The 126,940-nt window shown below is 39.5% G+C and overlaps 3 protein-coding genes and 1 long non-coding RNA gene across 10 annotated transcripts; 2 read left to right on the top strand and 2 right to left on the bottom strand.

Annotated features, from left to right (window-relative positions):
* Positions 1-13,441: 13,441 nt before the first annotated feature.
* On the bottom strand, positions 13,442-59,215 carry BBS4 (Bardet-Biedl syndrome 4). Of its 2 annotated transcripts, none has more exons than XM_076212023.1 (12): positions 59,059-59,215; positions 36,040-36,166; positions 35,491-35,633; positions 35,028-35,140; positions 27,098-27,192; positions 26,521-26,683; positions 16,813-16,966; positions 15,591-15,713; positions 15,249-15,420; positions 14,337-14,548; positions 14,108-14,239; positions 13,442-13,731 (listed from the first exon to the last, which is right to left on the bottom strand). In XM_076212023.1, the coding sequence occupies exons 2-12, from the start codon at positions 36,140-36,142 to the stop codon at positions 13,567-13,569; spliced, it is 1,575 nt and encodes a 524-aa protein (XP_076068138.1). In that variant the 5' UTR covers positions 36,143-36,166; positions 59,059-59,215; the 3' UTR covers positions 13,442-13,566. The 2 variants fall into 2 exon arrangements, with proteins under 2 accessions (XP_076068138.1, XP_076068137.1); XM_076212022.1 differs by lacking the exon at positions 59,059-59,215 and adding an exon at positions 36,265-36,438 and having other exon boundaries at positions 36,040-36,181.
* A 321-nt stretch (positions 59,216-59,536) lies between these two features.
* On the top strand, positions 59,537-70,333 carry LOC143040700 (metaxin-1). Of its 4 annotated transcripts, none has more exons than XR_012967740.1 (10): positions 59,537-59,728; positions 63,453-63,599; positions 64,112-64,215; positions 64,378-64,543; positions 66,792-66,920; positions 67,087-67,183; positions 68,482-68,514; positions 69,151-69,293; positions 69,391-69,545; positions 70,131-70,333. XR_012967740.1 is itself a non-coding variant. In XM_076212025.1 (10 exons), the coding sequence occupies exons 1-10, from the start codon at positions 59,688-59,690 to the stop codon at positions 69,475-69,477; spliced, it is 978 nt and encodes a 325-aa protein (XP_076068140.1). In that variant the 5' UTR covers positions 59,556-59,687; the 3' UTR covers positions 69,478-69,847. The 4 variants fall into 4 exon arrangements, 3 of the variants coding, with proteins under 3 accessions (XP_076068139.1, XP_076068141.1, XP_076068140.1); XM_076212025.1 differs by lacking the exon at positions 70,131-70,333 and adding an exon at positions 60,227-60,257 and having other exon boundaries at positions 59,556-59,728; positions 69,391-69,847; XM_076212024.1 differs by lacking the exon at positions 70,131-70,333 and having other exon boundaries at positions 69,391-69,843.
* On the bottom strand, positions 69,657-75,163 carry LOC143040701 (uncharacterized). The gene is made up of 2 exons (XR_012967741.1): positions 75,095-75,163; positions 69,657-70,851 (listed from the first exon to the last, which is right to left on the bottom strand). It is a non-coding gene; the product is annotated as an uncharacterized LOC143040701 (long non-coding RNA).
* Positions 75,164-75,318: 155 nt separating this feature from the next.
* LOC143040702 (UDP-glucosyltransferase 2-like) lies at positions 75,319-121,172 on the top strand. Of its 3 annotated transcripts, none has more exons than XM_076212028.1 (12): positions 75,319-75,685; positions 86,843-87,029; positions 96,056-96,184; positions 96,286-96,336; positions 96,829-97,022; positions 100,877-100,972; positions 106,198-106,288; positions 108,817-108,908; positions 109,371-109,504; positions 113,800-114,019; positions 115,107-115,250; positions 115,452-121,172. In XM_076212028.1, the coding sequence occupies exons 2-12, from the start codon at positions 86,874-86,876 to the stop codon at positions 115,597-115,599; spliced, it is 1,455 nt and encodes a 484-aa protein (XP_076068143.1). In that variant the 5' UTR covers positions 75,319-75,685; positions 86,843-86,873; the 3' UTR covers positions 115,600-121,172. The 3 variants fall into 3 exon arrangements, with proteins under 3 accessions (XP_076068143.1, XP_076068145.1, XP_076068142.1); XM_076212027.1 differs by having other exon boundaries at positions 75,322-75,685; positions 96,286-96,426; XM_076212030.1 differs by lacking the exons at positions 96,056-96,184; positions 96,286-96,336.
* Positions 121,173-126,940: the final 5,768 nt, after the last annotated feature.

The following is a 126,940-nucleotide window of genomic DNA, read 5'->3' on the forward strand; positions in this document are numbered from 1 at the left end:
ACAAGGGGGAGTTGAATACACTGAGGAAATGGAAATGGCGGAAATTATGAACAAACATTTTAAATCAGTGTTTACAAGGGAGAACATACAACCTGAAGAGATTGAATGGAAAGAGAAAGTCCCCCCTATAGAAAAAATAGAAGTATCAAAGAATGAAATATTGATACACTTGAGTAATCTTGATGTCAGAAAATCACATGGACCAGATGAAATAGCAAACTGGATTCTGAAAGAATGCAGGAATGAACTGGCAGACAAAATACATAGCATAATAAGCAGTTCCTTAAAAGAAGGAAAAGTTCCAGAAGATTGGAAAAAAGCAAATATAGTACCTATATATAAAGGAGGAAATAAAGAAGAACCTACCAACTATAGACCAGTCTCTCTAACAAGTACAATAGCAAAAATTTGTGAAAGAATTATCAAAAATAAATGGGTAAAATACTTGGAAAAAAACAACGTACTAAATCCAAGGCAATTTGGATTCAGACAAGGACGATCATGCGTCACCAATTTAATATGTTTCTATTCAAGGCTAATAGATATAATACAAGAAAGAGATGGATGGGCTGATTGTGCATTTCTAGACCTAAAAAAAGCTTTTGACAAAGTACCACATAAGAAGTTGCTTAAGAAACTAGAATCTGAAGGAGGAATACAAGGTAAATTACTAAATTGGATGGAAGACTTTTTGCAAGAAAGAAAAATGAGAGTAGTGATAAGAAACCAGCACTCAAAATGGAATGAAGTAATAAGCGGTGTCCCGCAGGGAACAGTCCTGGCCCCAATAATGTTTGCTATATATATTAATGATATGGATGAAGGAATTGAAAGCTATATGAGCTTCTTTGCAGACGATGCAAAACTACTGAAAAGAGTGAAAACTGAAGAAGATTGTGAATCACTACAGAGAGATCTAAATAAAGTACAGGAATGGAGTAGGAAGTGGGAGATGGAGTTCAATACAAAAAAGTGTAGTATAATTGAATTTGGAAAAAAGCAAAAACAGAATAACAGGATCATATAATTTGGGAGAAGAAGGAATAAAAAAAGTAGAAAATGAGAAGGACCTGGGAGTCATTGTTATGAATAATATGTCACCTGAAAAACATATAAATAAGATTTTTGGAGAAACTTATAATTTAATAAGAACAATCAAAGTGGCATTTACATACCTGGATGAAGAAATGGTGAGGAAAATCCTAATCACCCTGATAAGACCAAGATTAGAATATGCAGCAACAATATGGTCACCAAGTACAAAAAAATGTATAAAAAAACTTGAAAGAATACAAAGAGCAATTACAAAACTGGCACCAACACTCTCAAAACTATCATATGAAGAGAGACTACAAAAACTTGAACTACAGACACTAGAGCAAAGAAGAGAGAGAGGAGATTTGATAGCTATTTACAGAATCATGAAAGGCATAGAAATTACTGATAGAGAGAATCTGATCAAATGGGATGACAGAAATACAAGAGGACACGGAAAGAAAATAAAAAAAGACAGCTATAGAAGAGATCTGAAAAAGAACAGCTTTCCACACAGAGTAATAGACAGTTGGAACAAGTTAGATGAGAAAGTGGTGTGTGCAAAAACAATACATGAATTTAAAAATTGTTTAGATAAAATGAGAAATGAAGACGGGACCCCACGAGCATAGCTCCCCTTCCCGTAAAATACAACTAGGTACAACTAGGTAAATACACACACAAAATTGGCACCAACACTCTCAGAACCATCATATGAAGAGAGACTAGCCAAACTTGAGCTACAGACATTAGAGCAAAGAAGAGAGAGAGGAGACTTGATAACTATCTATAGAATCATGAAAGGCATAGAAACTATTGATAGAGAGGATCTAATAAAATGGAACAGTAGAAATAGAAGAGGACACGGAAAGAAAATCAAGAAAGACAGTTATAGAAGAGACCTGAAAAAGAACAGCTTTCCCCACAGGGTGATAGATGTTTGGAACAAGTTAGATGAGAAAGTGGTGTGTGTAAAAACTATGCACGAATTTAAAAGCAGTCTAGACAAAAGGAGATATGAAGACGGGACACCACGAGCATTTGTATTATCTCTGATTCAACCTCACAGAGGAAATTATATAACGTTTTTGCCATTAAAGATGGGTAATGTGGTCTCATCCTTGATTACAATGATAGGATTTTGTGTTATGATGGTGTTTTAAGTAGCAGGTGAATTGTCCAGGAGGGGACATGTCTGGTATAATGGAAGTGAGCGTAGAGCAGCTCCATGCACAGGGTTGGTATGTTGAGTCAGATGTTTGGACATGTTCATGAACTAAACTGATAAAAAAAAAAAAAGGTAATGCCTCCTAGGTGATATCTGAAAACAGAAAAATATCTACTTACCCAGGATGATGTAAGAGTTTGGCTCTATGAATGATGCAGTGGGATGATGCACTGCTGTAAACAAGGGAAGGAGCTATAGAAATAATATATCCAAGAAAATATGGACATGCAAACACACAAAAATTATGTCAAAAAAGAAGAGAGAAAAAAAATATATGGGTGACTTTGGTGTTAAAGTGGATTTGAAGGTCACACTTGTATGAAGATATAAATGATGATGCATTGGTGGCAGTGCAAAGCTAGATGTGGGGTGAAGGTCGTCCAAAATAGCATTGGCATGGAGAAGGTGGAGGATGTCTGACGTGTGGGAGTAATGCTGGAGGTGGCAACAGGGGTTGTCTCATCATGGATGCTGGACAATGCCATAGAGGGGGATTATCTTATAGACCATCAGAATGTTGGTAGGAATAATGTAGGAATTTGATGCTTTGTATCCCTCAGAATGTTGGTGCTTTTAATGTCACTGCTTGCCACTAAAATGTAGACTTGTTTGTTGTCCACATTGGGTTTGGAGGCATTGAGACAAATGAAGTTATGGTTTGTTCTCTTTAATGCCCCCATAACTAGACTGATCTACATCTGAAATCAATACACAAGGAAAACGCTGGTGGTTGCCAATGGTACAATTTTATATACCACATTCAAATGGTGGCTGTTGCCAAATTATGCTATGTACAATTGATTCTCTACTATTTACTGCTTAATTTTGTAGGCTGTGGATTCATAGTTAGGTTAACCCTAACCTAATCTAACTCAACTTAATCTAGCCTAACCTAATCCATCCTAACTTAATCTAACCTAACCCAATCTATCCTAACTCAACCAAACCTAACAACCTAGCTTAACCGGTCCTGGAGCTGCAACGTCTACGTCGTGGGACCACCCCCCAACCCCAAGAGTTGGGGGCCAATCAGCAGCAACCACCCCTGGCCATCAGCTCTACGCAGATGGCACCGATCCCCAAGGAGGAGCTACGCCTACCTGGGGGAGTACCACAATCCTTTTTTCCAACACACAATGTTACGTTTTTTCTGCACTGAGGGGTCATTTTCCGGCGATCACCCCTCTTCTTCTACTTTTAGCCGGAGATGTAGAGAGCAATCCTGGGCCCACCACAAAATACACATGCCCAACATGCTCTAAACCCATTACTTCGAGCAGACAGACAAAGGGCTCAGTTCAGTGCAATATGTGCAAAAACTGGGCCCACCTCACTTGTACAACACTTGCTGACACAAACCAATACACAAACACTTGGACATGTTCTACCTGCCCTCCAGTAACCCCAATCCCACCTCCCCAACCACAGCCAACACCCTTACCCACTCCCAATTTCCCTTTGCCCATACCCCCGATTAGTACTCCCCTTCCTTTGTCCCCGATCTCTCCTTCCCCCCCTCTGACCCAGATCCTACACCTTCCCCACTACCACCCCAACCTCAACCCCTAACGGCAACATACAACACATACAAAACACACAACATCAACATATTACAACACAACATTGACGGTATTAACACTAAAAAAACATGAACTTGAACACTTTCTTAAACAACACAACATACACATTGCAATTTTACAAGAAACAAAATTAAGACACTCACACAAAACACCATCATTTCATAATTACACCACCATCAGACAAGACCGGACTGACGGCAATGGCGGTGGACTCATCACCCTGATCCACCATTCCATCTGTTTTGTGGACACAAGTGCCACAACCAAAATTCTCCTCCCTACCACAGATAACACAACAGAAACCCAATCCATTCGTATCCGCACAGGCAACAATTCAACACTAACAATAGTTAACATGTACATTCCCCCCCAATCATCCCCCACAGTTCCAAACACCTTCAGACCTCAACTCAGCCAACTAACCTCAATCCCCAACCTGATCATGGGTGGTGACTTCAACGCCAAGTCGTCTGCTTGGTATGTCGACAACCCTGACACAGACAGAGGGCTTGATATACAGACTCAATTCGACTCATTGACTATCATGAAATGAACAACACGCATAATCATACACATATCCCATACCAAGCCCTCTACACTCCCTCCTCTCCTGATATCACCTTTTGCTCCCCCTGCCTAACCCCAACAACATCATGGAGAGTGGTCGGAGCCCTTGGCTCTGACCACCTTCCAATCATCATCACCACCAAAACAAGATGCACCCCAGCTGGCCACAGACACACTTACACCAATTACAAGAGAGCTAACTGGGAAGCCTTTACTGAAGAGACAGAACAACATTTTGAAACACTTAACAGTACACCAATCACAAACATAAACAATGCTGTGCACGCTTTTAATACAATCATACAAAACGCAGACAAGAGATACATCCCTAGAGGCAACAGAAAATCACACAACCCCAACTTCACACCAGAAATCCAAGGCCTCATCAGACAACGTGACACACTTAAACACGATACCCCCACACCTATCCCTCAAAACATAGCAGACCAAATACAAACACTAAACACTGTGATTGCCAATAAAATACATGAACAAAAAACACAAAATTGGCAAAACTTTATCAATACACTTGATCACAAAACAAACACCAGCAAATTGTACAAAACACTCAACAGCATCACACTATCCAACACTAACACTACACGCTCTCACGCAGCAATAATCACAACAACAGATAATCTACCCTCAAACAGACAACAAGCAAACGCACTCATACGTCATTTTGCACAGACGAGCCATCTTACATCTCACCCTGACGACCGACGCACCATTCGACGTAAGAAAGACTTTCCCCCAGACTCAGACTATACACCCTTCATAGACAGTCAGACAAAACTCATAATGCATAGTCTCAAGCACTCATCTGCCTGTGGCCCTGATAACATAAGCAACATCCACCTAAAACACATTGGACCACAAGGTATACACGCACTCACAAACATTGCAAAACTACAGCTATTCACACAACACTATACCCGACATCTGGAAGCATGGCAAAATAATCACCATTCCAAAACTGAACAAAGACCCAACAATCCCAACATCGCACCGCCCAATCACACTTCTCTGCACCCCCTCTAAAGTCATTGAACGCCTAATACTTAAACTTGTCACACCATATATTCCCCTTGCTGACTCACAACACGGTTTTAGACCACTACACTCTGCAAACACTCTTATGAAAAAACTCGCACAAGGAGTTTTTATAGCATCAATTCAGATAAGACCCCCCACACAACACTTCTCATAACACTAGACATTAGTAAAGCTTTTGATGCTATCCCCCGCCACAACCTAACAAATAAAATATATAACACAGACATGCACAATAACACCAAAAGATGGCTGGCCAATTATCTGGCAGGCAGGAATGCTCATGTGTCATATAATGGCCAATCATCGCATATCAGAAACATTAAGAACGGAGTACCACAGGGCTCAGTTCTATCCCCCACATTATTTAATCTATACATGCATGACTTACCCACGCCAGACACCTCAGAAATACAAATCTCTTCCTACGCAGACGACATAACAATCACATGCACACATCGTAACACAGACAAAGCTGCAGAAATAATCCAGCCTTACCTTGACACACTCAACACATGGTTCATCACAAACAGACTCAAAATAGCTCCAACAAAATCTACAGCAACACTTCTCACCAACTGGACAAAAGAACACAAATACATACCTCATCTCTACATCAACAACACTAATACCACACACAAACACACCGAAAATTCTTGGTGTAACATACGATACATCCATGTCTTTCAAACAACACCTCACAAACATAAAAAACAAATGTACACCTAGACTTAACGCACTTAAGTCAATCACTGGAACAACATTTGGACAAAACAAAGAAACCAATATAACAATATACAAACAATGCATACGCTCAGTGATGAATTATGCGAGTCCTGCATGGGCTCCTAATCTCAGTGAGACACACCACAACACCCTTCAAATCATACAAAACAAAGCCCTAAAAACAATTACAGGCTGCACAAATACATCACCTACAGACCATTTACACCATGAAACAAAAGTCCTCAAAGTCAAGGACCACCTCGACATGAGAGGCACACAAACACTTGCTGCAGCCACCACAAACACATCACACCCGCTACACTACATAGCAGAACACCCACACACACCAAGAAACATTAAAACTACACCCAAAGACCTTTATTACGCACAGATACTCTCTTCTCTTCCTCCACAACCACCAAATACCAGCCTCCGGAAACATATTCATAATCATATCACTCACCGCTCCATTAACACACTGAAAGACAACACACTGCTGCATGCCAGACCCCCTGATATCCACCCTTCTGAATCCTCTCTCCCACGAAAGGACAGAGTCCACTTGGCCAGACTGCGATGCGGTCACCACCCAGCACTTCTAAGCTACCAGAAGAGGCTGGACGACCGTGTTGTGAACAGCTGCCCAGGATGTAACACTTCACCCCATACCATACAACACATAATGGAAGACTGCATTATACACAATCATGCACGCAAACAACATAACATACACTCTATAAAGGATTTGTGGGAAAACCCAGTTTCGGCTGTGGCCTTCCTTGGGGAGACGGGACTGCTCGGACAGACAGTCTAGGGAACGACAACAACAACCTAGCTTAACCTAATTTATTCTAACCAAACCTAATCTTAGTATAACCTAACCTAATCTTATCCAATCTAACCTAATCCATTTTAACTTTACCTACTTTAGTCTAACTTAATCCAACCAAACCTTGCCTAACCTAACTTCAACAAATCTTACCCTTTCCAATTTAACCTAACCTAATCCAAACCAACCTAAGTTAACATAACCTAGCCTTATCTAAAGCTAATTAAACATAACCTATCCCAACCTACCTAGCATAACCTGACTCAACCTATTTTAGCCTAACCTGTGAGGTACCTGGACCATTGTGGGCAGCCCAGGCAATTTTGAGGCTTGGGGTGGATTTTTGCCTCTGGCACCTGCACCTTTGGGCTGAGGGGTGTCTAAGTGAAATACACACAAGGTCTCATGGGTGAAATGGTGGCCAAGTTGTTGTTGTTGTTGTCGTTCCCTAGACTGTCTGTCCGAGCAGTCCCGTCTCCCCAAGGAATGCTACAGCCGAAACTGGGTTTTCCCACAAATCCTTTATAGAGTGTATGTTGTGTTGTTTGCGTGCATGATTGTGTATAATGCAGTCTTCCATTATGTGTTGTATGGTATGGGGTGAAGTGTTACATCCTGGGCAGCTGTTCACAATGCAGTCATCCAGCCTCTTCTGGTAGCTTAGAAGTGCTGGGTGGTGGCCGCACCGCAGTCTGGCCAAGTGGACTCTGTCCTTTCGTGGGAGAGAGGATTCAGAAGGGTGGATATCAGGGGGTCTGGCATGCAGCAGTGTGTTGTCTTTCAGTGTATTAATGGAGCGGTGAGTGATATGATTATGAATATGTTTCCGGAGGCTGGTATTTGGTGGTTGTGGAGGAAGAGAAGAGAGTATTTGTGCATAATAAAGGTCTTTGGGTGTTGTTTTAATGTTTCTTGGTGTGTGTGGGTGTTCTGCTATGTAGTGTAGCGGGTGTGATGTGTTTGTGGTGGCTGCGGCAAGTGTTTGTGTGCCTCTCATATCGAGGTGGTCCTTGACTTTGAGGACTTTTGTTTCATGGTGTAAATGGTCTGTTGGTGTTGTATTTGTGCAGCCTGTAATTGTTTTTAGGGCTTTGTTTTGTATGATTTGAAGGGTGTTGTGGTGTGTCTCACTGAGATTAGGAGCCCATGCAGGACTCGCATAATTCAACACTGAGCGTATGCATTGTTTGTATATTGTTATATTAGTTTCTTTGTTTTGTCCAAATGTCATTCCAGTGATTGACTTGAGTGCGTTAAGTCTAGGTGTGCATTTGTTTTTTATGTTTGTGATGTGTTGTTTGAAAGACATGGATGTATCGTATGTTACACCAAGAATTTTCGGTGTATTTGTGTGTGGTATTAGAGTGTTGTTGATGTAGAGATGAGGTATGTATTTGTGTTCTATTGTCCAGTTGGTGAGAAGTGTTGCTGTAGATTTTGTTGGAGCTATTTTGAGTCTGTTTGTGATGAACCATGTGTTGAGTGTATCAAGGTATGGCTGGATTATTTCTGCAGCTTTGTCTGTGTTACAATGTGTGCATGTGATTGTTATGTCGTCTGTGTAGGAAGAGATTTGTATTTCTGAGTTGTCTGGTGTGGGTAAGTCATGCATGTATAGATTAAATAGTGTGGGGGATAGAACTGAGCCCTGTGGTACTCCATTCTTAATGTTTCTGATATGCGATGATTGGCCATTATATGACATGTAAGCATTCCTACCTGCCAGATAATTGGCCAGCCATCTTTTGGTGTTATTGTGCATGTCTGTGTTATATATTTTATTTGTTAGGTTGTGGCGGGGGATAGCATCAAAAGCTTTACTAATGTCTAATGTTATGAGAAGTGTTCTGTGGTGGGGCCTATCTGAATTGATGTCATCTAAAATTCTTTGTGTGAGGTTTATCAGAAGAGTGTTTGTGGAGTGTAGTGGCCTAAAACCGTGTTGTGAGTCAGCAAGGGGAATATGTGGTGTGACAAGTTTAAGTATTAGGCGTTCAATGACTTTAGAGGGGGTGCAGAGAAGTGTGATTGGGCGGTGCGATGTTGGGATTGTTGGATCTTTGTTCGGTTTTGGAATGGTGATTAAGTTGGAGCAAGTGGCCAAAATGACCCAGAAATAACCTATGGATTTTGAGAGAGTTGTTCTCTCACTTCATCCCACCATCTCTCTCTTCCTTTGCTTGCCATCTCTCCTCTACCCACCATATCTCTCTCTTCCCCTGCCATATTTCTCTCCAATCTGCCATATATCTGTGTCTACCTCTCCCCTTTACCATATCTCTTTCTCCTTCTCCTATCTCCCACTTTCTCATTTACCTGTGTGGACATCTAGAAAGTGTCAAGTGCCTTTTGAAGTACTAAATATTAGGGTCAATAATAATTCCTTTAATGTCATCTTTACTTGTGCCCACCATGAAGCCCAACAGAAGAGGCTGGATGACCGCGTTGTGAACAGCTGCCCAGGATGTAACACTTCACCCCATACCATACAACACATAATGGAAGACTGCATTATACACAATCATGCACGCAAACAACACAACATACACTCTATAAAGGATTTGTGGGAAAACCCAGTTTCGGCTATGGCATTCCTTGGGGAGACGGGACTGCTCGGACAGACAGTCTAGGGAACGACAACAACAACAGGTTTATCCACTCTTGTCAAGATGTTACTTTAGGCTTGGTGAGGTTCCTTCTCAGAAACAAGGTCACTGCATCCATAGCATATAGATGTATTAGTTATCTGTATCAATAAAATTGGTTCTATTCATGTAGATGTTATACAATGTTTACTTTTCATATCCGCAATATTCATGAAATAAAACTTCAAACCTGCAAAGGTAATCTTTATTATGCTATGCTAAGACAAAATTTCTGAATATCACATAAGATTTGTATTTATTTCATCTCATAGTTCACTTACTCACCAATCTTTATCTTGAACATAGGGTTAATTGGCCCTGGACCTGTGGTTAAGATTGTGGCCAAATTGAAGCAAGTGGCCAAAATGACCCCAGAAAACCCTAAGGTCGGCCTGTGGTTCTATATTACAAATAAATGACCTTAATAGTGAGTCCAACCACTGCGGGCATCAATTACCTTGTTTAGGCCATATTTCAAGGTAAGAAAGACCTTATCTGTCTGTGCCCAGTCTGGCTAAGTGATACTACTTTTGTTGGTGGCTATACATGTATGTTATAGAAAAATAAATAAATAAATAAAAGGGGTGGGGGTAACCAATACCTACACTTCACAGGTTGTGTGCACAAGGACCAAAGCTCCTTTCCTGTACATTACAATTAGGTGAATACTTACTGAGAGGATAACAACATCCCACACATTGGGAAAGTTCAAAGCAATCAGTGGTTAGTTTTCAAACTAATTACAATAGATACAATTTAATACTCCTTGTAAGATTCTACCCTTTAGGGCTACAGAGAGCAGTATGCCTAGTCTCATCCCCCATCCTGTTTCAGTTGCCTTTTACAACCAAGTGGGAAAACTCAGTGGCAGTATTCTTTCCTCCCCTACCAAGGAGAATTTAAGAAAGGCAAAGGAAAAGTTTAAATATGTTTGATATGAAATGTCTGAGAAGTATGGTAGGGGTTACAAGGTTAGACTGAGTGAGAAACGAGGTGAAGTGGACAGCGGGAGTGGAAAAGGAGATGGGAGACAGGGTTGATGAAAGAGTATTGGGATGGTTTGGACATATGGAAAGAACAAGTGAAGAAAGATTAATAAAAGAGGTGTAGAAAGCAGAGGTGGATGGGGTGAACATGAGGGGGAGACCACAGATGAAATGGAAGGATGGGATGAAAGGAGCATTGAGCAGGGGAAGGGAGAAGGCAGGAGATAGGGGTGAGTGGAGAATGGCTGTGTATAGATGATACTGTGATGCAAGGGAGTGGGTGGGGGGATTAAGGAGTGGTTATGTGTGAATGATATTTTGATGCAGACCAAAGGGATTTCTTCCCATTTTCTATTCTTCTGCATGAGGGGACGGAGAGGAGGGTCACCAGTTAAGAGAAGTGGCCTTGCTGTAGATGTACTGTGTCTTGCTGCATTGCTTCTGACCCAGGGCAGTGAGCAGGATACTGGGATGACCCATCATCCATGAGGAGCTATGATGAGAGGGAGGAAAGGGTGGTGGATGGGAGTGGAATGGGTGAGGGTAGCCTTTTGACTTTGACTAACTCCCTGGTAAGAGGGAAAAAAAGCCCTTGGTATATAGACAATTCAATATGTTTGACTCATGTTAAACTCATCTAATTATAATACATACATACATACATATACCAAGGCTTTTTTCCCCTTCCAAGGGAGGTAGCCAAAAAGGGAAAGGCATAAAAACACTCCCACCCATTTCATCCCTAAATACACTCCACACCCCTCCCACCCTCCCTCTCATCTGAGCACCTCCTGGATGACGGGTCATCCCTGCACCCTGCCCACCGCCCTGGGTCAGAAGCAGTGTCGCAAGACACAGCACATCCACAGCAAGGCCGCTTCATTTAATCGGCGACCCCCCCTCTCCATCCCCCCTTGCATATAAGGAGAGGACGGGGAGAAATCCCTTTGGGCTGTGTCAAAAAATACTCACACATACTACCCCCCCCACCCCCCCGCCCATTCCTCCTCATGCAATCACAACATCATCCATATACAACCATTCTCCACTCACCTCTGTCTTCCGTCCTCTCCCTTCCTTCCTCAACAGACATTCCCCTCTTCCCCAAAGCCCCCTTCACCCCATCCATCCACCTCATCCTAGGACGTCCCCTCATGTTCACTCCCTCCACATCTGCCTTCCATACCTCTTTTACTAGTCTTTCTTCACTCATTCTTTCCATGTGTCCAAACCATCCTAATATTCTTTCATCAACCCTATCTCCCAGCACCTTTTTCACCCCTGTTCTCCTCCTCACCTCCTCATTTCTCACTCTATCCAGCCTAGTAACCCCCACCATACTTCTCAGACACCTCATCTCAAACACATTCAAACGCCTTCTCTCTTCTTCTCTTATGTTCCACGTTTCTGCCCCATACAGTGCTGTTGGCACAATCACTCCTTCATACAGTCTCCTCTTCGCATCCATTCCCAAATGTCTATTCCTCATTACACTCTTTAATCCACCAAGGCATTTACTCGCTTCTCTCAATCTACATTCTACCTCCACCTTCACTCCACCTTTTCCTGCTACACTTGCACCCAAGTATCTAAAACTATCCACTTCCTCCAGTCGCTCTCCCTTAATGTTCACTTCCAGTCTACTGCCACTTTCACCCCTTGTACATCTCATCACCTTACTTTTACCCACATTTATCTTTAGCTTTCTTCTATCACATACTCTCCCAAACTCTGCCACCAGCTTCCTCAATCCCTCCTCTGACCCTGCCACAAGCGCAGTGTCATCCGCAAACAACAGCAGGCTCACCTCCCACTTTTCTCCATTTTCTTTAACCATCTCCAATCCCTGACCCACTACCCTAGCATTCACCTCTCGCACCACCCCATCCATGTATAAGTTGAACAGCCAGGGCGACATAACGCATCCTTGACGAAGTCCCACCTTTACTTCAAACCACTCACTCTCTCCATTTCTAATCCTGACACAAGCTCTACTACTCTCATAAAAACTCTTGACAGCTCCCAAAAGCTTTCCTCCTATCCCATAAATCTGCACAACCTCCCACAGTGCCTTTCTGTCTACCCTATCATAAGCCTTTTCCAGATCCATAAAAGCCCAAAAAACATCCTTCCCCTTTCCTATAGCTTTCTCACATATCTGTCTTACCACAAAGATCTGATCTACACAACCTCTACCTGTCCTAAATCCACACTGTTCCTCACCAAGTAGGGAAGAAAAGGTAAAAGGTACAGATGGAGAGATGATAATGGAAGAGATGGCAGTAAGGGGAAGATGGGCAGAATATTTTAGGGAGTTGCTAAATGTGAAGGAGGATAGGGAAGGAAAGATAGCTGCAGTGGGAAATGCGAAGAAAATGAGAGTGATGAGTGAGGAGAATGGAGGAGAAATAAGGAAGGATGAGGTGAAGGCAGTTGTAAAGATGATGAAAGCAGGTAAGGCACCTGGTCTGGATGGATGCCATGCAGAATGTCTGAAAAAGGGAGGTTCAGTGATGGTGGACTGGTTGGTGAGGTTATTTAATGTTTGCTGGAGAGAGGGTAGAGTACCGGAGGACTGGAGAAGTGCCTGTATAGTTCCTCTTTACAAGGGAAAAGGGGACAAGTGTGAATGTAGTAGTTTCAGAGGGATTAGCCTGTTAAGTGTAGTAGGGAAGGCTTATGGGAGGATCTTAATTGAGAGGATTAGGAGAGGAACAGAAGGAGTAATTGATGAGGAACAGTGTGGATTTAGGACTAATTATAATATGAAAAAAAAAAAAAAAAAAAAAAAATCATTATCAGTATTCATGTCAGTACTGTATATTGACCAACCTGGCCAGTAGACATTTTATTTCCACCTGTGAAATATGTACGAAATATTGAAGGGAAAGGGGGGAATCATATGCATCCATTAAATCTAAACTAATTCCTCTCTCTCTTTCATTTGAGTCTCTTGACTTGAATCAGCTGGAGGCACTTCTTCCTGGACACTAGTCTGTTCTTCTGGAGAACTGTCAGGGGCATCCTTGCCTCCTCTGTCTTCACCTTCAGGTGTAGCAATTTTGTCACCTTCCTCTTCTTTCTATTAGGAATACATATGTACATGAGATAAAATGTGTATAGCAGTCTAAACTTATTTTACAAAATGTAACAACAGTCTTATGAACCTATACTAAACATAAATATAATGTCACAATTATTATACAAACACTTCTATAAAGGGTAAAGATGGTTTTGAGTTTTTATGGATTTAGAGAGGGCATGTGACTGTTAATAGGCACAATGGAATATGTCGCAGATGCATAGGATATGGGGAATGTCTGTTATGGGGGGTCAAGTATTTACTCAAGTAGTAGGACTCATATGAAGGTCAGGAATGGGGAGTGAGTGACTTAAGGGGAAGAAGACTGCAAAGTATCTAAGAACTTCTTTACCTAAATGTATTTCAAATCACAAACCTCTTTATTTGAGCTCTCCGTGACCAGGACTTCTGATGGTATACCATCTTGGTTTGTTCGATTAGAGCGCTTTGCAAATATAGAACTCTCAATGCCGAGTATTGTGGCCAGTTTGCTCCCTGCTTCCATAACCTGAAAAAAGTTAAGTGGATAACCATATACATATATATATGATATATGTATATATTATCAAAGTCAACTAAAATACATACATTTCAATCACACATACCTCTGTATCCACATCAGCCCCAGTTGACTGTCTGAAACGTACCACCCTCTCTTCAAATTCATTGATCATCCTGGTAGCCATGCTATCATCTTCATGATTGTGGCAAAAGATAGCATAATTAACACAGATGCTTGGGTCCCTTGTTTCCAATGAAACAGCTTGTTCATATGCTTGTCGGGCATTTTCTTCATCATCTAGGTAGGTCAGTGCAACTGGAATAAGATCATAAGAACATAAGAATGAGGGAGACTACAAGAGATTTCAAGGCCTACACTAGGCATTTCCATGTCCATTACCATCTATCATCCCCATCCATAAAATTATCTAACATCTTAAAACCTATAGTTTCAGTTTATTCTATTTGTTTACCACTCTATTGGTAAACCAGTTCTTGCCTATTTCCTCCTTAAATCTAAATTTGTCCAATTCAAATCCATTACTATGAGTCCTACCCTGTTGTCTTAATATGATGACCTTGTCTACATCACCTTTGTGATGCCCATTTGGATACCTCTACTAGATCCCCTGCACTCTACATCTTTCCAGAGAGTGCAAATTAAGGTGCCTAAGCCTGTCTTCCTATGGTAAATTTCTGAGCCCATGTATCATTTTGGTCATTCTCCTTTGTACTGATTCTAAAGTATTTATATCCATTCTATAAGATGAAGACCAAAATAGAAGAGAACAGCTCATAAAGACAGAACCACAATCAGTATTCATAACTTGCTTGCAAGGTAACTGCACAAACATGAAGAATATCCATAATCAAAATAAATAATTCCACATTTGAAATAAATATTTTGAAAAATCATATAAACCCCTTTATACTACCAGTAACATTGAAATGGCACATAGAACAATAATATTATGCTGTATCTTAATTAACTAACAACTCGTATTTCATATTCTCACTTGCTAGTAACATGAAAACATGACCACGTGTTGGGCGTAGATTCACGGCAGCAGACAGGAAGTGGAAGGCAGAGGTATACTGTTGCATGGTCAGGTGCACAAGGCCAAGGTTATACAAAATCTTCCAATCAAATGGAGCCAAGTAATTTGCTCTTTTCAGACAACTGATGGCCTTTGAAAGATTAACAGGAGAAAGAAATATTACTCAACTATAAAAATAATGGCAATCTTCTACAAGAAGTTCAATTTCTTTTTTCAGTTTGGAAATGTCATTCATTTTCTTAACTCAAATGAACAGTTATGTCTATCTGACTCAAGTACGTAAGTATCTGCAATACCTACAGCAACATATTTCTTTTTACCAAAGAAGCACATTGCAATATTATTCCATATAGGTGGTGACTCAGGAATTGAGTGGACTGCAATACGATACTTGGAGAGTGCAACATCATAGTCTTGGTGACTCTGTCATATTGAGAGAAAAAAAATTATATTGTGATTATTTGGATTCTTTAATAAATGTTATTTCATAAAACTTTTTCATTCAACCTTAGAAAACAAACAAAATGTGCTACTAACACTCACACAAACCAAAAAGTGAGAATCACCCAAAAACAGTGTGCAGCCCTTTGTTCAACAAACTGAAAAAAAAACTGCAAGCATAACATGCATTTCTCATGTAACAAACATGTTAGACAATTTTTCAAATGTGCTTATTACAGTATTAACAGAAAATAAGGCAAAAACAAACCTTAACAATATACAGTATAATATCAATCAATCAATCCATTGCCCCAGGTATTTGCAGGAGCCACATAAGTCACTCAAGAAATATTGTGTTGTTGTCTGGGTATGGCTAAGGTGAGGCAGGTATTCAATGTCTTCTGTGTAATGGTTTACCCTCACCACTTCACAGTACATCAACCCTCTCCTCATCCACTCAGAATGAATTATGAAGCAAATGAAATCCTTTAAGATGCATCATCCCTTTATCCATTTACAGCCTCCTTCCATTTACTCCTATCTTTTGCACATTAAGTGGCCTTGCTGTGGACATGCTCTGTCTTGCAGCATTGCTTCTGGACCATGGCAGTGGGTGGGATATAGGGATGACCCATCATCCATGAGGAGCTGAGAGGGAGGAAAGAGTGAGGATGAAATGGGTGAAAGTGGGTATATGCTTTTTGACTTTGGCTACCTCCCTGGTAAGAGGGGAAAAAACCTTTGCTATACAGATAGATGCCCTTACTTAAACTGGACAGTAGCAAGGTTCGACCTGCCCTCACAGTGACCTTCACTGTATAATAATAACGATGTTCTAACCCACTTGGCTTGCGAGCATTTTTTTTTTTTTTACATATATATCAAAGGACCATTCATCCCTTATACAAGGCTTGAACACTTATGTCAGTGTCATACATTCATTTTTTGCAAACAACAACACAAAATCTCTTAATTGAGTGTATTATAGTCTGCATCAGTGGCTGTAGTTGATTACTTGAGGAGGCTGTAGGTCTTCTGCAAGAAAGAACCTGAGTAATGGGTTGATTGACTGATGACATACCTGCATCATGGAACCTGCTGCAAGGATGGCACGGGTATTTTTGGCATCAAAAGTAAGTGCTGTTCCAAGATGCTCGAAAGCTTTCTGATGCTGTCCAATTTGCATGTATAGAAGTCCAAGTGTTGTATGGAGATCACTGTTTTCTGGGAAATATCTAAAATAGAGACAGAGCACCTAATAATAATGATAAAAATGTGAAGAAATATTGGTAAACAGGAATAAACGATTACTAAAGATGATTCGGTTTAATATCAGAAACTTCCCACTATCAGGAGGCTAGGACAATGCCCCTTGCAGAGGACTTTGTACATACATATACATACATATGACAACGGCTTTTTCTCCCTTACAAGAGAGGTAGCCAAAGTCAAAAGGTATAATTCCACTCCCACCCATTTCATCCCCACATACTCCACTCCCATTCACTACCCCTCCCTCTCTCTTTTCTTGGCTCCTCCTGGATGATGGGCCATCCCTGCATCTTGCCCATTGCCCTGGGTTAGAAGCAATGCAGAAAGACAGCACACCCAGAGCAAGGCCACTTCTTTAAATTGGCAACCCCCCTCTCCATCCCCTCTTTAACAGTTGCCTCCAGTTTCACTGACTGGAAATCCACAGCCCCACAAGACCCTCCCATACATCTATCTTGTATTTGAGCAAGACTGTTTCTATGTCACCAGTTGAAAGTAGTATAAGGAGAGGAGTAATCACTGGTTGTCAGCTCTCCATATATGAAAAAGTAGAAATAGTACAGTTGAAGTTGACAGAGAAAGATCTTGGGCCCAGCCTAGCCACCAAGTGCCAGCCCCTCAAATCTGCACCTACAGAAGGAGGTGAGGGGGTTGAGAGATTTTTGAAAACAGCAATGGAAACACAATTCTCTTTGCTGTGCATCTTGAAGGACCATGACTGGCAGGTACCCATCTTTGGTCTCTGTCAACTGGAAGTTCCTTAATTCTTCATGAAGTCTTACCCAGGGTGTCAAAGTTTGAAAGCATTTCTGGAATAAGTACATACATACATACATACATACATATACCAAGGCTTTTTCCCCCTTCCAAGGGAGGTAGCCAAAAAGGGAAAGGCATAAAAACACTCCCACCCATTTCATCCCTAAATACACTCCACACCCCTTCCACCCTCCCTCTCATCTAAGCACCTCCTGGATGACGGGTCATCTGGAATAAGTACAGTCTGAAATCGGGAGAGCGACTGGAGGAAGTGGATAGTTTTAGATACTTGGGTGCAAGTGTAGCAGGAAAAGGTGGAGTGAAGGTGGAGGTAGAATGTAGATTGAGAGAAGCGAGTAAATGCCTTGGTGGATTAAAGAGTGTAATGAGGAATAGACATTTGGGAATGGATGCTAAGAGGAGACTGTATGAAGGAGTGATTGTGCCAACAGCACTGTATGGGGCAGAAACGTGGAACATAAGAGAAGAAGAGAGAAGGAGTTTGAATGTGTTTGAGATGAGGTGTCTGAGAAGTATGGTGGGGGTTACTAGGCTGGATAGAGTGAGAAATGAGGAGGTGAGGAGGAGAACAGGGGTGAAAAAGGAGCTGGAAGATAGGGTTGATGAAAGAATATTAGGATGGTTTGGACACATGGAAAGAATGAGTGAAGAAAGACTAGTAAAAGAGGTATGGAAGGCAGATGTGGAGGGAGTGAACATGAGGGGACGTCCTAGGATGAGGTGGATGGATGGGGTGAAGGGGGCTTTGGGGAAGAGGGGAATGTCTGTTGAGGAAGGAAGGGAGAGGACGGAAGACAGAGGTGAGTGGAGAATGGTTGTATATGGATGATGTTGTGATTGCATGAGGAGGAATGGGCGGGGGTGGGGGGTGGGGGGGGGTAGTATGTGTGAGTAATTTTTGACGCAGCCCGAAGGGATTTCTCCCCGTCCTCTCCTTATATGCAAGGGGGGACGGAGAGGGGGGGTCGCCGATTAAATGAAGCGGCCTTGCTGTGGATGTGCTGTGTCTTGCGACACTGCTTCTGACCCAGGGCGGTGGGCAGGGTGCAGGGATGACCCGTCATCCAGGAGGTGCTCAGATGAGAGGGAGGGTGGGAGGGGTGTGGAGTGTATTTAGGGATGAAATGGGTGGGAGTGTTTTTGGTGCATTTCCCTTTTTGGCTACCTCCCTTGGAAGGGGGAAAAAGCCTTGGTATATGTATGTATGTATGCTGAAATCTGGGATGCAAAGAGGAGATTATAAGAAGAGGTGATTGTGCTGACAACACTGTATGGGGTAAAGACATGGAACTTAAGGGGGTACGCGACACCTGGGGGGGTGAATTTGGTCAAGATATGGCATTTTTCAAAACTGTGTTCAAAATGTTCGTATACCACTTAGAAACAAATCCCGACAAATAATTTTTCAGCCGCGCGCAATTTAAAGGTCCTGGGTGAGGATTAAAGGGACAGATTTAAAGGCGCAACCCACACTAGAAGGAGGCGTGCCACTTAGGACCTTCAGGCGCAGCGAATAACGTTGAAATTTGATTGAATTTACACTCGCCCAGTGTATCAACGGCCAATACGATTGTGGAGGGGAAGGGAGGAAGGTGGAGGGAGAATATTTCGCCAACTTTGTGCGAAACTAAGCGTTAGTTACCGGCTAGCTCTGAAAAGGGAACTACGCATGTCTCATGAGCTCTCGTTGCAATCTATTACTTTAGCTAGTACATATTACTCTTTAGTACAGTCATCATGGGTAGCAAAAAGAACAAAAGAACATCACAATGACAAAAAACAGCAGTTAAAGATGGCAAGCAGTCAAAGATGACTAAAGATCTCACCACCTCTCACTCCACCACCGCCCTCACCTGCACCTCTGTGACGGTGACAGAGGTAAAGGACAACATTAGACTAAACAATTCAAAGAGGAAGATTAAATCCAAAGAAGAAAGCAAGAGGAAAAAGATCAAGGCTATACAGGAAGAAGAAAGAAGAAGGGACATCATATGATGCTGGAAGGGGTGCCCTACCAACATAGATTGGCGAGGGGAATCTGATGAGGAAAGAGAAGGCGCCCACTACTGGAAAATAAACCTCTTTCCAATGATTTAGATACCCTGAAGACCCCCAGCAGAGAGGTTTCATATGAAGAAACTGCCAAAGGTGCAAAAAAGCAAATTATATGATGTTGTCGTCTGTGCGTCGTCACTACTGTGACATACTTATACTTTAGTTTTTCAGTATTTAAAGTACTTATAATTAAAATATGTTGATAATTTTTACTGTACTTACTTATTATATAATAAGAATTAAGCCATGAAAAAATCAGTCAAATTGGTGAAACTATAAGCAAGTTACAGATATATTCATATTTCAAGTTGCCATATCTCCGTTCGATATTTTTCTACTTTTTTTAATCATAAAAAATCTAATATACATTAGATTTAGATGAAACTTACAGGGAATATTACTTTTAGTAACTGCTAGGGCCGATCGTTCGAATATTTTGAATAGGATGAAAGAGTTCGGAGTAATAATGGAAACAAGAGCAAAAAAATTGTATTTTTCACGATTTTTGCCAGACATTAAAATTGAAATGCCTGTATACAAAAGTATAAAGGAAATTGTTCAATTACTCAATGACCGGCCCTAGGTGTGCCTACTGACTAATCATAGCCAAAATATAAAACAAATTGGTCCACGTATTATGGTGCTGTGCACTTTTAAATGTCGCTACTGGTATACGTACATGTGTACATGTGTACATGTGTACATACATCATTCTGCTTCACCTAAAATGTAGGCAATATGGATACCTATTTACCTGAGAAGTTTCAGCTCTTTACTCTAAATATTTTAGAAAATGACCTCCAGGTGTCGCGTACCCCCTTAAGGAAGCCAGAGAGGAAAAGTCTAAATGCATTTGAGATGAAATACCTGAGAAGTATGGTAGGGGTTACTAGCATGGATAGAGTGAGAAATGTGGAGGTGAGGAGGAGACCAGGGGTAGAAAAGGAGATGGCAGATAGGGTGGATGAAAGACTATTGGAATGGTTTAGACATATGGAAAGAATGAGTGAAGAAAAATTAGTAAAAGAGGTGTGGATGGAGTGAACTTGAAGGGATGACTGAGGATGAGATGGATGAATGGGGTGAAAGGGGTGTTCAGCAAGGAAGGGAGATAGCAGGGGATATGGGTGAGTGGAGAATGGCTGCATATAAACAATACTATGATGCAAGGAAGGAAGGGGACAGGGGATGGGGGGGGAGCAGGGAATGGTTATTTGTGAACAACATTTTAACACAGCCCGAAGAGATTTCTCCCCATCTTCTTCATTTTCTGCATGTGGGGACAGAGGGAGGGGGGTCACCAATTAAGTGAAGTGGCCTTCCCGTGGATGTACTGTGTCTTGTTGCATTGCTTCTGACCCAGGGCAGTGGGCAGGATACTGGGATGACCCTTTATCCATGAGGAGCTAAGATGAGATGGAGGAAAGGGTGGTGGATGAGACTGAAATAGGTGGGAGTGGTTACATGCCTTTTGACTTGGCTACCTCCCTTATAAGGAGGGAGAAACCCTTTGTATATAAATAGAAAGAGTCTGAAATGTGTGTCTACCACCAAACAATTTCTTAACGAGCACAGATCTTGATAGGCTGGTATGTCTGCAAACCCAACCTATCAATTTCCAAGTACATGCGAATGCATGGCACCCACAGTTTGGAAGCACTGTGAACAACTCACAAGATGACTAACTGAAACTGGTAGTGGAGGACTGGGTTCTCTGTGCACTCGTAGGCGAGTTCATGTACAAATCAGAAATCAGCCCATGACAGACCTTACTTTCATCTCACCTGACTGCCTTATTGATTTTATCTGGGATGCTTTTAATCATTCACACAGTAATCACAACCCAATTTCAACTCCCTCCACTGGAAATTCATCTGTACCTGATCCTGTTTTTAGCTCTAATGTTTTAATTTAATAAGTGCATAATTCTAATTCTACTGTAGAACATAGATGTTTTGTGTTATATAACGCAGGTATACAGATAATTCCCAGTATTATTGCCACCTTCACATGCACATCTGTATCATGAATGATTAAGCACTGTAAAAACAATGGTTTGTTTATCTAGGGACAATGGAAGAGGAAGATATAATGAAATTTATTGGTGTGGTACTCAGTCTCCACCCTGGCCCCAGGATATCCACCTGTACCTTTTACTGTGTAGTTTGTAATACAAAACAAATAATTTACTTTGCAATGTGACTTCACATTAGACCTATACACAACAGCATTGAATTCTAAAAACACCTACTTCATGCCTAACAAATTAAGCAAACTACATACATACATATACCAAAGGCTTTTCCCCCCTACACGGGGGGGTAGCCAAAAAGAAAAAACATAGAAACCACTCCCACCCATTCCATTTCCAATATATTCCACTCCCCTCCACCCTCCTCCCTCCCTCTTATCTTGGCACCTCCTCTTATCTTGGAACCTCCCTCTTATCTTGTAGTTTGCTTAAAAAAATTAAGCAAACTACAAGACAATTATTCCTTATACCCTATCTGGGGTATTGGCTGCATGTTATTGTGGGGTTAAAAACTGCTCAGTAGCATGCAGCTGATGCTTTAGGGTCTATATGGAGCACCCCTATGAACCAGAGTCACACATCATTTTGTCTGTGATAAAGGAAATCTCTTACTCATAGAGAAATTATGACACTTTACTATACTGAGACTGTCCCTCCATTATGCTGTCCCCCCCCACTCTTGATACTGTCCTGTACCACATCTCTGAACATTAATTTTCTTTTTTTAACCGAACCCTGTGGTGGGGGAAAAGAATACTGCCACCAAGTATTCCCACTTAAGTCGTAGAAGGTGACAAAAACAGGACGTGGACAAGTGTAAGCATCCTTCTCCCTGAAGACGAACATTTCTAAAGAAAGCAAAAGTATAAGAGGGTCTAGGAAGAGTTTTCCAACCAGAACCCTAAGGTCTGGGTCTTTTAATAAGCATGGATGTGGTACAGATGAGAGTGAATGGGAAGAGATAGGCAGTATTTTTGTGAGAAGAAAAATGGATGTATTGGCATTGAGTGAAATCAAGTTAAGAGGGAGGGGTGAGTTTGAGTTTGGGAGTGTAGTTGGGAGGGTGTTTGGAGTGAAGAGAGGATGAAGGAGAGAAGGGGTGGCTATACTAGTAAGTGAAGAGACAGGCAAACGTGTGGTGGAGACGAAGGAGGTTTCTTCAAGGTTAATGTGGATGAAGGTGAAACTGGGAAGGGAGATGTGGGTTTTTGTAAGTGCATATGAGCCTGGTAGTGAGAAGAGTGTAGAGGAAATGGAGGCTTTTTGGATAATTTAAATGAGTGCATACAGGGTTTTAGGAGAAATGTCAATGTAGAGGTATTGGTAGACTTTAATACTAGGATAGGAAATGAACCAATAGATGGAGTGATTGGGAAGTGTGGAGCTCCAGGGAAAAATCATAGTGTAGAATTGATGGTGGAGATATGTCTTGAAAGAGAACTGATGAAAGCAAATACAGTGTTTAGGCAGAATGTCAAACATAAGTACACATGGAAGAGGGTGGTGGATGGAAGGATGGTAGCTAGGGCATTAATGGACTACATATTCATAACCTGGAGAAGAGTAGGAAGAGTTTTGGATGTACATGTTCTAAGGGGAGAGAGTGGGGAAATATCAGATCATTTTTTGATGGAAGGTAAGTCGAGAGTGGAGGATAGATGGAGAAAGAGGAAAAGGACAGAAGGTAGGGAGGTGCTTAACCCCTTCCATACGGTGCCGCACACGTAGGCGTCATGGGGAGCGAGTGTATTCGCGAGGCTGCCATATCGGCGTCTTGATTATATTTATTGTAGTGTGTTTTTACATTCTCCCAAATGCGCCCTAAATCCCATTCTCTGTGGTTTTCAAAATTCGCGGGTGAAAGAGAGAACGATCGATATAAGCGGCGACTATATTTTATGACGCGAATATTATTTCGTTACGTCGTACGGCTGGCATTGGCTGCTGCCCGCGAGATTTAAGTCCCGTATTGAAGTGGTTAAAGTAAACTGCTTAAATGAGGAAGAAAAGGAGGAGTACAAGAAGAAACAGAGAGGAGTGGGAGGGAGTGAAGGAAGAATGGGGATGGTTCAAGGAGGGAGTCACATGGTGTGCAAAGATGGTGTGTAGAACAAGGACAGGAAGAAATAGAAGGAAGGATAGGGAGTGGTGGGATAAGGAAGCAAAGAAGGTTGTAGAAGACAAGCAAGCATTCACAGATTGGTTACAAAATAGGATGAGATATTCATATGAGAGATAAAAATAAAATAAAAGAGAAGTAAAGCATAAGATAAAGGAGGCAAAGAGGAGAGCATATGTGAAATGGGGTAAGATTATGACAGGAAATTTTGAAAGTAATAAAAAGATGTTTAGGAAAGAAATTAAGAGATGAAGATGAGGTGAAGCAAGTAGAAAAGAAAAGGTAAAAGGTGCGGATGAAGAGATAATAGAAGATATGGAAATATGAGAAAGATGGGCAGAGTATTTTAGGGAGTTGCTAAATGTGAAGGAGGATAGAGAGGGAAAGGTAGTTGTAGTGGGAAGCACTAAGAAAATGGAGGAAAAATAAGGAAAGATGAGATGAGAGCAGTTGATAAGATGATGAGAGCAGGTAAGGTACCTGGGTTGGATGGGTGTCATGTGGAATTCTAAAAAGGGAGGTACAGTGATGGTGGACTGGCTAGTGAGGTTATTTAATGTTTGTTTAAAAAAGGGTAGAGTGCCAGATGACCAGCGGAGTGCCTGTATAGTTCCACTTTACAAGAGAAAGGGGGACAAGTGTGACTGTAGTAGTTTCAGAGAGATCAGTTTCTTGAGTGTAGTTGGGAAGGCTTTTGGGAGGGTTTTGACAAAGAGGATTAGGATAAGAACTGAGGGAGTAATTGGTGAGGAACAGTGTGGGTTTAGGACAGGTAGGGGTTGTGTGGATCAGATTTTTGTGGTAAGGCAGATATATGAGAAAGCTTTAGGAAAAGGTAAGGATGTTTTTTGGGCCTTTATGGATTTGGAAAAGACTTATGACTGGGTAGACAGGAAGGCACTGTGGGAGGTATTGCAGATATATGGGATAGAAGGAAAGCTGTCAAGAACAGTCAAGAGTTTTTATGAAAGTAGTAGAGCCTGTGTTAGAATCTGAAATGGAGAGAAGTAAAGGTGGGACTTCGCCAGGAATTTGTTACGTCACCTTGGCTGTTCAATTTATACATGGATGGGGTGGTACAAGAGGTAAACACAAGGGTAATGGGTCAGGGACTGGAGATTGTTAAAGAAAATGGAGAAAAGCGGGAGATAAGCCAGTTGTTGTTTGCTGACAGCACTGCACTTGTGGCAGGATCAGAGGAATGATTAAGGAGGTTAGTGACAGATTTTGGGAGGGTGTGCAAAAGAAGGAATTTGAAGGTAAATGTGGGTAAAAGTAAGGTGGTGAGATGTACAAGAGAAGAATGAGGCAGCAAACTGGAAGTGAGTATTAAGGGAGAGAGATTGGAGGAAGTGGATAGTTTTAGATACTTGGGTGCGAATGTGGCAGGAAAGGGAGGAGTGGAGGTGGAGGTAGAATGTAGATTGAGAGAAGCAAGTAAATGCCTTGGGGAATTAAAAAGTGTAATTAGAAATAGACATTTGGGAATGGATGCTAAGAGGAGATTGTATAAAGAAGTGATTTTGCTGACAGCACTATATGGGGCAGAAACATGGAATATAAAGAGAGGAAGAGAGGGGCTTGAATGTGTTTGAGATGAAGTGCCTGAGTAGTATGATAGGGGTTACTAGGCTGGATAGAGTGAGAAACGAAGAGGTGAGGAGGAGAGCAGTGGTGGAAAGGGAGTTAGGAAATAGGGTTGATGAAAGAGTATTGGGATGGTTTGGACACATGGAAAGAATGAATGAAGAATGATTAATAAAAGAGCTGTGGAAGGCAGAAGTGGAAGGAATGAACATGAGGAGGCTACCAAGGATGAGATAGATGGATGGAGTAAAAGGGGCATTGAGAAAGAGGGGAATGTCTGTTGAGGAAGGACAGGAGAAGACAGAAGACAGGGGTGAATAGAGAATGGTTGCGTATGGATGATGCTGTGATGCATGAAAAGGATGGGGTGGTGGATGGAGGAAGAGGAAGTATGTGTGAATAATAAAATGATACAGCCCAAAGGGATTTCTCCCTGTCTTCTCTTTTTCTGCATGAGGGGTTGGAGGGGGGTTGTTGATTAAATGAAGTGGCCTTGCTGTGGATGTGCTGTGTCTTGCTGCACTGCTTCTGACCCAGGGCAGTGGGTGAGATGCAGGGATGACCCATCATTCAGGAAAAGCCAAGATATGAGAGCAGAAGGGGGTGAATGGGAGTGGAGTATTTGGGGATGGAATGGGTAGGAGGGGATTTTATGTCTTTGTTTTTAAGCTACCTCCCTTGTAAGGGGGAAAAAGCCTTTGGTATATGTATGTACAAGATAATTATTCCTTATAGGAAGCCATAAACTTTAAGGGTAAACATTAAGTACCATCTGTATTCTACATTTAACACTATGCATTTTTCATTCTAACAATAATTCCTAAATTGCCTCTGGATGTCCATTGGTCACAAGTGTATAAAATTCCTATTAAGTAACATTCCCCCTATATTCAAGTACATTATGATATCTTCATTTTGAAAAAAAAATTTGCTCCAATACTTACTCCACAGCTGCTTTGTAGGTTGCAATTGCTGACTGCACATCATTTTCCAAGAGATAGAGTTTCGCAAGCATGACAAAGGTCTGATGATGCTTGTTGTTCTCCAGTGCAATGCTCAGCTGATCCTGGGCCATCACATACTCTTTTAGATATATGTAGCATACACCTGAGCAAAGAAAAAACAATTAATCTAAATGGCAGCCTCTGTCAATCAAAGAAAACTAAGCATTACCCATATTGGGTAACCTTTCATCCCAGAGGTGTTGGGATGGGAGAGGTGGGATTAGAGAGCTATTCTGGTCTAAGTGTGTGCTTTGATTTTGTCACTTCCCTTAAATGGGGGAAGAAGGCCACTGGTACACCCACATTGCACTATTAAGTAAATGAAGATTCTTGCTGACTACAAATATCTACTATTCACTTCCCTTCCTTCTATTCAGTTAAACAAAGCTTTATCAAAGTTGCATTATACATTCAATATTCCTTATGCTGCTCATCTTGTAACTTATGTAAAATATTTTGTAACTTAAAGTTCTTACAGCATTAATGCAAAACATTCAATGATATCGTTCCAACATACCTAAATTATGATGTAGTTCCCAATCTGGCTTCTCAGTTTTGGTCTGGGCTTGTAGGTATGCCTCAACAGCTAATTTGTGTCGACCCAGTAGGAATCTGTAAACAAAAGTATAAAGTTATTTGATACTTGAGTGGGCGGTGGTGGTGTTGTGGGGGAGTGGGGGATTGACTCTTCACTTCACTTACAGGGAAGTATTTCAGGGTGGAGTGGAAGTGTAAAAGAGGGACACATATTTTGGGAGGACTGTTACTACCGCCTCATTGTTGTTGTTTGCTCATTATTATCATTAATATTATTCATGCCCTATTAAAAGTGACCCTGCTGGGGTGGCTCCTCAACCAGGTTAGGTTTAAGGAGGCTATGTTTAAGGCACCTTTTTTCATCCCTTCCACATGCAGAGTGACCAGAGTTGATCCTGAATAAGAATGCTACCGAACTGCTCTAATTTCAGGTCCTACTACAGGGTGACCACTGGGCCAACATTGTCTGCCTTGTAGGTTGTAACTAAGGGCTTCTAAAGATCACCATCCCTTGCTCCCATCATCACTAGGTGACTTATGATGGTTGGTTAAAAGAATGAAGTTATTATTAGTTAATGGGAGAGAAGATTGACAGTGACTAAATATACCATCAATCTCAGTCACTTCCTCACACTTGGCATCAACTCCTGGATGGGAGTCTAACTCAGGGGCGCCACCTGGAGCTGGCTTTCCTTCAACCTGTTTTTGCATCCTGCTTTGAGATTTTGCTTACCTCTTCTAAGGTACAGGCATGATAGTGGGTAACCAAAAAAAAAAAACCTACATTGGCCAGAGGTCCAGGGGCAGAGCCCCCAGTGGGGGTCAGGGGGCCACAGGCCTAGGCTGAGTCCCTGGGCTGAATTGCTAGTAAACAAATGCATGCAAGCTGTTCCGTTGATGTTGCTATCAATATAATTCGGCCAAAATAATATCTACCCCCGTCATCACCTTGCTATACGTACACGTGCGCACCACACCATGCAATGCTATACAAAACGAATCACTTGCGGGCCACCACAAAATAAACTGTTTACACACAGATACAGCTGACATATGAATTGCCCAAAACTTCACATCAACCAAAAATTATTCGACGACAACAAAATAGTTTTTCTTTTTAACAGGATCATTTATTACGATCAGGAATTAATGACAAAAAATTTAGATCATTGTCAGGAAAAGAAAAAAATCTGAATTCCGATTTAAATCAGAAGAATATCATGCCTGAAGGTAGGAGATGAGACAGAGAGGGCTGCAAGACCTCAAAACATGATTCACAGGGGGTAAAGAAAACTTAAGCCTCAAATGATAGAGTAGGAGATGAGCCTGTGGATGGAGTGATAGGGAAGTATGGTGTGGCTGAATGGAACAAAAGTGGAGACAATGTAGGAGATATGCACTAAAAGAAAACTAATGATAGCAAATACGATGAACATGAGTGCACAAGGGCAAGGCGGTTGATGGGAAGGTAGTCAAGAGAGCATTAATCGATTATATATTTCTGTCCAAGAGGACAACTGAAAGAGTTCTGAGTATGAATGTAGGGAAGAGAGGGGTGGAATATCTGATCACCATATGGTGGTCGGGAGAATGAGTGGATGCATATTGGAGAAATAAGAGAAAAGAGGTAGAGGTGCTGAAAGTGAATTGAGTAAAAAAAGGGAAAGAAAATGAATACCAGGCAAAACTGAGATATATGGAATGTAGAAATAAAGACATAGAAGAAGGAGTAGCACAAGAATCAACAAGTTTCAAGGAGAAAGTGTTAAAGTATGTAAAAAATAATGAGTGGGATGAGGAGAATAAGTTAGAACAGAAGGTAGAGTAGTGAATGGCGAGTGTATCTGTGTCAGAAATGAGGCATGCATTTGAAGACTAGTTACAAAAACAAAATGATGAAATATGAAAGATACAGAATAAAGAGGGTGATGAAAGCCAAGAGTGAATGTATCTATTTCATTGAAATATAGTGCATATGCACACACACACCAAACACTAATACATACACACATACATACATATACCAAAGGCTTTTTTCCCCTTATAAGGGAGATAGCCAAAAAACAAAGGCATAAAAACCACTCCCACCCATTCCATCCCGATCACATTCCATTCTCCTCCATCCTCTTGTCATGGCGAACCGCGACAAAAAAATAAATAAATAAATAAAATAAATAAAATTGTGTAATATATACAGTATAGATCAACAATTCAGATGCTACAGATTGCCACCCATCTTCTGGAGGAAGCGATCATTTTTCCGCTACTCCTTGACACCCAATGACACAAACCGAAGGATGAGGAGTTGGACTGGGCTGCAGGTTAGTCATATGGTAGGACCTGGGGCATTGGGTAGATGGGTCCTAGTCCACTTTCCGTTCTTGGTTGAAAGGAAACTCGACCATCATTGGTTCATTTATTCTTCTAACCTCATCCAAAAGCTTCCCAAACCGGGGAAGGGAGGGAATTGAGAACTTGCGTCCCATTCAGTCTCCTACTAGTTCCAAGACTAGTTTCTGAGACCAGACTCGTTCTGTTCTCCAATACTGGTTCCCTTTTAAAAGGGATAATTTGACAAAGATATTAATAGCCTGGGTTGGCTGTCTTGGCGTGCCTACGTGGCATTTTTCCCCTCTCTGAACATGTGGGTGCGAGGAAAACAAAACAAAACGTTTTTGATCCCTTCTTTCCGATAGCGAGTAAGAATATAAAATTTGGACATAGTAACATTTTTACATGTTTTTGTTGACGAATACAGTCCTTTTTATGGATTTCATCATACCTAATTAATTTTTTTTTACAATAGTAATTTAAAGATATTAGAGCTGGATGATGAATCAATTTCTGAGTACAGGGGTCCCTCAAATAATACGGATTCGAATAACACGGATTCAATCTTACACGGATTTTATTTCAAAACCATCTCAAATATAGAGAACCGTTTTAAAATTCGCGCCGAGTCGGGCACGCATACGCACACACGCGGCAACATCGCAAACAATTTTACCACCCTAACCTGTTGAAGTGTAATGTTTCTTTCGTTTGGAACACAACTAATAAGTCTGATAATGACTGTGCTTGTCGTGTCTTAATTTCTCTTATGAGGTTCTTGTTACTGGCGGTGGTGGTTTGGGAGATTAAAAACAGACATATACACGCTTACACACGTGTAGACACGCACACGTAGACACGTGTTAGACAACCAGTGTATGTTGTGAATGCGCGTGCGTGTACACACAAATACGAACACAGACACACGCACATACATGCTTGCTTGTACATGTTAACACAGATGCATACACGCACGCACACACGCCACACACACATACATACGCCACATACACACATATATACATACGCCACACACACACACAATGTGTATACGCCACATACACACACATGTATATATGCCACATACACATATGCATATACGCCACATACACATGTATATACGCACAAACACATACATACGCCACAAATGCCACATACATACACCACATACATGGGCGCGCACACACACACACACATGCACGCACACACCCTTTCATCGAATGGATGGCGAGAATTGGTGTTTCAAAGAAAAAGGAAAAACTACGTGGATCTCAACATCCAGGAAGTGCCTTTTTGTATTTATAGGGAAGGGGAGTGCTCGTGGAATAGTGGGGAAGTGATAGGGAAGGAGAAGGAAAGGGATATTGAGGGAAATGGAAGGAAATGAGGAAGAGAATGACATGGTCCAGGAAGCTAGGAGAAATGTAAACAAGAGACAAACTGAAGACGATGACTTTGGAGAGGACGGAATCAACAAAAATGTAAAGATTAGAAGTATAGATAAGAGCAATACAGTAGAAGATGATGAGAATATGTTCCAAGGATTTAAAGAGGGTGGGGGGGGACACAAATCCCCCCCGATTGACAAGACTAGAAGAGAAGCTCGATAAGATGATCGAGCACTGGGAGCTTAGGTTCGGTCACGTTAACAACATTGTGCAGAAGGTTGAAAAATTGGAAGAATTAGAGAAGGCGAACAAAAACTTAACTAAGGAAATTGAAGAATTAAAAAAACAGTTAAAGGAAGTAAAAAAGGAGAATAAAGACTTAAAGGAGAATAGTAAGGACAACAAAGAGGGTTGGAAAAAAAATCCAAGAAAACAGCAAAGTTGCATTTACTGACATAATCAAACAACAAATGAAAGAAACTGAAGACTCGGTTATTAAAGTGATGAGACAGAAGGAGAATATAGTAAGAGACTTAGCAGATAGAAAGAAATGTATAATTATATTAGGAATGGAAGAGAAATATAACCCAGATAGAACCACAAGAACCAAAGAGGAAAATGAAAAAGTAAGAAATTTACTAGAATTAGTTCAGGAAGATGATCCAGAAATAATGAAACAAATCAAAGAGAAATTCAGGTTCGGGAAATATAGTACAGACAAGACCAGACCAATTAAGATTAAATTCAGGTCACAAACGACGGCAGAGAATATCTTATCCAAAACAGGGAAACTAGCAACAAGTGAACAACATAAAAAGGTATGGATAAAAAGGGAAATGAATAAAGAGGAAAGAGAGGAGGAAATAGGGAAAAGACATAAAGCTAAGAAAAAAAAAGAGACCAGAATGGAGACAGAAAAACAAGAATTCTATTGGAGAGTAGTGAATATGAAATAGAAGAAATGGAAAATAACAGAGAGAAACACAAAAGAAACAGAGAATACAATGGAAATAACAGAAAGTTAAGAGTATCCTACACAAATATAGATGGATTAATAACAGGACTGAATGAACTGAACAAATATCTGAAAGAAAAAGATCCGGACATAATGGGAATTGTTGAGACAAAATTAAAAGGTCCACTACCACCCAACAGTATAGGACACAATGCATATAATTATTGGATTAGAAACAGAGATATAAAACAAGGGGGTGGAGTTATGTTCCTGACTAAGAAGGATATAAACGTGAAGAGTGTCACATATGGGAAGAATAGAGTAGAGATGATTATGATAGAAGTAGAAGATAGAGATAAGAAGAGCAGAAAGTTTGTAATAAACTACGTGACCCCAAAAACAGCCTCGTGGGAAGAGAATGAACATAAAAGCATGTTAGAAGACACAAGAATAACACTAAACGAGATAATGGAAGATGGAGGAAGAATAGTTATGATGGGCAACTATAATTGCAAAGAAATATGCTGGGAAGAGATGACCGTAAAGGGTGGAGAAGACTCATGGGGAAGTGTTCTACTTGAGATGATTATTGACCACACAATGACACAATGGATCCAAGAGAACACTAGGTATAGAAATGAAGAAGAACCATTGAGACTAGACCTAATAATCACATCAGAACCTAAAATAGTGGAAAAGATAGAATACCAGGCACCAATAAGCAAAAGTGACCACATATTGATAGAACTAGAACTAAATGAGAAAAAATACATGAAAAGAAATTAACAATATAGAAGAGGAAGATTGATGTACGAAAAAACAAATTTTGATAAAATAAGAGAATTCTTCCAAAATGAAAACTGGGAAAGAATACACAAAGAAAATACAACAGTAGAAGAGAAATGGAATATTTTGACAAAAATCTATAAAAAAGGAGTAGAAAAGTATGTCCCAAGACAAAAACAAGAAAAAGAATATGTAAAGTGCTGGTACAATAAAAGTTGTAGGGAGATAAAAGACAAAAGAGACAAAGCTTGGACCAAATGGAAGAAAAACAAAAGACCAGAAAAATGGAAAATATATACTTGTTATAGAAATGCATATGTACAAGCGTGCAGAGAGGAAAAGAAAAAATATGAAAAAGATGTCATAGAAAAATGTAAAGATCAACCAAAACTATTCTACAGATTTGTAAACAACAAACTGAAAAACAAACAAGATTTGGAGAAATTAAGACAAGGAGGAGTTGAATACACAGAGGAAATTGAAATGGCAGAAATTATGAACAAACATTTTAAATCAGTGTTTACAAGGGAGAACATACAACCTGAAGAGATCGAATGGAAAGAGAAAGTCCCCCCTATGAAAGAAATAGAAGTAACAAAGAATGAAATATTGAAACACTTGAGTAATCTTGAGGTCAGAAAATTGCATGGACCAGATAAAATAGCAAACTGGATTTTGAAAGAATGCAGGAATGAACTGGCAGACATAATACATAGCATAATAAACAGTTCCTTGAAAGAAGGTAAAGTTCCAGAAGATTGGAAAAAAGCAAATATAGTACCTACATATAAAGGGGGAAATAAAGAAGACCCTACCAACTATAGGCCAGTCTCTCTAACAAGTACAATAGCAAAAATTTGTGAAAGAATTGTCAAAAATAGATGGGTAAAATATTTAGAAAAAAACGTGCTAAATCCAAGGCAATTTGGATTCAGACAAGGACGATCATGCGTCACCAATTTAATATGTTTCTATTCAAGGCTAATACATATAATACAAGAAAGAGATGGATGGGCTGATTGTGCATTTCTAGACCTAAAAAAAGCTTTTGACAAAGTACCACATAAGAAGTTGCTTAAGAAATTAGAAACTGAAGGAGGAATACAGGGCAAACTGCTAAATTGGATGGAAGACTTTTTGCAAGAAAGAAAAATGAGAGTAGTGATAAGAGACCAACACTCAAAATGGGATGAAGTAATAAGTGGTGTTCCACAAGGAACAGTTCTGGCCCCAATAATGTTTGCTATATATATTAATGATATGGATGAAGGAATTGAAAGCTATATGAGCTTCTTTGCAGATGATGCAAAACTATTGAAAAAAGTGAACACGGAAGAAGATTGTGAATCGCTACAGAGAGATCTAAATAAAGTACAGGAATGGAGTAGGAAGTGGGAGATGGAGTTCAATACAAAGAAGTGTAGTATAATGGAATTTGGAAAAAGTAAAAACAGAATAACAGGATCATATAAATTGGGAGAAGAAGGAATAAAAAAAGTAGAAAATGAGAAGGACCTGGGAGTCATTGTTATGAATAATATGTCACCTGAGAAACATATAAATAAGATTTTTGGAGAAACCTATAATTTAATAAGAACAAAGTTGCATTTACATACCTGGATGAAGAAATGGTGAAGAAAATTCTAATCACCCTGATAATACCAAGATTGGAATATGCAGCAATGATATGGTCACCAAGTGCAAAAAATGTATAAAAAAAATTGAAAGAATACAAGGAGCAATTACAAAATTGGCACCAACACTCTCAAAACTATCATATGAAGAGAGACTAGCAAAACTTGAACTACAGACACTAGAGCAAAGAAGAGAGAGAGGAGATTTGATAGCTATTTACAGAATCATGAAAGGCATAGAAATTACTGATAGAGAAAATCTGATAAAATGGGATGACAGAAATACAAGAGGACATGGAAAGAAAATAAAAAAAGACAGCTATAGAAGAGACCTGAAAAGGAACAGCTTTCCTCACAGAGTAATTGACAGTTGGAACAAGTTAGATGAGAAAGTGGTGTGTGCAAAAACAATACATGAATTTAAAAATAGTTTAGATAAAATGAGATACGAAAACGGGACACCACGAGTATAGCTCCCCTTCCCGTAAAATACAACTAGGTAAATACATACATAAGGTTCTCGGTATTTAATATGGAAAGTCAGCATATGTGGATTTGGTCATACGCGGTAATTTCAGGAACCTAACCCCCGCGTCATTTGAGGGACTCCTGTACATCCAAAATTTTAGAGGGATAGCTTTTCTCTCTGACACTCTTCCCTCCCTCTTATCTTGGCACCTCCTGGATGATGGGTCATCCCTGCATCTTGTCCACTGCCCTGGGTCAGAAGCAGTGTCACAAGACACAGCACACACAAAACACTAATAACATGTAAATAAAAATAATTATATTTTCAAGACCACTAATTATACTTACAATGATCTTGCCATTTGCTTGATGTTTTCAGCACTGTTTGGATTAAGAATATTACACAGCTGAAATAACTCAAAAGATTCCTGAATTTTCCCTTCTTGTCTAAGAGTCAAACCCTGAAAACAAAATAGCACTGATTAGTGCAAACAAAATAAATGCCTAAAATTATCCATATCAATTTATTCATGTGCAATTATGACATCAAATTCTCACAATGTAAATGTATTTAGTAATTATGGTTTAATATAGTATGGCATAGCTATAGTGTAATGCAATGTTCTTGTGAAAAAAAAAATAATAATAATAATAAAAAATATATATATATATATAACACTTTTTATACATATATATATATATATATATATATATATATATATATATATATATATATATATATATATATATATATATATAATATATGTATAATCACTAAATACACCTTGATCAAATTAATTACAAAGCTTACTTGGACATAATTGGCATATTCACACATTCCCCGAGTTTCTTCAAGCTGCTCTTTGATAAGCTGCTTACAGGTGTCAAATTCTTTTCGTACATAATGTAAATGGATCAGCCAGTTTCGTCTCTCTATGGTTTGTAGTTCTGGAGCTGTACGATAATTCATTACTTTACAATATGATTCTTAACAAACATATTTATGGATTATCAATCTATACATATACCAAAGGCTTTTCCCCCTTACATGAGAGGTAGCCAAAAGACAAAGACATAGAAACCACTCCCACCCATTCCATCCCTATCACACTCCACTCCCCTCTACCCTCTTCTCTCCCTCTTATCTTGGCACCTACTGGATGACAGGTCATCCCTGCATCTTGTCCACTGCCCTGGGTCACAAGACACAGCACATCCATAGCAAGGCCTCTTCATTTATATCCAAACAAACTAGATTTAACAGATCACAAGGTTTGAAAGATTAAGGTATTCTGAAATCACAACCCATTTTCTAAAAAAAAATGCATTGAAATAAAAAAAGAATTAAGCTTTGACTTACCCTTTCTTGGTCGACTTTTTGATTTGATGGCAGACCCTGGTGGTGCCGTGGGTGTTGTCATTCCATTGACATGAGACTCCGGGGCTTCTGATGGAGGGTTCATTTGGGATGGAATTGGTGATTTAACCTGCAATTGAGACCTCTACATTGACCAATGCAAATCGTCATGAATGTTAAGATGAATAAAACATATGATATGTTAAGAATTATCATCAACAAACCTACCCTATGGTTGGGATCAAGCCTTTCAGGCAGAAGTATGACCATGGAACCACAAGGGTCCCCGGCCTGCATGCTTCAAACCTCACTTTCTATCATAATTCAAAGTAGCACCTTAGTAAACGAACAAGAAGGCCTCAAGATTCATCAACAAACAGATACCAGTGCAGCAGCAACTCACAAACTTAGTCTACTGAGGGTAGGAATTCTTTACTATTGTCAGCAAAATTGTTGCCAGGACCTGCCATATAAAAAGTACCAATAATATTCCCACACCAACAAACAATAATCCCTTTAATAATTTCAGCACCTGCAAATGCACATTCAAGACCAATGAATAAAAAAAAAGAAATATAATAAAAATATGAAAAATAATTAAATGGTGACATTTAACTCCACATTCCAGGAGTGGCAACAGATGTCAGAGTATTGACTACTGTGAGTGAGAGTTGGCAGGGAGGGTTGAGGTGCATATCCCACCTGAGCATTACATAAATAATGCTACTCCAACTAGCTCCAGATATGTGGTGGTTATTGATCAAGCCACAGCTGTTGTACTGGTCAGGGATTTTGCCAAACATGAACACTGAATACAACACCACAAATGATACAGAAAAGTATTGTAATACTGTACTGTGTTTGATCACTTACAAATGTTAATGTACTTAACTTCTACTAAACTATATTGCCATTATTTCTAAGAAAGATCAAGAATAATGTCTTTTTACTCCCTGCACATAACCAGCATACATGCAAAATATTGGCCTTCAAACTAAACAAGAAAACTAGCTTCTTTAATTGTAATAGCTGCTACATAACATATACTACTTTGATCACTAGTAATAAAATCATTACAAGTTTAGATATCAACATCAAACCCAAGTCTACATAAGTAAATAAAATATGCAAAGTTTTGAGCATGACAAATATGTGGTAAGAAATGAACTACATAAAAGTTAAGAACAACCGAGAAAACCCTCTATCATACAAAATATACAATGCATCAGTAAATACAAAGCATATATATGTTTAAAACCTGAACAATTATGGCCTGTTTATACAACAACAAATAAATATACAAGTAATGGTATGTATGTATATATACATATATATGTACATATATATATATATATATTATATATATTATATATATATATATATATATATATATATATATATATATATATATATATATATATATATATATACATACATATATATATATATACACACACAAGCACACTTTCAACATCAGCAAATATAACTATATTGTGAGAGGTCACCAACCTGTCCAGAGTATATGATTCACTTGTAGATAGAGAAGCAGGATAGTTTAGGGAAAAGATAACTAGATAAAAAAAGTGGAAAAGAAAGAATATGGGAACACTAATGATGAAAAAAAAGCGGCAAGATGATATGTCAAATAGTAGGGAGGTCTGGGTGGGCAGTGACATAGCAGTTGAGAAAAATTATGGATCTAACACAGATGAAGAAAAGAACTTTGAAAAGGGTGTAATTGACACCTGTAAAGATAAACCTAAGCTTTCTAGATTTGTAAATGGGAAGCTGAAACACAGAGAAGGAATATCCAACTGTCATATCCTAGGCTTTGTATTTGAGTTGATACATCAAATCATAACCCAGGATTCAAGTAGTTCCTTCTTATCCACGGCCATCTCTCGGACAATCTCCTCTGCTAGGACGTCTTCTCCCTGGCCTTCAGCTACTCTTCTATCCGCTACTAGTTTTTCTTCCTCCTCATCTTCGTTTTGTGATTTCTTCAGGGTAATGTTTTCAGAGTCTGTGCCGAACAGGGGGCCCAAGTTACTGTCGCTTCGTTCCTCTTCTTCTCGTGCTTTCTTGGCCTGGCTTCTAGTGACGAAGGCCACAGGGTCGGCCATGTCAGCTTCGTCTGTATGTGTATGCGTCTGTCTGGGTATAGGGTCATTTACTGTCTTGAGTCTGACCTGAACTATCTCACCTACATCATTTCCTAGGAGGACATCTATCCCTTTTATTGGGAGCTCTGCTAATCCTACTTCATCACTCGCTGTCTGACCATCTATCTCCAGTAACATTTTAACTATGGGTGCTGACTTTGTCACTCCTCCTGCTAATCCTATGGAGAACTGACCTATGCGTCTATTTTCTAGACCTGGTATCACGTCTGGCCTCACAATAGTGCGAGATGCCCCTGTGTCCCGCAGAGTTTTGACTGCATATTTTCTTTCACTCCCCTCTGCTCCTATTCTGGCATCCTTCACATATGGTAACCACTCTGGGCTGATCCCTATTTTGTTTGTCTCACCTGCCTTGCTTCTACCTAGGCAGCAATTTCTATCTTCCGTCTCGTACACTACCCCTTCTTTCTCTGCCTTGCCGCTATCCTGTCTTTGTCTCTAGTCTTGTGTGTCCCTTCTGTTTTCCTTTTTGGGGCAAGTTTCCATCCCATGACCGAAGGTTCCACAAGAATAGCACCTCCTAGCTTTGTCCGCATGCATTTCACTTTTCTCTACACACATTATTCCTTGCCTATTTCCCATGTCCTGCTTATACGCCTGTTCACTGAGCCTAGCATAGCAATCCTGAGATCTGTGCCCGTACCTCCCACATTTGAGACATTTGAGTGGTTTTCTCCAGCTATCTCCTACTTGTGGTCTTGTATATCTCTGATTCGGAATCATGAACGCGCCTCTGTTCTCACCTCTCTGAGTTTGAATTGTGCTTCTCTTGGTACTTTGATTTTCACTCATTCTTAGTGCAAAGTTTTCAGCAAGACTTGCTGCATCTACTAATGTCTCACATTTCTGCGTGGTCACATACAGCTTGGCTTCATTGCTTAGTAAGTTTAGAAACTGCTCCCTAGCTATCACTTCTAAGATCTCCTCAGCATTTACCGCTCGCATCCATTTCACTAGGTCACTCCTTAAATTCCTAGCCAGATCTATATATCCATGACTGATATCTTTCCTATCTTCCCTGAATTTCTTTCTGAAATACTCGGGGGTAACCTCATATATCTTTAGTATTTCATTCTTAATCTGATCATAATCGTAAATGCCATCTCTATCAAACATTGTGTACACCTTTAAGGCTTTTGGAGTTAGACTAGACCTTATCATCGCTGACCAGATATCTCTCCTCCATCCTAACTGTTTGGCAAGGCCCTCGAATGAGGAGAAGAACAGATCTGGATCCTCTTCAGTAAATTTGGGGATAAGATGATTTGCTTTTATGATGCTATCCATTATATTTCCCTCATTACCCGGTACTCGTCCTCGCTTGTCGGTGTGTAGGCTGTTCTGATCCACACCTAATTGTATCCCTTTTTGTCTGTATCCCCTTTCTACGGTAACACTCACTGCTTAACTCAACTCTAGGGTCCCTACCTATTCTAACTCTGCTCACATCGTCTACTATATCATAATATCTACCCCTTTCCTGCGGGAGTTTTTCATCTTCAATTCTACTTTGTTCCATGACATATCTTCTTCCTATCCTTGGCATCTCTCTATCTTCTTCCCTATAATAATGTCTGCCCCTTATCTGTGGAATTTCTGACCCCTGTCTGTGAGTAAATTCGTTGAGTCTCATCCTGCTTTTAAATGTGCTTTCCATGCCATGTCTATTATCTAGCCTAACTTTACTCTTGTTATCTTCCGCATCATAGTGCCTGAATTGTGGGACTTCCCCAAAATTGTGAACTTCTGTTTCCTGTCTTCCACGTACTTCATCATCTATTCAGCCTTCACTGATACTACTCCTTGCGTTATAATAATACCTGATGCTGGCACTTTCATCCTCCCCCGAATAAAAATATTTGTCTACGATAGAGGAAAACTCTTCATAGAGAAACGATGACCCTTTTATACTACGACTGTCCCTCCGTTATGCTGTCCCCCAACCCCTTGCTGCTGTCCTGTACCATTTCTCTGAGTATTCATTTTCTGCTGTGGGGGAATTCCCTGTGGTGGGGGAAAAGAATACTGCCACCAAGTATTTCCACTTGGATCGTAAGAGGCGAGAAGAAAGGGACGGGGAGTGGGACTAGGCATCCTTCTCCTTGTAGCCCCACAGGGGACATTCCTAAACGAAAAAGTAAAGGCATAAGAGGGTCTGGGAGTTTTCCAACCAGCACCCTAAGGTTTGGGTCTTTTAATGTGCGTGGATGTGGTACAGATGAGAGTAAAAGGGAAGAGATAGGTAGTATGTTTGTGAGAAGAAATATGGATGTGTTGGCTTTGAGTGAAACTAAGTTGAAAGGGAAGGGTGAGTGTAAGTTTGGGAGTGTAAGTGGGAGGTTATCAGGAGTGAAGAGAGGGCGAGGGAGGGAAGGGGTGGCTATTCTAGTAAGTGAAGAGATAGGTAAATGTGTAGTGGAGTGGAAGGAGGTTTCCTCAAGGATAATGTGGATGAAGGTGAAATTGGGAAAGGAGATGTGGGTCTTTGTAAGTGCATATGGGCCTGGCAGTGAGAAGAGTGTAGAAGAAAGGGAGGCCTTTTGGATAGATTTAAATGAGTGCATAGAGGATTTAGGGAGAAATGTCAATGTAATAGTACTGGGAGACCTTAATGCTAGGGTAGGAAATGGTCCAATTGATGGAGTGGTTGGGAAATGTGGAGTTTCAGGAAAGAATCGTAGTGGAGAGTTGATGGTGGAAATGTGTCTAGAAAGAGAGTTGATGATAGCAAATACAGTGTTTCGGAAGAAAGTCAAGCATAAGTACACATGGGAGAGGGTGGTGGATGGAAGGGTGGTAGATAGAGCATTGATGGATTATGTAGTGGTAAATAGTACTATAATAGGAAGAGTTAAGGATGTACATGTGTTAAGGGGAGAGGGTGGGGGAATATCAGATCATTTTTTGGTGGAAGGTAAGTTGAGAGTGGAGGATAGATGGAGAAAGACGAAAGGGACAAAAGGTAGGGACGTGCTTAGAGTGAACTCTAAATGAAAAGGAAAAGTAGAAGGAGTACAAGAAGAAGCTGAGGGAGGAGTGGGAGGGAGTGAAGGATAGAGTAGAGCTAGGTGTGGAGGAGGAATGGGGATGGTTCAAGGAGGGAGTCACAAAGTGTGCAAAGATGGTGTGTGGAACAAGAAGGACAGGAGGAAATAGAAGGGAGGGTAGTGAATGGTGGGATGAGGAAACAAATAAGGTTGTAGAAGAGAAGAAGCGAGCTTTCACAGATTGGTTACAAAATAGGACGAGGGAGTCATATGAGAGGTACAAAGAAAAGAAAAGAGAAGTAAAGCAAAAGGTAAAGGAGGCAAAGAGGAGAGCATATGTGAAGTGGGGTAAGAGTATGACAGAAAATTTTGAAAGTAATAAAAAAAATGTTTTGGAAAGAAATTAAGAGAGGAAAAGGAGGCGAATAAAGTAGAGAAGAAAAGGTAAAAGGTGCAGATGGAGAGATGATAATGGAAGAGAAGGCAGTAAGGGGAAGATGGGCAGAATATTTTAGGGAGTTGCTAAATGTGAAGGAGGATAGGGAGGGAAAGATAGCTGCAGTGGGAAATGCTAAGAAAATGACCGTGATGAGTGAGGAAAATGGAGGAGAAATAAGGAAGGATGAGGTGAAGGCAGTTGTTAAGATGATGAAAGCAGGTAAGGCACCTGGTCTGGATGGATGCCATGCAGAATGTCTAAAAAAAAAGGAGGTACAGTGATGGTGGACTGGCTGGTGAGGTTATTTAAATGTTTGCTGGAGAGAGGGTAGAGTGCCGGAGGACTGGAGCAGTGCCTGTATAGTTCCACTTTACAAGGGAAAAGGGGACAAGTGTGAATGTAGTAGTTTCAGAGGGATTAGCTTGTTAAGTGTAGTTGGGAAGGCTTATGGGAGGATCTTGACTGAGAGGATTAGGAGAGGAACAGAGGGAGTAATTGGTGAGGAACAGTGTTGATTTAGGACGGGTAGAGGTTGTGTAGATCAGATCTTTGTGGTAAGACAGATATGTGAGAAAGCTATAGGAAAGGGGAAGGATGTTTTTTGGGCTTTTATGGATCTGGAAAAGGCTTACGATAGGGTAGACAGAAAGGCACTGTGGGAGGTTATGCAGATATATGGGATAGGAGGAAAGCTTCTAGGAGCTGTCAAGAGTTTTTATGAGAGTATTAGAGCTTGTGTCAGGATTAGAAATGGAGAGAGTGAGTGGTTCGAGGTAAAGGTGGGACTTCGTCAAGGATGCGTTATGTTGCCCTGGCTGTTCAACTTATACATGGATGGGGTAGTGCGAAAGGTAAATGCAAGGGTAGTGGGTCAGGGATTGGAGATGGTTAAAGAAAATGGAGAAAAGTGGGAGGTGAGCCAGCTGTTGTTTGCTGACGACACTGCGCTTGTGGCAGGATCGGAGGAGGGACTGAGGAAGTTGGTGACAGAGTTTGGGAGAGTATGTGATAGAAGAAAGCTAAAGATAAATGTGGGTAAAAGTAAGGTGATGAGATGTACAAGGGGTGAAAGTGGCAGTAGACTGGAAGTGAGCATTAAGGGAGAGCGACTGGAGGAAGGGGATAGTTTTAGATACTTGGGTGCAAATGTGGCAGGAAAAGGTGGAGTGAAGGTGGAGGTAGAATGTAGATTGAGAGAAGCGAGTAAATGCCTTGGTGGATTGAAGAGTGTAATGAGGAATAGACATTTGGGAATGGATGCTAAGAGGAGACTGTATGAAGGAGTGATTGTGCCAACAGCACTATATGGGGCAGAAACATGGAACATAAGACAGGAAGAGAGGAGTTTGAATGTGTTTGAGATGAGGTGTCTGAGAAGTATGGTGGGGGTTACTAGGCTAGATAGAGTGAGAAATGAGGAGGTGAGGAGGAGAACAGGGGTGAAAAAGGAGCTGGGAGATAGGGTTGATGAAAGAATATTAGGATGGTTTGGACACATGGAAAGAATGAGTGAAGAAAGACTAGTAAAAGAGGTATGGAAGGCAGATGTGGAGGGAGTGAACATCCTAGGATGAGGTGGATGGATGGGGTGAAGGGGGCTTTGGGGAAGAGGGGAATGTCTGTTGAGGAAGGACAGGAGAGGACAGAAGACAGGGGTGAATGGAGAATGGTTGTATATGGATGATGTTGTGATGCATGAGGTGGAATGGGCAGGGGGATGGGGGGTGAGGTAGTATGAGCAAAATTTGATGCAGCCCGAAGGGATTTCTCCCTGTCTTCTCCTTTTATGCATGAGGGGACGGAGAGGGGGAGTCGCCGATTTAATGAAGCGGCCTTGCTGTGTCTTGCGACACTGCTTCTGACCCAGGGCAGTGGACAAGGTGCAGGGATGACCCGTCATCCAGGAGGTGCTAAGATAGGAGGGAGGGTGGAGGGGTGTGGAGTGTATTCAGGGATGGAATGGGTGGGAATGATTTTATGCCTTTTCGTTTTTGGCTACCCCCCTTGTAAGGGGGAAAAAGCCTTGGTATATGTATGCTATCTCGTCCAAATTCCGCGTCGTAGGCATAAAGTCTCTCTCTCTCCTGTCGTCCATATTATAATCTCTCTTATCTGTGGGAATCCCTCGAAACTATAGCTACTTTTAGAGCTGCTTGGCTATGCGGGGTCTCACTAAACGCCGACCAAATCAACACAATGATGGTTTTTTATCAAATGCATAATCTATATATATAAAATAGCATATGGTTGCATTATTTGACCTATTTTCTTTAAATTGTGTGATTTCCATGTAAAATCATCAGAGAAAAGTTGTTTTTATCCTCTGCAAAATTACCAACCGGCAACCAACGCCGACCAAACCCAAACAATGACGGCTTTTGCTCAAATGACAAAAACGTATCCTCTTTGATGATTTTACATGGAATTCACACATTTCAAAGAAAATAGGTCAAATAATGCAACCATATGCTATTTTTTATATACAAATTATGCATTTGGGCAAAAACCGTCATTGTGTGGTTTTGGTCGGCTTTGGTCGACTGTTGGTAATTTTGCAGAGGATAAAAACGTAACTTCTCTTTGATCATTTTACATGGAAACCACACATTTTAAAGAAAATAGGTCAAATAATGCAACCATATGCTACTTTTTATCTAAAATTATACATTTGAGCAAAAGCCGTCATTGTTTGGATTTGGTCGGCGTTGGTAATTTTGCAGAGGATAAAAACGTAACTTCTCTTTGATCATTTTACATGGAAATCACACATTTTAAAGAAAATATGTCAAATAATGCAACCATATGCTATTTTATATATATATATTATGCATTTGAGCAAAAACCGTTATTGTGTGGTTTTGGTCGGCGTTTAGTGAGACAGTGGCTATGCGACTCATACGACACAACAAATATCGCGCCACTGGTATGTAAACAATGAAGCCAGACTATTTGTTCCTACGATCGATCACGAGTTTTATTCGCTCGGCAGCCTACATTTCTGCTTTATCTTCCAATTTCCTACTAAGTGCTTTGCACACACCAATCTCTCTATCCAGTGAAGCAAAAAATATCCTGGATAGGAGGGCCCCATTTATATGTCACATCCTAGGCTCTCAATTTGAGTTGATACATCGAATCATATTTCAGGATTGGAGTAGTTCCTGTAATCCAGATTTCTAGGTCAGCAATTAGCCTCCTAAGGATATTTTAACTCCTCTGGGATAAAGAAAGAAGGTGGGGTGCAACCACTAAATTTACTATCTACAATTATATGAGTTAATCTGACTAATTAATCGGTGAGAATAGAGTGCGGGCGCGGTAATAAAGTATAAATGCTCGCCCTTCTTTTTATATTACACCCGTACAACACCGGTGCCACAACACAGGTGCCAACATACATCTAATTAAATTTTTCTATTTACCCAATTCCACACATTTCACTATCATCTTTATTCTTGTGTGAAGAGGGCTTACAATATAGTCACTATTTTATACCTTATCTTAAAAGATAGTATGGAAAGGAAAAGGGGGATTTCTACTTCCTTGCCTGGTTTGATTTACGTGCCCTTTAACCTCTGCTGGCAAAAGGCCCTGATTTCGTACTCCTCCGCGGCCGGCCCATGAGTACCTTCGTGCGTATTACTCATACTCATATGGTCGCCGCGAATAAAGAGTTCATTGTTTCTCCGTACTCCTCCGCTGCCGACTCACGTGTAACTTCATGCGTATTACGCATCCCATAGGATCGCCGCGAATAATGGTTCATTGTTCCTCCGCTGCCAGACCTACATCACCTTATGCTTAGGCCCGCGTCTATGTAGGTCACGGTGAAAGAGATGCGTAGCACGATACCATCATGATCACGGTGTGAACATGACATGGACTTTGAAAATGGTTAAGACAGGGTAGATAGAAAGGCACTGTGGGAGGTTTTACAGATCTGTGGGATTGGAGAAAAGCTGTTAAGGACAGTCAAACATTTTTACAAGAGTAGTAGAGCCTGTGTTAGAATTGGAAATGGAGAGAGTGAGTGGTTAGAGGTAAAGGTGGAACTACAACAGGGATGTGTCATGTTACCATGGCTGTTCAATGTGTACATGGATGGGGTGGTGTGGGAAGTAAATGCAAGGGTAATAGGGGGACTGGCACTGGTTAAAGAAAATGAAGTAAAGTTGGAGGTAAGCCAGTTGTTTGCTGATGACACTGTACTTGTGGGAGGGTCAGAAGAGGGATTAATTAAGGGAGTTAGTGACAGAGTTTGAGAAGGTTTGCAATAGGAGAAGATTGAAGGTAAATGTGGATAAAAGTAAAGTGATGAGATGTACAAGTAGACAGGATGGTAGCAAGTTGGAAATAAGTCTTAAAGGAGAAAGGCTGGAGGAAGTGGATAGCTTTAGGTATTTGGGGTCACATGTGGCAGTGAAGGGAGAAGTGGCTGTGGAAGTAAATAATAAAATGAGAGAAGCAAGTAAATGGCTTGGGGGGGGGATTAAAAGGTGTCATGAGAAATAGGTCTCTGCCTCATACAGTGCAGAGACTTGGAATTTAAGAGAAGCAGAAAGGAAAAGTTTCAATGTGTTTGAGTTGAAATGTCTGAGAAGTATGGTGGGGGTTACAAGGTTAGATAGAGTGAGAAATGAGGAGGAGGGTGGGGTGGAAAAAGAGATGGCAGATAGGGCTGATGAAAGAGTATTGGGATGGTTTGGACATATGGAAAGAATGAATGAAGAAAGATTAGTAAAAGAGGTGTGGATGGCAGAGGTGGAGGAAGTGAACTTGAGGGGATGACCAAGGATGAGATAGATGGATGGGGTGAAAGGGACATTGAGCAAAAGAGTAATGTCTACTGAGCAGGGAAGGGAGAAGGCAGGAGATAGGGATGAATGGAGAATGGCTATCTATGGATGACACCATAATGCAGGGAAAGGGGTGGGGGTTAAGAAGTGGTTGTGTGAATGATATTTTGGTGCAGCATGAAGGGATTTCTCCTAATCTCTTTTTCTGCAGGAGGGGATGGAGACAGGAGGTCACTGGTCACTGATTAAGTGAAGTGGCCTTGCTATGGTTGTGCTGTGTCTTTCTGCATTGCTTCTGATCCAGGGCAGTGGGTGGGATACAGGGATGACCCATCATCCATGAGGAGCTAAGAAAAGAGAGCGGGAGGGAGGTGAATGGGAGTGGTGTGGGTGAGAGTGAAATGGGCGAGAGTGGCTATTGGCCTTTTGACTTGGCTACCTCCCATGTATGGGGGAAAAAGCCTTTGGTATATAGACTTATTGAGTGACATAATTGGATGGTAAAAGTATAAACATAGGAAGTTTAGAAGACCCCCAACTAATAAAAGGTTAAGTTGAATAACTGACAAACCTCATCAAACTTTCTTAGCAAACCAAGATTAATTAGGTTATTTAGGTTTATCTTGTTAGGTACTATTTATTTGCTTAAATTTCTTAGTCTTGGTTGATTTGGTAAGGTCAGATCAGTTAGGTTGGCTAATTTAGGTGGTTTGGTTTTGGTTAGATTGGCTCATTGGTTTGATAAGCTTGTTTGTTAATTAGCTACAATATCTTTAATTATCCTTCTCTACACTTTCACAGTCCAATCATTTACTGCCTTTTCTTTTATTTATGTTTTAACACTTACACAATTTAATAATTTGATAGGTTCTTCTGAATTTTACATTTCTATACTTGATAAGAGTGAATGGAGAATGGTTGTGTATGGATGATGCTGTGATGCACGAGAGGGAGTGGGTGGAGGATGGGGGGTGCAAGAGTACATGTGAAAAAAATAATTTGATGCAGTCCGTAGGGATTTCTCCCTGTTTTCTCTTTTTCTGTACCATGCTTCCACCTAGACATGTTAGACAACGGACTCATGTCTTCACCGTGACATGTCGGCAGCGGAGGAATACGAAATCGGGGCCTCCTGCCAGCAGATGTCAGAGGGCACATAATTCAAATGAAGAATAGAAGTAGGACCCCGACTTCCATGCCCCCATCATTTATATATAGAATAGTAGATAGCTATTAGTGACTATATTGTGAGTCCTCTTCACACAAAAATAAAGATATTGGTAAATTGTGTGGAGCTGGGTAAATAGAAATAGGATAGGTTATATAGACATACATTGGCACCTGTACCATGGCACTGGTGTTGTACGGCTGTAGCATACAAAAGATGCGCGGGCACTTTTGAGCATTCCTGATTACCGCGCTCGCACTCTGTTCACACCGACTAACTAGTACGATTTAGTTGTGATGTAGTTGAAGTGTTAAATTAAGTGATTGCACTCCACCATTTTCCCTTGATCCCAGTGAAGTTAAATTGATCGTAAGAGGCTAAATATCGTTCTAGGATTCTGGACTGCAGGAACTACTCGAGTCACGGTTTATGATTCGATGCATCAACGCAAATACAGGGCCTAGCACGTGACATATAAATGAGGGCCTCTTGTCCTGGATTAATTTTCTTCTTCACTGGATATAGAAATTGGTGTGTGCAAAATACTTGATAGGAAATTAGAAGAAAAAGTAGAAAAGTTAGGTGCGCCGAGCGACTCAAATCGTGATCGATCTTAGAAACAGAGGCGCTTTCGTTACCTTTATTTACATACTTGACGCGCCTTTATTTTTTTAATTCAAAAGTAATTATCCCTCTAATAGAAAGATGTCACGTTCAAACACTTCAAACATCTCTGAAATTAGTCATGACTTCAAGGGATCCTCACAGGTAGGAGAGAGATATTGTAATACAAAAGATGATAGGAGAGAGAGATACTATGACGCGGAATCAGAACGAAATAGGATCGGCAGATATAATGTGGTAAGGGATGACAGAAGTGATAGGTATTATAATGCGAGAAGTAGTATCAGTGAAAGCAGAATAGACGATGAAATCAATCGAAGACAAAGTGCAAAATTTCATAGTCTAGAGGAATTCCCACAGGTAAGGAACAGGCACTATGACACCGAGGATAACAGGAGTGAAGTTAGGTTAGGTGATAGATATTACATGGAGGAGACTCAGAATAGATTCGAAAGTGGGATGAAACAAAACGAAATTACCCGCAGACAGGGGTCAGAATTGCACTACTATGAGAAATTCCCACAGGTAAGGGACAGATGTTACAGTGGGAAGGATGACGGGAAAGAAAACTGGATAGATGAAGGATTGCCAAGGATAAGAGGGAGATGTTTCATGGAGGGTGTTAGAGTTGAAGATGAAAGACTTCCACAGGAAAGAGGTAGATATTATGACATAGTAGATGGTATGAGCAGAGTTAGAATAAATAGGGACCCTAGAGCTGAATCATGCAGTGAGCTTTATCCTAGAAGAGGGACAAAGACCAAAAGGGAAGCGAGTACAGTTGGAGCAGGGCAATCAACAGAGATGAGTAATGAAGGAAGTGTATTAGACATTATCATAAAAGCGAGTCATCTTATTCCCAAATTTACCGAAAACAGTCCAGAATTATTCTTTTCTTCATTTGAGGGCTTCGCCAAACAATTAGGATGGAAAAGAGAGCTCTGGTCAGTGATGATAAGACCTAGCTTAACTCCAAAAGCCTTAGGTGTGTACGCAGCATTTGAAATAGATGGCACGTATGACTATGATGAGATTAAGAGTGAAATACTTAAGGTATATGGTATTACCCCAGAGTATTTTAGAAAGAAATTCAGGGAAGATAGGAGGGATATTGGTCATGGATATGTGGATCTAGCCAGGAATTTAAGGAGTGACCTAGAAAAATGGATGTGGATGGAAGATGCGGTAAATAGCGAGAAAGTCCTGGAGGTGATAGCAATTGAGCAATTTCTCAACTTACTGAGCAGTGAAGCTAGGCTGTATGTAACCATGCAGAACTGTGAGACATTGGTACAAGCAGCGAGTTTTGCCGAAAACTTTGCACTGAGAACAAGCGAAAATAAGAACGGCATGACACAAACTCAGAGGGGCAAGAACAGAAGAACTCAGAGGGGCAAGAACAGAAGAACAGAGGTGCGTTTGTGATTCCGAGTCAGAGATATGTAAGACCACAAGTAGGGGATAGCTGGAGACAACCAATCAAATGTTTCAGATGTAAGAGATTTGGGCATAGAACTCAGGATTGCTACGCTAGGCCTGGTATGGAAACTTGGCCCAAGGGAAAGGGAAACAAAGGAGACATGCAAGGCCGGAAACAAAAAGAGAATAGCAGCAAGGCATAGGAGAAGGGAGTAGTGGACAAGATGGAAGATAGCAACTTCTGTGTAAGTGGAGTTAGGTTAGGCAAGAAGGACAAAACAGGGATCAGCCAAGAGTGGTTACCTTATATAAAAGATGCCAAGATAGGAACAGAGGGGAGTGAAGGGAGATATGCAGTCAAGGCTCTGCGAGGCACAGCGGCACCTCGCACCATTGTGAGGCCAAATGTGATACCAGGTCTAGAAAATAGGCACATAGGTCAGTTTATCATGGGATTAGCCGGAGGAGTGACAATATTAGCACCCATAGTTAAAGTGTTACTTGAGATAGATGATCAGACAACGAGTGTTGAGGTAGGAGTAGCGGAGCTTCCAATAAAAGGGATAGATGTCCTCCTTGGGAATGATGTTTGTGAGATAGTCCAGGTCAGACTCAAGACGGTAGATGACCCCATACCCAGACTGACACATACACACACAGATGAAGCTGTCATGGCCAACTCTGTGGCCGTCATCACCAGATACCAGGCCAAGAAGGCACAAGAAGAGGAATAATGAGTCGATGACAACCTGGACCCCCTGTTCAGCGCAGACACTGAAAACGTGGTCCTGAAGGAGTCACAGCACAAGAGTGGCGAGGATGGAAAGCAGGTAGCAGCTGGAGACAAGGGAGATGACATCCTAGCAGATGAGATGGTCCATGAGATGGCCATAGATAGGAAGGAACTCATCCGACTACAGCAGGAGGATCCAGAGCTGGAGGCGGTACGCCAAGCAGTTGAGGAGGAGCAGGAGGAAGGGAAGTACAGTGAGAGTGAGTTTGTCATGGAGGATGGTGTATTCCTGAGAAAATACAAGGCACCAGAAAATGGTAGATACTGTTACTCAGATAATAGTGCCTCAAGTGATAAGAGTGAAGATTGTGAGGCTAGCTCATGAGACTTTGTGTGCCCACCTTGTGATCACCAAAACAAAGCATACAATATCGGTGCTCTTTTTCTCGCCTCGGTTGTCAGGAAACGTCAGAAGAGTGGTTAGGCAATGTGTTGTGTGTCAGTTGACTGGGAAGCCCAACGACACACCTAAGAAAGTACCCATGTGCCAAGTTCCTGTCATTGAGGAGCCCTTTTCCAAGGTTGTTGTTGATTGTGTGGGCCCTCTCCCAAAGACAAAATTCAGGAAATCATTTCTCCTCACCATAATGTGTCAGGCTACTCAGTATGCTGAAGCGATACCTCTCTCAGACATTAAGGCCATGACAGTCACCAAGGCCCTAATGTCTTATTTTAGTAAGATAGGTATGCCTTGGGAGGTATAAAGTGACAGAGGCACCATCTTTTTAAGTGGGATGTTCAAAGGAGCCCTAGAAGGCTTCAACATAAAACACATGATCGCATCAGCATATCACCCCAAAGTCAGGGAAGTCTCGAGAGGTTCCACGGCACCTTAAAACGCATGATTCGAGCCTTTGTATTAGAATTCGAGAAGGACTGGGATGAAGGCATAGACTTGTTACTATATGCCTCTACAATAACTGTACATGAAGGTCTAGGTTTTTCTCCCTTTTACTTGATGTTTGGTAGAACCCCAAGGGAGACCCTTGCCTCCCTGTACAACCAACTACTGTCAAAAACCCTAGAGAAAAATACCATGTATACCAAGTTAGTGGGTACCAATTTCAAGAAGTTGAGGAAGATCAGACAAAAAGCAAAAAGAAACCTCGAAATAGTGCAGGGTAACTATAAGGATTATTATAATAGAAAATCAGTTAAGAGGGAACTAAAAGTTGGAGAATATGTGCTTGTGCTGTCCCCTCTGAAAACATCATTGCATCCAAAATATGAGGGACCATTCAAAGTGCTTGAGAGAAAAGGGGGTCATAATTATGTTTTGAGAAACCTGATGAGGAGGTCTGGGGTGCAACAAGCACATATTAACCTTCTGAAAGAATTTAAGGGAACAGTAGAGGAAGAAGAGATTGCCATGGTTGAGACAGAGCGAACTGACAGGAGCCTTGATTCAGATATCGGGGATCTAACCTTCTTTTATGATTTAGGCAGATCAGACACCAGTGAGGCATTGGAGGAATCTTTGTCATCACTGGAAGGAGAGATGTGGGAAGAAGTTAGAGCACTTCTCTGCAAGAATGCCCAGATATTTTCCTCATGCCCCACCGTTACTCGAGCAATATATCATGATGTCCTAGAAGAAGGAGCCAAGCCAGTGAAGCAGACACCATACAGATTGTCGCCCCAGAAGAAGTGAATCATGGAGGAGGAAGTAAGGCAACTCATGGACCAAGGGTTAGTGGAACCTAGCACTAGTCCCTGGGCCTTGCCGGCTGTGCTGGTAACAAAACCTGGAGGTGAGTGGAGATTATGTGTTGATTATAGGAAGATCAACGCAGTCACTAAAGCAGGTCCTTACCCTCTCCCCAGAATTGATGACCTCATTGAGGAGGTTGCTGCTGCAAAGTACCTGTCAAAATTGGATTTGATGAAGGGATATCATCAGATCCCCCTTACAAATAGGGCCACTGAAGTATCTGCTTTTGTTACCCCATATGGGCACTTTCAACATAAAGTGACCTCATTTGGGATGAAAAATAGTGGAGCATCCTTCCAGCGCCTCATCAACTGGCTAGTTGAGGGGTTGCCGGGTGTCAGGGTATACTCAGACAATACTGTAGTGTTCTCTGACACATGGAGTGATCACCTACACAGGTTGAGGAATTTATTTGACAGACTGGCACAAGCCTATCTCACCGTGAACCTGAAGAAAAGCGCCTTTGGGAGGAGTACCATTGACTACCTGGGACACTAAGTTGGCCAAAATTGCATCATGCCATTAGAGGCCGGAGTGAAAGACATCATGGACTTCCAGGTCCTGAAGACGAAGAGAGGCATCAGAAGATTCATGGGCATGCTTGGATTCTATCGGAGGTATTGTCCAAACCTTGCAGAGGTAGCTGCTCCTTTAACCCACATGCTCTCCTATAATCATTTCAGGTGGGATGAGGGTGCTGATGCAGCCATTGAAGAGTGCAAGAAGCTTCTATCAGATCGTCCTGTCTTGATAACCCCAGATTATAGTAAGACCTTTTATTTTTTTCGTGATGCCAGCCATGTAGCTGTAGGTGCCATGCTTGCTCAGGAAAAGGATGGTGTCATGAGACCCATCTCCTTTATGTCTCAGCCTTGTATTAGCCTTAAGGAAATTCCATGTATTCCTAGATAAGAAAGTAGTTATCCTAAGCGACCATAACCCATTGAAGTATATCATAGATGGTAAGACAAAAATTGGGAGATTAGCTAGATGGGCATTAGCACTCAAGGGGTATGATCTAAGTATTCAATATATTCCAGGAATATCAAATGTGGTAGCTGACGCCCTGTCGCGTCCTGACACAAAATGTGCAGGCCTTGTTTCACAGGTCTGAACATTTTTCTCCGGTGAAGGGGGATATATGTCACGTTTCCACCATGACATATTACACAACGGATGCGGGCATCGCACACACAGATGACGTGGAAGAGTTGGAAGCCGGCAGCAGAGGAATACGAAATCGGGGCCTCCTGCCAGCAGAGGTCAGAGGGCATATAAATTAAATGAAGAAAAGAAGTAGGACTCCCACTTTCATGCCCCTTCATTTACATATAGTAGATAGCTATTAGTGACTATATTGTGAGCCCTCTTCACACAAAAATAAAGATACTGGTAAATTGTGCGGAGCTGGGTAAATAGAAATAGGATAGGTTACATAGGCATACATTGGCACCTGTGCCATTGCACTGGTGTTGTACGGCTGTAACATGAAAAAGATGCGTGGGCACTTTTGAGCTCTCCTAATTACTGTGCCCATACTCTGTTCACACCGATTAACTAGTAAGATTTAGTTGTAATATAATTCAAGTATTAAATTAAGTAATTGCACTCCACCATTTTTCTTGATCCCAGTGAAGTTAAATTGATTGTAAGAGGCTAAATGTCGTTCTAGGATTCTGGATTGCAGGAATTACTCGAGCCACGGTTTATGATTTGATGTATCAACGCAAATACGGGGCCTAGCATGTGACATCTGCATGTGGGGACAGAGAGGGGGGTCACTGACTTAATGAAGCGGCCTTGCTATGGATGTACTGTGTCTTGCGACACTGCTTCTGACCCCAGCCAATGGGCGAGATGCAGGGATGAGCCATCATCCAGGAGGAGCCAAGATAAGAGGGAGGGAGGAGGGTGAATGGGAGTGGAGTATATAGAGATGGAATGGGTGGGAGTGGATTTTATGCCTTAGTTTTTTGGCTACCTCCCTTGTAAGGGGCCTTTGGTATATGTATGTATACTTGACCCAATTTTTTTCTTCTTCCAAATTTCACGTTTCTTGTATTTTCACAAATGTAGATCTAGAGCTATTTAACATTTAGTATTCTTATACAATGTTCCTTAAACAAAATAGACTAATTCTCTCAATGCCCCCCAAGACTGTAGTAATGAAAGAAGTCTTGTAACTCAAATGGGTCACTTGTGACAGAAAATATTATTACAAATTAATAGAATCAAATAGAACTAAACCATTAAAAAGTAATTGGTATCACCACAAACTTTGGAGAAATGCCAAAAAATTATGTGTCATTTCCCCCCCCTTGAAACCAACATATATAGATGAGCTAAAGAGGAGGTGCAGTAATACAGCAAGCTACACCCATATGCAACTAATTCTCAAGCTACACGAGTACCAAGAACTTAGGGTATGTATCCAGATGGATTGCAAGGGGGATAGACTGTGCACAGATACAGCCTGATCTTAGACCCTTAGTCCAATGATAGTAATCAGAATGATACTCATTTGCTTGTTTACATTTATAAGTGTTGCTTCAAAGCCACAGTGGTCCACCACTGCTGTCCAACCTGGTTTCTCTCTTGTAGAGCCATTTGGTCTGGTATTGTGCTGGAGGTTCTACATTGGACTGTATACCCTAGCACAGGGGGTTCATATGGTACTGTTCTCAGGAACCTGTCTAGTGCAGCTTTGAACATATCTACTGTGCATCCAGACATATCTCTAAATCTCTTTTAAGAGTGAACTGAAGATTTTTGGACCTTCATAATGGAGGCTGGCTATCAGGATGGTTCTGATCTTCTCTCGGGCTGTAGATGCCAACATGCGTCTCTTGCATTGGCCTTTCTCCCTGTCAAACAAGGCTGTAGCTATGTTTTGGACTGCTGGGTCAGGTACCTGTCTCTCTATGGACTTTCCAGATGTAGACAGCTCAATACCTGTCTCTCCTGCGCTGTTGGAAGCATGGGCCCTGTTTTTGCAGTCTGTCCTAGTAACTGTGGTACTTCATGCCCTGAATTTTCTTGGTGAAAGACTTATGTACTGCCTCTAGCAGATGTATGCCTCCTTTCCTGTGGGGTGACATTAACTGGCTGCAATAATCTAGCAGCAGCTGTACCAGGGCCTTCCACAGAGTCAGCAGTGTCTCTGGGTCCCTCCTGGTGAAGGTTCCCAGCACACAGCTAGCCATCATTCTGGCTTTCTTGACTGTCTCTCCTATGTGGTGCTGGAATGAGTAGACCTTGCTGAGGTACACTCCCAGGCATTTGATGTGGGTTGTGGCTGCTATTTCTTGACCCTCCTGCATACAGCACTGTCGTCTCTTTTATTTCATGATTGTGTCCATGTCTCAACATTTCAAAATTTTCTTCATTGAAGTGCATATTGCTCATAGCTGCCCAAGCATACATCAAATCCAGGTATTGTTGGAGGCAGGACACTTCTGTGCTAGTGGTGTAGCAACTCATGTTAATGTCATTGCTGAATGTTGTGAGGAAGGAGTCACCTACTCCTTCATTGATGTCTGTCATGTGCAACAGGCTCAGCAGTGGGCCAAGAACAGATCCCTACAGGACTCGGCTAACCACCTCTGCCTTTTGTGACTTGCATCCATCCACCCCTACTGTTTGGTGTCAATCCGTAAGAAAGTCTTGGATCCAGGTGCCCAGTTTTCCTGATATACCAAGGGCTTTTATCTTATGTAGTAGTATGCCATGATCAACCTTGTCAAAGTCTGGGAACACAACATCAATATTCTTGCCCTCCATCAGGCTATGCAAGACCCAGTCCTGGTGTGTTAAGAGTTTGGACAGACAGGATTTTCCCTTCCTGAAGCCATGTTCATTGTTGCTGTGAAGGAAATGATCTTCCATGTACTTGGTGATCTTGTCTTTAATACATTTTTCATTTTGATTAAATGGGAGGTGAGGGCTACAGGCCTACAATTTTTCAGTAAGCTCCTGTCTCCACCTCTGTTGATGAAGCACACTGTTACTTTCTTAAGTTTCTCCAGAATCATACCCTTATCCACTGAGCATCTCCATCATAAGCAGAGTGGGCATGTCAAGGCCTTGCTGGACTTTTTGAAAAGAATCACTGGCACTCCATCTGGTCCCACTGCAGCATTGGGTTTGATCTCCCTAATGGCTCTTTCCATGTCCTCCTCTGAGATGGTGAGGTCTGTTAGCTGTGGGTGTCTCTGCAGTCTAGACTCAGTGAAGAAGTCTCTGGACTTCTTCACAATTTTTTTTTTACACAGCTCACTAAACACTTGATTTGATTGGTGCATTAGTAGTTGGCACATTGTCTTGGGGTCTTTTGCCAGGGTGCCATCCATGTTTTACAGTGGCCCAATCTGAGACTTAGTTTTTGAAAATCTTGCAGTACCTGAACAAGTAGTTGGGGTTCTTTCTTATGGTTCCTACTCCCCTTGCTTCTTCCCTTATCCATTGCACTATGTGGGACTACTTTACTTTCTCTTCTATTCCTACTACCTTGGCACTCAATGTCATCTTCCTTTCCTTCGTACATGTCCTCCTCATTTTCTTAATTAACAGAATTCTCTTTCTCATCAGTATCTTTCTATCTCTGGTTATATTGGAGTGCCTCTCTGGGATATGGGCCCTACATACATCTATTGATTTGGTAACTAGGGCTTTCAACATATTATTTGGGTTGTCCCCAGTCCTCTTCACTGATACTGTTTTGTACCTCTTCCCATTTTATGCTCACACTTTAAAAATTGTAGGCTGCGAAGGGGGAAACCCCTGGAAGACTTTTTTCTTCTCTCTTTGTTTTGGCCTTCTTCCTATAGGTTGTGTTGATGGTGATAAGGTTGTGGTCAGAGAATACTGTTTTCAGTTCAGTGGGTGCTAAATGCCTTTGGGTTGTTAATAAAGAGGAGGTCAAGGATATTGTTGTGCCTAGTAGGTTGTGTTATCTGTTGGGTTAGGGATATCCTGTCTCCTAATTCTAGTAGTACCCTGGCCTGGACCTTTTCCCCTATTGCCCCCACATAACGTGTGGGAAGTTGAAGTCTCTGTACATGACTATGTCTGGCATAGGCACTAGTAAGTCCTCTAATACCTCCTTTACCCTGTTCATGGCATCTATGAAATTCTCTGTACCATATTGGAGTGGCCAATAGCAATTAATTACTATCATGCCCATGAGATGAGTTTTGAATCATTATTAATTCCACTTGTCCATTTGAAATGGACAGCGTTTCTCTAGTAGCTATTGTGAGGTCATTTCTAACATATCTAATGACACCTCTATGACTTCTTGTTTCTCTGTCCACTCTGAATGGTATGTAGTCATCTAATTGTATTTCTGCTTCTTTTACTTCTCAGGGTGTCTTTGTAAGGGCAATGAACATGGGGTCCTCTCCCTCTACTAGTTCTTTCAGGAAAGGAACTTTATTCTGGTTTGTCTTTGGACAGAGGCCCTGAATGTTACCCATCATGACAGTTTCAAGTGTTGGTTAGGCAAGCCTGGCCAAGGGATGGTCTGATTGGTTGTTGTGGGGTAACCTGCCATCCCATTTTGCTGCTGCCACTGTTGCCCCTCATGAAATTGGTCAGGAGCATTGTTTGTACCTCAATGGCTCTGACAAGGTTCCCCATGTCTGCTCATAACCCTGTCACTTCCCCTTAAAAAAATTTGCCCCCTCCCAAGTAACCCCCAGGAGTAGGTCTTGGCTCTGTGCAGTATTTTGTCTGGTGTCTGGTGAGGAGGTGACTTGGGCATTTTTCAGTTTTCCTGGGGTTGATTTGTTCTCCTGGTTCCCTTACTATACAGGAATTTATAGGGCAACTCTGGTCACCACACAAACGCGGAGACATCCAGATGCTTGAAGCTGTCCAACGGAACTACACCAGGCGCATCAAAGGGATGCAAGATCTCAACTATTGGGATCGCCTGGGAGCACTAGGCCTATACTCTCAACAGAGGAGGAGAGAAAGATACAGGGCCATTTACACATGGAAAATCCTTGAGGGACTTGTTCCGGACCCCACGCCCTCTACAATCAAGCCATACCACAGTATAAGGCATGGGCGCAAATGTGAGAGACAAACTCTCCCATCAAGAGCCCCGGAAAGGATTAAGACCCTACTGGCAACCAGCCTAGGCCATGAGGGTCCAAAAATCTTCAACGCCCTCCCAAAGGAGGTGAGAGAGAAAACTAAATGCTCGGTGGACAGCTTCAAACATGCACTGGACAGGTTCCTGCGGAAGGTGCCAGACGAGCCTCCAGTGCCAGGCTACACTGCCATCAGTAGGTTCTCTCTAAACACACTACCAGACCAACTGACCCTCGCAAGGAAGGACAACAGGACTGGCAGCAGCGGTAGTCCACTACGGCTGTGAGGATCGACCTCAGAACTTCACTAAGTAAAGTAAGTAAGGGCTGCTCTAGACATTCTTCCTTCCTGATAGAATTCCAACACATTCTATGATTCTTGGGTGAAACATGGTGCACTTATCCCCATGTTTGCAACCGCTCTCTCCTTTAACTCCATGGTTCAGGAGCTTACGTCATGGTTTTGTGCACTTATACCTACTCCCTTTTCCGATGGGGCCATGCTTGGAGTAGCCCCTGCAGTAGTGGTGGCTGATAAGCATCTCTACTTGGTTCTTGGTAGTAATGGTGAGCTTGCTGGTCTTTTGTGGGTTGGGTCTTTGCAGGTGTTTCTGATCCTTCCCCGTTCTTATGATCATTTTCCATAGGTAAGGGGCTGGGATCTAGGTTTACTGGACTTGACTTATGTTATGGGTGAGAGGCTGATGCAGTATTTTTACTAGTGAAGCTGTCGTTTTTTTACATTTCAATTTTGATTCATCTCATTACATGGAATCATGATATATTTACGAAAACATACACTCTTACCTTAAAGTTCAAAGATGAAGTATGATATGGTGAGCTACACAATCACACTCCTTTCCCTTGACATGTTTGAATTGTTTACTTCTATCGGAATGTCATTATTGTGAAAATGAGCCTACTTCAGCCTGTAAGCACATCTAGTCTTATAGGACAAATCTATCAAGCTCTAGTGGCCTGCAAATATTAAAATATGGACCACTTGTAAAATTACAACTCATTCTAATTCACAATGTTTATTCTGATATATTTTCATCGTATATTTTATTTGTTTATTTGGAATAAGGCTTATTATATGACATAATATTAAAGGGAGGCCTGAAGAAGCAAAATTAATGACACAAGCTTATATTGCATTTCGAAAGTTTTTCTGAAAAAATATAATGTTCCTCAGATTGTGTTTTAATAATATTAGAATAATTAATTCTAAATAACATATATGATATTAAACTTTGAAATCACCATCCGAACATATTATATATTGTTATGATTCTCTTGGTATAGAATCGTCTGCTTGTCAGCTGAGTTAACTTGCATCGTTCGAATGCGATATATGGAATAAGGGTGGAATTAAAAGACTAAAACCACGGAAAGTGGCACCATGGAGTTGCAAGTGTGGGAAGGTGATACAAAATATGGTGTACCATCCATGGATTTATCCAGCCTTCAAATGTTGGTAAGTATGTCAGTTTATGTGCCATGCGACAAGGGTGCCGGGCGAAGGTAAAACATTTTATTCAGACATACGGTTTATGCCCAGTCCTACATTTACATGTTAGCAACATTCTGTATGAGAATCCATGCATATCAACAGTCTATAGAATGTTGGCTATGAAATGTATCAAGTAATTTATCATTCATTATTCATTTACATTTATAAATCGCCAATTAGGGGGCGCAGCAACTGTTTTCTAGACTAAATTTAATCAACAAAATAACCTATCTCATCTGTCTGTTGGACATTACCTGAGGATATTCAGCTTTAGATCAAGTCATTTCACAATAATCTTAGTCCTTACTTTAGGTTGCAATTCTTGCTTGTTGGATCAAAATAATGGTAGGTACGCTTTGAAGTATAGGCTACTGGTCATATCAAATAATCAAGTAACACGGTTTGCTCCCCCACCGATCTTTTGCTAAACATGGCAGATTAGCACTCAATCTGTTGCCCCAGGTCTCTCATGGAGGAAATCCACGGCTCCCAGGTAATTATCAGTGGCAGAATATTTGATTTGAATTGATTTATTTCAGTATAAAATAAGTTGGTATTATTTGAGTTGTGCACACCTATACAATATAGCATTAGAAAAGTAAATATTAATTCTGTAAATTATAATACTTGAACATAATGTGATTTTCTTGATAGAAATAAAAAAAAAAAAAAATTGCTACATGCAAACTTACTAACGAATGAAGCCATTAGGATACAGTCCAGATGCCATGTTATCGTCTGTCCAGTCCAGTCACTGTCAATTAGATGATGGCTTTCACATTATGGACCGGGTGTTCTCCAACTCCAGGTGACGTTAATAAGTGCTGTTACAAAGATAATAAGGTTTCCTTGGACTTTTTGAGAGAACACGCGGTTCTGCCGTCGTCTGTTAATTGCCCAAGGTACAATGATAATCAGGTTGTCAGCATCGATGACAATGACCCAGATAAATTTTAGAATTTGAGGTACCGAATTACTAAATATAGGTTAGGTTAAAATAGACGAATTTATCATCCTTTCATTTCTTCGACCTCAGCATCTATAAAAACAAACATGGCGTATCATTCAGCCACTGTGACTTTGTTTGTTAAGAAATCCGTTTTAGGAACTTTTTTGTTATTGATTTCCAACATGAAAATCACTTATTACATTGATGTATTATAATTTACAAAATAATAAATTTCCTATTGCTATATCACATAGGTGTGCACTTCTAAATATTTATCAATAAGTTTACAAGCAATTTAAGCCATTACCAATACAAATGTAAAGAATATAGACTGAGTCACAGTTAAGATTATAATAATATACTAAGGATAGCTCAAAAGAGAAAAACAAAACAATAAAGGGCTTATTGCTATTGAGGTAACAAAAGTATACAAAAATGCAAATAAGAAATAAGACTGTGATACATGTAGTAGTTTGACACAAATATAGACTAAATTGCAAGACAACAAAAGTTGCCTAGAGAATAATATTATGTATAAATATAATTGCTATGACTGCTAGACAAGCATCTAAATAGATTACCAGAAACCTGTTTTATTGGCTGTAAAAGTATGTGTTGGTAATTTAATTAGTTATAGTTAGAATGGGAGAGGTGGAGAAGCAGGCAATCCTGGAGTAAAGGCCATTGGCATCATTTAGCAACACATACTATAAGCCAAATTGCTTTCAACTGTCCTCTTTTTTTGTTCCATAACACTTATGTTTTATTGGTATTTTCTTTATTTAGAAGTGCACACCCACATGATATAGCATTAGAAAATTAAGAAAATTGTAAATAATACATGAATGTAATATACTTTTTTCCTGGCAGAAATCAGTAACAGAAAACATTGCTAAAAGTTATACATGAATGAATGAAGTCGCGTCAACTCCTTTAGACATCTTTGTTTTGATAGATTCGGAGGTTGAAGACGACAACAACCCTGATTACCACTAGAATTACAGATACCACATTACTAAATACAGGTTAGGTTAGGTTAGAATAGATGACTTTATCATACTTTAATTTCTTTGACCTTCACATCTACCAAAACAAAGCTGGCATCTCAAGTAGCCAAGGCAGCTATGTTAGTGTATGTATCGCTTTTAGCACATTTTTCTATTTTCTATTGCTATATAACAAAGGTGTGCATTTCTAAAAAATTACCATTTTATTTATTAGAAATTCACCCAGGAACATGGTAGAAATTCTTTATAGTGTAATTCACATTGGATTTGATATTAATTTCTACTGCAAATCACTCTCTTTCAATTTTTCCATGGGGGACACCCCTACCTTGACAGAGTTGGTAGGAAAAGGAGTGAATTTTGGTAGAAATAACACCAGAATTGCATGAATAAATATATATAAAAACTCAACCCAAACTAACATAATCTAACCAAATTTAGTCCAGCCTAGGTAAATATTGAAAATATTGTAGAAAGTATCCCTACAATTTCTTCAAGAGTATATGACAGTCATCTTTCTTGTCTTTCTGCCATCATTGTTTATGTGTAAGGTGACAGAAGGAGTAAAATTTCAGAATCATACAAACAGGTATTAAATATGAAATTGTCCAGTAGCTTCTAACCTAATCAAAGCTAACTTAACCTCTTTAATATGACTCAAATCCTTGTGTGCTTATTAGGTTGCCTGATGTACAATTAGGAATCACAATACACGAATTATAAGATATAAAGTTACCAATTTTATTCTCATTCTCTTTCACCTTGAGTAAATATAACCACAGAAAATGCGATCAAGCCTGTTCCTAGAAGCCAGGGGTCAGTCAGCTATAACTACAAAATAGATATAATCAGGAGGCCAATGCCGACATCCTTGTTTACCCAATTGTGGTTCATGATGCTTATGTAGGCGTCGTCATATTCTAGATCTTTCAAATGTAAAATAGAAAGAGAGTAAAAAATGTGTTTGTGTGATACTGGAATAGAACCCAAAGGGGAATGCGCATGCCTTATGTGGCCAAAGAAAATTTATATCTCAAAAACTATACATTTGTGGAAAATCTTCATTGAGGAAAAGTTGGTATAATTGATGAGGCAAATTGATCTAAAATAGAAAAAATACAACTTGTTGGACCCCTGGAAAAGATAATACTGTACCAAGAATGTCAGTAATACGATGTAATAGTATGATTTTATTAATGTTGTACTCACTGCCTAAGTCAGCACTAGGACTGAGTTTGATGCAATGTAATACAAATGAATTGATATTAGAAATATATCCTATAGTTAGACTAAGAACAGCCACACATATACTAAAAGTTTTTTTTCCCCATTATAGATAGGTTGACCTAGGCAAAGCATATTCTCATCTTTCATCCATCTTTGTTAAATTCCTAGTTAAGAACACAATTGAAATAGTATGATTTTATTCCTATTGTAATAAATATATATTAGAAATGTACCCAGGCAGTGTGGGTGGTGGGGTTGGGGTCAGGAAATGTCCTTCATCAACAAGGAGCTAAGTTAGAAGGGAAAGTTCTTAGGTACAGTAAGTGGTTAAGTTGTAACCTAACATTAAATTAGTCAGACCTAATAAAGGTGTTAGGTTACTCATTATGGTTACATACTGCAAGGGCACATAGGTTAAGTTTATATAGATTTGATGATGTAGTGGTTTGACTGTAAACCAAAGTAATAATTTCTTATATATTTTCATTTCCTTTTGTTCTTATAGGCATATGTGAAGTTTGCTGGAGCACCTGTGTCTGTGGTGAAAAAGACAAATCCATTTCGAACACCAAAAGGGCAGTTGCCTGTATTTTGTTGTACTGATGGCCCTTTGACAAACTTCAGTGAGGTAACATCATTCCTTAGGAAACAGGTAAGTAGGGCTAAGCTTGGAAAGTAGAAATATGTTTTTTTGATCAAATATGTATTTACTTTGTCAGTATAGTGAAAGACACCCACCCTCCACAGTCTCTTTATATAACTGATAATTACTGATAAGAAGTTACATGATATACATAGATATGAGCTGAATTGATTGTTAAAAACATTTTGTGTGTGAGTATGTGCACTGTTGTTATTTTACCATAATTTGCTGTACAGCTTCATATTATATATGCATTTTAACCCCATTGCCTTAATATTTTCACAGATTTTGTTATGTGTAACACCAGATAATTTATTTAGTTCAGAGCAGAGCCCCCATGATATAAGGGTTATTTTTTAAAGAATTTGACTCATTTTTAGTTGAGCTAGTCATGATATACTTATCATTCTGTCATCATGTGCATTTTTAAGAATTTGCCTGATTTTTAGTTGAGCTAGTCATTATATACTTACCATTCTATCATCATGTGTACTTTTAATATGTCTTTTTTGCTTTTGCAGAACTATAGCTGTGACTATGAATTATCTCCTAAGCAATGCTCTGAGGTTGTTGCATATGAACACCTCCTTAAAGAAAAGCTTTACCCTGCAATTATGTATTTGTGGTAAGAGTATGTTTTGAGTTTGGCAATATAAACCCAAATCATATCACAATCTTTATATTTACATATACACACACACTTACACTCATACCTATACATATTTATAAAATACATATAACAGTTTGTATAAAATTATCAGTAATGCAAAGGTTAATTATTTTTCAGGTGGGTAGAACCAAAAAGTTACTATGATGTTATCCATGGCTGGTTCTTCCAAAATATTCCATTCCCATTCAAACTCTGGTACCCAGGATCATTCCATAAGAAAAATGTAGATCTCATCAACAGCTTGTTTGATGAATCAGATAACATGGAACTTGTTGAGACTGAGGTGAGTGTGATTTAGTTTTGTTGCACAGGGCCAGAACAAAAAAGTACTTATTGTTTGGGAATATAGAAAGAAATTAAAGTGAGCAACTTCTGGGCTGAACTGGAGACCATGGTTGGTTCCTTAGGGGCTGTGGGTCTCCTGCAAGAAAGTACTGAGGCAATGGATTGACTGACTGAATATGAAAGTGAAAAATCAGTGTATAAATGTAGATTACAAATTGGTTGAAATGTATATGAAGATAGTGTGCCACCTCCCATGTAAGGGGAAAAGGGCCTCTACATGTATGTGTGTTTGTGTGCATGATTCCAACTTTCTCTGTCTTCCATGTACAATTTTCTCTTGGTAGCTATGGCCAGATTCTTCAGGGTTGTAGATCACCACCACTTTGTTGATCCCGCTAGGTTCAACCATTTCCAAGGAAGTTGATGATGTGTGTGAGGCAAAAGCTGAGACTGGTGGTATACTTAGTCACTGCCAAAACTTTCCTCCAACTATTTAACAATGACACTATGGTTCTCATTAACAACCCAGGGGAACTAGGACTTCCTCAAAAGAAAGGACCAACTGCTGCCTCACTACCACCTTTTGGTGTCCTATGGGCTGAGAAGTTGATGCCAAGTTTGAGGCTGTAACTGAGAATGACTGTATGCTTAGTCACTTTGAAAGCTTTCCTCCAACTACCACTCAGTCCTGTCTGGGCAATGTCCTCTTAAGTTGTGGTACTCCTGGGCATTGTACTGTGGTTGCAAAAGAGGGCAGGGTGCCTTAGGGGGAAAAATTGGTGGCAGTCACACTAACATTGCAATGTGTATTTCACTTATCATGGCTGACAGTGAGTCTCTACAGCATGATAGAGGCGATATTATTTCAGTAAATTGACTACAAGTATGCATAATGTGTGCCTTAACTTCAAACACTACTCAGGACCTTCAAAAATAGTGATATAATTTGTACATAATCTTAAGGTACATACCATCTTGTGCCTTGAATGTATGGGCAGACTTTAGGTTAGATAACAGCAGTACCCCTATCATCCCTCTACACTTTTCTACAGGGGACAGGGCTCCTTTCATTACCCCACAGTGTATAAACCTCTTAATTTGACTCACTAGTACTCCCATAGTTTAAGAATATACATTCATATATACCCACCTACAAACAAAACTAATACCATAAACCTAAAACATCTATTGGTGATGGTGCAACATTGTACATAAAGATTAAAGCACTGATGAAGTCTCTTTTACCATCTCTATAACAAGTGTTGTCCCCAAGGAGAAAAACACTGGTTATTGCCAACAAAATACTAAAGACATGTTGTACCTATTTCTGAAATAGCAAAGCAACTCCTTTTGTATTAAGATATGATTTTTTTGTAGTTTTATTCTGAAACTTGAATATATTTTGCATGTGTGATTAATATTTTACTTATATTTGGATATTATGAGTATAACTTATATGACCATATAATTCAGGTAGTTAGATATTTAAGGCCCTCTTAAATCTATGTGTCTTTTTCTCCTTCACAGGCAGTATGAAAAAAATAGATAAGATAAAAATTGGCAAGGAAAAAAATTGAGACTACTAATTCCAAAATTGGAAGGAAGTATATAGAGATGGTAGTAAAAGTTTAGATTTCTTTAAAGATACATTAAAAGAGAGGCTATGAAGTAGATTTAGAATATCATTAAAGAAAATTGTATATGATTCAGTTTAATGTCACAAACTTCCTTCTCAGAGAGGGCTGTTTGGTGCATCCTTGCAGAGGATATTTGCTCAATGAATTTAATGTAGTATGCCCTTGTTGCAAACTTGCTTGCTGCTAGGCAGGACTTAAACTGCCTCTACTTCTGACTTCCAACCAAAGTAGCTCCACTCTAACCCACTCGGCCAACGAGCATCCCAAAATTATATATAATAGATGACACTAGGTTTGATAGAAAAGGGTATTTATAAATTCAAGGCATATGTTGACGGGAATTGTAGCTCACCACACTAGGCATTTTGGGCCGAGTTTACTGTGTAAGTACTCTATTGACTAGGCAACCATTTGCACTTATGCATGTTTGTATTACTGTAGTTTTAGCTCAGGTTATTGTGATCCTTTCCTTTTGTCATAATTTCTTGCTGTGTCTGGCTAGGAAACAAATTGGTGCCATAGCTACTGATGCTCTCTTGTTCTACCATTTTATTCATTATCCAAATAGTGGTCAGGATGTTTATAAGGGTTGTTTTTGTATAATTACAGTTGCACAAGCAGGCCCAGGAATGTTTGACAGCTTTGTCAAACAGACTTGGTGACAAGGAATACTTTTTTGGGAAGACACCATCTACTTTGGATGCCTTGGTTTTTTCTTATCTTATTCTCTTGTTGAAGGTAATAATTGTTCTAATTTCAAGTTTTGTTGTTGTTTTTTGTCAAAACTAATTTTTTTTTTTTTTTTTTTTTTTAATAATGTTAAGTAACAAAAATTAGTGCATTTTATTTATTTATTATTATCATTATTGATTGATTTATTTATTGTTATCATTATTTTTTCCAGGTTGATGTTAAAGTTCCAGTTCTGCAGAACCACATTAAAGCTTGTCCCAACTTATCACGATATGTGTCAAAAATTTTACAAAGATATTTCCCTGGAGGTAGGTTACGATTAAAACCATATTGAAACTAAAAGATCCATATGTATTAACTTAGGAGTAAGGGAGATCAAGAGTAATTTTATGAACTCTGATAAAAGTGTTTCCACATGAGGAGACAAAGAGGGATGGTTGCTGTGTAAGTGAAGTAGCCTTGCTGTGGATGTGCTGTGTCTTTCTGCATTGCTTCAGACCCAGGCAGTGGGCAGGAGATAGGGATGACCCTTCATCCATGAGAAGCTAAGATGAGAGGGAAACGAGGGTGGTGGATGAGAGTGGAGCGGGTGAGTGCCTCTGATTTGATTACCGACGGCTTTTTCCCCCTTACATGGGGAGGTAGCCAAAAAGAAAAAGGCATAGACACCATTCCCACCCATTCCATTCCCTACATATTCCATTCCCCTCCACCCTCCTCCCTCCCTCTTATCTTGGCACCTCCTGGATGATGGGTCATCCCTGCATCCTGTCCACTGCCCTGGGTCAGAAGTAGTGTCGCAAGACACAGCACATCCACAGCAAGTAAATAATCTGATTTACTTATTAATTACATTATGTGTAACAAAAATCTCTCCCCCTTATAATAAAGGGAGAGTGGCCAAGTCATAGCATATGTACAACCTATGCCCATTCAAAAATCATTCATTGCTCATCCACTCTTAGCTTCTTGTGAATGAAAGGTTATCCCTGTCTCCCACCGCACTTTGGGTCTGAGGCAATGTAGCAAGCAAGAGTACCACCCCATTACTTCATTACATGGTGACCTCCCTTTCCCCCTTCATCCACTCTTGAATAATATAGAGTAAAAAAGAAGAAATCTCTTTGAGCCATGGCAATTTTTCATCCATCTATAACCACTCTCCAGACACCAGTCTTTTCCCTTTGTTGCTCAACAAACATACCTCATGCATCTGGTGCTCTCTCTCTCTCTCTCTCTCTCTCTCTCTCTCTCTCTCTCTCTCTCTCTCTCTCTCTCTCTCTCTCTCTCTCTCTCTCTCTCTCTCTCTCTCTCTCTCTCTCTCTCTCTCTCTCTCTCTCTCTCTCTCTCTCTCTCTCTCTCTCTCTCTCTCTCTCTCGAAGTTAGCTGGGAGACCTATCCACTCCCCAGTTCACTACTTTCTGGATGGATATGTTACAAGGTTATTACATTTTACGTCAGCCACAGCTTCCTTATTTAGCACTCATGCACTAAACATGTTGTAATGAATAAAAATGTCATAGGTACTGTAATTGAACAGTAAAACTTTTATTAAGAATTTTTGCTCACATGATGTCATGGTAATTAATTTTCTTCTTATAACAAGACTTACATGCAGCACAGAAGAGAAAGTTAAAGTGTGAGTTCTTTTCTTTGTTCACAGTAAAAATGAATAGTATTATTAGCAAAAAGTTCAGCTCTAACACTACCACATACACCATTAGAATGTGTAATTTACATAACACTCAGGAATAAATATGTACCATGACACTATTCCAAATCTTGGGTGGTAAAACCTCTATCATCCCTTCACAACTTCCCACAAAATATAAGACTCCTAACCAAAAAACTATAAACATATTTACATATACCAAAGGCTTTTTCCCCCTTATAAGGGAGATAGCCAAAAAACTATAAACACCCTTGACTAAATAGACCAATACATGAAGGATAAGATAACATACAAAGATGGCACAAGATTGTCCACAAAGATAGAAATGCTAGTAAATGACAGACCATAACAACCAACCAGACTGCAGTAAAGAGTATGCATAAATGTTAGATAGAATTAGTTTGTATGATGTACATTCAAGGTGTTGGATAGCCAGAAAACAATATATGACTAAAATGTTTAGTTTATATACAATCTTCATTGGCATTATGCTTTGGCAGATGAAAATTTTCATTTGACAACTGGGAAAACTCAAGTATGAAGACTAGGAGAATGAATGTAAATGTACATTAACCCCAAATGAGTAAGAATATAATTTTCCAGCTAATCTAGGAGCAAGCAAAGAAGGAGTTGTTGCTCAAACAAAAGATGGTGAATTTGCTAATAAAGGGAGGAACTTTCTGCTCTCGGGTCTGGTTGCAATGACTGCAATGTTTGGATATGCGTTGGCAGCAGGTTTAGTGCAGGTAGAGTTCTTGTCTTTTCTTGAAATTGCACAACAGTGAAAAAAATTCTCTTTTTCTTTCTCAGATATCTTAAAAATAAATATGGTTTATTTTCTAGGTTGACTTAGGTGAGAACCAACCCTTAGAAGAAGATTATGATTACGACTATGATGATTATGGTGACGCCGGACCATCAGGAGAATAATAGTATCATTCTTTTAGTTGCACAAACACTAAAGGTTCACTTTGTCAACATTGGGGTGACAGCAGTAGGTAAAATACATTTGTAATCAATGTAAATATTGCTCTTGGGCCTTATAGTGTGTAAGGCCCTTGTAAGTTGATGGCAGGAAACCAATGTAAGTTAGTTTGACAATCCTTCATTTGGCGGTGAAGGGTTGTGACAAGATTTTTTTTTTTTTTTGTATTCAAGCAGCCATGTTCTTGAATGCAGTCCTTTTTTATCATTATTTTTATACAAATAAATGAAAAATGCTTTTTATTGTATATAACTTCTCCAATGGCAGCTTTGAGACCTAAAATGATTGATTCAGTAGTTAATACCAAATTATTTTTTCACCCTTATAAGGGGCTGATATATGTATGTATATATATATATATATTTTATATATATATATATTTTATATATATATATATATTATATATATATATATATTTTATATATATATATATATTATATATATATATATAAACATAATTTTTTTTTTTTTAAGTGAAGGAAAGTAAGTTTTATGTAGTTAGGGTGTGAAGTATGCCCATGGAAATGATTTAATCCTTTATAATTTTAAAGAAAGTAAACAAAGGTCATAGCATTGATGTATTCTTATACTTTTCAAGGTTAAGGAAGAGGCAAGTTACTTACCCAGGTTGACAGGTAGAGCCTTCATGTCTTCCTGTAACTTCACCAGATACCAGACACTATACATTAGATGTGATCTCTACTTGCTGGTTTCAGAGGAAACCTGCATCCTACTCATCATCTTGTCATATATTTGCTCAGTTATTTATGCCTAAAGCCTGTGATGGGTCACTGTAGCATTCCATAATATATGCACACTGCCCATAAGCTTTCATTTTCCTGTGTCTCTTAAAATGGATCTACAACATTCTATTGTATGTGCATGTTGGGGAGTCAGGCTGCCCTTAGAGGATGGTTAACAACTACCTCACCACCTCATGGTGCCCCTGGGATCAACTCCCATCAGGAAGGTGATACTAAATGCAAGGTAGCGGCTGAATGAGTAACAGAATATTCAGTCACATTATTTCTTTATTCTGTCTAACAATTACATAATTTTTCCTTTTACTAAGAAAAGTCCACTAGCAATAGTGTGTAATGGTGGAAGAAAGAAACAGTGATCATTGGAGGCCTCTAGTCAGAAGTGGTGGAAACCCAGTGGTTGCTTGGTTCTGGGGTTTGGGCTGCAGCACAACCAGCAGCCCTTTTCAGGATCCATGTTACTCATCCCATATTGGAAGAGGATAGAAAGGGTGCCCCAAGCATAGCCTGCCTTTCCTTCATCTTGCTGGGGAGGCACCCCCACCAAGATTATCCAATCTGTGACCATAACACAAAAACAACGGAAGATGAGAGGGGGCAGAACTCCTCCTAGACCCAATAACCCCCTGCTATCAACAAGGAAACAAGCCCCCCCCCACACACACACACATCACTCAAAACCAGTTTGACCTAATACCACAATAACGGTTAATTGCACCCCCCCCTTCCAACAATTGGAACAATCACTGCCACTGTTGCAACAGAAGTCACTGAACCATGTGTGCATGGCAACTTCAGAAGGATTAGTCATTCCTAATGAGTCTTTATCCTCATTTATCAACTGCATGACTGGTTTCTTTTTGCCCTGGAAATCCAAGCACATAGGGCAAAGGTCATAGTTAAGCTACTCTGGTATGACCTTCTACTACTACACTGGATGCCTGAAAGTCCATGTCACTTAGGCTTTATTTTTGTGGTAAACAAACAAATGCACAGCTGTGAAGCAGAACTTCACTTTCATTGATTACCATTGAAATCAGTTATTATTTTGTTACCTATCTACCTATGTCTCAGCAGACTTCTCACCTTCTACAGCCTGCCTTCCTGAAGCATGGTTCAAACAAGCAATGTTTCATCACCAAGTTCCCGCTCTGCTCATGTGAATCACGGTTCACACAGGCAAAGTGGAAAAAAATGCTGAAAAAAGGGAGAACTTGGTGCTGAAACATTGCTTGTATGAACCACGCTTAACTGTGCATATTCAATCAAGTTATGAAAGTTTGCATACACTGTAGGATTGACGGCTTATCCCTAAGAAGAAAATATCTGAATCTCATAATAATGACTAAATATGTTTGGTAAACAGGTGTATGAGTTAATTTCATTGAACTACTGTAAACTTTTAATTATGTGTTGACTCAGAACACAGTGAGATTATTTCTGTAAACAAAACCCAGGAAATACAATTTTCATGCCCTTGAAAGCTTTCAAGACACCTTGTGATAGGTCACTGTAGAAGTCGGAAAATATAACTCAAATGTAATGTGTTGAAATAGGCATGTGTCTGTAGAGGAGATTTTTTTTTTTTTTTCCCATTAAAGATTTTGCCGTAATTCATGAAATAACACTTTACCCGTCTTTTCTGTTACACATAAAATACCTATTGTGGTGTCCAACACAGAATGGAGAATGAAATTAAATATATTAAAAAAAAAAAAAAAACTCGATTCAAACAATACTGGAGAACCACAAACCAACTGATAAGCAAGAGGGGCGAACAAGATTTTGGCCAAGTTCAACTAATTGACAATAGCAGAGAAAGAATGAAAGAGGAAGGGGAAGGAGCGGGAAATACAAGAGATGAGAGATTTGTATTTCATTAATGATAAGCAACACTTGTAACCTTTAGGGCAATATCGTGTCGAAGAGGTGTAATCGGAATCGGTGGGATGGGGTTAATGGGAGATTAAAAAGGGCAGCAGTAAGGAAGGACAGAAGTTAAAAGTGACCAGTATTCTTGAGGGGAGAGTTACCAGTCATCTGTCCTGTAGGAGTGCTGCTAATGTCCCTAACATGTTAGGGAAAGGAAGTGAGGAAGACAAGAGAGAGGGCCCACCATGGGTCGCATGTAGTTTGTGTGTCTGGTAACCGCATGATGGGCAGGTGTTCAAATCCTGGCCATAGCGCAGAGGTTAAGAAGGGCAACTACTGTGTGCCATGCCCTGCAACCACCACTCAACTCTGACCCTTCTGAGGTGACCTCACCTTCCTCCAGGGTATTGCCAGTACTGTGGCATACTGTAGACATCTGTGTTCAGGTATGAACTGTTTCGGATGTACCTGCAAGGTTGAGTTCTGGGCTGGTGCCAACCCCTCAAACCACAACAAAAAAAGACAGGAAAAATGAGATAAAGGTAGAGAGGGGGAGATATGAAGGAGTGTGAGTCAGAGGAAGAGTGAGATGGAGTGATAGAGTAAGAGAGGGACAGAGAAAGTGAGAGAGTGAGACAGGAAGAGAAAGCGAGAGAGAGTGAAACCATGAGCACGAGATATTGTGTGAGATCAAGAGACAGTGTAGCGTCATTCATACAAATCAACAGAACTGATGTACGGTATATGAAATTATATTAAGACGAGACATGGCAACTGCGTAGGGGGGAGGGGGCAGCAGCATTCACTGCAGTTGGACTTCTCACCCAGTCCCAGTTTGTGGCGTAATCACGCGCTGACTTCGCTAACAGAATGTGTATACTGTGCCTCTAGACAACCTCATGGTGCAGTGCCTCGCCTGCTACTATGGTGGTCCAGGTTTGAATCCCACCTAGGGCTGAAATAATTTCAGTATCACTGCACTGCAGGTTGTTACTCCAACTCTTGTGGGTAGGGAGTTTGGGATGTGTGTACATGTAAGGTCACAGTATTACCCACAGATTGGTCATATGAGCTCTGAGCTCTTATCCGGGAGGTTAGTAACTGTCAATCATGATCCAAGACAATGGTGAATCACACACACGCAGTAAGGACAGCCTCATATAAACTGCATATTGCATATGCTCAGGTCACTAGGGACGCCAGTGGAAGAGCTATGTGGAGTCTACACCCATGCTCATCTACATTTACCCATTGTGATCCTTCTCGCTCACTCTAACACAAAAACAACAACCGGAGAGAATACAGATGAGGACATACAAAATTATCCTGGCCCTACATGAGAAGGCTGTGCCCATTTTCATATGAAGTATATCATGCAGCCTGGTGGTTCTCACATTGATACATGCACCCCCCAGGGAGGCATATGAATGCAACTTTTAGATAGGGGGTGGGTTATGTCGGCTGAAAGACTTCTTGCTCACAAGGTATATACTTGAAATATTAAAACCTGTCATTTGAGTAATTCATATTGCACAAGTCATGACCAGGTGGCACAATCTTAAATATACATACATTTACCAAAGGCTTTTTTCCCCCTTACAAGGAGGGTTGTCAAAAAACAAGGCATTCCCACCCATTCCATCACTAATACACTCCACTCCCCTCTACCCTCCCTCCTATCTTGGCACCAGGATGACGGGTCATCCCTGCATCCTGTCCACTGCCCTGGGTCAGAAGCAGTGTCGTAAAACACAGCACATCCACAGCAAGGCTGTTTCATAAAATCGGCAACCCCCTCTCTCCGTCCCCCCATGCAGAAAAAGAGAAGACGGGGAGAAATCCCTTCGGGCTGCTCTCCCCATCTTTTCTGCATGGGGGGGTCGCCGATTTAGCTTAAATATAGTCAACTTTTACATGTGTGCAACAGGAGGTCAGGCTATGATGATGTATTAGTTTCTTGTTTCAAGAATGAAGTGACTGAATATCATTGTTTTGGATATCACAATCATTCATCTGTTACTGTTCCAATTCTTCTTCCAACAAATTGGCATGAATAGGATACATAAAACTAAAAGTAAACAAATTGTGAAATACAGTCTTAGGACCTGAGTCACCTCAACTTTTCTTCATGTTGTGTTATATAATTCTATGGCAATTGCCAGATTTCAGTCATTTTTAATCAAAATTCAAAGGAACAGCTTTAAAAGTTCAAATGACGCAGGAGTAAACCAGCATAGGCTGTCAGGCGCTGCTGTGGAGGTTGTGTTTCTTGATGCATTACTTCTGACCCAAGCAGAGGGTGGTAGACAGGGGTGACACATCATCCAAAAGGAAATAGATTTAATTTGAAAGTGGCTAGGAGCAACTTCGCCAACCGTGTAATTAATGAATGGAATAAACTTCCTGTAAAGGCAGTGGAATGTAATTCAGTTCGAAGCTTTAAAGATTCGTTTAAACACCTAAGCAAGATGTAATGCCTACCATTTGTTTTATATATATATACATATTTATTTTTATTTGACTTTGTTTACTATTTGATTGATTATTATATGTCAAATTATATTTATTTACTATTTACCTGTTTGTTTATTAATTTTACCTATTTATTCTATTTATTATTATTTATAATGTTATAATCTTTATTTATTGATTATTATAATTTTTTCGCATCCGACCTAGTTATGGACCAAAAGGTCTTTGTCGGCATGCTCCTTTGTAATCCTTTGTAAGGGACAACAACCGGGCGTTGGGTGGATGATGAAGGTATATAGAATGAGTCAGGGATAGGTGTATACCCCTGAATAAATTTACTCATTCGGTGAAAACTTCATACAAGCCGACACAGAATAGAGAATTTAATGAAATGTATTAACAAGAAAAAAATTAAATCGTGAAAAACGTAATTCAACAATACTGGAGAACTACAAACCAAGGGAAAGCAGCATGGGTGAACATGATTTCGGCCAAGTTTAGATGAAATGACTAGCAGAGAGAGAGAAGGTGGTGGGAGAGGAGGAGGGAGATATAGGAAATGAAAGGTTCGTATTTCGTCACCGATAAGCAGTACTTTTATCTTTGGGGGACAATGTCGCCCCGAAGAGGTGGAATCAGAGGGAGATCAAGGAGAGATTGAAGAGGGCAGCGGCAAGGAAGGACAGAAGTCAAAAGCGATCAGTATTCTTGAGGGGGGAGTTTCCAAAGTGATATATACATCTGGTCCGTTTGGGTGCTGCTAAAGTCCCTTATGTTTTTGGAGAAGGAAGTGAGGGAGACAGAGGAAATGAGAAAGAGAATGAGCGAGTGTTACTTCACTCATACAAATCTGAACCGACCAGCAGAAATCGAAATATCTGGATAAATGTAAAAATGACGAGATATGGCAACTGCGTGGTGAAGGCACACCAGCTCTCGTTGGAGCTGGACACATACCCAGTTCGAAGCCGCAGTCGTGCACCGACTTCGCCCACAAAACGACAAAACATCGCCCAGGAAGGTTCTCCAAGGTTCATACGCAGCACTAGTAAGCCCAGAGATGTGTTATATGTTATAGATATTACTTTATCCCTCCTCCCATCTCTACACCTTTACTGTGATGAAACACTTCTAAAATATTACAAAGATATATGGAAAAAAAAAGAGAGACAAATGGAACCTTTCGGTCAAAAATGAATTCGAATGATGCGATTAAAAAAAAAATCAAATGAACGAATAAAGTGTGAATACATATTATATATATATATAATCATGCGAATGTATAAATAAAAAAGTTTGGCGCGACAAGACATGGATGTCAATAATGTTGACCCTAACTACAACTTACCAGACACGCTCTGCCACATGCATAATACCACTCAAATAATCGTTTTTCATGGAACTTCCATGGGCGACTCGGTTAATATACACACACACACTACCGAAATGATTTTAGCATCACTGCGGTACCCCAACTCTCGTGTGTGTGTGTGCGTGTAAGGTCACAACATTAACCTTAGAACGGTCATATATGAGTTCTGAACTCTCTTCCGGTAGGGTAATAGCTGTTGATCACGAGTCCAACACGTAATCCAAGACCATGGTGAATCACAGACACACGCGCATCGACACATACACACTGACCACTAGCAAAACTTGAGCTACAGACATTAGAGCAAAGGAGAGAGAGGAGACTTGATAACTATTTTTAGAATCATGAAAGGCATAGAAACTATTGATAGAAAGGATCTAATAAAATGGAATAGTAGAGATACAAGAGGACACGGAAAGAAAATCAAGAAAAAAAGTTATGGAAGAGACCTGAAAAAGAACAGCTTTCCCCACAGGGTAATAGACGTTTGGAACAAGTTAGATGAAAACGTGGTGTGTGCAAAAACGATACGCGAATTTAAAAGCAGTCTGGATAAAAAGAGACATGAAGACGGGACACCACGAGCATAGCTCCCCTTCCCGTAAAATACAACTAGGTAAATACACACAAACATAAACACACATATGCGCACGCACACCCACAGATATGAGCTCAGCTCTCTTGTGGAAGTGTGGTACCTGTCCATCACGAGTCCAACACGTGATCCAAGACCATGGTGAATCTCACAGAAAATACAGAGACGTAGCATTCTTCGGAGCATTATCCATAGATCGGGCCATTGACTGTTGTGAATCACAGACACAATACATGAATTTAAAAATAGTTTAGATAAAATGAGATACGAAAACGGGACACTACGAGCATAGTTCCCCTTCCCGTAAAATACAACTAGGTAAATACACACACGCGACAATCGAAGTGACAGCGAAGACTGGACTCCAGAAAAAAAAATACAGTTTTCGTGGATCTCAATGACGAGGGGGTACCTGTGTTGTATTAGTAGGGAAGGGGAAAGCTCGTGGTGCAGTGGGAAGGTGAAGAAAAAGGAGAAGGGGAGGGATTACTGAGGAAGATGGAAGGAAATGAGGAAGGGGATGAACGGGCCCCGGAAGTCAGAAGGAATGTCAACAAGAGATGCACAGACGACAGAGGTGGTCGAAGTGATTTGTAAAAATTTGAAAATTAGAAATACAGATAAGAACAACACAATGGAAGGTGGAGATGATTATTTCCATGGGTTTAATGAGGGAGGAGATGACAACCTCCCCCGATTAGCAAGTCTAGAGGAAAAACTAGCAAAAATGAACGAACAGTGGGAGGTTAGGTTCAGTCAACTTACACAGATTATACAAAGAGTTGATAAATTGGAAGAACTAAAGAAGGAGAACCAAAACCTAACTAAAGAAATAGAAGAATTATAAAGACAGTTAAAAGAACTAAAGGATGAGAATGAGGAATTAGAGAATAATGAAAAATCCATAGCAAAAGAGGTACAGGGTTGGAGAAAAGTCCAAGAGAACAACAACATTGAATTTAGAGATATAATAAAACAACAGATGAGAGAAAAAACTAAACACACAGTAAAGTGATGAGGGAGAAGGAACATATATTAAGAGACTTAGCGGATAAAAATAAATATATAATTAAATTAGGGATGGAAGAGAAGCATAATTCAAATAGGACTACAAGAGTAAAGGAGAAGGAAAAGTAAACAAGGTATTAGAAGTAGTTCAAGAAGATGAACATGAAACAGGGAAAGAAATTGAAGAAATATATAAACTAGTGAAATACAATACAGATAAGACCAGACCAATTAAGGTTAAATTCAGGTCACAAACGACAGCAGATAATATCTTAGCAAAAACAGGGAAACTAGCAAAAAGTGATCTATACAAACAGGTATGGATAAAAAGAGAGATGAATAAAGAGGTAAGAGAGGATGAGAAAACAAAAATACTAGAAGCTAAGGGGAAAACGAGAACAGAACAGAGTCAGACAAAGAGAAATTCTATTAGAGAGTAGTGGATATGAAAGTGAGGAAATGGTTCATATTAGAGAAAAACGGAAGGGAAGCAGAAAACAGGATGGAAGTAGCAGAAAATTAAAAGTGTCTTATACAAATATAGATGGTCTAATAACAGACTTGAATAAACTGAATGATTACCTGGAGGAAAAAGAACCGGACATAATGGAAATTGTAGAGACAAAATTGAAAGGTTTACTACCACCCAACAGTGTAGGACATGGTGCACATAATTATTGGATTAGAAACAGAGAGAAAACAAGGGGGTGGAGATATGTTCCTGAATAAGAGGGATATAAATGTGAGGAATGTCACATATGGAAAGAATAGAGTAGAGATGATTATGATGGAAATGGAGGACAGGGATGGGAAGACCAGGAAGTTTGTGGTAAATTATGTGCCTCCTAAAACAGCTTCATGGGAAGAAAGAGAAGAGAAAAATATGTTAGAAGATACAAGGATAACACTAAATAAGATAACGGAAGATGGAGGGAGAATAGTTATAATGGGTAACTTTAATTGTAAAGAAATCTGCTAGGAAGAGATGACAGTGAAGGGTGGAGACGACCTATGGGGAAATGTACTACTTGATATAATCATAGAACATACAATGATGCAATGGATACAAGAAAATACTAGGTATGGAAATAAGGAAGAACCATTGAGACTAGACCTAATAATCACACCAGGACCTGAAATAGTGGACAAGATTGAATATAAGACACTAGTAAGTAAAAGTGACCACATATTGGTTGAACTGGAACTGAATGAGGAAGAATACATGAAAAAAAACGAGCAATATAGAAAGGGAAGATTGATGTATGGAAAAAAAGATAAATTAAGAGAATTCTTTCAAAAAGCAAATTGGGAAGGGATACACAAGGAGGAAACAACAGTAGAAGAGAAATGGAATATTTTGACAAAAATTATAAAGGAGTGGATAAGTGTGTTCCAAGACAAAAACAAGAAAAAGATTATGTAAACTGCTGGTACAACAAAAGATGTAGGGAGTTAAAAGACAAACGGGATAAAGCTTGGATAAAATGGAAGACAAAATATATGAAAAATGGAAAATATATACTAGTTATAGAAAGCAATATGTACAAGTGTGCAGAGAAGAAAAGAGAAATCACGAAAAAGATGTCATAGAAAAATGTAAAGATCAACCAAAACTATTTTACAGATTTGTAAACAACAAACTGAAAAACAAAGAAAAATTAGTGAAACTTCAAGGAGTTGAATACACAGAGGAAATAGAAATGGCAGAAATTATGAACAAGTATTTCAAATCGGTGTTTACGAGGGAGAACATACAACTTAGAGATGTCAAGTGGGAGGAGAAAGTCCCCCCTATGGAAGAGATAGAAGTAACAAAGAAAAAAAAAATGAATCACTTGAGTAATCTCGATGTCAGAAAATCGCATGGACCAGATGAAATGGCAAACTGGATTTTGAGAGAATGTATAGTCTAATAAACAGTTCATTGAAAGAAGGAAAAGTTCCAGAAGATTGGAATAGAGAAAATATAGTACCAATATATAAAGGGGGAAACAAGGAAGACCCTACTAACTATAGACCGGTCTCTCTTACAATTACGATAGCTAAAATTTGTGAAAGAATGATCAAAATTAGATGGGTAGGCATTTGAAAAAAAAAAAACCGTACTAATTCCAAGGCAGTTTGGATTGAGACAAGGACGATCATGCGTCACAAACTTAATGCGTTTCTATTCAAGGCTAATAAATGTAATACAAGAAGGAGATGGATGGGCTGATTGTGCTTATCTAGACCTGAAAAAAAACTTTTTATAAGGTGCCACACAAGAAATTCAGACGAAATTAGAAACTGCAGGAGGAATACAGGGCAAATTGCTGAAGTGGATGGAGGACTTTTTGCATGAAAGAAAAATTGAGAGTGGTGATAAGAGACAAACATTCTAATTGGGATGAAGTGATTAGTGGAATTCCACAAGGAACAGTACAGGCCCCAATAATGTTTGCTATATATATTAATGATATGGATAAATGGATTGAAAGTTATATGAACTTCTTTGCGGACGATGCAAAATTGTTGAAAAAAGTTAACACTGTAGAAGATTGTGAGTCGCTGCAGAGTGACCTCAATAAAGTATGGGAATGGATTAGAAACTGGGAGATGGAATTCAATATTAAGAAGTGTAGTATAATGGAATTTGGAAGCAGCAAAAAAAAAAAAAAAAAAAAAAAATAGTGGGATCATATACATTGGGAGAGGAAGAAATTGAAAAATAGAAAATGAGAAGGACCTCGGAGTCATTACTATGAATAATATGTCCCCTCAGAAACATATAAAAAAAAATTCTTGGAGAAACTTATAATTTAATAAGAACAATCAAAGTGGCATTTACATACCAGGACGAAGAAATGGTTAAGAAAATACTAATCACTTTGATAGGACCAAGATTGGAGTATGCAGTGACGACGTGGTCATTAAGTACAAAAAATATATGACAAAACTTGAAAGAATACAAAGAACAATTACGAAATTGGCACCAACACACTCAGAACTATCATATGAAGAGAGACTAGCAAAACTTGAGCTACAGACAGCAAAGAAGAGAGAGAGGAGACTTGATAACTATTTATCGAATCATGAAAGGCATAGAAACTACTGATAGAAAGGATCTAATAAAATGGAGCAGTAGAGATACAAGAAGACACGGAAAGAAAATCAAGAAAGCTATAGAAGAGACTTGAAAAAGAACAGCTTTCCCCACAGGGTAATAGACGTTTGGAACAAGTAAGATGTAAATGTGGTGTGTGCAAAAACGATACACGAATTTAAAAACAGTCTAGATAAAACGAGATATGAGGACGGGACACCACGAGCATAGCTCCCCTTCCCGTAAAATACAACTAGGTAAACACACACACACAATTATATATATATATATATATATATATATATATATATATATATATATATACATATATATATATATACTTATATATATATATATATATATATATATATATATATACTCTTGCATACATACAATCACACACACATACACACGCGCGCACACATACATATACAGACGCACAAATACATAAACATGTTCAGACACGCACAGCACACACACATGCATTTGTACACATACATATATATGCTCGACAGAGGAGTTGTGCCGTTCATAACAACTATCCCAGCGGTCCGAGTTCGATTCCCGCCCAGGGCTGAAACGATTTCGGCAATGCTACAATGCGAGCCGGCACTCAACTCTCGTGGGCAAGGAGATGTATGTGTGTATTTACCTAGTTGTATTTACCTAGTTGCATTTTACGGGAAGGGGAGCTATGCTCGTGGTGTCCCGTCTTCATATCTCATTTTATCTAAACTATTTTTAAATTCATGTATTGTTTTTGCACACATTACTTTCTCATCTAACTTTTTCCAAATGTCTATTACTCTGTGAGGAAAGCTGTTCTTTTTCGGATCTCTTCTATAGTTGTCTTTCTTGATTTTCTTTCCGTGTCCTCTTGTATTTCTATCATCCCATTTTATTAGATCCTCTCTATCAATAATTTCTATGCCTTTCATGATTCTGTAAATAGCTATCAAATCTCCTCTCTCTCTTCTTTGCTCTAGTGTCTGTAGCTCAAGTTTTGCTAGTCTTTCTTCATATGACAGTTTTGAGAGTGTTGGTGCCAGTTTTGTAATTGCTCTTTGTATTCTTTCAAGTTTTTTTATACATTTTTTTTTTTTTTTTGGTACTTGGTGACCACATCGTTGCTGCATATTCCAATCTTGGTCTTATCAGAGTGATTAGTATTTTTTTCACCATTTCTTCATCCAGGTATGTAAATGCCACTTTGATTGTTCTTATTGAATTATAAGTTTCACCAAAAATCTTATTTATTTGTTTCTCAGATAACATACTATTCATAACAATGACTCCCAGGTCCTTCTCATTTTTAACTTTTTTATATTCTTTCTTCTCCCAATTTATATGATCCTGTTATTCTGTTTTTGCTTTTTCCAAATTCCATTATACTACACTTTTTAGTATTGAACTCCATCTCCCACTTCCTACTCCATTCCCAGACTTTATTTAGATCACTCTGTAGTAGTGATTCACAATCTTCTTCCGTGTTCACTCTTTTTAATAGTTTTGGATCATCTGCAAAGAAGCTCATATAACTTTCAATTTCTTCATCCATATCATTAATATATATATAGCAAACATTATTGGGGCCAGAACTGTTCCTTGTGGAACACCACTTATTACTTCATCCCAATTTGAGTGTTTGTCTCTTATCACTACTCTCATTTTTCTTTGTTGTAAAAAGTCTTCCATCCATTTAAGCAGTTTGCCCTGTATTCCTCCTTCGGTTTCTAATTTCTTAAGCAACTTCTTATGTGGTACTTTGTCAAAAGCTTTTTTTAGATCTAGAAATGCACAATCAGCCCATCCATCTCTTTCTTGTATTATATCTATTAGCCTTGAATAGAAACATATTAAATTGGTGACGCATGATCGTCCTTGTCTGAATCCAAATTGCCTTGGATTTAGTACGTTTTTTTCCTAAATATTTTACCCATCTACTTTTGACAATTCTTTCACTAATTTTTGCTATTGTACTTGTTAGAGAGACTGGTCTATAGTTGGTAGGGTCTTCTTTATTTCCCCCTTTATATATGATAATATATTTGCTTTTTTCAATCTTCTGGAACTTTTCCTTCTTTCAAGGAACTGTTTATTATGCTATGTATTTTGTCTGCCAGTTCATTCCGGCATTCTTTCAGAATCCAGTTTGCTATTTCATCTGGTCCTTGCGATTTTCTGACATCAAGATTACTTAAGTGTTTCATTGTTTCATTCTTTGTTACCTCTATTTCTTTCATAGAGGGGACTTTCTCTTTCCATTCGATCTCTTCAGGTTGTATGTTCTCCCTTGTAAACACTAATTTAAAATGCTTGTTCATAATTTCCGCCATTTTTACTTCCTCTGTGTATTCAACTTCTCCTTGTCTTAATTTCTCCAAATCTTGTTTGTTTTTCAGTTTGTTGTTTACAAATCTGTAAAATAGTTTTGGTTGATCTTTACATTTTTCTATGACATCTTTTTCATATTTTCTCTTTTCCTCTCTGCACACTTGTACATATTCATTTCTATAACAAGTATATATTTTCCATTTTTCTGGTCTTTTGTTTTTCTTCAATTTTGGTCCAAGCTTTATCTCTTTTGTCTTTTAACTCCCTACAACTTTTGTTGTACCAGCACTTTACATATTCTTTTTCTTGTTTTTGTCTTGGGACATACTTTTCCATTCCTTTTTTTTTTTTTTTTTTTATAAAATTTAGTCAAAATATTCCATTTCTCTTCCACTGTTGTTTCTTCTTTGTATATTCCTTCCCAATTTTCTTTTTGAAAGAATTCTCTTATTTTATCAAAGTTTGTTTTTTCATACATCATTCTTCCTTTTCTGTATTAATTTCTTTTCATGCATTTTTCCTCATTTAGTTCCAGTTCAATCAATATGTGGTCACTTTTACTTATTGGTGTTTTATATTCAATCTTGTCCACTATTCTAGGTTCAGATGTGATTATTAGGTCTAGTCTCGATGGTTCTTCTTCATTTTTATACCTAGTGTTCTTCTGTATCCACTGTGTCATTGTATGGTCAATAATCATCTCGAGTAGAACATTTGCCCATGAACCGTCTCCACCCTTTACTGTCATCTCTTCCCATCAGACTTCTTTGCAATTAAAGTCGCCCATCATAACTACTCTTCCTCCATCTTCCATTATCTTATTTAATGTTATCCTTGTGTCTTCTAACATACTTTTATGTTCACTTTCTTCCCACGAGGCTGTTTTTTGAGGCACATAATTTATCACAAACTTTCTGCTTTTCTTATCTCTGTCTTCCACTTCGATCATAATCATCTCTACTGTATTCTTTCCATATGTGACACACCTCACGTTTATATCCTTCTTAGTCAGGAACATAACTCCACCCCCTTGTTTTGTCTCTGTTTCTAATCCAATAATTATATGCATCATGTCCTACACTGTTGGGTGGTAGTGGACCTTTTAATTTCGTTTCTACAATTCCCATTATGCCCGGTTCTTTTTCCTTCAGATAATCATTCAGCTCATTCAATCCTGTTATTAATCCATCTATATTTGTGTAAGACATTCTTAGTTTTCTGCCACTTCCATTGTATTCTGTTTCACTTTTGTTTTTCTTTCGTATGTCGTATTTCCTTACTTTCATATTCACTACTCTCCAATAGAATTTATCTTTTTCTGACTCTCTTCTCTTCTCGTTTTTTTCCTTAGCTTCATGTCTTTTCATTTTTTCCTCCTCTCTTTCTTTATTCATTTCTCTTTTTATCCATACCTTTTTATATTGTTCACTTGCTGCTTGTTTCCCTGTTTTTGCTAAGATATTCTCTGCCGTCGTTTGTGACCTGAATTTAATCTTAATTGGTCTGGTCTTTTCTGTACTATACTTTCCGAGCCTAAACTTCTCTTCAATTTGTTTAATTATTTCAGGTTCATCTTCCTGAACTAATTCTAGTAAACTGCTAACTTTTTCTTTTTCCTCATTGATTCTTGTGGTTCTATTTAGGTTATGCTTCTCTTCCATTCCTAATATAATTATACATTTCTTTTTGTCTGCTAAGTCTCTTACTATATTCTCCTTCTGTCTCGTCACTTTAATAACTGAGTCTTCAGTTTGTTCTTTCATTTGCTGTTTAATTATGTCAGTAAAAGCAACTATACTGTTTTCTTCGATTTTTTTCTAACCCTGTGCTTCTTTTGCTATGGACTCTATATTGTCTTTATTATTCCTCTTTAATTCTTCATTCTCCTCTTTAACTTCTTTTAACTGTCTTTTTAATTCTTCTATTTCTTTAGTTAAGTTTTTGTCCACCTTCTCTAGTTCTTCCAATTTTTCAACTCTCTGCGCAATATTTGCTATGTTACCAAACCTATTCTCCCAATGTTCGGTCATTTGTTCAAGTTTTTCCTCTAGTCTTGCTAATCGGGGGAGGTTGGTATCCGCCCCCTCCCCCTCATTAAATCCCTGGAAATTATTATTCTCACCTTCCATTGTGCTGCTCTTACCTATATTTCTAATCTTTACATTTTTGTTAATCTCTTCACTAAAATCATCGGTCCTTCTCTTGTTTACAAGACGTCTGGCCTCCTGGACCAAGTCCTCCTCTTCCTCATTTCCTTCCATTTCCCTCAGTAATCCCTCCCCTTCTCCTTTTCCCTCACTTCCCACTACACCACGAGCTTTCCCCTTCCCTGTAAATACAATAAGGTACTTCCTTTGCGTTGAGATCCACGAAAATTTCACTTTTTCTTCAGAACTCCAATCTTCGCCGTCCATCCGACGAAAGTGTGTGTGTGTGTGTGTGTAAGGTCACAGTATTGTCCATAGATCGGGCACATATGAGTTCTGAGGTCTCATACGGGAGGGCAATAGTTGTCGATCACAAGTACAACACGTGATCCAAGACCTTGTTGAATCTCCCTCTCTTCCTTTCTCTCTACGATCTTGAAAGCCTTAAAACACTGCAATGACGGTTTAATGCCATACATGGAGAAATTAATTCGAGACAGAGCCTAGCCATGCTAAAGGGCCATTTACACGGTCTAACAGTTTGACAAACTCAGTTTGTCAAACAAGTGCTTGAAGTGATGTTTGACCGTGTGAATAGGGTATTTGGTTGTAAAACACGTTCGACAAACATGTTTGACGACCAAATACCCCATCCACACGGTCAAACATCACTTCAAACACTTGTCTGACAAACCGGGTTTGTCAAACTGTTAGACCGTGTAAATGGCCCTTAAGAAAAGACCAGACCGGCCATATGATACTGTGGAAAATAGACTTGCCTTCCCACAACTTCGGCTTTGTTTCCCCTCTATTTTAGTCCTCGACACTCCAACTAACGCTTCAGTTGAAAGTTGAAATAACAGTCAATACGTTGAATGTCAATCTTGGCCCCAGAGACATCGTCTTCTAACAATTAAACCTTTGGAAATGAGCCGCTTGTCGTCATCGTTACTCTTTTCGTATAAACATTTCACTGCGTTTGTCCGCAACTTGGTAGTTTGCTCAACTGCATACGGAGAGCGTGGTAACTGTGACGTCAACATTTCGGTTTGCTATCCCAAGAATAGGAGACAATGGTGTTAAGGTGAGTGAAATCGTCTGGCGTCAAAAATAAACATTTTGAAAAGTTAAACAAGTCTATTCTGGCTGACGTCAGACGATTTTATTCAATTGAAAAGATGGGGAACCCTGTATGACGTCAAAGGTTTAATTTTTTTTTTTTTTCGTATTACGCCTAGTGATCTTATTCAGTTGAGATTCCTCATGATGTGAAAGGATTGTGTCTGTTAAGAGGTCGTTGATGTTTACATATTCTGGTCTAGACACTATCGTAATGATGATCAGTCAAATCTAATCAGAAAAGACTTGTAGATAAGATTGTATTCCTTCTACTTCATGTTTTACAAGCCATTATCCAATTTAGTGGTGTATATCTGGTAAAAAAAAATACACATATATATATATATATTATATATATATATATATATATATGAATATATATATATATATATATCTGTATATATATATATATATATATATATATTATATATACATACATACATACATAGTTATATATGTGTGTGTATATATATATATATATATATATATATATATATATATATGTATGTATATATATATATACTTGAGGATTTTTTCCCCCCACCCAGAGATTGACCTAGCTGATCTGCAGAGGACGCAATGCACGTCGCCCCTCTCCTGCTGGGGGCAACACTGGCACTCCTGACGGGGGGTACGGTCGCTTCCAAGATCCTCTTCCTGGCTCCCATCGCTGGCAAGAGCCACGCAGGCTACTATTCCTCCGTCGTTACGACGCTGGCCAGACATGGTCACGAGGTAGGCGTCTCAAAAGCTGTCGAAGTGCAAGAGTGAAGGAGAGTAAGAGAGAGAGTGAGAGTGAATGAATGCGAGAGAGAGAGAAAGTATGTGCGTGTGTATGATTCACCATGGGTTTGAATCACGTGTTGGACTCGTGATTGACAGCCATTTCCCTCCCGGGAGAGTGGGATGTGTCTGTGTGTATTTACTTAGTTGTATTTACCTAGTTGTATTATATGGGAAAGGAGCTATGCTCGTAGTGACCCGTCTTTGTATCTTTCAGCACTCTGTGTCGGAAGTTATTCTTTTTCAGATCTCTTCTATAATCATCCTTTTTAGTTTCTTTTCATGTCCTCTTGTTTTTCTATTGTCCCATTTTAATATATAATCTCTATCTAGGATTTCAATTCCTTTCATGATTATATAAATAGTCAGTAGATCTCCTCTTTCTCTTCTTTGTTTTAGAGTTGGTAGTTCCAATTTGGACAATCTTTGTTCGTATGCCAATTATGAGTGTTGGTGCCAACTTAGTCGTTGCTCTTTGTATTCTAATCTATTTATATTCTTTTTAGTACTGGGTGCCCATAGTGTTGCAGCATACTCCAAATTTGGTCTTATCAGTGTAACTAATATTTTCTTGACCATTTCCTCATCCAAATAGTCAAATACTACTTTCATCGACCTTAGTAGGTTGAAGATTTCTCCAACTATTTTATTAATATGTTTGTCCGATGACATGTCTTTGCTAATTATTACTCCTAGGTCACTTTCTTTACTTCACCAATTTTATAATTTTTACTTTTTCCAAACTCTATCATACTACACTTCATGATGTTAAAGTTCACTTCTCACTTTTGACTCCATTTCCAGATTTTATCTAGGTCTATCTATAGTGATTCACAATCTTCCTCTTTACTTACCTTCTTTAGTATTTTTGCGTCATCTGCGAAGAAGTTCATATAACATTTCATACCTTCATCCATGTCATTTATATATATGGCAAACATGATTGGAGCCAATACCGAACCTTGCGGGGCACCATTTATAATTTCTTCCCAGTTCGAGTATTTGTCTCGGATTACTACCCTCATTTTCCTCCCAGTCAATAAGTCTTCCATCCATTCCAATAGTTCTCCTTTAATGACACCTATTGATTGCATTTTTCTTATTTAGTTTTTATGTGATACTCTATCAAATGCTTTTTGTAGATCTAGAAAAGCACAGTCCGCCCACCCATCCCTTTTTTTGTATCATTTCTATTAGTCTCGAGTAGAAGCAGATCAAGTTTGTTGTACATGATCTTCCTTGTCTAAATCCAAATTGTTTTGGATTCAGTATATTTTTTCTTCCAGATGTTACATATACTTTTGATAACCTTTTCACATATTTTTGCTATTGTGCTTGTAAGGGAGACCGGTCTGTAGTTAGTTGGATTTTCCTTGTTCCCTCCTTTATATATTAGTAAAATATTTGCATTTTTCCAGTCCTGTGGTACCTTTCTTTGAGTGAGTATTCATTTATCTTGTATATTTTGTCCGTCAACTCATATATGCATTCTTTTAATATCCAATTTGCAATTCCATCCGGACCGTGCGATTTTATGACAATTTTTTTTTATTTGGTCTCTGACTTCCCTCTGTCACATTTATTTCCTTCACTTGGAGACATCTCTCTCTATTTCCTCACATTTTTGTGAACTTTCAATTGTGAATACCGATTTGAAATATTTGTTCATAGTTTCAGCCATTTCTAATTCTTTATATTCGTAATTCCCTTGGCGCAGTCTTACTATTTTTTTTTCTTTTATTTAGTTTACCATTTACAGACCTTTAAAATAGCTTAGGTTGTTCCTTGCATTTTTCTATTATGTCTCTTTCATAGTTTCTCTTTTCATCTCTGCGTATTTTTACATAATCATATCTTAGTTTGATATATGTTTGCCACTTACTCGTTTTTTTTTTTTCCCTCCAAGATTTGTCTCTTTTATCCTTAGCCTCACTACATTTTTTGTTGTACCAGCTTTTTATGTATACTCTTTCTTGTTTCTGTTGTGGTACATATTTGTTCACTCCCTCATTGTAAATTTCTTTTAGTATACTCCATTTCTCTTCCATTTTTGTTTCTTCATATAAGAAGTTTTCCAAATTTGCGTTTTGAAAGAATTTTCTGAGTTTCTCAAAATCCGTTTTGTTGTACATTAGTCTTCTTTTTCTATGTTTCTCATTTCTTCTCAAATCCATTTGTTCTTTTATTTCGAATTCTATTAGTACGTGGTCACTCTTCCCAACTGGGGTTTTGTAATCAATTCTGTCCACAATTTCAAGCTCTGACGTAAGTGTTAAATCTAGTCTCGATGGTTCCTCATTGTTTCTGTATCTGGTAATTTCCTTTACCCATTGAGTCATTGTGTATTCAATGGTCATATCCAGTAGTATGTTTCCCCAGAGGTCTTCACCCTTCACTGTCATTTCTTCACAACATATTTCTTTTGAGTTCAAATCACCCATGATTACCGTATTTTCCGGCGTATAGTGCGCGACTTTTTTCCTTTGGAAGGGCCTAAAAATAGGGGGTGCGCGTTATCCAGTGGTGCGCATTATCTACGGCCTACGATAAAAATTCTGCGGCTGTGTAATTTTTTTTCACAACAACGTGACGATGTTGGCCGTCACAAAGTCGGGATGGCACACTTCTCCGTGACGTTCCGTGAGAACAAGAAGAACAGCCATGGTGACATGAAAGAATACGCCAGCATGGGCTATATAGATATTTGGTATAGGTAGGTATCTATCGAATCTTATTTTTCATGTTTAAATAGGCCTAAACACCATGAAACATGATCAATATTCATGATATTTGCCCATGTTCACAGCATCCTAGTTTGAATTTTTATGTTGGCTTTGTTGCTTCACTTTAGGTATGGTACAAATTCCGTTGCGGCCGTTCATAAACTTGTGTCAAACACCTGACTACAACACCCTCTTTCGGGAGTTATATTAACTAAACGTCACCTCGATGAGAGACTGTCCTACTTCACCACTGTCATTGCAGGTTCAAAGCTAAAACGAAACAGTCTGTAGTTTGTTTCAGTATTAAATAAAAAAAAATGGTAAAGACGAATTATTTCCTCGAGATATAAAATGAACATTTTCTGTAAAAATCCCGAAATTTTTCTGTATATTTTACTTTCAATCAACTTTTTTTAGATCATATTTCCTACAAACTATTTAAGCTACAAAGTAATAATGGACCAACGCACAACATGAGTCGTATACCGGTACATGTAGTTCCGACTTTTTCTTAGCTGTGTCCTGATTGATGCCTAAACTGACACTTAATTTAGTGACAAATCAACAGATTTCCCAGCGGTGGCTCTAGCCAATGAAAAATACTTCTCCATGTAACCTCGTTCACATGATACAAAGTAATTAATCGCCGTTATTTCATTGGTTTATTTTTTACTAATATTAATTATCGTAGTCTATGCAAATATTTGGGATCCGTAAAACAGTACTGGTACCAACATCATGAACGTTGGCCGTTTTAGCTCACCCGGAATATGCTAGATCAGGGCCAAGATTGACAGTTCTATTGCCAATATAGCCTACACTAAACACCCTCTTGCAAGAGTTTGTTAAACTAAACGTCGCTTCAGTAAAGAGACTTATGAACCGAAACATAGTTTGTTGCTGCATGGCGATAAAAACTTGTACACGGTGATAAAAACTTGTAAGATGAATTATTCCCTCAGGATAGTAAGTTACAAATTTTCTGTAAAAATTCGAATTTTTTCATGTACATTTTGTATCCAATAAACTTTTCATGGCTCAAATTTCCCACAAAACAATGGACCAACGCAAGCAGGAGTCGCATACATGCAGTTCACGAGCTTTAGCCACCAGTGACTTTTCCTGGCATGCGCGTTATACGTCGGTGCGCGCTATCTGTGTACTGAGATAACGAAGTGCATGGGTGCGCATTATAACCCGATGCGCATTTTAAGCCGAAAAATACGGTACTATATTTCCTCCTTCTTTCAGTAAATCAGTTACTTCATTCTTTGTGTCTTTCAACAGTTTGGAATCGATCAATCTCTGTCCAAGACTTTTTTTTTTTTTTTTTTTGGGGGGGGGGGGCATAGAATACTAAAAAAATTCTACTTTTCATGTCACTGTTTTCAACTTTTATCATAATCAATTCCACATTGGTTTTTCTTTCTGTTATCTTGGTCATATGCCTTTCTTAGTAAAAATTTTTACTCCGCCCTGTTTTTCTTTTCTATTTTTCATCCAATGATTATATAGACCTTGTCCCACAGTGTTTGGTGGTAGAGGACTTTTTAATTTCGTTTCTACAACTCCCATTACGTCTGGTTTTTCTAATATCAGATAGTCATTTAATTCGTTCAGTCCTGAAATCATGCCGTCTATGTCGATATAAGCTATTTTCATTTTTTTCCCTTTCTCATCCCTTTCTGTCTATTTCGTTTCCTTTCTGTATGTGTATTTACCTAGTTGTATTTTACGGGAAGGGGAGCTATGCTCGTCGTGTCCCATCTTCATATATCTTTTTATCTAGACGGTTTTTAAATTCGTGTATCATTTTTGCACACACCACATTTCCATCTAACTTGTTCCAAACGTCTATTACCCTGTGGGGAAAGCTGTTCTTTTTCAGGTCTCCTCTATAATTGTCTTTTTTTTTTTTTTTCTTTCCGTGTCCTCTTGTATCTCTACTATCCCATTTTATTAGATCCTCTCTATCAATAATTTCTATGCCTTTCATGATTTTATAAATAGTTATCAAGCCTCCTCTCTCTCTTCTTTGCTCTAATGTTTGCAGCTCAACTTTTGCCAATCTCTCCTCATATGGTAGGTCTGAGAGTGTTGGTGCCAATTTTGTAATTGCTCTTTGTATTCTTTCAAGTTTTGTTATACATTTTTTTTGTACTTGGTGACCACGTCGTCGCTGCATACTCCAGTTTTGGTCTTATCAAAGTGACTAGTATTTTCTTCACCATTTCTTCGTCCAGGTATATAAATGCCACTTTGATTGTTCTTATTAAATTATAAGTTTCTCCAAAAATTTTGTTTATATGTTTCTCAGGGAACACATTATTCTTAATAATGACTCCCAGGTCCTTCTCATCTTCCACTGTTTTAACTTTCTTCTTCCAAATTCCATTGTACTACACTTCTTAATATTGAATTCCATCTCTCACTTCCTACTCTATTCTCATACTTTATTGAGACCACTCTGCAGAGACTCACAATCTTCTACAGTTTTCATTTTTTCAGCAGTTTTGCATCGTCCGCAAAGAAGCTCATATAACTTTCAATTCCTTCATCCATATAATTAATATATGTATATAGCAACAATATTGTGGCCAGAACTGTTCCTTGTGGAACTCCACTAATCACTTCATCCCAATTAGAATGTTTGTCTCCTATCACCACTTTTATTTTCTTTCATGCAAGAAGTCTTCCATTCACTTCAGTAGTTTACGCTGTATTCCTCCTGCAGTTTCTAATTTCTTTAGCAATTTCTTATGTGGCACCTTATCAAAAGCTTTTTTCAGGTCTAGAAATGCACAATCAGCCCATCCATTTCTTTCTCGTATCATATCTATTAGTCTTGAATAGAAACACATAAAGTTTGTGACACATAATCTTCCTTGTCTAAACCCAAATTGCCTTAGATTTTTTTTTTTCAAATGCCTTACCCATCTAATTTTTATCATTTTTCACAAATTTTAGCTACCGTACTTGTAAGAGAGACCGGTCTATAGTTAGTAGGGTCTTCCTTGTTTCCCCCTTTATATATTGGTATTATATTTGCTCTTTTCCAATTTTCTGGAACTTTTCCTTATTTCAGTGAACTGCTCATTAGACTATGTATTGTGTCTGTTAGTTCGTTCCTGCATTCTCTTAAAATCCAGTTTCCCTTTTCATCTGGACAATGCGATGTTCTGACATCGAGATTACTCAAGTTATTCATTATTATTATTATTTTTTTTTTTACTTCTATCTCTTTCATAGGGGGGACTTTCTCCTCCCACTCGACATCTCTAAGTTGTATGTTCTCCCTCGTAAACACTGATTTAAAATGCTTGTTCATAATTTCTGCCATTTCTATTTTCTCTGTGTATTCAACTCCTCCTTGTCCTAGTTTCAATAGTTCTTGTTTGTTTTTCGGTTTGGTATTTACAAATCTATAAAATAGTTTTGGTTGGTCTTTACATTTTTCTATGACATCCTTTTCGTATTTTCTCTTTTCTTCTCTGCGCACTTGTACATATTGCTTTCTATAACTAGTATATATTTTTCATTTTTCATATATTTTGCCTTTCTTCCATTTTATCCAAGCTTTATCCCTTTTGCCTTTTTATTCGCTACATCTTTTGTTGTACGAACACTTTACATATACTTTTTCTTGTTTTTGTCTTGGAACATACTTTTCCACTCCTTTATAAATTTTTGTCAAAATATTCCATTTTTCTTCTACTGTTGTTTCCTCCTTGCATATCCTTTCTTAGTCTGTTTTTTTTTTTTTTAAGTTCTCTTATTTTATATATACTTTTTTCCATACATCAATCTTCCCTTTCTATATTGTTTATTTTTTCCATGTACTTTCCTCATTTAGTTCCAGTTCAACTAATATGTGGTCATTCTTACTTATTAGTGTCTTATATTCCATCTTGTCCACTATTTCAGGTTCTGGTGTGATTATTAGGTCCAGTCTAGATGGTTCTTCCTCATTTCTATACCTAGTATTGTCTTGTATCCATTGCGTCATTGTATGTTCTATAATCATATCAGGTAGTACAATTCTCCATAGGTCGTCTCCCCCTTTTGCTACCATCTCTTCCCAGCAGATTTCTTTGCAATGAAAGTCACCTATCATAACTTTTTTTCCTCCATCTTCCCTTATCTTTAGTGTTATCCTTGTGTCTTGTAAAATATTTTTGTGTTCTCTCTCTTCCCACGAGGCCGTTTTAGCAGGCACATAATTTACCACAAACTTCCTGCTCTTCTTGTCCCTATCCTCTATTTCCATCATAATCATCTCTACTCTATTCTTTCCGTATGCAACAATCCTCACATCTATACCCTTCTTAGTCAGGAACATAACTCCACCCCCTTGTTTTACCTCTCTGTTTCTAATCCAATAATTATATGCACCATGTCCTACACTGCTGGGTGGTAGTGGACCTTTCAATTTTGTCTCTACAATTCCCATTATGTCCGGTTCTTTTTCCTTCAGGTAATCATTCGTTTCATTCAGTCCTACTATTAAGCCATCTATATTTGTGTAAGACACTTTTATTTTCCTGTTACCTCCATCCTGTTTTCTGTTTCCCTTCCGTTTTCTCTGCTATGAACCATTTCCTCACTTTCATATCCACTACTCTCCAATAGAATTTCTCTTTGAGTCTGCTCTGTTCTTGTTTTTTTCCTTAGCTTCTATTATTTTTTTCTCTTTATTCATTTCTTTTATCCATGCCTGTTTATACTGATATTTTGTAGCTAGTTTCCCTGTTTTTGCTAAGATATTCTCTGCTGTTGTTTGTGACCTGAATTTAACCTTAATTGGTCTGGTCTTGTCTATATTGTATTTCTTCAATATATATATTTCTTTAATATCTTTCTCTATTTCTTGTTCATCTTCTTGAACTACTTCTAATACCTTGTTTACTTTTTCTTTCTCCTCTTTTACTCCTATGGTCCTATTTGTATTATGCTTCTCTTCCATTCCTAATATAATTATACATTTCTTTTTATCTGCTAAGTCTCCTACTATATCTTCCTTCTCTCTCGTCACTTAAATAACTGTGTTCTTAGTTTGTTCTTTCGTCTGTTTTACTATATCTCTAAATTCTATTTTGTTGTTCTCTTGGACTTTTCTCCACCCACTTACCTCTTTTGCTATGGACTCTTTATTCTCTTTGTTATTTTTCTTTAATTCCTCATTCTCATCCTTTACTTCTTTTAACTGTTTTTAATTCTTCTATTTCTTGATCTAGGTTTTCATTCTTCTTCTTTAGTTCTTCCAGTTTATCAACTCTTTGAGTAACTAGTGCTAATTGGGAGGTTATCATCTCCTCCCTCATTAAATCCATAGAAGTAATTATCTCCTTTTTCCATTAAGCTGCTATTATCTATATTTTTACTTTCAATACTTCTGCTTACCTGTTCGACCTCGTCTGTGAGATCTGCGCACCTTTTGTTTACACCCCTTCTGACGTCCGGGGCCTGTTCTTCCCCTTTCTCATTTTCTTCCATTTAACTTAATAACCCCTCCCCTTCTCCTTTTTCTTCACTTTCCTACTACACCACGAGCTTTCCCCTTCCCTACTAATACAACACAGGTACTCCCTCGTCATTGAAATCCACAAAAATTGCGTTTCTTTTTTTTCGGAGTTCTAATCTTCGCCGTGAATCCGACGATTGTGTGTGCGTGCGTGTATGTAGTTATGTGCGTGTGTTTATGTATGTGTGTGTGTTTACCTAACTGCAATATACTAGAAGGGGTCCTGCCTTTCTCTTTCTCTAACCGCCACAACTTATTTTCAAATTCACGTATGGTTTGAGCTTGTGCTATTCCAGGTATGGTCAATTAATATTTCTCACATCCTTCAGGTACTTACTCAACATATATTATTACTTGTTTTGAACTCAAGTGTGGTTCTAGCAAGTGCTATATTAGCTCCTGGGCTATTTCAGGAGTCTACACATTTGTGTGGAAAACTGAAATTGTTCATATCTTCCAAACATGTTTCTTTTTTCTAACTTGTGTCCATGACCTCACAAAGTCCTCATTTCCCAAACAACGAGATCTTCAGTCAAATTTGGGCACTTCCTTTGAGGATATGAACACCACAATAGTGTACCTTCCCTCCATCCCTCTCTCTTCAATATTTCAACAAGGACAGAGCCAGTGGTTCCATTCTGTCCTCATACAACTTATCTAATCAAGCATGAAACTACAAGTCAAAGTGATGTTACAGTGAGTCAACAAATGTCACTAGCTAATGATCTTTTCAGATTACCTATGTCACGCCTTTTCCTTCGAAAAAGGAAACTGCTAACATCCGAATGATTGTCTTACCAGACCTGGACTTTTCCCCGTACATACCCAACATGTTCAAGGGTACAGTTGTACCATTGTTAAAGGTACTGACCTCCTCTTTTGTGCTTTTATATAATCATGAACTTGATTCACACTATGCCTCAAGTGACAGTTGAAGCTACACCTGCTTTCTTCCCTTCTACAGCTACTACCCCTAGCTGCAACCCTTTGTGCTGATGGTCTTGAAGATCCTAAGGTAACACAGCTATTGAATGAGACCTTTGATTTGATCATAATGCCATCCGGAGGAACAGAATGTTTCCTCTCATTTGTACATCATTTCAAGGTAGAGTTGATATTTTTTTCCTCAAGTATCATGTCTTTATGGAAGAAGTATCCCATCATCTCTTTCAGTACTACAGGTATCTTAGTAGTGTTCAGTAATTGAATGCCAGCAACTTTTGTATGACAACCATTTTTGTTTATATTTCTTCTGTCTTGTCCTATAACTATTAATTTGAAAACAAGTGTTTTGCTTATGATTGTTTATATTTAAGATAATTCTACACAATGTATACTTGTATTTTTGTTGAATATGAATTGATAAAATCTACTAAATGTGAGTTTTGATGAAGAAAGAAAGAGAAAGAATGTAATAAACCATAGTTATTAACAAGTGATTATAGCAGTATAGTTGTTAGAAACTATATCTCTTTGTAGGAATAATACAACTCCAGCTCTCTTACAGGTTCCTTTTGTGATGGTGATCCCTGTTGGCCTGGCATCCTCAGTTGATGGTCTTGTTGGTAATCCCAGCTTTCCATCCTATGAAGTCAACCTTCTCCATGATGCTCAGCCTCCACTGCCTTTCATGAAGCGTGCAATCAACCTTGGCCTGGATTTCTTCATGCGCATATTGACTTATTTCTTCACTGTACCTTTGTATGGGCAAATGCACAAATAAGATGATTAATACATATATGTCAATGAAATATAGGTTATATATACATATACACATACACTAAACTCCCTCTGTACCCTCATAAGGGTGTGGCTGAATCAAAGCACACTCATACATAATGCACAACCAAATTATACACGATCACCACTCCCAACTTAGCACTCTGGGGAGTAAGGGTCAGCTTGTCCTCTCACACTGTTTGGATCAAAGACAGTGCAGCAAAGCACACCTCATCCAAAGCAAGGCCCAGCAACTAGACTTTGTTTACTTGAACTGCTTCATTATATGACAACATAAGAACATAAGAATGAAGGAGACTGCAAGAGACCATAAGGCCTACACTAGGCAGCTCCATATCCATCACCACCTGTCATCCCCATCTATAAAGTTGTCTAATTGTTTCATAAAACAACTGATAATTTCAGCGCTTACTACATGGTTACTAAGTTTATTCCATTTGTCGACCATCCCATTAGTAAACCAATTCTTGCCTATTTCCTTTTTAAATCTAAATTTGTCCAGTTTATAACCATTACTGTGAATCCTGACCTGTTGTTTTAATATGATGACCTTGTTTGCATCATCCTTGTTAAAGCCTTTGATCCACTTGAACACCTCTATTAGATCACCACACACTCTGTGTCTTTCCAGAGAGTGTAAGTTAAGATCCCTAAGCCTCTCTTCGTAAGGCAAATTTCTGAGTCCACGTATCATTTTGATCATTCTTCTCTGTACTGATTTCTGAGTTCATGTATAATTTTAGTCATTTTTTTTTGTACTGATCATCCACTCAAAATTATTTATGATCAGTCAATCAATCCATTTCCCCTGGTCTTTCTTCCAGAAGACCTGTGGTCTTCAGGTAATTGGCAACAGCCTCTGCTATTATGATTTATGATGTTTTGATTTTTTTTTTTTATCAAGGAACTTTTGTGACCAATAGGTATTCTGACAGGTAGAAACAATGTAAGTTCATACATACATACATATACCTAAGGCTTTTTCTCCTTTACAAGGGAGGTAACCAAAAAACAAAGGTATAGAAACCACTCCCACCCATTCCATCCCCTACATACTCCACCCCCCCTCTACCCTCCCATTTATCTTGGCACCTCCTGGATGATGGGTTATCTCTGCATATTGTCCACTGCCCTGGGTCAGAAGCAGTGTAGCAAGACACAGCACATTCACAGCAAAGCCACTTCATTAGATTGCCCCCCCCCCCACGTCCCCCTCATACAGAAAAGGAGACGGGGAGAAATTCCTTCAGGCTGCGTCAATTTCTTTCTCATACATACTCCCTCACCCCCCTATCCCCCACCCACTCCCTCTCATGCATCACAACATCATCCATACACAAGTATTCTCCATTCACCCCTATCTTCTGTCCTCTCCCATCCTTCCTCAACAGGCATTCCCCTCTTTCCCAGTGCCCCTTTTACCCCATCCATCCATCTTATCCTCAGTTGCCCCCTCATGTTCACTCCTTACACATCTGCCTTCCACACCTCTTTTACTAATCTTTCTTCACTCCTTTACATGTGTCCAAGCCATCCCAATACTCTTTCATCAACCCTATCTCCCAACTCCCTTTCCACCCCTGTTCTCTTCCTCACTCTATCCAGCCTAGTAATCCCTGTCATACTTCTCAGGCACCTCATCTCACAACACATTCAAACTCCTTCTCTCTTCCTCCTTTATGTTCCATACTCCTGCCCCGCACAGTGCTGTTGGCACAATCACTCCTTCATGCAATCTCCTCTTAGCATCTACTCCCAGATATCTATTTCTCATTACACTTTTTAATCCCCCAAGGCATTTACTTGCTTCTCTTGATCTACATTCTACCTCCACCCCCACTCCTCCCTTTCCTGCCACATTTGCATCCAATTATCTAAAACTATCCACTTCCTCCAATCTCTATCCCTTAATACTCACTTCCAGTCTGCTGCCACTCTCTCCCCTTGTACATCTCATCACTTTACTTTTACTCACATTTATCTTCAACTTTTCTTCTTTCGCACACCTTCCTAAACTCTGTCACCAACTTCCTCAATCCCTCCTCTGAACCTGCCACAAGCACAGTGTCGTCAGAAAACAAATGGCTTATCTCCCATTTTTCTCCATTTTCTTTAACCATCTCCAATCCCTGACCCATTATCCTTGCATTTACTTCTCGCACCACCCCATCCATGTATAAATTGAACAGCCAGGGCGACATAACGCATCCCTGATGAAGTCCCACCTTTACCTCAAATCACCCACTCTCCATTTCTAATCCTAACACAAACTCCACTACTCTCGTAAAAACTTCTGACTGTTCTTAAAAGCTTTCCTCCTATCCCGTATATCTGTAATACTTCCCACAGTGCCTTCCTGTCTACCCTGTCATATGCTTTTTTCAGATCCATAAAAGTCCAAAATACATCCTTACCTTTTCCTTTAGCTTTCTCACATATCTGCCTTACCACAAAAATCTGATCTATGCAACCCCTACCTGTCCTAAACCCATACTGTTCCTCACCAATTACTCCCTCTGTTCCTCTCCTAATTTTCTCAATCAAGACCCTCCCATAAGCCTTCCCAACTACACTTAACATACTGATCCCTCTCAAATTGCTACACTCACACTTGTCCCCTTTTCCTCTCTAAAGTGGAAATATACAGGCACTCCTCCAGTCCTCCGGCACTCTACCCTCTCTTAAACAAACATTAGATAACCTCACCAGCCAGTCCACCATCACTGTACCTCCTTTTTTCAGACATTCTGTATGGCATCCATCCAACCCAGGTGCCTTACCTGCTCTCATCATCTTAACAGCTGCCTTCACTTCATCTTTCTTTATTTCTCCTCCATTTTGCTCACCAATCTCAGTCATTTTCTTAGCACTTCCCACTGCAACTACCTTTCCCTCCCTATCCTCTTTCACATTTAGCAACTCCCTAAAATACTCTGCCCACCTTCCTCTCACTGCCTTCTCTTCCATTATCATCTCTCCATCTGCACCTTTTACCTTTTCTTCTCTACTTGATTTGCCTCCTCTTCCTCTCTTAATTTCCTTCCAAAACATCTTTTGATTACTTTAAAAAAATTCTGTCATACTCTTACCCCATTTCACATCAGCTTTCCTCTTTGCCTCCTTTATCTTATGCTCTACATCTTTCTTTGCTTCCTCATCCCACCATTCCACTCACTACCCTTCCTTCTATTTCCTCCCATCCTCCTTGTTCCACACACCATCTTTGCACACTTTATGACTCCCTCCTTGAACCATCCCCATTCCTCCTCCACTCCTAGTTCTACTCTATCCTTCACTCCCTACCACTCCTCTCTCAGCTTCTTATTATACTCCTTCTTTTCTTTCTCATTTAAGCAGTTCACTCTAAGTACCTCCCTACCTTCTGCCCTTTTCCTCTTTCTCCACCTATCCTCCACCCTCAACTTACCTTCCCCCAAAAAGTTATCTGATATTCCCCCACTCTCTCCCCTTAGCACATGTACACCCTTAACTCTTCCTAGTATACTCCTGGTTACCACTATATAGTCCATTAACACTCTATCTACCACCCTCCCCATGTGTACTTATGTTTGACTTTCTTCCTAAACACTATTTACTATCATCAACTCTTTCGAGACACATCTCCACCATCAACTCTCCAGTAGGATTTTTTCCTGGAACTCCACACTTCCCAATCACTCTGCCTATTGGTTCAGATGAAATTTCAATATAGAATAAATAGATAAATGAAATAAACACATTTCCTTAATGAATGCACCCTAAGTACTCACTTTTCTTTCAGAGCATTAGTATTTTCACTCCTCCTCTGGTTACAGAGCTGAAAAGGAGAGTCGAGCACGTGGCCTCCTTCCAGACGACATGCCATCACTTCAAGAGATGCGCGAGAAAGTCAGTTTGATCCTCCTGAACAGGTCAGTAGCTGGCAAATGAGATACTAGGGCCATCTTATTATGCCATCATGAAAACTTTTTAAGACTTCAGAGTACTGTATTGACTTAGAGCGCTAGAGCATTAAACCTTGAGGTCTGTATTTACCTACCTAGTTGTATCTTACAGGAAGGGGAGCCATGCTCATGGTGTCCCGTCTTTGTATCTCTCAGTGTCTAGTTTGGTTTTAAATTCATGTACAGTATAGTTTTTGCACACACTATTGTTTTATCCAGTTTGTTCCAGATATCCACCACTCTGTGTGGAATTCTTTTTTATCAGGTTTCTTCTATAACTATCCTTTTTGAGTTTCTGTCCCCTTGTATTTCTATTATCCCAATCTAGTAAGTCAAGGACTCCTGTGCCTTTCATGATTCTGTAAATGGTCAGCAGGTTGCCTCTTTCTCTTCTTTGTGCCAAAGTCAGTAATTTCAATTTAGCCAGTCTTTCCTCATATGACAGGTTTGAAAGTGTTGGGGCCATTTTTGTGGCTGCTCTCTAGATTTGCTAAATTTTCTTTATATTCTTTTTGGTACTGGGTGATCATACTGTCATAGCATACTCTAGTCTAGGCCTTATTAGTGTGACTAGTATTTTTTTAACCATTTCTTCATGTAAATAGGTAAAAGCCACCTTTATTAATCTTAGCAAGTTGTAAGATTCTCTGACAACTTTGTTTATCTGTTTACCAGGGGACATGTCATTTGAGATAATTACTCCCAGGTCTTTTTCAGACCCCACTTTCTTTACTTCCTTTGTTCCAATTTTATGTTGTCCTGATACTATTATATATATATATATATATATATATATGTGTGTATATATATATATATATATATATATATTTTTTTTTTTTTTACTTTTTCCTAACTCCATTATGCTACATTTCTTTATGTTGAGGTCTACTTCCCATTTTTGGCTCCTTTTCCAAATCTTGTTTAGGTCTCTCTGTAGTGATTCACAATCCGCTTCAGTATTCACTTTCCTTGGCAATTTAGCATCATCTGCAAAGAAGCTCTTGTAACATTCCACATTTTCATTTATGTCATTCACATAAATAGCTAACATTATTGGAGCCAATTCCAATCCCTGTGGAACTCCACTAATCACCTCCTCCCAAGCTGAACTCTTTTTCTTTGAGCACTACTCTCATTTTTCTGCTGTGCAAGAAATCCCAATCCAGTTTATTAATTTACCTTATATCCCTCCTATGTTTTCATTTTTTTTTTTTTTTTTATAATTTTCTTATGTGGTATTTTCTTGAAGGCTTTTTGTAAGTCTAGGAAAGCACAGTCAGCCCATCCATTCCTTTCTTGTATTATATGTATCAGTCTTGAGTAGAAACAGATTAAGTTTGTGGCACATGATCTTCCCTGTCTGAATCCAAATTGTCTCGAATTTATTATGTTGTTTCCTTCCAGGTGTTTTATCCATCTATTATTGATATTTTTTTCACAAATTTTGGCTACAGTATAAGGGAGACCTTTCTGTAATTTGTTGGTTCTTCTTTGTTTCCTCCTTTATATATTGGTACAATATTGACATTTTTCCAGTCCTTTGGTATTTTTCCTTCTTTGAGTGAGCAACTTATTATTACATATTTTGTCCATTAGTTCTTATTACATTCTTTTAGTATCCAATTTGCAATTTCGTCAGGGCCATGTGATTTCCTGACATCAAGGTTTGTTAGATGATCCATTATTTCTTTTTGTGTTATTGTTATTTCCCTCATGGGGGATGATCGCACTTCAATTCCTTCCTCCCAATGCTGTACTTTTTCTTTAGTGAAAATCGACTTCAGCCATTTCTCAATCTTTTGTATATTCTATATTTCCATGACATAGTTTCTCCATTTCCTGTTCATTTTTAAGTTTACCATTCACAAATCTATAGAATAATTTGGGTTGATCTTTTTCATAGTTTCATTTTTCCTCTCTGCACACTTTTATATATCAATTTCTGTGGTTGATATATATTTATCACTTTCCATTTTTTAAATATTTTTTCCATCTATATCTCTTCTATCTTTCACCTCACTGTATCTTCTGTTGAACCAGCACTTAATGTACACCTTTTCATGTATCTGTCTTGGTACATATTTATTCACTCCTTCATTATAGATTTCCATCAAAATCATCCATTTCTCTTCCACTTGTGTCTCTTCTTTGAAAAAGTTCTCCCAATTTAGATTTTGAAAGAATTTCTTAAGTTTTACAAAGTCCATTATGTTGTACATCAGTCTTCCTTTTCTGTATTTCTCAGTTCTCTCTCTCTCTCTATATATATATATACATATATAATTTCTTCCTTTAGTTCAGCTAACGTTACTCCTATATTCAAAAAAGGTGACAAAAAGAAACCAAATAACTATAGGCCTATAAGTTTGACTTCAATCATAGGAAAAATAATGGAAACTATCATCAGAGATGCTATCGAACATCATTTAGAAAGTAACCGTTTGATAAATGATAGCCAGCATGGTTTCACAGAAATGTTCTTGCATGACTAACTTACTCAAATTCTACAACACAGTTATCTCGAATTATGACAAAAGAAACAATATAGATTTAATATATCTAGACTTTGCAAAAGCTTTTGATACCATCCCACATGAAAGACTACTTACTAAATTAGCTTTGCACGCAATAAGTGGTAGCCTATTAAGTTGGACTAGTACGAGTAATTGGTTGAATGGTCGAAAACAGAGAGTTGTTTTACATGGAAAAACTTCTAGATGGACAAATTTTACAAGTGGAGTTCCTCAGGGTTCCGTTCTTGGGCCACTTCTATTCATAGTATAAATAAATGATATAGACCATGGACTAAAATCTACTATTTCCAAATTTGTTGATGATACAAAACTGAGCGGAATGGCAAATGATCACTTAAATCAATTAGATATTCAAGAAGATTTAGATAAATTACAGCAATGGTCTGAAAAGTGGCTAATGAAATTTAACACAAGTAAATGCCAGGTAATGCACATAGGTAAAAATAACAGTAAGTACAATTACAAGTTATTTGGAAATTCATTAACAAAAGTGGATAGTGAAAAAGATTTCGGGGTAATTATCAGTAACAATCTCAAATCATCCAAGCAGCGTATTTCAGCCTCTGAGAAAGCAAATAAGATTCTAGGACTAATTGCGTGATCTTTTGATTTCAAAAGTCCATCACTCATTAACATGCTATATAAATCGTTAGTTCGTCCACATTTGGAATATGCTGTTTCCATATGGTCACCGAATCTCATTAAAGACATTGACAGACTGGAAAATGTACAACGGCGAGCCACAAAACTGATTCCAATTATCAAAAATAAAACATACGAAAATCAACTAAAACATATGAATCTGTTTTCTCTAAAAAAGCGTAGACTCAGAGGTGACTTGATACAGGTCTTTAAAATTCTAAAGGGAATTGACATCAAAAGTGACAAAATTTTCACACTGAATGAGAATCAGACAAGAAACAATGGTCTCAAACTGTCCGGAAATAGATTAAATTTGGAAGTAGGTAGAAACAACTTTGCCAACCATATAGTTAATGAATGGAATAAACTTCCTGCACAGGTAGTGCAATGTAGTTCAGTTCGAAGCTTTAAGAATCATTTAGATAAACACCTAAGCAAGATGCTGTAATGATTATAATTTATTTCATATTATTTGTTTTTGTTTTGTTATCATTTGTCTGTTTTGATTTTCATTTATTGTGTCAATTCATTATTGTTTGCTATTTGCCTGTTTGTTTATTATCTAACTATACCTATGCATTTATTTATATATTTTATTTGTTATTTACATTATTATAGTTTTCATTTATTATTTTTTTATTATTATGATTTTTTTTCACATCCAACCTAGATATGGACCAAAAGGTGTACTGTCGGCACGCTCCACCTTTGTAATCCTTTATTAGTATATGGTCACTCTTTTGAAATGCTGTCTTGTATTCAATTTTATCCACAATTTCAGGTTCCATTGTAAATATCTTTTCTCAACGGTTCTTCACTACTTCTATATCTGATATTTTCTTTTACCCATGTATCATTAAACTTCTAGTAATATTGGATTTAATAGTCAAAAATATATATATAACTTGCACTACTATTTATCTTAGCACTGACCAGGGGTGCAGTGTCAGTTCTATAGGTACCAGATCTCTGGAGGGCCTGACAATAAGAAAATTTTTAATATTATCAATGTAATACTAATATTTTCCTGCCGCCACAAACTATCACATTCAAGCCATCATCCCTCATCCTCTCACCCTTCCCCCACTAAACCAGCCACCACCCACTTGCAGAGGTGCTGGAGTGGTGCTCTGGTGAGCTCTGGTAGCACTGCACTCCTGGCATTGACAATCACTTTCTTGCAATGATGGTCTTTTCCTGGAGACCCACAGCCTCCATTTCAACCAATAAATTACTCAATGATGAGATTTTCTGTGGCATTACGTAAGAGTTGAGTGGAGGGGAGTAGTGCAACGTGCTGTCTTCTGTGTCATGATTGCATCTGGGGCAACTGGAGTTTATGCCATTACTAATTCTATGTTGGTACTGATTTAATGCCTTTTTCTTTTGGCTACCTCCCATGTAAGGGGGGAAAAAAAACTTTTGGTTTATGTATGTATGATTACCTGAATGTAGATGTGCCAGTGCAGTTCTTAATAGTCTTGTGAATGTTTTGTGTGGTTGATTTCTGGGGGGGGACTGATGAAGTATAGAACTTGGTGGTCTATCATAAAGTACAAAGCCAATACAGGGGGATCTTGAATCCAATCCAAAACCACTTGGCAGCCCCCTGGGGCTCCCCCTCCAAATGAAAATGAGAAAATTCACTAAGTTTGATGATGGATGACAAGATGACTCCTTCTGATGTCTTTCTTGTTTAACCACCTCATACAGGTATTAATCATCTATCCTGTAACAAATAAAACACACTAATGTATCCCTGTTCTCATGAAAAGAAGTGAATTAGGTGTCAGTATTAGACGGCTGTATTCACCTAGTTGTATTTTACGGGAAGACGAGTGAAGAGCATATAAAGCAAGTGATTTATTTCAGCTTATTTTGATCTTTTTCTATTAAGTGGTGACACTGATTTCTTGCATGTTTGTGCCTCTATTATTCTATTCACTTGCCCACTAAACTGTGAATAAATAAAGTTTCTTTCCTTTGTGGTGAAAATGGATGCTAACACCACCACAGCTATCGTGGTATGGAGATCCCCAGACCATATGTGCCCACTGTTATCCATGCTGGAGGACTCCATATCCATCCTCCAAAACCTCTTCCTCAGGTATGACCATTCTTTATTACACTTTTTCTTACTCTTTATGAATGTCCAACACTTTTACTGTTGAGGTGTCTTAATCATATTCTAGTCACTGTTCGGTGGATATATTCATCTTAGGGCATCAGTTGTCACTTATCACTGACTGGAAACCTACAGCTCCACAAATGTTGGCAATGTTTCTCAGGCTCCCCCATACATCCTCTGGGAAGAAATGTTGGACATTTGTCTGTACTGTATTAGTGTAGTACCATTTCTGTAGCACCAGATTATAGAAAAAGTGGGAGGGAAACAATCATTGGATGTCAATCCTTCTTACCTGAAGTGATGGAAAAAATACTGTTGAAAATTATAAAGATCTTGGGGCCATTCTAGAAATTGAATGTCAGCCCCTGAGGACTGTACCTCCAGATAGAGGTAAGGGTGCTCATGGGATTTACAGATGAACAGAAGGGAGGTTATTATTATATAGGAGATAAAACACAGAATCAGTTCATCTGTCAAAGTATTATCTTACTCTAAAGAAAATATCAAAACATTCCCTGAGGGTTTTTGCATAAACTAATGTAGTGCCTGTAATGGTATGACGATTACCTATTTATTTGCTTAAAGAATGGGCATGATGTAGTTCCCCCTTTATAAGAACAAAACTATGTCTGGCCCCAACTACCACAGATAAAATAGGATTATTTCAACATATACATATATATATATATATATAGAGTGATAGTTGGGAAATTCTACATTAATCAAGATTGTTCTGCTTAGTGTTCATAAGGTGTTTGTTCATGTTTTTGCTGCCACTATCCCAGTTACAAGGGTTATTGTTAGAACATGTAGTAATTTGTGGACACCACACTGTTTTATTCCATTCCCCCCCTTCCCTTTTTTTTTTTTAGGTTGTTTAGGGGTTATGTTGCTTTTGCGGGATCAAGAGTGAAGGGAAACATAAAATTCAAGTCTAAATCAATTTTGTTTTACTGTTCTATGAGAAAATTATATTTGATTTTCACAACACTTATGACATGTAACTCCTTCATAATCCATACTCAACATAATATATTTATAGACCAGTAATGTGTGGTTTCTACTCATAGAAGATACTGGGTTGGGGGTATGAATGCCTCCCCATAGGATGCATATACTTCCCTTTAACCTTAACTCCTTTTATTCTATCACATTTTGACACTGATAGTTTGTACTTATGAACCACTATATATATGTATATCAAAGTTTGCCAAAATCTTACATTGGATTACAATACAGTAATAATCTATGAACACAGAAGTAGCATGGGGGGGGGTAATTATTTAACGCTTTCGATGGTGTGAGTGAAACATGTGAGATTTACGTCACTAAACCTTCCAGCCACCTTTTAATTATCATTCTACACATAATAATCTAACCTAATATCCACTAATTTATTGTTGTGAGAAGGCAACTCTCGGCCACAATCCTGGGATTGTGGCCGAGAGAATCATATATATCCAGCAGTAGAAACCAATAAAAACCGTTATGAAGAAATGGCCATTTCTTCATAACGGTTTTTATTGGTTTCTACTGCTAGATACATATGATTCTTATGATCATAATGTTCCTCGATTCTAATGTAATTGTGTGTATGTTAGAAGTTCCCTATCCCATTTTTGTTTCTGCCAATGGGGCTTGCCTTTGAATCTCTATATAAATTGGCTAACTTCTATATGCAATATATCCATAATTTCCAATGCTTTACCAAGCTACTTGAACCTACCTGCCAATGGGGCTTGCCTTTGAATGCCTACCCCTTGTGTTATACCCTCCGGGTGCTTAGGATTGTGTTTGTATCCTTGTTGAAGGCCCCGCCTACCACTTCATAATTTAAGGTGGTGGAATATTCATGTGCCCTAAAATCCTAGAAATGCTGAACTGGAAGGTGGGAATTTTTCTCCTTCGCCAAAATTTAAGGTTCCTAATCGATTCATACATACAAAAATGTCCTCATGACATAATGGAGGGGTGGAGTGAGAGACATAATTTCCCCAGAATGTCACATACAACTCCAAAAAAATAATATCCAATTAAATCCTTGACCTTAAACTAATATTCTATATTCTAACATGATCAGGTAATATTCCTCTTTAACCCATTCAACTCCGATGACAAGATGTCTTGTCATTTGGTCAAATAAAACAAAAAATCATAAAACACCAAAATGTTTGATCAAACACCAGAAAAATATGACGTCAGTCCTCGCTTCGCTCGCAGCGAAGCGAGGACTGACGTCATATTTTTCTGGTGTTTGATCAAACATTTTGGTGTTTTATGATTTTTTGTTTTATTTGACCAAATGACAAGACATCTTGTCATCGGAGTTGAATGGGTTAAAGATCTTGTTTCTTACTACCATATTGAAATTAGCACACTGCCCAGCTCTCTTATTAAAGTTCTCACTCCAACTATCTTAATGCATTTCATAAGCCATAATCACATATTCAATATTTAATTTTCCTCAGCTCCTTGGTTATATACTTATAGCAAATTTTCATTTACAGGACCTGGAAGACTGGGTACAAGGAGCTGGGGATGATGGAGTTATCTACTTCAGTCTTGGTTCAGTGGCTAACACCTCAGATATGCCTGAAAAGTATATATATATTTTTTCTTCAAATATTTAAATATTTTACAGGATTGCTGTCATTAAAACCTGTTTTATATTTGGCCCCCTTTAGTTCTAAATGTATTTCATTGTCCAAAATTAAAGTATTTCCAAAAGTACTTAATATCTTTGACTATTTTTTTCTTGGAAGAAATTATTGTACTATTACTCCTTTATCCTGGTGACAGCATGCCTATATTTTGTTCTGGCTTCATTTCTTTATAATTCATCTGGAAAATTAAGGTTCCAAAAAAGTCTATTTTATTGTAATCTAGTCTTTAGCTGAATAAAGTTGCCTAGCATCTGCCAAAATAAATTCTGTAAGGGATGTCAGTTGGCTGAAGACTATGCTTAGGTCCTTAACTTGAGGAAGACTTGTCATAGAAACCTAAAACATTATAGATTATAAGTTCAGATTCCTGTGGTTCACATTGTTACTCTTGGTTGCAGCTACCGTTTGGCTTTTGTACGTGGGTTGGGTCGTCTGAAACAGAGAGTACTCTGGAAGTGGAACAGTGGATACATGGAGGACCTGCCACCCAATGTACATATATCAAAATGGCTTCCCCAGCAGGATATCTTAGGTGAGCAAGTGAAGATTTCTTCTCCAATTTGTTATTAGTGGTCCACTTGTCTGTTCTGTGGGGCTTCCCATCAAGATGTGCAAGATTTCTTCAGTATGATATCTGTTATATCTTAGGTTTTTCCGTGTGTGTCAATTAGTTTCTTTATCAATATCCTTAAATTAGGAAGGATAAATCAAATGCATGCTTGCCACAACACCATATACTGTATATTACACTGTTTCTGTTTATATCATGATGCCCAAAGCATGCAAAAACATCAACAAAACAAAAGCAAAAGGCACTTATCGCCATGAACCTAAACATTGTTTTAATCTGAATACACTACAGATTCCTCCCCTCTTATTTTTGGGTTTATACAGAACATAAAAACATTACATTCAGTTAATCTATAAAGAGGTTTCACTGACCTATTTGACCTTCTCAATACTGGCTCAGTAGGAACATAAGGTTCATTAATGGGTTTGTCAAAATTATTTTTATTATGAAGCACCTCAGTGGCAACTGCAGGTTGTGAAATGGTACCACTGGTAACACAGTCATTTACACTTTCACCATTTCCACCATTAATGTTAGTATTTGGTTTAACAAATGAATGTTCAATTTGACAATCAGAGAAGATGAAGAAACTGGTGATTTTTCATTTTCAATAGTATTATACCTAGCTTTCAATTGATCAGATTGTCTACGCCAAATTAAATTTCTACTTTCGGTTAACACTTTTACATAATTTCTGGCACCTGTAGCCTCAATAATAATGCCGGGTAACCAAGTTTCACCTCTAGAATATATATATATATTTTTTTTTTTTTGCAAAAACTGCTTGTCCAACTTCAAATCTGCTTTCTACACAATCAAGAGCATTTTGCTTATTAACTAACATGTTCTCTTTCTCCTTTATTTTAGTTATTTTACATATGTTCAGAGGAGATTTAAATTTTGTGTAAAATATCACTTCAGCAGGGCTTTCTTTTGTACCTGAATGAATGGTTCTCCTGTTATACAGAAACCTACTAACTTTTGTGTTAATTGATCCACGTTGATATTTTAGCATTCCCTGTTTAAAACTTTTAACATATCTCTCAGCTAATCCATTGGATGCAGGATGAAAGGGAGCTGGATTGATCAGTTTTATTCCATTCCTTTCATAAAACTCTTTGATATAAGCAGAAACAAAATAAGCAACATATCGGAAACAATGACATCAGGAATACAAAAATTAGCAAAGATTTTCCTTAACAAATCCATAGTATTAGCACTAACCATGCTTGAAGTATATTGAATATCAATAAACTTAGAATAAGAATCTACTACTTGTACCAAAAAAAAAAAAAAAAAAAAAAAAAGTGGTCCACAATAATCAATGTGAATCCTACTCCAAGGCTTACTAGCAAAATTCCACATCACTTTACTTGAAGAAGCTTGGTTATTTCTAACACAACATTCATTACAACTTTTTGCAAGCTCTTCAATATCATCAGAAAGCCTGGGCCACCAAATGTTTTCCTAAGCCTCAGCTTTCATTGCAACAATTCCATTATGACTGGAATGCAGTAGCTGTAACACTTTAGTTCTTAAGGCAGATGGAACAATAACTCTATTTTTTAACAGAACAACACTATTATGAATGGATAAATAATTTTCAACATGAGAATATTCTCTACAAACATCTGAACTGTTATTCCATCCAAATTTTTCAAGAGAAATTAATTTACTCAGTACATGATCTTCTTTTGTCAGTTTCTGTACAATTTCAAAAGAAAAGGTAAAAGCATTGAAAATTTATACAAGTTTCACATATTCAGCTGGTGTACCTGAATTCATACAATTATCAATAGGTAACCTACTCAAAGCATCAGCAACTATGTTGGTTTTACAACTTTTATGAACAAGATTATAGCTATATTGTGACAACAAAACAGACCATCTGATTAATCTTGCATATCAATTTATCGGAATTGTTTTTTTCTGAACAATCCAAGAAATGATTCATGATCTGTTCTCAACTCAAAATTCCTACCTAATAGATAGTATTTAAATTTCGTGACATCAAACACTAGTGCTAGCCCTTCCTGGTCAGTCTGTGAGTAATCTTTCTCTGCAGAAGTAGGCTTTTTACTAGCAAATGCAATAGGTTTCTCAACATTATTTTCAACCTGTATCAATACACAACCTACACCTATACTGGAGAAGCAACACATTCTAGAATCAATTTTGACTTTCCAGTAAAGCATGATAAAACATCAGATGTACATAAAGTTTCCATGACTTTATAAGCTACTTGGCATTGTTTTGACTTCACAAACTTGACATTGTTTTTTGTTAAATAATAGTGGTGACACATTTCGGAAAACTTATGGATGAATCTACTGTAATGAGTGACTAATCCAAGAAATGACTGAAGCTCATGCAATCTTTTTTTGTACTGGAGCATCAAGGATAGCTTTAACTTTATTCTCCAGAAATCACATAACCAAGGGAATCAAATACAGTCTTATTAAACTCACATTTTTCCAGATTCAACTTGACATTAGCTTCAGCCAATTTATTCAAAACAAGTACTGTATATATAAATGATATAGACCGCAGACTAAAATCTATTGTCTCCAATTTTGCTGATGATACAAAACTGTGCAGAATGGCAAATAATCACTTAAATCAATTAGATATTCAAGAAGATTTAGATAAATTACAACAATGGTCTGAAAAGTGGCTAATGAAATTTAACACAAATAATGCAAGGTTATGCACATAGGTAAAAATAACAGTAAGTATGATTACAAGTTATTTGGAAATTTGTTAACAAAAATGGATAGGGAAAAAGATCTTGGCGTAATTATCAGTAATGATCTCAAATCATCTAAGCAGTGTATTTCAACCTCTAAGAAAGTAAATAAGATTCTAGGACTGATTGTGTGATCTTTTGACTTCAAAAGTACATCTCTCATTAAAAAGCTATATAAATCGTTAGTTCATCCACATTTGGAATATGCTGTTTCTGTATGGTCATCAAATCTCCTTAAAGACATTAACAGATTGGAAAAAGTACAACAGAGAGCCACAAAACCGATTCCAAATATAAAAACAAAGCATACAAAAATCGACTAAAACATATGAATCTGTTTTCCCATAAAAGTACTGAAGATCATCACTGAAACACATCATCTAGGCTGTCGGAATCTTCATTGTCATCTAGACGTAATGGTGTTGGTGACGTTAGCAACACTCCTGGGTTGCTAGACGTAGAAGGCACTGCTTTTTCGCTAGACACGTCTGCTGTAGATGACATGTCTGCTGAATGTTTTTTAGCAATTTTGTTTAATATATCTTGCAAACTTTGTTGCTTCATATACTTAGGCCTTTCTTTGATAAATTTATCCTGCAACATGTAAATATTCATTATTTCTTGCTCAGTTATAAAACTCCGCTGCTCTAAACCTTTCAGCAGTTCACCTGTCAACTGAATTAAATGTTCAATAGAAATTCTTTCTGTTACTTTTTCCTCATTTTCATCACTACTTTCTCCTTCACTGGTTTGTTTTTCTGGGCTTATAACCATTTCTACAATTTCTGAGTCAGTATAATGATGAACAACAGGGGCACTGGCATCAACATCCATCCGCTTGTCACTTCCTTTATTCACTGGAGCCATGGTAGGGGATAGAACTCTTTTTTTTTTACCAAAGTGTAAAAATCACGAGAGGAAAAGATTGCTGGATGCTGATGTTTATAATTCCTGCTCAAATTTGTTTTTGTAGGACACAGCGCCACCAAATGCTAGTGGCCAGTAGCGAAAATAATCCCGGATAATTGATTGTTCCAGATTAATGATTGCCGGATGAGTGATGGTCGACCTGTACAAGCATGTGCAGGTGGTGCTAAGTTGCAAGATAATAGGTTAAGGACATATGTTTGCAGCAAAGTATATTCTTAAACCTATTAGGTTGCACCGAACTAAAAACTAACTTACAGTTTTATTCTGACAATCAGTGTATTTGAAAAATGACTGAAAAATACAAATATATGAACTTGAGAGCTTGTGAGGGGCTACTGAATTTTTTTTGGGGGCTAAGCCCCTCCATAGCCCTCCTGTGGCTATGGGCCTGAGGAGAGACCCAGTATTCTCTTTCATTCATCTTACAAGACTACTTCATACAGGATCCAGTCATCAACCCCTGTGATAACAAATGCTGTTTTTCATATTATTGATCACATTTTCAATGTACTTGCCATTTTCAATTATAATTCTCTGTAAAACTTGCATATTTGTACATAGAACTCTTTATTCTTGGCAGCCCATCCAAATGTGCGTCTCTTCATCAGCCATGGTGGTATCCACAGTGTGCAAGAATCTGTTTACCATGGAGTGCCAATTGTTGGTATGCCCATATTCTCAGACCAGTATCACAACTTGGGACAAGGAGCTCGTGAGGGATGGGTGCATCTCTTAAAGTGGGAAAACCTAACAGAAGACACTTTAGTAGCAACTGTGAAAGCTGCTTTAAATGATCCAAGGTATTGTACATGATTGTGATAAGGTGTTTAGATATGATACATGCAGCTATTTTAAGTGGCAAGAGTGAACAGTGAGAACACAAGCTAATAGGTGTGACAGTGACCCATACATATATACAAACCTTGAATGTCAGAGTAATTAGTTTGTGATCACAGTAGACCTATGACCTTGAGGTATTTGGAGACAAATGTTGTCATATCTTTCCAAAGAATCTTTAAAAAACATTAAGGTGAATGGATGGAATGAAAAGAGTTTTGCATGCATGTGGAATGTATCAAGCAGGAAAGAATACAGAAAGTATTAGTGAATAAATCACCAATAGAGCTGTACTTCATGAATCATTTTGAGTGGATGAGGAAAGGGAAGGGGTCACCATATGAAGCAGTGGGGGAGCAGCTCTAGCTGTTGGGACCCATGAAACTATAATTTACTGGATTGTTCTTGGCACAAGCTGTGATGAAGTGCAGTCATACCCTTTGTCCAAAAGGTGCCAAGATAGATGAGTTAAGTAGATTAAATTGCATAAGAAGCATATCAATTCAGATACCACTTTGGTTTAGTCTATTGATCTGTTGTGCTTGGTCTCCTAGAAATAGTGTCCTTGTCTGGGTAAGGCAAAGCAATATGAGGTGTTCAGAATCTTCTTTGTGGTAATTGCATGTGTGGCTAGTTCTGCTATGTAATACCATCATTCTAAAGCTGGCTGATGGCCAGAATGTAGACATTTAGTGTAGTTCTTGTCATGAGAGGGATTTCCCAGTAGGGCTGATGTCAGAGTTCCATGCTAACTCTTAGAGTGTTTGTTTTGCAATTCTTTTTTTAGATTAGACTCATTATGTATTGCTAATATACGAGTTGTATGCTGCCAGTATTTTTTGTTACAGTTAGAGCTTGTTTTATGTAATGGGATGGGTGTGTGGGACCAAGCTTTTGCACAAAATTATTTGCTCATTTTCATGGTGTTATTTGTGAATGGCAATGAATTTATGGCCCCCTTGTAAGTGGGATAAGGCATTTGGTGTATGGATAAGTAAATATATCTAAATGACCCTAAAGCCAAATATCTAATGGAAATTACTCAACTAGACTTCAGGAGAGTATGAAGAGGAAGAGTATGATCATAAAGGACCAGCCCATGAGTCCTGAAGAGACCGTTGTCTACTGGATTGAATACGTCATTCGCCATGGTGGAACAGAACACCTACGATGTCCTGCAGCAGATATGAATTGGTAAAGAAACATATTCTACTCTTTATATAATCATAAACCAGTTATCACAAACAATACTTATTTGATGAAAACTCAAGTGTAACCAAGACTGAGAACAGATTGATAAAATTTTATGGCCTGCAGAAGCCTGCAATTGAACAATTAAGATGGACAACAGATTCCACATCTTGAGATAAATTGACATTCATTCGATCTTTTCAGGTTCTTCCTATACAATTATGATGTGTGGATCACCTTCTTCATCACAATCTGCCTCCTGTTTTACCTCAGTTTTGCTATGCTGCTGTGTACCCTGAGATTCTGCCTCAAACGATGTAGTTACTCTGATGTGAAAAAAAAGACTGAATAGACTTAGCAATAGCATTCCTCAGTGCCATAAAGAAATTGATGGTGGTGTCTAAATATGACACTTTTATATGAAGAGTACCAGTTTATGTAAAATTACCATATATCAGTCATTGGACACTTAACCTCTTGCAGGTTCATATGTTCATATATACATAAAAGATATCATCAATGTGTTGTGATAACATAAACATTGCTTGGCTCCTTGTTTGAAATATTAGGGGGGGTTCAGCTCTTGTTGATAACCATGAAGCCATACCCAATTCTTATTAAAAGGGTGTAAACAATGAATTCTACTTGGTAACCTTTATTTGCACACCAACAATTGTAAGAATTAAAACAGGGTTTTCAATAAAGAAATTTAGATTAAAATTGTCAGTGGCACAGGGATGCAGTGCCTGACTGTTGCAAAGAGCACATATGAGAAGGATGTACCCCTTTTCATATAAAGTATATCATGCAGCCTGATGGTTCTTACATTGGTACATGCACCCCATGGGGATGCTTATGAATACAACTTTTAGGTGGGGGATGGGTTATGTCAACTGAAAGACTTCTTGCTCACTAGGTATATAGTTGAAATGTTAAAACCTGTCATCCAAGGAAATTATCATATTAAAAGTCATGACCAAGTGGTATATACATCCATACATACATATACCAATGACTATTTCCCCCTTACAAGGGAGGTGAAAAAAAGGCATAAAATCCACTTCCACTCATTCCATCCACACATATTCCACTCCCATTCACCCCCCTCCCTCCCTCTTATCTTGGTTCCTCCTGGATGATGGGTCGTTCCTGCATCTTGCCTACTGCCCTGGGTCAGAAGCAGTGTAGCAAGACACAGCACATCCACAGCAAGGCCGTTTCATTTCATCGGTGACCCCCACCCCTCTCTATCCCCTCGTGCAGAAAAGGAGAAGACAGGGAGAAATCCTTTCAGGCTGCATCAAAATATCATTCACACATACAGTACTCCCTCACCCCATTCACAACCCACGCCCTTCCATGCATCACAGCATTATCCATACACAACCATTCTCCATTCACCCCTATCTTCTGTCTTCTCCCTTCATTCCTCAACAGACATTCCCCTCTTTCTCTTTCCCAATGCCCCTTTTACCCCATCCATCAATCTTATCCTTGGTCACCCCCTCATGTTCACTCCTTTCACATCTGCTTTCCAAATCTCTTTCGTTAGTTTTTCTTTACCCATTCTTTCCATGTGTCCAAACCATCCCAATTTTCTTTCATCAGTTCTATCTCCCAAGTCCCTTTCCACCCCCACTCTCCTCCTCATTTCTCACTCTATCCAGCCTAGTAACCCCTATCATACTTCTCAGGCACCTCATCTCAAAAACATTCAAACTCCCCCTCTCTTCCTGTCTTATGTTCCATGTTTCTGCCCCATACAGTGCTGTCAGCACAATCACTCCTCCATACAAGCTCCTCTTAACATCCATTCCCAAATATCTATTGCTCATTATGCTTTTTAATCCCTCAAGGCATTTACTTGCTTCTCTCAATCTACATTCAACCTCTGCATCCACTCCTCCCTTTCCTGCCACATTTGCACCCAAGTATCTAAAACTGTCCACTTTCTCCAATCTCTATCCCTTAATACACACCTCCAATTTGCTGCCACATTCTCCCCTTGTGCATCTCATCACCTTACTTTTACTCATATTTATCTTCAACTTCCTTCTTTCACACACCTTCCCAAACTCCCTCACTAACTTCCTTAATCACTCCTCTGACCCTGCCACAAACACAGTGTTGTCAGTGAACAACAACTGGCTTATCTCCCACTTTTCTCCATTTTCTTTAACCATCTCCAACCCCTGGCCCATTATCCTTGCATTTACCTCTTGCATCACCCTATACATATATAAATTGAACAGCCAATGCAACATAACACATCCCTGTCAAAGTCCCACCCTTACCTCAAACTACTCACTCTCTCATTTCTGGTTCTAACACAAGCTCTACTATTCTTGTAAAAACTCTTGACTGCTTTTAATAGCTTTTCTCCTATCCCATATATCTATAATACCTCCCATAGTGCCTTCCTGTCTACCCTGTCATAAGCGTTTTCCAAATTGATAAAGGCCCAAAAACATCCTTACCTTTTGCTAAAGCTTTCTCACATATCTGCCTTACCACAAAAAATTGATCCGTGCAACCCCTACCTGTCCTAAATCCACACTGTTCCTCACTAATTACTCCCTCTGTTCCTCTCCTAATCCTCTCAATCAAAACTCCCCCATTAGTTTTACCAACTACACTCAACATACTGATCCCTCTGAAACTACTGCACTCACACTTGTCCCCTTTTCCCTTCTAAAGTGGAACTATACATGTACTCCTCTAGTCCTCCAGCACTCTACCCTCTTTTAGACAAACATTTAGCAATCTCACCAGCCAGTCCACCTTCACTGTACCTCCCTTTTTTAGACACTCTGCATGACACCCATCTAACCCAGGTACCTTACCTGCTCTCATCATTTTGACAACTGGTTTCACCTCATCTTTCCTTATTTCTCCTCATTTTTCTCACTCATCACTCATTTTCTTAGCACTCCCCATTGCAACTACCTTTCCCTCCCTATCCTCCTTCACATTTTGCAACTCCCTAAAATACTCTGCCCATCTTCCTTTTACTGTCGTTTCTTCTATTATCATCTCTCCATCTGCACCTTTTACCTTTTCTTCTCTACTTGATTTGCCTCTTCTTTTTCTCTTTATTCATTTCCAAAACATCTTTTGATTACTTTCCAAATTTTCTGTCATACTCTTACCCTATTCCATATCTGCTCTCCTCTTTGCCTCCCTTATTGCTTTACTTCTTTTCTCTTCTCTTTGTACCTCTCATCTTATTTTGTAACCAATCTATGAATGCTAGTTTCTTCTCTTCTACAACCTTCTTTGCTTCCTCATCCAACCACTCACTACCCTTCCTACTATTTCCTCCCATCCTCCTTGTACCAAGTGGCACAATCTTAAAAGGTCCAAGTGCCACCAATATAGCTTATTATTACGGTCTCTTGCAATTGAACTCACCTTTTCTACGGCACATGGGCCGTGATCCGGAAATCACGAGTGATGGAAGAATCTTACATGCAATGGGACCTTTCGCAGTGAGCAAATTGATACCAGACATCGCCAGATTTTGTAATTCTTGCCGGAAAATAAATACTTTTTTGGGCAAGTCGTATAAGCTTACAGAGGTGTATCGTTGTACATTATTATGTCTGAAATTTAAGTCAATTAATTTCATGATTGCAAACGGCATATAGCATTGTTTGACCCTCTATTTATAATCACAGATGATATTCGTAAAACAGCCTATAATTGTATCAAGCCAAGCAATTTGTCATTTTCTACCGACTTCAATGGACATATACTGATATATACTTTCATTTGAATGCACCAAGCAATAGGCAAATCCATGTAATGTATCGAAAATATAATTTTGCATCGAAGACTTAATTTTTTCAGTATGATAAGCTTTGTCTTCCTCTTGTTTTTTCTTGAATCTGACATGCAGTTTGCCACGGCACACGTAAAATTAGTCATATTTGTTTGAAAATAGCTCCCAGCAGATCTAAGAGGCTATTCTTTACAAAAATGTCGTTAACTTCGTACATCTGCCACCACTGTTGTTATTTTTTATCTCACTGATTATCTTCATATACAGGACGTGACAGTGATATCCATTATTTTTCAACACTCAGATAAACTGCACAAATCGAAATCAACATCCTCTAATTTTTACTGCTCATAGTTACTTCAGTAAAAATAATTACCTATTTTTAGTTTTACCTTATAATTAAATTAACAAAGCCTTATCACACACCAGTAAGTAAAAATTATAACATTATGAGTCATGTTTTTAATTTTAAATACATTTATGCAGCAATTTATGGCGTATCTTTTTTTTTAAATATCGGTTTCCAAATTAGCTAAGTCACCCCTTTGCCTCGTGAAATCCGAGACAATTGAAAATTCTAGCGCTAATAGGAATCTACGAGCCTGACTGCGAAAGGTCCCATTGTCCTGGTCAGGAAAAGGCAGGAGTGTCACTTTCTTTTGACTAACGAATAGGAGGATTGACACTCATGCTTAACACTGGGTCTAAGCTTGCACTGAGTATGGTAGCTATCCGGGGTATGGCGGGTGACGCCGGGACCCCCCTTGCGTCCCCCCACGCATACCCTCGCTACATACCCCTTGGTTACTCTCCAAATCACGCATCAATCACACGTTACAAATCACGTCACGTCCATACTAACCATCCAGGCGCACTATGCAACATATATTCATGCTCTTTTGCCACATTATTTTTACAAATGTTTGCATATGTGCAACAGGTCAGGCTTTTATGCACTAGGTTCTTGTTCCATGAATGAAGAGTCTGATTATTATTATTATTATTGTTGTTTTGGATATCACAATCATTCAGCTGTTAATGTTCCAATTCTTCTTCCAACAATCTGGCATGGAAAGAATACATGAAACTAAAATGACTAATATGAAATACATTATGAAATAGTCTTTGGATCCGAAGCACCTTAACTTTTTTTTTAATGTTGCATTACATAATTCTATGGCAATGCCAGATTTCATTAACTTTTAATAGAAGCTCAAAGGAACAACTTGAAAGTTGAAATGAAGCCATAGGTGTAAACCAGCTTTAGCTACCAGGCCCTGCTGTGGAGATTGTGTTTCTTGATGCATTACTTCTGACCCAAGCAGAGGGTGGGAGACATGGTTGATCCTTCATCCATAAGGAGTTAAAATAGAAGTGACAAAGACAGGGTGTTGGATGGATGATGAAAGAGTGTAGAATGAGTGAAGGGTAGGTGTATCCCTGACTTAAAATCAATCTACTTTTTTTTTTTTCTTTTTTTTTTTTTGGGGGGGGGGGACTCCATACAGGCACAATTGAAATATTTCTAGATTTATGCATGGACACAATGATCTCTACCAACCAGTATGGGGCTTGGGGTTTCCAGTCAAATGTATGGTAGCAACTGTTACATTCAACTACCAGGATTTGTAGAAGTTAAATCTAAAAATGTTGCAAGATGATTGAAGGGACTATTCAATCCTTTTGATGTCTTGCGTGCACATGCGCGCACGCACGCACTTGGTGCAGGATGGAACGTCCGTCTTCAGAAAACTCCCATTGTTGTCGGACCTGACAGTGGTCATAAGGACCAGGTGCATCTGAACTCACCCGGACATCTGGGCCGAGTGACCGGGACATTTGCGTCCAACATTGCCAAACTGCAAGAACAGCATACGTCAATATTATATTTCTTTATTTACTCCCTTTGTAAATATGGACCCATGCATGAATACTGAGTGTCCATACTCAGTCCATGCATTGTACATTGTATGAATGAAAGTGTGCATTGTAGAAATAGGAGGAAATAAATGATTATAGTTAAGTGTAGTGGCAACAGCCACTTTGTGCCTATAAATAGAATTTGGCAACTCCCCGAATTCTGCTCGTTGTTTATCTGAGAATGTAGAGCACTCTAGACGAAGACATTAAAGCCAACAAACCATCATCTCGTTTGTTTCACCAAACTCAATGTAGATCACAAACAACAACCATATATACATACATATATATACCCCCGTCTCGACGCTGGCGTGCTTTCTTGGGAGATAAGGGTGAAAATGAGCTCGATGAAGGGCAGCTACTCGAATCTAAGGAAGCCTAAACCTAGATTTCCCGTGAAAAGTACCTGCCTTCCAGAGATGGGCGCGTTTCTCGATGCGTTCCGCTTTAGTTTAGCCGCGGTTAGCGCTCCCAAACTATTAAAGCTTAAGAGACAGGTTCACACCGAAATAAAAGGTCCCATATTATACCAAAGAAAAATTTTGTAGGCTACATACTATACTGGCACCTATATTGCTTTAATAGTTTGGGAGCGCAAACCACGACCAAATTAAAGCAGAACACGCCCAGTTTTGCTGTTCATATATGTTGCATGAACATATAATTATAACACATCGTGGTCTTAGGGGCACTTGGTGATTTTCTTTGTCTCTTAATTTCTGACTGATGAATGTGTAACGCACCGGGTTAGTGCGTAGTAGGAATGGGAGGAGGACAGCGGCGGCGTCAGGAATTTTTAGTTGGGGAGGCTAAGAGGGTGCTGAGCAAATTTTTGGGGGGGCTAATAGTAATATAATTTCCGAAAGGCGTAGTCCAAGGTCCAGCATGGGGTCAAAGGGGCCGGCCTAGGGTCCTTGTTAGGGTCCAGGGGCACCGCCCTGACGGGAGCTCTGCTAGGATTATTTGTTGGGGGCTGAGGAGGGACTTGACATGTTGACGAGGGGGTGGTCTCAGAAAATAAACTCAGATGATCATTCACGAACATCTGAACATGGGAGGCATACCATGCTGTTTTGGTCCCGGTAAAAAGTTTATTTTCTTTGAGAACCCCTGGTCCATATACTTTGAGAACCCCTGGTCCGTATACTTTGGGAATACTACTGTCACCTGGCCACACCCTGATTCGTTGCATAGCCTATCTCAGATAGGCTATGCATATATATGTCACACATTACAGATAGGCTATCTGTAATGTGTGACATTTCTACAATGGGTTACAGGTGATTTGAGGCGTGGGTTATATATAATGAAAACAGTTGAACTTGCATAATGCCATAATAATACACATATATTATCCTCATTTTAGAAGGGGAGGGGGTTAATGGTAGGGCTAGCACTGATGGCTAACAAATCTTTAGCCCTGGCCATTAAAAATTCCACTTAATAATAAAATTATTTCAATGAGTGTTTTAAATTTTCAATTTGCTCACTTCAGTTGGGGGGGCTGACCACTTTTTTTTTGGGGGGGGGGGGCTACAGTCCCCCCAAGCGCCCCCTTGGTGCCGCCACTGGAGGAGGTGGGGATAACAGGTAGATGGTAAAGGGAATAAATGCACTCATGGAGTTGGTCCTGTTGTTTGAGAAGCATACATCCTGCCTATTCTCAAATTTACACAATACAATATCGTTTGTATGAGACATGTGGTTAGGACTTATATGAATTCCCCGAGTCACAGTCACAGATGCTTCTAACCAGGTTTAAGTCATGACTTGAACTGCGTAACACCGTCCATGGCACGCACACACAAACACATATGAGGACGGTAGACTATTGCTAAAAGACTCAGACACTATTTTTGCGTGGAGCCAAGAATGGGAAATAAAGTTCAATACCAATAAATGCAAAGTACTGGAAACGGGTAATAGTAGCAAAAGACCATGCTTAAAATATTCCTTGGGAAGTAAGCCTATCACAAAAACAAAAGAGGAGAAATATTTGGAAGTATTGGTAAAAAAACAACAACAACCTGTCACCTGAGAGACATATCAGCAGGGTTGTGGGAGACACTGTAACAATTACAAAAGATCAAAGTGACGTTTCAATGTATGGGTGAAGAGATGAAGAAAAGCTCATGGAAACACTGATCCGTTCAAGATTAGAATATGCGTCAATAGTATGGTCCCCACACATAGTGAAGGACATAAACAATATAGAGAGAATACAAATGGGTTTTCGAGCGTTTGAAAGATGTGCGCCAAGACTTTTTAATGAGCTACCACTAAATGTCAAAATGAGTAGAAACTGTGCCATTTTCAAGAAAAATTTGAAAACACATTTGTTCACCGAGTGTTATGACATGGATGATTTGTGTATTAGAAGTGACTATAGTGTTTGATAACATCAATGGAGGCCCTGCAGAGCACCGATGCTGGTGGAGCGGGGCCTAGAACTCCCAAATAACAAGTAAACAAGTAACAAGTAACAAAGGGCAGCAACCAAAGTGGTCCCCAGCCTGGCAGATAAACCAGATGAGGAAAGACTAATATCACACTGGGTCTACCAATTTTGAAAGATCGAAGAGAAAGAGGCGATATGATTACAGGGTTCAGGTCACTTGAGGGGATAGTGTAGTGGTTTGGTTCGAACAAGCCAGGGAAAATGAAATTCACTTTGGTCTCTTATTCTAATCTCTTTGGTAAAACCACAAGTAATAGCCACTGGTTAGTGGATCTGATCAGTCGTAGCTGGACGGTGAGCCTAACGTCAGAGGCGGTGGCGGCTGATGACGGCGAGGCTCGATGGAACTGCTACAAGACTGGACGAGATGTTGTTGCTGCTGCCGTGGCTATTACCATTCTGTCCTGACTAGCCGCCGCTGCCCTATTTAAGGGTCGCTTGCGGCTCAGCGTAGTTGGCAAGAGAGGTCGCTAGCCGCTCGAGAACCATTTGCTGGCTCCTGATTGGCTAGCTCATATTCACCTCTTGCCAACTATGGGAAGTGTGTGACCGCCTGTGGCTGCGTCACTACACCACTCCCCCTCTCTTCGAGAGCGGGCGTCGAGGGAGATAGGGAGCGACGCGCGCGACGTGGTTGAATCGGTGTGGCCTTCGTATCACTCGCCCAAAACGTGTGGTCATTCCATCAGGGGGCATGTCTGGCGAGGAGGGCCTTGATGGAGGGGGGCTCGAATGCAGGGTGGTGTAGTCGAAGTCAGATGCCTGGCGAGGTGGGGTCGGTTGAGTATGGAGCTGTGGAGACATAAGGTTGGGTGAGAATTGTTGCATTGCATGGTAGAGTGGGGGCGTAGGGTGGGGAGGATCTTGCGGGGTGCCGGGAACAGTTGTAGAAGGATGTGGTTGCGGGGTGGGAGAAGGAGAAGGGTTCGCTGTCGTGTGCGTGTGATCTGTGTATGGTGAAGAGTCAGGGGCAGGAGGGGAGTGTTGGTTTGGAAGGGAGAGTGTTTCGGGGGGTGAGGAATGACTTGGTTCGGTGGTGAGGATGGGGTTAGGACCATGTTGTAAGATGTATTGTAGTGGCCCTGGAGGGGAGTGTTGGTTTGGAAGGGAGAGTGTTTCGGGGGGTGAGGAATGACTTGGTTCGGTGGTGAGGATGGGGTTAGGACCATGCTGTAAGAGGTATTGTAGTGGCCCTGGAGGTTTGGTAGGGGGATTGATGGGGAGATGGGCCGGCTTGAGCCTGTCGATGGAGACGCTATCCGGTTTGGCACCTCGGTTGATCACGAAGTACTTTGGTGATCTGCTGAGGACTCGGAAGGGGCCGTCGTATGGGCGCTGAAGAGGAGCTCGTGTGGAGTCTTTCCTGACGAAGACGTAGTCACTTGTAGACAGGGCCGGGGGAAGGTGCTCCGGCTGTGGTTGTGGTGGACGAGGGGGTGTTGGACGGGTGTTGGCGAATGTGTCCTTGATGAGTTGGAGGAGGGCGTGACGATCCGGATCGCCGACGGCAGGCGTGGCAATTTCCCCAGGGAGGCGAAGGTTCTCAGCGTAAAGTAGCTGCGATGGGGAAATGTCATTGTCGACCTTAGGTGTGACGCGGATCGTGAGAAGCACCAGGGGAAGGGCGTCGACCCAGTCGCATGAGGGTTGTGCCTTCAGCGACTCCTTCAGTTGGCGGTGGAACCGTTCCACGAGTCCATTGGCTTGGGGGTGGTAAGCGGTGGTCCGGTTACGTTTGGTGCCAAGGAACTTGAGGAGGCTGGACCATAGGTCAGATTCGAACTGGGAGCCCCTATCGGTGACAATGATGTGAGGTGCGCCGAATCTGGATACCCATCCAGAGAGGAAAGCACGGGCGGTCGTCTCGGCGGATATATCCGGAAGGGGGATCGCTTCTGGCCACCTGGTGTACCTGTCGATACACGTAAGGAGGTAACGCATGCCGCGAGAAGGCGGAAGGGGGCCCACAATGTCCACATGAACTGACTGGAAACGTGCCGTTGGTGCAGGAAAACGCTGGAGTGGTGCGTGGACGTGGCGCGTAACCTTGGCCGTCTGGCAGGGGAGGCAGGTCCGGGTCCATTGTCTGACATCCTTGTTGATGCCTGGCCAGACGACTCGATCCGTGATGAGGCGTTGTGTCGCGCGGATGCCCGGATGACTGTGGTCATGGAAGGAGGAGAAGACGTCCTTACGGTGACAGGAGGGGATGTACGGACGGGGTTTGCCTGTGGAGATGTCACACCACAATGGTACGGGGTTGTTGGGAAGCTGTCTTAGCTGTAGGGACGAGGTGTCGTGCATACGTAGGAGGCGGAGTTCACCGTCGTTGTTCTGAGATGCGGCGATGCGTGCGTAGTCTATGTTGTGGTTAGGGAGGATGCTGGAGGTGATTCTAGACAAGGCATCGGCTACCTGGTTATCCTCTCCCTTGATGTATTCAATGCGAGTATCAAATTGGGAGAGGAAGGACAGCTGCCGGGAGACTCTTGGGGAGTGATGGTCGGAGACTCTGTCTAGGGCATGGGCGAGTGGCTTGTGGTCTGTAAGGATAACGAAAGGCCGGCCTTCCAGGAAGTAAAGGAAGTGCTTGACAGCCGAGACTATGGCTAGCAGTTCCCTGTCAAAGGCGCTGTAGCGAATTTGAGGAGGGTCCAGACGTTTGGAGAAAAAGGCGATAGGCTGGAGCTGGCCGTTGATCTTCTGTTGGAGGACGGCGCCAATTGCTGTGGAGGAGGCATCAGTGGTAAGGAATGTGGGTGCGTGAGCTACTGGGTAGGACAAGCGGGCGGCTTCAGCGATTGCCGCCTTGGCTTGTTCGAATGCCTGGGTCGCTTCGGAAGACCATCTCACAGGTTTGACCGACCGCTTGGAATGGTTCTTGGTGAGGTCGTTCAAGGGAGCGAGTTTTGCAGCTGCGTTGGGGATGAATCTGTGGTAATAATTGACGATTCCTAGGAATCGTCGGAGCATCTTGATGGTTGTTGGCTGTGGGAAATCTTGGATTGTGTCTACTTTCTGAGGGAGAGGATACAGACCTGCTGTTGAGATGCGGTGTCCGAGGAAGTCGAGAGATGAAACTCCGAGGAGACACTTGGACGGATGTACCCGGAGGCCATAATCTTGGAGGCGGCGGAAGAGGAGGCGGAGGTGTTGGCGGTGTTGGTCGTGGGTATCGGAGGCTACGAGGATGTCGTCGATGTAAACGGTGATGAAGTCGAAGTCTCTGAGGGCATGGTCTATGAACCTCTGGAACGTCTGGGCGGCATTCCGGAGGCCAAAGGCCATCATCTTCCACTCGAAGAGGCCGAACGGAGTGGCTATGGCTGTCTTCTGGACGTCTTCCGGCGCTACAGGGATTTGATGAAACGCCCTGACCAGGTCAATTTTGGAGAAGACCTGCTTCCCGTGAAGCTTGAAGTGGAAGTCTTGAGCGTGAGGGATGGGGTAGCGGTCGGGCTTCGTGATGCGGTTAAGTTGACGGTAGTCACCGCAAGCCCGCTATTCATTCTTCTTTAGGCTTCTAATCTGAGG

This window comes from Oratosquilla oratoria, chromosome 29 (assembly GCF_046742065.1).
Source record: "Oratosquilla oratoria isolate Oo_2021 chromosome 29, ASM4674206v1, whole genome shotgun sequence".
Classification (NCBI taxonomy): Eukaryota; Metazoa; Arthropoda; class Malacostraca; order Stomatopoda; family Squillidae; genus Oratosquilla; species Oratosquilla oratoria.

Bases quoted from the DNA above. Each gene is read 5' to 3' on its own strand.
- BBS4 (XM_076212022.1), bottom strand. From the start codon at position 36,333: ATGCAGGCCGGGGACCCTTGTGGTTCCATGGTCATACTTCTGCCTGAA. The intron at 27,193-35,027 runs GTAAGTATAATT...TTTTGTTTACAG, and splicing joins AAGCAAATGGCAAGATCATT to ATTCCTACTGGGTCGACACA. The intron at 15,421-15,590 runs GTAGGTATTGCA...AATCTTTCAAAG, and splicing joins GTAAAAAGAAATATGTTGCT to GCCATCAGTTGTCTGAAAAG.
- LOC143040700 (XM_076212024.1), top strand. From the start codon at position 59,654: ATGGAGTTGCAAGTGTGGGAAGGTGATACAAAATATGGTGTACCATCC. The intron at 63,600-64,111 runs GTAAGTAGGGCT...TTGCTTTTGCAG, and splicing joins CATCATTCCTTAGGAAACAG to AACTATAGCTGTGACTATGA. The intron at 68,515-69,150 runs GTGAGTTCTTTT...ATAATTTTCCAG, and splicing joins ACAGAAGAGAAAGTTAAAGT to CTAATCTAGGAGCAAGCAAA.
- LOC143040702 (XM_076212027.1), top strand. From the start codon at position 86,874: ATGCACGTCGCCCCTCTCCTGCTGGGGGCAACACTGGCACTCCTGACG. The intron at 87,030-96,055 runs GTAGGCGTCTCA...TGATCTTTTCAG, and splicing joins TGGCCAGACATGGTCACGAG to ATTACCTATGTCACGCCTTT. The intron at 96,185-96,285 runs GTACTGACCTCC...TCCCTTCTACAG, and splicing joins CAGTTGTACCATTGTTAAAG to CTACTACCCCTAGCTGCAAC.